The sequence below is a fragment of the Sarcophilus harrisii genome, chromosome 1 (assembly GCF_902635505.1).
Source record: "Sarcophilus harrisii chromosome 1, mSarHar1.11, whole genome shotgun sequence".
NCBI classification, from domain to species: Eukaryota; Metazoa; Chordata; class Mammalia; order Dasyuromorphia; family Dasyuridae; genus Sarcophilus; species Sarcophilus harrisii.
Genome location: NC_045426.1, coordinates 43,405,501 through 43,549,679, shown reverse-complemented (window position 1 = coordinate 43,549,679; position 144,179 = coordinate 43,405,501). Strand labels below are relative to the sequence as shown.

The 144,179-nt window shown below is 35.1% G+C and overlaps 1 pseudogene; it reads left to right on the top strand.

Annotated features, from left to right (window-relative positions):
* Window positions 1–55,615: 55,615 nt before the first annotated feature.
* LOC116423050 lies at window positions 55,616–123,981 on the top strand (annotated as a pseudogene).
* The last annotated feature ends 20,198 nt before the right edge of the window (window positions 123,982–144,179 follow it).

Below are 144,179 nucleotides of genomic sequence, written 5' to 3'. Positions count from 1 at the left end.
GTTCTTTCTTTGATATATGGAAATGGGATAGATAGGGAAGCTAGGTGATGCAGTGGATAGAGAATTCATTATCATAAGTTCAGATCTGTCCTCAGATACTAGCTGTGTGGCTCCTGGCAAGTCACTTATTTCTGTTTACCTAAGTTTCTTCAACTATAAAATGAGCTGGAGAAGGAAATGGCAAACTACTCCAGTGTCTTTGCCAAAAAAATCTTAAATGGGGTTGTGAAGAGTTGGAGATGAGCAAAAAACAAATAAAAAAAAGACAAAATGGAATAACTTTTGGATGGTTTAAGGGGAGAGGGATACTATTGTGAGGCCTTGGAACATTAATTTAAATAATCTTGAAGGCAAATTTGAATAGATTCCTGGTTTAACAGTTTAGGAGCGTGTGTTACAAAAGGTTAAAAGAATACCTAACAAGTGGTTATTCTTATGTTTTAAGGTGATTCAGTTGTAGAGTGTGTGCTAAAAGGGAACTTGGAGGCTAGCTAGTTTAACTCCTTCATTTTATAGATGAGGAAACAAGTAAAAAGATCTGCCTAGGATCCCACTGGTAAAAAAATAGTAGAAGAAGATTTTTACATCTAGATCCTTTGCTTCCAAATCTGTCTTGTTTTCTACTGCATTGTACTGCCTCTAGTCATGCAATAAAATCTGGCATTTCATGCTTAGATAATTTCTGAAAAGAAAACTTCTCCCATTATGTTTCCATTGCCTATATCAGGCCTTCAACAAGTCACTCAATAAATGTCTCATGATAATGATAGGGTCATCATTTGGATCTAGAGCTGAAAAGGATCTCTGAAACTATCTAGCCCAAATTCTACATTTTCCTCATATAGAAACTGAGGCCCAGGGATTATGTAACTTGTTCCAAGACCATATGAACATTAGGTATCAGAGATGGCTCCTCCTACTCTAGAACCACTGGAAATTCTATTTTATCATATTTGTATGTGAGACAACAGGGTACTCATGAGAGACATTGTTGCATTAAGGAAGGATACTGGCCTGGGAATCCAGAAACTGGGATTTCAATTCTGGCTCTTCAGTCCCTTCTGTTTGACTTTGAGTAATTACTTCTGCTTTCTGGCCTTCAGTTCCTTCACTTTTAAAAAGAAGGGACTGAACCAGATGATCTCTAGCAAGGTTTAAAATATTGACTTTCTAAATAGCTGTTGTTTGGGGAAGAGAACCCGGTGCTGAGCACATGCTGAATGACCGGCTAGTTCTTGAATTATTCTCCTTTACCTCATTTAGTTAGAACTGATTAAAGAAGACTGTAGTGAGGGATCTGTATGGGCAGACAGTTAAGTACTTAAACCCACTCTATTATAGCCCCATTGCTGTAGCATACAATTCAAGTATGCTCTTGGAGACATTTCAGTGCTCTGAACTCAAATGAACCAGAGAATTATTTGGATCTTGAGATTTTAAGCTTATTGTTGAGGTATTCAGAATAATAGAGAATCATGCAGCTAGAAGGGATCTTGAGAGAGCTACCTGAAATTAAATAATTTTAGAGATGCCGGGGAGCTGCCTTCAAGTATTTACAGGGTTGCCACCTGGAAAAGGGAATAAATTTGCTCTACTTGCTCCAGAGGTCAGAACTAGAAAAGTGAGAGGAAGCTACAGAGAGATAGGTTTGTGTTTAAGAAGAAATTTTCTAATAAATGGAGACAGCTGAAAGTGGAATGGGTTACCTTGGGAAGAATGTTACCAAACTTGAAATCAAAATGATTAGTCAAGTTGTCCTATTTTAGAATGTCACAACTCAGTTGTGTAATGTAGTACATAGAAGACCTTTAGAAAAACTGGGATTTTCACAGATCTCTTTCAAGTGGGCTGGACATAATTCATTCCTAATTTTGTTGGTTATGATCTTATAAAGAAGAGAAGGATGAAATAACTGTTTTCACAAAGGCTTGAATGACCAAGACTAATAAGATGACAACATCTCTTCCATTAGAGCCTTCACATAAAGGCTCACTGTCCCTCTTCCCCCCAGGAATGTTATGGGGATCTTTGTTCAAATATGGGTTTGTTGTGAATAAAATTCTAAGAGACAAAATTCTGGATATTAAAAATCAATACATTAATTAGATCAGCCAATTAATAAATTGATGGGCAGCTATCTCTCTCAGTGAACAAAGAAGAAAAGGCAATGTCTTGCAGCACCTTAAATCTCCATGTTTGTCTTCTGATGGAGCTCCCCCCTGACAAGCAAGAGGCAACCCTGATTGTTGGATATTTAATGAGGGAGTGGGCTGCAAGTTCTCAGGCCCTCCCTATTATTTCATCTTTAAGGGGAGAGGGAAAAGGGGAGTCATCTAAGGAATAAGGCCTGATCTTGAGATTTAGCAGCCTACAGCAGTCTGGGCAAGAAAAAAAATCACTTTATTCTGGTTTCTGTTGTGTTTTTTGACCTAGCTGCCTCCAAAGTCCAATGATAGTAACAGATGCACAGGGTTCTTGGTAACTGTTTACCAGCTCGGTTCAGTTCCTGTTTACAGGAAGAGCCTTGCCCAGACCCTGGGAAAAACAGGAATATGATGATGTTCTTCAGCTAGAATGAATCCAGTCAATTTTCTGTAAAAAATGTTTTTTTTTGACAGAAACGGAAATATTACAAATTAATACTAATAATCAAATGATCCAACATCAAAATAAATTGTCCTTAGATTAGTCTAGATGATCTCTGAGTTCCTTCCAGTTCTATGAAGTTTGAAACCTGCTAGTCCAACTCTTTCATTTCTCTGAAAAGGTGACTTTTCTAAAGTGACTTGCTATGATCATACAGCTAAGTCAGTAGCCGAATTAAAGCTTGAACCTAAATTCTCTTTATTCCTAGGACAATGCACTTCCCTATTCCCTGCCTCCAGGCCTGTGTCCCCAGTGGACCAAACATCAAAGAGGCAACTGGGACCAAAGGGGTTTATCTTTCTGGAAGAAAAGAACAATGCAGCTGTTGCTGGAGTTTCTTAGGCTGGTCTCCATACTTCTGTGCCTGAAATGCAATTTAGTATAAGCATAGAGCACAGGAGATTTATGGCAGAACTGCCGTTTTGGGGGATTTTTCTTTTCTGTGAATCTCAGTCTCACAGACCATTTTGCAAATGGTCCATCCTTGGAAGATGACCAAGTACGTGGGTGCTGTGTACATATTGCTAAGGTGTCTTGTTCCTTGTGATTGAGTTTCAAATAGGATCAGACTCATATTGTACCATTGGGCATTTGGTTCGTGACGATTCCCTGCCTCAGAACTATATCTGGAAGTACCTTTGGAAACTTCTCCCTTTTTTGTCTGACGAGGTTGGTCTTCAAAGTCTGACATGTTGTTTGTCTTTTCCATTTTCTAAAGTCTTTAATGAGAAATCTCTTCCCTGGTGTTGCATTATACTAATTTAGATCCTTTATGGTCAGAAATGATATAACAAATGAAGTGATTTAGAAATAGATACTATCACACAATAATTTCAGCTCCTCACATAAGCCCAGAAGGTTGTAACTTTATTTAGAAATAAATTTGAAATACTTTAGCTATTGCTATGGTGGGGGGGGAGTATTTCCTTTTCTTCTACTCTAAATGGATTTAGGAAAGGAAGTAAATTTTAGTCACAGGAGACTAATTAAGTCTTCCTGCATGAACTCAAACTAAATTTCTTCCTACCAAGTGTGGCAACATATACTGCTGAGTGAGTGGAATTGTAAATTGTAAATAGGTTCACAAAAATTATTTTGCTGTTTGGTGTGTAATGAAGCCTGGAAGAATAGAAAACAAAATTTATAGCAATTACAGTCATAGAAGGTGAGGGAAAATTATAATGACACGAGGTTAAAAATATTCATAATTTAATAGATCTGGAGCTAGAAGGAAGCATTAGGGGTTTCATTGAGTCTAACCATCTTATTTTGCAGATGAGGGAACTGAGACCTATTAAGGTGAAATCCTATTTAGGATCCAAGTTTGGTGCTCTGTTCTCATGTCATACTTACTCATTTCCTTTCTCCTTGATATCATTCTAGTTGAAGTTCATGACCATAAGCCTGAACTACTTCAGGGTACCCTCTAAATGGTTTCCCACCATTCCTCCCTCAAGTCAATAGATAAATCCCATTGCAGTCATTTTCTTAAGACACTGTTTTGATCATGTTCCTTTTTTTGTTGTACAGACTCTTTAGAGGCTCATCAGTGCCTGCAGGATGAATTCCAAAATCTTCATCTGTCATTCAAGGCCTTCCATGTTCTGGAGCCAACCTATTTTGCCATCTCCTGCTACACGAAATGTTACTTTTTAGCCAAAATATTATTCATTTAGATGAAGGATTGTGTGGTGAATAGAACTCTGAAGTTACAGCTGGCAACACCTAAATTCAAACCATTTCAACACTTGTCATATGTGTGAATATGGGAAAGTCATAAAATATTTTGAGTTGGTTTTCTTATATTTAAAAATGGGAATAATATCTTTATTAAACCTCACAGGATTGCTATGAACCTTAAATAAGTAATAAATGTAAATTTATTCCTGATTATCCCAACCCAATGATCCTTCCCTTTTTGGAACTCTTCTAATATTTGCCACTTAACCTTTTGATACAGCCTAAGATCTACTGAGGTTTGTCATCTTCCCTGTCACTGTACCCAAGAGACCACTAAGTCTTTCCATGTACCCTGTAACTGAACCCACCTTAGTATGTTATTTTTCTCAATTAGAGTATGTACTCCTCAAGAAAATGTACTTCTACAATTTTCTATTTGCATCTTAGAATAGTGCTTAGTATAATAATTAATACACAGTGAATAATCAATTTCTTTTTTATTCATCTCAGGGCCTATTATATCTCTGACCTTGGTGTAGTTCACACACATATACCCCTTCCAACCCCTCTCCCCCCCACACTGTAAATATATGACTAGGTTCAGACTTAATAGTGAAGGAGGTAATGTTTGTCTTTGACACTCTTAGTGACTTATCCTGACATATTCTTGTCTTCTAAGGACTACTATTTTCTGGCCTAAGCATAGTTTTTCATCTCTGGCAGAGTTCCTTGTTAGGGTATGTTCTTTGAATTTCATGATTTCTTCTCTTTCCCAACAAAACTTATATATCAGAAAATTTTGTCTTTGTATTCCTAGCACTTTCTATCATACTTTGCTTATATGTGAAGATACTTAACCAATGTTTATTAAATTAAACTGTATTGAATTAAATTTCAGCCCATGGAAGCAGGTTATAATGTACATAAAGAGAATCTACCTAGTTACTGTAGGGTTAGGGTAGCAGGTAGATTGGCAGAGCCAAGGAAATTGATACAATTCTTCTCTCTTCTACTTACTGGGTGTTGAGCATCAGTTTTCTTATTTGTATAATAATAATAATAATATCTACTTCATATGGTTATTATGAGAATCAGATGAGATAAAGCATAAAAGTCATTTTGTAAATCTTAAATATTCAATCTTTCTTCATTCTGCATATCTTTTTAATTTTATCCCCTTGCTCTTTCTACCTAATGTTTATAATTAAGAAAAAGCCTGACTAATATATTTGGTTCCTGTATGGACATGGGTAACTTAGGGAACACACTTGTGAACCCATGTGTCTGATGCTGAAGACTTTCTTCTTCTTTAAGCATGGATTGAACATAGTTTTAGAGTTAGAGGAACTTCCAAAGAGATCATAAAAAGGGAAAAAGACCCAATAATGGAATACTGTTGTTATATAAGAAATGGTGAGTAGGTAGATTTCAGAGAAACTTAAAAAGACTTACATGAATTGACACAATGTGAAGTGAACAGAATCAGAGAACATTGTACATAGTAACAGCAACATGGTATGAAGATAAACTTTGATAGAGTTAACTCTTTTCAGAAAAGCAATGATGTAAGACAATTCCAAAAGATTTATGATGGAAAATTCTATCCACATTCAGAGAAAGAACTATGGAGTCTGAATGCAGATTTAAGCAAACTATTTTTACTTTTTTGTTGTTTTCTCTTTGTCCTGTTTTTTTCTTTTTATTCTAATGGAGCTAATGGAGAAATATATTTAATATGATTGTACATGTACAATCTGTATCAGATCGCTTCTCATCTTAGGGAGAAGGAAGGGAAGGAAGGAGTGAGAAAAATGGAAAACAAGATTATATAAAAGTAAATGTTGAAAACTAAAATAAAAGAAAAAAAAGAATTAGAGGAACTTAGGAAAGCCTACACAGGCTGAAAGGTTGAGGAAAATAAACAGCTCAGATAATGAGGCCTTTCACTGAGAAGGAATCATGAAATATGTATAAAATCTTGTCTTTGAAGGTTTCATAGTTACTCAGTCTCAATACCTGCAGGAATGCACAGAGACATCAGGCTTTGAGTGTGAAATTTCACATGAAATCTTACATGAGAAATTCTGGCCCTGGCCATAATCCTCAGATATTTACTCAAACAAAGTCCAACCTGAAAGCTCAAAGTGCTTGGTTATTTTGTCTAGAAGTCAGACATTTTTCAGTTGTTCTGGGGATGCTGATGTGCCTTCTGTAAAACTTATCTACAAAGTCAGTAAGTCAATATTTTGGTTCAAATCATTGTCCTTTTCTCTGGAGTGCTCTTTTATTGTTACTTTTTAATTTATTTTTTATATTTTACATTTATCTATTTTATATTATTGATCTTATATATTTATCTACTTTTTCTATATATTTCTATATATTTATTTATATTTAACTATTTTAAATACTTTATCAATTTATATTTTATTCCTATTTTTTATTTATGCTTTTTTTAACATATTTTGAAAAACCTGCCCTCCACCCAGTCAAACAAAACCCATCAGTCCAAATGACCATGTCCAACATCATCTACAATCTACACTTAGAGGCTCCTACTTCTTCAGAACAAGGAAGGAAATGCATGTCCTCATCTCTTCTTTGGAGCTAAAATTGGTCATTATAATTGCACAATGTTTGGCTTTATTTTAACAATCTTTAAAATTTTTTTTTAATAATAGCTTTTTATTTTAAAAGTACATGCGAAGATAATTTTCAACATTCACCCTTGCAAAACCTTGTGTTCCTAATTTTTCTCCCTCCCTCTCCTTACTGTCTCCCCCAAACAGCAAGTAATTCAATATAGTTAACATTCTTTTAATTTATATTATTATAGACATTGATTGAATATATTATTTTCTTGGTTTTGCTTACCTCACCCTGCATCAGTTAATAAAAGCTTTCCCCTGTTTTCCTAAATTCTTCATCTTTATAATTTCTTATTGTGCAATAACATAATATTCTCTTACATTCATGAATGGAGGCAGTGTGATATACTAGCTAGTACCTTGATTTGAAAACCAGTGAGATCTAGCTTCAACTTCTACCTATGATATGTACTGATTGTCATTCTAGGTACATCATTTAATCTCTCAGTTCTCTGGGCAACTCTCTAGAACTGTAAGTTGGAGAGGAGATACAAGTCTATATTAGGAGAAGCCGTTTGAAATTAGAGGTCAGTCCTGTTCTTGTTCCTTTCCTTACATTCATGTATCAATTCAGCCCTTACCCACTGTCACTGACTTTGTTTCTAGGTTTTCTGCTATTACCAAGAATATTTTGGCATATGTGGAATCTTTTTTTTTTTTTTTTTTTTTTCTGTTTTTGACCTTTTTAAGATATCCTTGGAGTATTCATAAGGTGTCACCACTGGATATGAGAAATCATGGCAGCCCATTACTGAACACTATTCAGGCAAACCCAGTTTAGTTCAGAGCTGATACTCATCAGTGATCATTTTCCTTCCTAATTTGAATACATCAAGCCGGCTTTCCAGCTGAGCCCCCATTGAGAAACAGACAAAACACATTTGTAAAATGATAATAATAATACCTATCTCATGTGATTTTTATGAGAAAAATTACAAAAGTCATTTTGTAAACCTTAAATATTTAACCAATGTTTTTATTCACCCTGCTTATCTTTTTCATTTGAGCCCCCTGCTCTTCCTACTAAATTTGTAGAAGAAAAAGCTCGTCAAATAGCTACTATATTTGATTCCCGTATGGACATGGGTAACTTAGGGAACATAAGTATGAACACACTAGAGACTGTCTTATTCCTTGAGCATGAATTGAGCTTAGCTTTAGAGTTAGAGACACTTTTAAAGAGATCAAAAAAAGGGAAAAGGATCCACATGTTCAAAATGGTTTACAGCAGCTCTCTTTGTGGTGACTGACTTTGTGTTTTGAATCAAGATCCCTATTGTCCTGAAAAGTATGAAAAGGAAACTTGGCTTCAGGGACTTCAAACCCAATAGGATTCTGCTTCTTATAACCTTCCCAATTGTCATGGTAATAACTATCATTTACATGATACTTAAAATTATATGACCTTAAGATTTCCAAAGTGCTTTAAGATATTCTCCACACAACAGCCCTGTCAGGGAAGATCCAGTTTTGACTATTTGAGAAATATGGAAACAGACTCAAGTTAGGTGACTTTTCCTCACTCATATAGCTAGTCACTTAAGCAAACACATATTTTTCCTGACTTAAATTTGATTTCCTACTCCACCTCCCTTTATACCATATTTCTTCTTTATTCATTTCTGAAAGACAGGGACCCTATGTTTATATTTTCCTTTGTACCATACAGGGAAGGGCATTGGGCTGGACATAAAGAACATACTGTTGAATCTTTAAAGGGAGAAATGCGAAATCTCAAGGAAAAAGGACATATTGGATGAATAACTGGTCAGAAAATAGTGTTATGTTGTTGTCTATGGCTTTGTAAAAAGAGCAAAAATTTCCCTTTTATTTGATTTTCCTTTTCTCAGAGGTCACTTTCTAGGCTCAAGAGGGATTGTACTCTCCTGGAGCAGATGTAGACTTTGAGCTGCCTGCTAAGTCCTAGTCTCCCTTTCTGTCTCCAATGATTGGCAGAGCAGAGAGTCCCAGCTGGAGGAAGCTGAGTGGGACTTTTGGGGGTAGCGCCCCTGCAGGGTCTTATCCTAATTGCTTCAGCTGAGCACACAAAAAGAAAGCAAAATCACAAGGATGGTGTATTTATTAAAATATTGCTGTCAGCATCTCTACCATTCTGAGATTATGGGGCTCAGAGTTTGCTCTTTGTGGCTATTTTTTGTTTTGCCCCAATATGTGTGGGTCCCAGTAAATGGATGTTGTATGTGAATTTTTAATGGTGTGTTCTGTATGGAGCAGAAACTTTGGTGGATTAGCAAGCAGGGATGCTAATTGCCAACAAGGACTGGGGAATGAAAATTAAAACTCCCAAATGGGACTATGGGGACATTGTAGCTAGAAACACAGCTAGAAGGGGAGTTGTTAACAAGTCCATCAGTAATGCCTTAGCTTGGAGAGATGGCTACGGTTCCTATACACATAGCTCTCTTGGAAATAACTAGAATTATCCAGGGACCCTAGGAATTTTCCCTTTCTCCAACTAGTATTTCTTGGGAGACAACAGAGAGAGCCCCATTCCTTAGTTAATTGCCATAGTTTGTTTGGACAATCATAGTCAATTAATAAAAATAACAGAAGGGATATGCTGCTTCAGGGAGAGAGAGGCAACCTCCATCCCATTTCATTATTCTGCTCTAATTCTGCCAGTAAATTTTCCATCTGACTTCTCCTCTCCATCCCCCACCCCCTAATAAACAAAACCAAACTAATTTTTGCCCACAAGCATTTTGGATCTGGAGTTTCCATTTAAAGATTACTCTGTTCATCACAAGATTCTGAAACTTGTATGCTCAAGGCCATATGTGATGTTGGTTCGGTGAATGGCGCTCCTGTTGATCTCAGTGGGAGTTTGAGCAGAGAGAGCTGGGAGAATGGGGCTGACTTCATTTTGTAGCATATGGCTCTTCACTTCTCAGAAGAGTTCTCAGAAGAGTATTCATCTGAATGTCTTAGAATAGCTACTTGTTTAGCCAGCGTGTCTTCTGACAGGTTTAGGGAGACAATAACATATCCATTATGGGTGGTTCTCTCTGGGAGGAGATCTTGCTGTTGGAACTGGTGACAAGGGCCTTGGGCTTTTAAAGAATAATGGCAACAGTTGTGTTCAATTCCTCTTTTTTTTTTTTTTTTGATACTTTGAGCAAGTCTCTTAATTTTATTTTCAACTTGTCTGGATATTTTATTTATACAATCTCTTATCCCCAATTAGATTGTAAATTCTTTAAGGGCAAGGACCATTTTAATCTCCTTTTTTCCCTTAACTTTAAGGAACACTAGTTGGAAAAACAAATGAAATGAGAATCTCACTACTTTATTGTCTGATCTAGAGATGATCATTTTCTGGATGGGGGGAGGCAGCAGATGCTGCATAGCTACAAATACTTTAGAAAAGATTGAAAAGTGGCACTACTTTTATATAGGTAGTGTTTAAGACTCTCCAGGTGCCCACTATACCTTCTTGTCTATACCTATTATAGAGGGTGTTGTTCTGGTATAGCTTGGACAAGATGGTTTCTGAATACTCCAGCTCTGAAATCTTGTGGTTCTAATCTTCACTATACTCTGTAAGAAAAGTGGTGTAAGAAATTATAACCTCCATTATAACCCCAACTAAATCTCAGAGGATGGAATGTATTGCTCAAGATTGCAAGGCTAGGAAATCCATTTGATTAGTTAGTATTTATTTTATTTTTAAAATATTTTTTTATTTTAATAATTAAATTATTTAAATTCATTTATATATTAATACATAATATATAAACAAATATATTGTTTAATATTTATTATATTGGATAATATATTATATATATATGTAAATACATATTATATAAATATTATGGTATTTATTAAACACGCTTACAACATACCACATTGCTATATAAAATACCTGGAAATGCAAAGAAAGAAAAATATGGTCCTTGATCTCAAGAGACTGACATTCTGATGGGGGCACATGATGCATACAAAATATATACAATTTTAATAAAATGTTCTCTCAGAAGGAAGAGATGAGAGGAGGTACCAGAAAAGGCCTCCTATAGAATGTGAGATTTGAACTAAGACTTCAGGGAAGCTAAGAGGAGGAGATGAAGAGGGGAGAACATCCTATGAGGGATGGTTAATATAAAGCAATGGAGATGAGACATGGACAGTTATATGCCAGGAATAGGAAGTGGGAGAGCATATCTGGATCATAGAATATACTGAGGGGAGTAAAGCATACAAAGGATGGAAAGATAGAAAAGGGTCAGGTTGTAAAAGGTTTTAAATGCTGAAGGATTTTCTATTTGAGCTTGGAGGCAATGAAAGTCACACTAGAGTTCATTGAATAGAAACTGATGTGATCAGACCTTCACTTTAGCAAAGTGACTTTGGCAGCTGAATGGAGGATGCACTCCAGTGGGGAGACACTTGAAACACTGGACTAATTAGAGGCTATTGAAATGGTCCTTGCTTGAATTAACCCTAAGAAGCTTCAGGTTCCAAATTTGACTTAGAATGAACACTCAGATAATGGTGCTAATTCCACAGTAATCAAGGATGTATGATGGTAAATCAGGCCCTGTAGTAGGTGTGGTCAATAGAGAGGTTTTCAGTGCTTTTCTCTTTTTCTTAAAGTGAGGTTCATTCTATATCTTCACTGAAATAGCCTGCATGAAGCAGGAGTCTTACCAGATCAAAGGATCAGCATCCTTATTCCTAAATACTATTATCCCCCAAAGCAGGATTAACAAATAGGGTCTTCTCCATGGCTTTGGACTGCATGTGTTTCTCCTTCCCATTTTTACAACTTAATTGTTCTGTACTATTTCACCCACCAGCCTTGCTTTCCTGCTTTCATCTTATAAAATTCTTATTTTGTCCACATCCCTTGGGTAAGGGAGAAAGATATCTTTTCATTTTAGATCTACATATAGTAATCGAGTCTCAGTGGAGGTTACAGTAAGATTGGGCAAAAGTCATCTATATCAGTGCTTTCATTTGTTGTTTTGGGTGTTTATGGAAGGTGGATATAAATGATGAGGCCAGAAATCTCAAATAACTTAAATGTATAAAATATTAGAGATGGAAAGGACTTTATTGATCCTTTAATTCGACCCTGATAATTTACTGATGAACAAATCATCATGTCAAGTGGTCGCAGAAGTAATTTGCCCATCGTCATGTAACTGTTTAGTGACAGTATTAAATTAGAACATAATCTGTAGGTGCTAAGGTAAATACCCTTCCCATTATACCACCTCATCTCCTGAGCACTTGATTTTATTTTTGTCTGGATATTTCATTTATTTTATTCCCAATTAGATTGTAAGTTTCTTGAGGATAAAGACCATCTTTTTCTCCTTAAATTTTTGATTTATGATTTGATTATGATATAATTTATGATGATGAAAATTTGAAAACAAATTGGACACAATGTTAAATTGTTGCAAAAAGAAATGAAAGTCATTACTCAATTCCCTGCTATGGATGGGGATGAGGCAGCAGCAGGTTGTTGCATGGCTACAACTACTTTGGAAAAGGCTGAAATGCAGTGCTACCTTTATATATAGGTGTAAGAACCCCCAGGTTCCTAGTCTAATGTTACCAACTGTGTAAACTCCTGGAGGAACTTCTCTGTAAATACATCCTCATCCCCTTCAGCTCAGCATCTTTTCTCTTAAGCAATCAATGTAACCTTTGTGCAAACCTGATTTTTCTGGCCTCTCCACACAGAACTATCTGGATGCATCTTCTCCTTAGGCAATGGCCTGTGAGACTTTAGCTTGTAGCAGAAGGTGCTCAGCCTGTGCAAAACACATTTAATTCCTGCTTAGGCCTAGAAAGAGAAAGTCAATGGCATGGGACACTGGTAATACTTATTGCAACTCTTAAGGAACATAAAATTCCTTAAGATCTTAAAATTAACAGAATCTCAGAATTGGAAGAGACTTCAATAAATAATCCAGTTTAATGCACTCCTGAACAGGAATATTCTCTACAATGATATGAACAAATGATTATACAGCTTTGCTTGGAGTCCTTCGATGAGGGAGCGACCTATTTTATTTTTGGGCAGCTCTGATTAACAGCTTTCCCCTGAGCTTAAATATGCCTGTTACAAATCTGTTGCTTGTAGAATTATGTCAGATAATCTTAGATTTAAAACTGGAAAGGATCTCAGAAGCATCTAGTGCATCCTCCTGTCCCCCATTTTACTTGTTTTGATTGCTTTTGGATGAGGTAGTCTAATGCATCTTCCACACACTTCTTCAAAGTCTTCAAAGACTTGAAGATAGATATAAAGTTCTCTTTAAGACTTTTCCCCTCCATGATATGTCATATCCATCCAAGCCCCCTCAGAATATCTTGCATCCAGATACCACAATCCCCTTTAATAGATAACTCCCCAGTCTTTTGTCTGAATATCTGCTTATATTGCATAGGTTTGTCTTCAATATGACTTTGATCTTGCACTATATTGGTATAGTTTCTACCTTTTGGCTTTCAAATTTTGTGGCTTATGTCCCAGGCTTGGAAAAATCTCTTTTGGCTAGTGCTTCAATAGCCTGCTTTTTCTTTAGTTGGACTCAGTTTTTATTAGTGCTTTTGTTACATGCTTTATCCTTCCATGTTGATATCCTATAGCAGTGAATAACAAGATTCACATTTGTTTTCCTAAGTTAATGCTATTTTCTCCTGGTTCTGGTGAATCTACATATATACTGTAGGGGATCTGGATGTGTCCAGATTAATTCTGTGAGCATGGGAGTTCAGCTTTAGGTCAGGATATTATTTTTTTCAGGAATTATTTTCCTCATAAAAGCAACTCATATTTATACAAGGATTTGTGGTTCACTTTAGATATGATCTCATTTGTAAACCACAAAATAACACTTTAATGTATTATAATTGTTACCATTTATTGCAAAAAAGATTATTATGAGGGAATTTACAATTTATTTTCAACATCTTTTGCAGAGACTGAGGATAAAGTAGAGAAATTCTATGCAAAATTTGATAAAATCCCCAAAATTAAATAAATATATACTTTAATACTCAATGACTTTAACACAAATAAGGGAAAAGAAGAAAATGATGAAAAGTACATTGTAAAATAATTGTCCAGGTTAAGAAATGAAAGCAGTGAAATTTGTAGATTCCCTAGCAGCTTCATACCAATATCATGTAAATTATTTCTTTAAGAAGAGGTTGAGCAAAGACTAACATTAGAAAAATGAAATTCACTAGATTTTAATAAATTAGAAACAAGAGGTTACTGACTTGAGAGTCACCCAGAGAGTCATCTCTCTGTGTATGATAAGACTATTGTCTTATGGGAGTAAAAGTAAAAATCATTTAAAACATTTTTAGTCTAACCTATTTTATGCAAGTGATATTGAAAAATGGGAAATTGATAAAGGAACAGATATTAGCTATTATGGAAGCTTAATAGGTGTGAATTTGTTACAGCAAAGAAGCAAAAAATCCCAACAGAAACCACCTTAGTCAACAAATATTTGATCTTCTTGACAAGTGAAACACTTTTATAATGTAAACTCATTTGCAAAAATCTTACTTGACAAGTGAAACACTTTTATAATGTAAACTCATTTGCAAAAATCTTACAGAAGAGGATGGTGAAAAATCAATGACTTAAAACAGCAAGAACAAGTGGAGGAAAATTTTTTTCAGAGAGTTTAGTGAGAGTCCAGTTAAGCTAGATCATCATTCCAGAAGAAAGATGAAAAAGATAAGGTCTGGCAAGATTTCTATGACAAATTATTTTTTATATTGATGATAGCAGAGCCACAAAATTCAGTGTGCTATATGATGAAATGGAAAAGACATAAAAGAAAACTAAGAAAGAAATAGAATAGACTAGACTCAATATGCAGAAAAGAGCATTGTGTTGGATATTACACAACTCTGAGAATTAAGGGATTGATTCTCAAGCTATTAGAAAAAGAAAACACAGAAAAATAAGACATTGTTTTCTAAAAAAAAGATGCTTTTTAGAATTATCATCATTTATTGACCCACATTTTTGCTTATATATTTCTACAAAATCTTTGAAGTGAATATACACATGTACCATCGCATCACTGAATTTCAGAACTGAGAGGGACCACAGAGATCATTTATGCAACCTGCACCTCTGTCTCTCTTCAATATATTAAAGAAATGGGCATCCAGCTTTTTCCTTCGAATATTCTCAAAAGGCATAATTTTTTTCTGTTTCAATCTTATCTTATAAGGGTAATCATCTCTAATTTCTTCAATTAATATTGAATGATTTTATAGACATCAGTCATAAAGGTACAATAAATGCAATGGCATTCACAAGCTATATTTTCCAAAAGAGCACATCTTTATAGTCATGAAACTTCTTGAAATACATAAAGAATGAGATCCTGCTCTGCTTATTATTTGTTGTCTACAAAAAAAAAAAAAAAACCCACAAAGAAACAGCTGATTTGGTAATATAAAAATATGACTTTAATGTTACTCCTCTAACAAGTTATCTCAAAATCATACAAATTTCCTTAAAAATCTAGTAATGGAGATCATTTTGTGTCCCTTCTCTGATATTATTATTAGTGTCAAAAGAAAAATAAATCATAGAGACACAGGTTCACCCACGATGAATCTAAGTTTGACCCTGCTTTCAGAAATGTATAGAATAGAGTCCCAATGGAAGTACAAGTTTCTGTAAATGGGGAAATTATCCAGATGATTTTGTTTTTGTTGATTGTATTTGTTGTATATGAAATTGAGAGTCTCCTAAATGACATACATTATCACTGAAAAGAGTTTTACCTATCTGCACAAGAAAAAGTCAAGTGGATAAAAACGCCAATTTTCCAAAATGTGAAATATGGTTGGATGGATTACTTCTAGAGCTGATCCATCAGTACATCAGTACAGACAAAGTAAATGAGCAGTACTGATTTTTTTCAGTCCTCCTTCTTGTCCTCTCTGCAAGATTTGACACTACAGTCTGTCTCCTCCACCTTGGGATACTTTCTTCTCTTGATTTTCATAACTGTGCTCTCTCCTTCTCTTCTTACATGTCTGATCACTTCTCAGCTCCTTTGCTAAATTGTCATCATTGTTCTTTTTTTTTTTTTTTTTTTTAAACTTGGAAGGTTCCATAAGCCTTAGTTTCAGTACTTATTTTCTGATTTTTCTCTGAATCTCTCTCAATAATCTCATCAAAATTGATAAGTTCAATTATGATCTCCATGAAAATAGTCCTAGTTTCTTGTTGGAACTCTAGTCCCATGTACCAACTATCCATTGAATTTCTACAAATGAATATCATATAGGAATTTCAAGTCTAACATATCTCAAACAGAACTCATTTTTTCTTCTTCCCAATTACCATAAACCCCCTTTTCTTTCCAACTGTCCTATTCCTGTTAAAGATACTAGCATCCTTCCAGTCACCAATGTTTGCTATCTTAAATTTATTCTCAATTTGTCATTCTGTCTCATTTCTCATATCCTATCAGTTTCCAAATTTTGTTTATTCTACATTCACACTATCTTTTGCGTCCATTCCCTTCATTCACACATCGATCACTTCATATCCTAAGCCTAACTTTCTAGGTGTGTTTCATATTCTGATCATTGATATATTCTATATTTCAGTCCTTTGATGAATTTACTCATAGATGACACTTCATCTCCTGATTTTTTGCCTTTGAACAGGATGCCATCTTGCCTGGAATGTTTGCTCTTCTCATCATCATCTTATATAATTCCTGTTTTACTTTAAAGCTTAATTAAAGTGCATCCTTCTCCAGGAAGCTTATCTTGATCTTTTCAGCTACTAATTCTTGACCTTCATGCTCTTGAGATAATTTTTTTAGATATCTGTTTATATTTACTTTTCTACATACATGTTGTTTTTCATGAATAAAGTAAACCAGAGGGCAGAGAATATTTTGTTTTTATACTTGTTCCCCTGATGCCTCACATAGTACTTTGTGCATAGAAGGTATTTAATAAATGCCTGTTGTCACAAAATCTCAGATTCTGGATGAATACTTTAGTCCTGAAATTTATATCTTGGAAATACTTGTTGGAAGCTCCTTCTTCTTACTGGATGACTCCTTGACTTGCTATTTAATGAGGGCAAGCATGGTCTTCTCTTCAATTCTCATTAAATTACATTCATTTGGATTCTCTATTTTGACCCTAATCCATTTATTTTATCCACTTTCTCTCCTAACTCTGATTTTCATCTCTATTCCCCAATTATAATGCAATCTCTTTTTGGGGCAGGGATTGATGATCTTTTTGCTTTATTTATATTCCTAACACCTGGTAAAAATGCTTAATAAATACTTGTTGACTGACTGATTGAATTTAGGGCAGAGCTAATGACCTGAGAATATTCTAAGAGGTGAATGGATTAGAGGTCTCAGTGAAGGTAAAGAATGAGTTAAAAGAGATGAGACATAGTGAGAGACAAATGTTAAGAGTGTGATAGTCATATAATGATTATTATGTTATAAGCAGAAAAATATGAGTTTTTGATTTGCTGTCATGATGAGATCTCATGTGTGATCTTACTTATCTATGATTTAAATGGAGTGAAGAAAGGAATATGATTTGGAAGTATCATTAACATAGTTGGAATTTTTCTTGTAAAGGCAGAATTTGTGTTCACATAAAATTGGACTTCATTCAGATAATAGTTTCATTGATTGTGTTTCTTTACATATTTTAGATAAGCATATTTTTTAGTTCCTTAGGACTCCAAGGTATTTGGGGCTGCTCCTGGGTCACCAAGTGAGTTTATATTATTGTTTTTTTCTTCACAAATTCTCTCTAAAATGTTCCTTATTAGCATTCTCAGAACTGAGCTTCCTCATATGGCTAATTCCCAAGAGGTCAGAAAGATACTATAAAAACTTGGTTGCATCGTCAGTGTTTATAGTAAACGCCAGCCTATTTGGTAACGTGAAGTTGCCGACAGATATATTGCTATTGGCAACACATAAGTTCTTATTTCCCCTGTGCCCTCCTAGTGTTTCCATTAGCTGTGTAATATAGTTTTCTCCAGCTAAATGATTAGCATCCAACTGTTCCTATGTTAATGCTTGTGTTCAGTTCATTAAAAAAAAAAACAACAAAAAAACCTCCTGGTTAAAAAAAAAGAATCATAGTTCATTTAAAACATGTTTAAAACTTCAGAGTCTGTGTGTGTGTGTGTGTGTGTGTGTGTGTGTGTGTGTTTAATGCTCTCACTCAGATGAAGATTTTCTTTGGTGATAGTGGTAGTGGGGAGGATAGAATCTTTATAAACATCAATGGTTATTTGCAAAAGTTAAATTGGAGCACAATTCCCTGATGTGGTTAAGCACAACAGGCCTCAGTCAGAACCACATTTAAAAATGCTTACCCAAGTGAAGGGTGAAGAAAATGGATTTGCAGATGCTCATATGAGAGCAGTCATCTTACATTAAGCAGAAAGAGCTCCTCCAAATGATTTTTGTTTGTGGGAGGTGTGATGTGGGCTAAAGTAGGGGCGGGGAGCTAGTGGGAAAGGCTGTCAATGTTGCTGAAAGTTTTATCACTGATCACAGGGGTGAAAGGCAGGAGGGATCAGGAATAGGGCTGTTTGTAGAGTTCAATTATTCTCTGTACTCTTTCCCTTCCACTTCCCAAATTACCCAATGTCATCTTGTTGTGTTTGGCTCTCAAGGGCTTCCCACTGTGCTGTCTCATTTAGACCTCTTCTCTATGAGCAGTGTCTCATTTGCTCTAGACCTTTCTTCCCTACCCCAACACCCTCATTCCCCTAATTTTCCTTTTAATTGGGGATGATTGGGGAATCATCACTTATGTATCTAGTCTTATCCTGTTAGTTTGAGGAAGGCTCATTGAGGAGATGCCATTTGTGTTGGGCTTAGAAGAAGAAGGATATACTAAGTCAAGTTGAAGATATGGTTTGAAGATATGTGGAATGGTTTTTGTTGATGTGCCGAGAAAGAGCTCAGAATAGAAGAAATTAGTCAGTTTGGCTGGAATGAAGACTCTTTGGATGGTATTAGTATAAGATAAGATGGGAAAGAAGGGTTAGAGTTGGATTCTGGAGGACTTCATATTCCAGGGATATTCTCAGTAGGGAGCTACAAAAGGTCTTTGATAGGAAAGCTGTACGGTCAGACCTTGACTTGAGGAAGAATATTTTGTTCAATAAACTTCAGTGGTTCTCAAGACTCTAGGATCAAATGGTGTTTGTTCCTCATTCTCAAAGAGAACCAATAATATTACCAGGGTGATGTCTTCACATGTAGGTGAATTAGATTTGAATCAGGCAAAGTTGCACAAATTTGTCAGCTTCATTCTCTTTTCCAGAGTCATTGAAGTCCTGCTTCAGATGCCTTCATGGCTATTAGAACACACTCTTATATGTTCATTCCACTGAGAAAGGTCTTCACTTGCTTGAGGTAGATGTCCATCTAACTCACCAATGAGTCTGAGGCCATTGGTTACCCTCAACCTGGTTTAGTCTGTCTCTTTAAATAGTTTTTATTGGGGTTTCATCCTGGGACATGCTGTAGCTTCTTCCAGGTGAGAACTGGAAGGCTGGTGCACTTCAAAAGTAGATGAGCAGCCCTGAAAAAGGTTTTATAAGCCCTGACACCAAAGTACTAGTCCTTCTTAAATATCCCATATACTCCACTAGAATCAAATAAAATCAAATGCAAAATCCTCTATTTGACATTTAGAACCCCTAACAACTTGGCTGTAGTCTAGCCTTGTAGACTTAATATATGTATTTTTTTTCATTTTCCCCAAGCTCAACAAGCAGGAACTATAATGAACCCTTCCATATACACAGAGCAGAAAGAGACCATAAAACATCTGCTTTTCTTGTCAGTCCAGTAGCAAGCATTTATTGTAAATAAATATATATTGTATAGCAAGCTTGATGTAGAGGGCTGAAACTCTGAATCAGACAAGAGAGCGCTTAAGGCTACCAATTTGATATGAGACAATGGCTCTATTAGCATATGTTTGGATGATGACTCTCCTCACCATTGGCCTTGCTGAATGTTTGATAATAAGATAATCATAGGCAAGGATTGGAGGGCAGAGGGAGAGAAGTGAGTCTCACTTGGTGGCAGGATGAAGAGGAGAGAGGCTAGAGACTCCAGACTTTAGAATCAAGGAGAAATCTTTGACAAACCTCATGGCAGCTTGCCTGCCTCCTTCACTTCTCCCCCTAAAAACCAAGGACTTTGATTTATCATGACTCTGGCTGACCCCGAGGCTCTCCAGGGAGTTAGCTCATACTTTACGTTTACTGTATGTCAGGAACTACACTTTTTAAGTATCAAATAAATTCAAGTAACTTTCAAAACTTACTTGTTAATTTGTGGTTCTCCATCAGATACTCTTCAGCTCAACCAAACTGGTTTTGCTAATCCCAACACATAACCTTCAGTCTCCTGCCCCTGAGGCTATCCTCTGTAGTATAGAATACACTTAACACTTTTTCTTCATTTTTATCTCTTAGGATCTCCAGCCTTCTTTAAATCTTAGCTCCAACTAGTTGCTTTTCCTCATCACCATCTATTTGTGTGTGTGTGTGAAACACATAAAATAAAAATGTGAATGATATGTATATATACATGATGTATAGAGACATATTTATACTCACACACTAATATATATATATATAATATATATATATATATAAATATATATGTATGTATGTATATATGTATGCACACACACATTCATACCACTTAAGTTTTCTTCCTTAATAGAATATCAAATCTTTGTGGGGCAGAGGCCTTTGTATAGTACTGGTATGAAGTAGAGCTTAATAAATGCTCACTCATTAATTTATTGAAGAAGGAAAAGACTGGAGGCCAGGAGATCCAGTTAAGTAATTAATATACTAAGTTAGAAGAAAGATAATGAGGAACTGAGTTTGGATGGAGGCAGGGGAAGCTTTGAGAGATAATACAAAAAGAAAATTATCAGTACTCTGTAATAGATCCAATATGGTAGTTGAAGGAGATAGAAGATGGTTCTCAGATTCTCAGGCTCAGTGATGGACGGGATTGGCCCACTATGCTCTATATAGTGCAGCATACAAGCAAGTAGGAAATAGGAAATGTGGTTCTTTAGGGGAGGATCTTTTCATCTGCTAGACAACCTGATTTAGTACAAAGAAATGATGGTCCTGTCAAGTTGTTTGCTAGCTGCAAAACTTTGACTTTGGGGAAATAACTTTACTGGTCCCAATCTCAGGACTCTCATCTAAGAGATGGGGATAATAATAATTCCCCTTCTTATTGCATAGTTGTTCTGTGTATCAAACACAATACTATGCAGAGCTATTATAAGTAGACTTTTCTCCTGGGGAAAATAGTGCACAGAGCCCATGTAGGGTAAAAAGCTTAAAATGGTGATAGATCTTGACCCATTTTATCCTATGAATAGAGACTGTAGGACATTTTGAGATTAGGGGACAGAGATTATGAAGGATTGAAAAGAGGTAAGACTTGAGAGGTTCTCATTTGGGATATGGCTTCCCAGGGGAATGGAACATATCCACTTAATAGCTTCTGATTTTAAACAATGATTTTTAATTATTAGGTTCTAGGTTTAGTTGTTTCTGTGCATCTGTGCATTTCAGTGCCCTTGTTCAAAGCCCTAGTTATCTTGCCCCAGTCCTGACTTTGATATGTGAGAATACTTCATAAATTGTAAGTTGATACACAGGTATAAGAAATTTGGGGAAAAAAATCTAGCTGGTAATATGCAAGCATCTAAAAAAACAAATATTAATTATAATAAGACTATATCAACACGAGATGCCTGCAGGAAATATATTGTTAATATCAAATAAATGGTACAGACAGTATTTTTAATAGGATTTAAAGAAAGAAAGAGATCATTGATGTTAGGCTTACCATAATGTTATCTTGTACAAATTAAAGTCCTATTTGTTTTTGATTTACTATGGGCTAGAGTGAGCAGGGGAAAATTTCTGGTGGAAGTAGTACTTTACCTTTTCCATAAAGAATATAACGAATTTTCTAATTTCTAGTACAATGTCATATATCATGGGTACTTAATAAATATCAGTGTATGATCCTACTGAAAGACAAACTTTCTTAATATAATTGGGGGATCTTTTAGACTAGGTTCAAAAGAACAATGGGTTATAAATCAATTCATCCCTAATCTCTTCAACTGAAATTATCATCTGTTCATCATCTCTCCTTTGTTAATGCTCACTCTACAGTTATTAAATCTTTAAAAACTTTCCTACCAAGATGAAGACTTTTGTCAGCCCTTGTGCTTAGAATATGACTTGCTCAAGACCAAGGACTTTTCTTTCTGAAGAATATATAGAATGTGAAGTCCTAAGAGGACATTTTACTTGCTGATCAACATAAAATAACAATATGATATTTTTGTTTATTATTACTTTCTGGAACTTATAGTCTAGCTATTGTTCAGTCTTTGTATATCATGCCTTAGGACTGCTTTATTGGTTGGATCTTTTCATGATGGACCTGATGTTAAATAATCAATGTTTCTTGAAAGGTTAGACCATATGATTATGTATCATGTCTCCACTGAATGAGATCCAAGGTACTTGTATATCCCCAAAATGTTTGAGGCTATTTTGAACTATGTGGCAAAATAAAGCATAAATTGTACACTGAGTTCACTGCTATTTTTTTTTTTTTCAGTTTTACAGACAAAGGTAATATTATAAAAGATGTAATTAAGTGAAGAGTAAAAACCTCTGGATTTTGAATTGGAATACTTGGGTTCAAATTCAAACACATTATTTTGGGGATCTTTGTCAATTACTTAGTCAATTGGCATCAGTTCTTTAATATGTATTAGGGAAGTCACTCAACCCCTCTGGACCTCAGTTTATGTGTCTATAAGATATGGTTGAACTAGATGATTTTTAGTCTGATATCTTATTGGTTTCAAGCTTCTAGTCCTGATCTAAAATCATAAAATCTTAGTATCTTGGGCCTGAAAGTTCCCAGAATCAAGTTTTTTACCTAATGGAAAATGGAGTAGCTAATCATCAAGCTTCTTTTTTCATTAAAAGGCCAAAGTCCATAGGGAGATTCCTCAGACCATAATTTCCATTGTTGAAATTTCTCAAGTTGTTATAACTTTCTTTCCCATTCCCATCTTACCCCTTCCCTTTTCTTCTCCTCCTCATGATTTTCCTTCCTCTTTTTCTTCTTTCTTTCTTCAGCATCACCTTCCTGATGTCATTGATTCTCTTCTAGAGTGAAGGATGAACAACTTCAACTTTTTCCGGCACATTGCTGAAGACAGATTTTTCTTTAAAAATAATTTTTATAGATTACATTTTGTTTTTACATTATCTGCATTTCCCAATGTAGTCCTTCACTAGCAGAGTGGAGAGTCTTTCCCGAAAACTAAAAGATAAAGTGTAAAGTTAAATGAAACTAGTTAAGTGAAACTAGACAACATTGAAAAGTGTAAAAATTATATGCAGTGTTCAACATCCATAGTCCCCTGTCTCTACAAAGAAGCTAAGGAAGTATCTCCCCCCCGCCACCCCCCCTCTCTCTATATATACACACATATACATATATATATATATATGTGTGTGTGTGTGTGTATGTATAAATACACACACATATACATATTTGTGCATGTATTTATGTATGTATTTAAAGCCAAGTCTTGTTATTATAATTTTTCAATATTCAGTTTATTTTATTTTTTGTTTTTGTTTTTTACTTTACATTATGTATGTTATTTTCCTGGTCCTGTTTACTTCACTCTGTATTGTCATATACATCTTTCCATTCTTTTCTATATTATTCATCATATCCATATCATCCTATTCATCATCTTATAACACAATGATATTCTGTTAAAAACTTTTTAGTTATTCCTCAATCAATGACCACTTACTTTCTTTCAAGTTCTTTGTTAATAAAAAAGTGCTGCTACTGTACATATTTTGATGTATATTGAGCCTTTCTGTTATTGATCCTCCTAAAATATATGCCTAGTAGCAGAATCTCTGGATCAAAAAGCATAGATATTTTAATTATTTTCTTTGCCTAATTCCAAATTACTTTCTTGAATGGCTGTATTAATTCACAGTGAATTTATATGCTTATCTTTCTAGAATCCCAGAAACATAATTTTTTCAATATTCTATTTTTTGAAAACTCCATCCCTTTTAACTTGGGAAATTCTGAAGAATTAATTTCTGAAAACACAGAGAAATACTTATGATAAGAAGAAAAAAAGGGGGTTTTATGAAATAATTGATGTGTGTGCATAGGGAACTTACCAACCAACTTTGATTTAAAAAAAAATTTAAAAAAGATTTATAGAAAAATGGAATCAAGGACAGATTTCAGAAGATGAAGAGGAAAACATGATAGTGGCTAATCCTGAGAATGAGCTATGGCTAGTGAGAATCATGAAGAACATGAAGAAATAAATACTTTTTAAGTTATATTATGAAAAGACAAAGATAAAAAGAATTAAGATTGATGCATGCAGTGGATGGGATGATGACATTTTAGAGCAGAGCTCCTGAACACTAATTTTGATTTAGTCTTTTTTCTGCCAAAGAGAACAACATTTCGATTAGAAGGAAAGAATAAAAATGTCTGATAGGGAGTTGATTACTAAGATTTTGTTGTTATTGTTGACCTTTCATTCTTTAAAAGGTCTAATGACATCATGAGCGTGATGTCTTGACTTGCCTGTGAACTGGATTTAAGTGAGGCAATTGTACATTCATCGATCTCACTTTCTCTTTCAGAGTCCTCAAGGACCAGTGGCAAGACAAAGGTAAATTTGACTGGTGATGGCCATGGGTGACCCCAGCCTTTCTAAATTAAAGTCTTTCCCATCCTTATTTTGTTGAAAACAACACTCATTCAATCACAAAGGGTTAGGAGACAGATGGACTAGATCATTAGGGTCAGAAAAATAAAACTGTCAGATATGATTGCTGAAGCACTCACAGTGACATTTAAGAGTTCCTGAGAATAAGAGAAGGTCTTTAGGAATACTGAAGGGCATATGTACCTATTTTTTTTTTCCATTGTTTGCTCTTAAAACTCAAGTATTGTGATGCAATTATGCACTCCAAACATAACTAAATCCTTTGGGCTTTAAGCTCAAGCATGCAAAGTCCTTGATGCAGCTCAGTGAGAAAATAAAGGTGTTAGATAAATTTCTATGCTGGAATGCCTGAAGACATGAATTTAGCATTAATGAATCCATGGTTTGTTACATCTTCAAGAAGGAAGAAAATATTCATAAATGTGTTCCTGAATTCACACAGAAAAAGCTGTATATTGAGCCTTTTTGTTATTGATCCTCCTAAAATATATGCCTAGTAGCAGAATCTCTGGATCGAAAAGCATAGATATTTTAATTATTTTCTTTGCCTAATTCCAAATTACTTTCTTGAATGGTTGTATTAATTCACAGTGAATTTATATGCTTATCTTTCTAGGACCCCAGAAACATAATTTTTTCAATATTCCATTGTGAGATGAGGGAATTGAAAAAAATGGAAATATGGTTAAGTTTAGTCACCTTTGCCCTCTTGCTGTGCTACCTCAACCAGCCCAGAGAGATATACCTGGTGGGCCGAAGCTGAGCTGCCCAAGGTCGGATTCCTAAAGTTGGACTTTTTCAGTAGGGAAGAGTTCAATTACTGAGCCAAAAGGGAGATTAAAGATGACATTGCTACCTCTGTCCATCCTCATCCTGTCCAGTATTACTTCTCTTCTCCCTGAATTTTATGGGTTATTTCATGATGACTATGTAGGGAAAGTACATGTTATCAGAATTAATATTTTATAATAAAGAATTGTAAGTAGAAAAAGGTATTTTCTGCAATCTTTAATGAAAAATCAAAATTTTTGGTGGTTGCAGGAACCTAACCTTCTATTTCCTATTAGTTCAAAGTATCAGCATTTGAACTTTTGATTTTTCTGACAGTTTTCTCGTTGAAGATTGACAGTGTTTACATTAGGAACTAAGAGCCAGTAAGAAAAGACAACTCCAGACCTCTACAAGAATTTCAAGTTTCAGATCCCAGCAGAGGGGACATGACAAAGGGAATTGTGAGTTTACTTTGTGGTCAAAGTTGGGATATTTTCTAGTAGAGTATTGTGCAGGGGGAGAGTGTGTCCCTAGTTTGGGGGGTATTTTTCTGCAACAAATTACTTTACTATATTTGCTAAGTAAATCTATTCTTCTCAAAAGCTAATTGACTTTAGCTGATAGTTGGTCCTTCATAATGACTTAACTTAATTTGACTTAGTAACCAATGAGGAGCACATTAAATAGGTGCTTATGAATGGCAGGACTTGAAAACCCCCATTTTCCTTGAGGTTATCTCTAGAACCCTGAAGAAAGGGAGAATGAGCTGAAAGGTGCTATCAAATTTTTTTTTTTTTCAAATAATGACTAAACTGGTAAGATCAGGGAGTGCTATAAATAAAATTTATCTGTCTTTGAAAACATCATTTGACAAAGTCTCTCATGCTATTCTTGAAATATGGCCTAGGAAATAATATGATTACATAAATATGGAACTGATTGGTTATACTTAAAGAGTAATAATACTTCAATTTTGTCTTAGAAGGAAATTTTGATTGATGTACATTGGGAATTTCTGTTTGATCCTACTCTGTTAAGTTTTTTTTTTTTTTTATTAATGAATTGAATAAAGACATATATAGAATGCTTGTCAAATTTTAGGTGACACAAAGCTGAGAGGATTGGTGATATACTAGATGACAAAATTAAAATAAAAAAAAAGAATTTTTTTATGGGCTAGAACATTTGACCGAATGTAGTAAGACATTTTTAAAAGGATAAATGTGAAGTCTTACTCTTGGGGTGAAAAAATCAATTTTAAAAGTATGAAAGGGGGAGGCCTAGTTATATAGTGTTTTTGAAAAAGATTGGGGATTTTATTGCATTGCACATTCAATATAAGTTAACAATGTGATATGGCCATCAAAAAAGAGCTAATCTGATCTTGAACTGTGTTAGTGGTATCATAAGCTAAGTAAAGACCCATAGTACCTGATATTGTTTTTCATGAGGTTGGAGTAGCAATTCCTAGTTTGAAATAAACATGTAACAAATTCACAATGACCATTTTTCTTTGCCAAAAGGAACATTTATTTAGAAGAGGTTACAGACAAAATAAGAAGTAAAGTAGGCACCAAGAGTGGCAAGTATAAAATGGAGCTGGGAAAGCATATAGTTAGCAAGGAAAAGACAGTTTCTTCGGGGAACTCATAATTAACCAGGAGAAAGGAAATATTCCATGAGATGGAAGTAAGCCATTGTCTGATAGGTTGAATTCTTAGAGAAGTTTAGCAGACTAACCAGAGTTAGCTAAAGTAAGGAGAAATAAAGGGAAGGCACTATGAGGGAGCGAAAGAGAATACCTCAAAGTGAGCTTAATTATGAAAAGAATTTAGCAAAGATCTTCATCATAAGCAGATCTTTTAATAGGGAAAATAAAGCCTTGGAGTTTCTTGGGGAAACCAGGAAAGTGAAGATAGAACTCAGAGGGAGGATCAAGAAGGAGCCATATGGAATACTAGAAGATCAGGTCCCAGACCTATCTAAAGATGTGCTGATCAGTATAGAAGAGTGTTTAAAGATACCAAGAAGCTGATGATAGACAATGGATATTGATGAAACAGTTCCTTCTTCACAAACACTCTATACAAACAGGATAGTCTGGGAATATATGTCTGATTATAGCCAGATAGGCTTCTGATAGGGGAAGAAGTCAATCCATATCATTTTCAGTTCTGGGGATCACAATTTGATAAGTGCTTTGATACTCTGTAGAATGTCCAGAAGAGAATAATTAAGGTTCATACCCTATCTCATGAGGATCAGTTGCAGGATATAATGATCTGTTCTCTGAAGCAGGCAAGACTTAGGAGGACAGGACAAATGTCTTCAAGTATTTGAAGAGCTTTTGGAAGTTTTAGACTTTTTCTGTTTCAAGAAGGCAGAATTAGAAACAATGCTTAGAAGCTTCAAAGAGGCAGATTTAGGCTGGATGTAAGGGAAAACAACCATCAGGACTGTTCCAGAATAGAATGGGCTACCTCAAGAGTTGGTGGGTTACCTTTCGCTGAAATTCTTCAAGTGAACACTGGTGGTCACAGACTTGGTGTGGTGCAATGGGAACACTTTTGGGACACAGGTTGGCATAGATGACCATAGAGGTTCCTTCCAATTTTGAAATTCTGTCATTTTAAAAATGTTTCCCATTGGTCTTGATGGCCAGTTTCCTCTGGAATGACTTTAAAAAAAATCACAATCACACCAATTCTCAACAGTTCTGTGGACACCGATGATAGTTTTGTCAGTAAAATCTACCTTGTCTTGGGACTTTTATCTTCGACTCCAGATGTTGTACCCCTATCTAAGCAGTGTGTATGTAATAATTTTTTTCTCTCTGTTACGATCAGTTAAAAGCAAATCTACAGCAAATTAGGCCTGAATCAGCAATCTGCAATAAGTACATTTAGATTATTATCTATCATGTGCTTGTCTACTTTACTTCTGTCTCAGAATCATTAGATAGCCTTCTATTTGTTTGAATTACAAATTCAGTTGTAGTGATTATGTAATAAGAAAATGATACTGTCACTTTAAATAAACTATCTGGCAACTAAAACATCAAGACTATAATTAAAGGCATCATTCACAGACATTCCGTTTTAATACAGAAAAGAAAAAGACATGATTTGGTTTTAATGAACTTGCTTTGGTTTTAACTATACTGTTATTTTATTTTAGTTCAGATATAGCAATTAAAAAAAAACCAGATGTAAAGAAACAAAGCAAAAAACCCAAATTAAAAAAAAAAAAAAACTTTATGCTAAACAAGCAAAATAAATTTTCAGCTCCAAGCAGTATTGACACAGTAAAATGTTCTAGCTTTCATCTCAGAAATATCTCAGAAATATAGAAAAAAAGTTTTAGGTCAAACTTCAGATCTGTGCCTGAATATTTTTAGACAAGTTATTTCTTCTCTCTGGGCTTTATCCTCTTTCAATAAAATGAAAAAAAAAAAAAAAACAGATTACTTCATTTCTAAGGTATTTCCATCTCTAAAACATTATTCTCACAAGACCATATTTATAAACTGTAGGGAAATTTTACTCTTTAATATTCTAGGTATAACAACTTCTAATACTTTGGAGAGTATCTCTAGGGCTGGACAATCAATGCTGTTCTTGTTGCTCCTTTGCTGTGACAATTTATGCCATAGGGTTTTCAATGAATGCCCCTGTTAGTTCCTTGAGGCATTCTGTTTCGACCTTCAGGAAGTAATCTGAAGAAATTCAAAAAATACCTCTGTCCTATTACCTATGAGGTGGCTGATATTCCTTTCTTTGGTTTAAAGCATTGTGCCAATATGTCACTGTGGAGAAGGATGTGTTAAGTAGGAGTGTATTTTTTTTTTTTTGGCAATTTATTCACATATGTAACATATGTAATCTGGGGTTAGCTTAGAGGACACTGTTTGGTTAACATCAATAGATCTATCCAGAAAACCCAAACAAATTCAAGGAAGACTAGCATCTCTGATATGAAAGTTTGCTGAGCTCTTTTCAGGACTGTTTAATCATCTTTGATATCTACCAATTGTGCCTCACTTAAATCCAGTTCACACACAAGGGAAGCCATCCCCACTGTGATATTCTAAAATGAAGGACCAACAACAGCATGTTAAGCTACTGTGATCTACTAATATCTTAGGGTAAATTAGTTTATCAGATGAAGTTACTAGAATATTGAAGTGAAGATGACTTTAGAGGTCTTTTAGTCTAACTCCTTCAGCTTAAAGATAAAGACTGCAAACCCTAGAAACATAAAATGATCTTTCCAAGGGTGTCATATTTGGTTTTTAAAATCAACCCCTTTTGAATGAGAATCCTCTCTACAAAATTTCCTAAAACCTATGAGCTGAATTCTAGACCAAACCTATTTCCAGTCCAACTAGTCATTCACATAACATGAAGTACAGAGCAAGTAAGTTTTGATGGAGAAATATTTTGAAGATAGAAGGAACAGAAGGGCAGTAGAAGAATCAAGCACAAATAGCACAACTCAGAGAGGGAATATTTCCAGGTATGTTGTAGTATTAACAAGAAAAGAGAAATTACCCTAGTGAGAGTCTTAGGTGATCACAAGGACACCAACCAGATGTGGAGGAGGGAAATGGTAGTAATGAGAATCCGAAAGATCTTTAATATCCCCTTTAATGTCTAAGAGGAATATGAAAGACAATGTAGCCTATCTTAGACCCTTTTTACTTTATAGACTTTGCTTGAACTAACTTTGTATCTGGGGATGGAAATTCTCCAGAACAAAATATTATGAAAGTTGGGTCTCTTTTAGAATTCCATGAACCATTATGTGCTGAACCATTTCCTCTTCTGATAGGGAAAGATCCTGCTTGACCAGTGATCACAATCATAGGGTCATAGAATTTAAAGTTAGAAACACATCTACCATTGGCAACAGTCAAAGAAAGTAAAGTTTTGACTTGTTCAAGGTAATAAAGATAGTAAATTGAAGAGCCAGAATTTGAACTCATTGCAAATCCAGTAGTTTCCATTCCCATTCATTGGGTCTTGTGGGGATTAAAGGAAGCATGGGTCTGAAGCTCCAAATCATCTTCATGTTTAAACCTAACTCATCTTTAGGACAGGGAGTTAGAAGAAAAAGAGGAAATCATTATAAAACTTTTTTGGCAATTTATTCACATGTGTAATATTTATAATCTAGGGTTAGCTTAGATTTACAGTGTTTAGTTAATATCAATAGATTAATCCAGAAAACCCAAACAATTTTAAAATAGGAATAATATCTAATTTTATAACTGAGTTATGGGACAGTTCTTTCATAATATATATTACAGAGAACTATATGGGATATTCATCTCCCATTACAATGATATCCCTTTATAAGGATGAGAAAGGCAACAGTAAATTCTGATACTACATTAGGTTGTGTGAACATTTCTGTTTTATAGTTTTTAAATTTAATTTTTAACTTATGAAATAAAATAAGCATTTCCATAACAGTATAATAAAAAAGATGATTGTACATGAAACTGCAAATCTATTATGCACAACTTGCTATTTCTTTTAAACATCTAATAAACTTATGTAAATTTTTAAAAAATTACTTTTATTTTCTTCCCTTTTCCCCCTGTCCTACAGAGAGCTGCCATTAATAGACACACACACATACACACTCATGTAAAATCATTCTATACCTAGTTCTATTTATCAATTCTTTCTCTAGAAGCAGATAGCATATTTCTTTGTATGTTCTTTGTAGCTAATTTGGGTAATTACAATAGTTAAAATGACTTATTTGCTCAAAATTGTTCTTAAAACAATATTATTGTAACTGTATATAGCATTTACTTGGTTCTGCTCATTTTGCTCTTCATGATTTTGTGTAAGTTTACCCATGTTTTTCTAAGATCATTGAACTTCATTAAAACATTTAAACATTAAACATGTAGTTGATAGATAACTTTGCCTGGATTGAAAGTGCTAAAAACAATATTAGAGAAACCAAAGTGGTAGATTAGAGGCAGTTTTGGAGCAGCAGAACCAAGAAAAGGTGAATGTATCATTTTTCCTACCTAAGAAAGCTTAGGAAATCAGCAAGAGAAGTTTGTAACTTGGGGTGCCATGTCTAGAGCTCACATGTGTAGTAGCATCAACAGCACAACAGCAGCAGCAGCTTTGGTAGCTTTCAGCACAGAGATGGTAAGGGGACTGGATAACTGGTTGGAAAGAGATTACAGGGAATCTTTTGCTGGCACTGGGTATAGCTGGTGCTGATTAGCAATTCTGTTGCCCACATGCAGTTTTAGTTCACAGTTCAAGTGCAGAGGAGAGACCCTGGTTACAATTCCAAGGCAAAGAGAATGCTAGCACTTGTGCTGCAGGGAAACAGGAGCCTTTCCTGGGTAAAGCGTAGAAAGCAGACTAGGAGAGCAGTGACCATCCTTCTTCCAGGATGACATGACCTTAGAAGTAACAAGAACTTGCAGACTCTCAGAACTAGTTCCAGAAGCTTGAAAATGTTTGAAGCTTAGAAAAATGCTTTTCTATTCTCAAGATGAGCAGAGTACAATTTTAACAAGTTTGAAGTCAAGAAATAGACTGGGGAAAATAAGTCAACAACAACAATAAACTTGGCTGTAAAAACTACTGTGGTGCCAGGGACAGCCAAGATATTAACTCAAAAGAAGACAACAAAGTAAAAGCAGCTTCAAAGCCTCAAAGAAAAATGCTAGTTGGAATCAAATCAAATAAAAATTTTTGCAAAAGTTAAATAATGAGTGGTAGAGGAAAATTTGGGAAAAGAAATGAGAGTGTTGCAAGAAAATTATTTAAAAAGTTAAAAGCTTGGGAGAAGTAGCACCAAAAAATGAAAATGATGCCTTAAAAACAGACTTAGTCTAATGGTAGAGGAGTCACAAAATTTCACTGAAGAAAAGAACTTCTTAAAAAAAAACAAAATTTGCTAAATGGGAAAAAATACAAAACCTCTCTGAAGAAAATAGTTCCTTCAAAATTAGAATGGGCAAGTAGAAAGTATTGATTTCATGAGATATCAAAAAATAATAAAAGGTCAAAAGAACAAAAAAAAAGAAGAAAATGTGAAATATCTCAGTAGAAAAACAAGATAGAATAAGGAGAGGAGATAAGAAATTACTTAACTACCTGAAAGCTATGATCACAGAAAGAACTAGACATCAAATTTTAAGAAAGTATCAATAACATTAAATTTATTACATTCTCATATGGGAAGATGATATATGCAACATCTAAGAATTTTCTCATTATTGGGGCAGTTAAAGGAGTTTACATAGAGGGTATAGATGTGAGTTGATTATGTTGGTATTATCTAAAAAAAGGGATGGGGTGAGAAAAAGGGAAAAGGGAGAGCTACAATGAAGAAAATTTTATCATATAAAAGAGACATGAAAGAAAGAGCTTTTACAATGGAAGGGAAATTTGGAGGGAAGGTAAATGGGCCATGCTTGAACCTCACTCTTATCAGAATTAGTTCAAAGAGGGGAGATTATATATATATATATATATATATATATATATATATATATATGTATGTATTTAGTTGTATATAGAAATGTAACTTACCCAATAGGGAAATAGTCAATGAAGGAAATGTGAGGCAGGGCAAATTAAAGAAGACAGTGATTAGAAGCAAAATAGTCTTTTGAGAAGGGACAAGATGAAAGGGAAAAGAGAAGAAATAGAAGAATGAATGGAGAGAAATATATAGTTAGCAATCATAACTGTGAATGTGAATGGGATGAGCTTACCCATAAGATGCAAATGGATAGTAGAATTCATTCATTACAAACCAGAATCCAAGAATATGTTGTTTACAAGAGACACAGACAGAAACACAGACAATTAAAATAAAGGGCTGGAGCAGAATCTAATAGGCTTCAGCAGAACTAAAAAAAAAGAGACAGAGGTAACAATCACAATCTCAGACAAGTAAAAGCAAAATTGATCTAGTTGAAAGAGATTATCAGGAAAACTACATTTTGCTAACTGGTAACAAAGAGAAAGTTTTTCTGATAAAGACCTCATTTCTTAAGTATATACTGAGTATAGAGCCGAGTCAAGTTTATAAGAATAAGAGCCATTTCCCAATTGATAAATGACAAAAGGGTATAAATAGGCAGTTTCCAGAAGAAATCAGAGCTAACTATGCTTCAAAATGTTCTAAAGCACTATTGATTAGAGAAAGCAAATTAAAATAGCTATGAGAGCCACCTCATATCTATCAGAAATGATAAATGCTAGAAGGGATGAGGGAAAAATTGGTATTCTAATGATTTGTTGGTAGAGTAAGTAAGTAGTCCAATTATTCTGGAGAACTATCAACTAGGCCAAAAGGGCTCTAAAACTGTTCCTGCCCTTTGCCCCCAATTGACAACAGCTGGGTCTGTATCTCAAAGAGATTAAAGAAAAAGAAAAAGGACCTATATATACAAATATCTTTATGGCAGTTCTTTTTGTGGCGACAAAGGATTGGAAATAGAATAAATAAATGGCTGAACAAGTTGTGTCATATCATCATGATAAAGTATAATTATGCTGTAGGAAATGACAAGGGAATGTTTTCAAAAATAATGGCAAGATCGATATGAACTGATGCAAAATAAAGTGAGAAGAATCAGGAGATCTTTGGGCAGTAACAACAATGTTGAAATGGGGGTCATCTGTGAAAAAGTGGCTGTTTTGATTAATTCAATGGTTCAAGATAATTGCAGTGGACTCATGATGAAGAAATGCTATCCATCTCCAGAGAAAGAACAAATGAATTGTGAATGAAAATTGACGTATGATTTTCTCATTTTCTTTTTCTTGCTTTTTTTTTTAAAAATATGGTTAACATGGAAATGTTTCTTAAGATTTCACATGTATAAGTGATGTATTGCTTGCCTTCTTAGTGGGTAGGAAAGAGATGAGAGGAAAGGAGAATTTGGAACTAAAATTTTAATATGAAAAATAAGCAATAAATTTATAAATTAAAAAATATTAAAAAGACAAAGAATGTGGATCTCATTTCATGTGTGTGAATACTGGAAAATTAGGGAGTTTTGAGGCTAAAAGAACCTTAGCCACTACGTGCTCAGACTTTTTCATTTTATAGATGAAACAGCAGAAGATTGGAGAGATGAGATGGCTTGCCAAAGCTCAGGGCTTGAGACAGTATTAGAATTCAATTCAATAAACATTTATTAAGCATTCACTATGTACAAGGCATTGGATTGGAATAAGAGATACAAAGATGAAACACACATACAATCCTTGCTCTCGATTTGTGGGAATTGAGGAGTAGAGAGCAAATGTAATAAGTAACAATTGAATTCAATAAACATTTACTAAGCACCTATTATGTACAAAGCATTGTGCTAAGCATTGAAAATACACAAGGAAACATGCATGCACAGACATGTATATATACACATAGTCCTTGGTCTCAATTAGTAGGATTTGGGAAGGGGGAAAACAGAGAGTGGATACAACATGTATCAGTAAGATAAATTTGTAGAATATGACAAGAACAAAAGGAAAGATCCTAAGAAAATTTGTGGAAGACAATGACAATTTTCACTATAAGCAATAAGCCAAAATTTTCTTCTATATGAAGGCATAGAATCTAGAGTCAGTTCTTCTTTGATCCTGAACCGAGACAGTTATCTCCTTTTTGCCCTCTCTTCCAGTTAGTCTCTAGAAATGTGTATTTCACAAACTCTAGTATCAATGCATTCTTTCTTACAATCTTCATGTCAGCTTGTTTCAGTCAAGTCAGTCCAACCTAATACAACAAATATTTATTAATCACCTATTAATAGCTTTTGTGAAGAAAGAAGTGATCACTCTATTCTGCCCTGAACAGACTGCACCTGAGTATTATGTTCAATTTTGGGTGGTAAAGGGTGTGCAGAGGAGTCAAACAAGACAGTGAAAGATCTTTAAGTGATCTCAGATCCTTTCTGAGGATTGATTGAATGGACTAGAGATATATAGGATCTTTACCAGTCTTATAATCCTGAAAGGCAGGCTATAAATAAGGTGGGTTTAGAATGATCTATTAGCTTTTTATTTATTTATTTTTTAAGAATGAAGTCTTGCTGACTTTTAGTGATTATTGCTTCCCTTTCTAAATGTTCACCAATCATCTCTCTAGAAATAGGTCCTAGAATTTTGCTTTCCATGCCCTTTTGCACTTGCTTATAGAGTTCAATTGTAAATTACTCTTTGGTTCACACATCATCTTCCAGATTAGATTGTATTATTCCTTAAGAGCAAGGAATTCACTTATACATTTTGCATTGATTAGCACACCATAAATACTCAATTAATGTATCTTGGATGATATTTGCCAAAGTCTTAAAGAATAGTTCAGCTGAAAATGTTTAAACTGAATATTCCTGATGATTTTCTCCCTTCTTTCTTTTGCTTTGCAGGTGTAGGTATAACCATGGAGCTAAAAGTCAACTATCCAATTACTCAAAACAATAGAAATCCACCTTTTATCCTTCAGTTTTAACTTCTGTTCCAGAAGCTTCATCTTAGAAATGCAAGTGTACTCACCACTCTTTTGGCAGGCAAAAGGATGAGGGGATTTCTCTGTGTATTAGAGAATCCAGGAATAGATTATAGAGCATCTGCAAATGCTCACTGATGCTGATGGTGGCAAAATCCTCACTAGCTGGCAAAAATTCTGCATGGTGGGGTGAAAAACTGAGTCCTGTACAACTCAGGGGTTCATTCAGCAGTTCTTGACTTTAGGGGATTCATCCTTTCACATGACAGAGGTTAACTTAACTATGCCTTTTTAAAAAAATAAGATAAATTTAAAGCAAAAATGTATTGTTCTATGAGTAGATTGGATAACCTCCATGAAACAGGCTGGAGAAACACACAATACTAGGAATCTAGGCATTATCTCAAAGAATAGCCTAAGCCACTGCTGTATATCTCTTCTGTCACCCTCTTGCTTTCCCCTTTGCTTTTGTTCAACTTTATGATTGCCATAAGGTGCAAAGTAGAGATATTATATTCTGTATTTTTCCTTTGGAGTTCTCATAGTTGATAGTCCACCAATCAACTTGCATTTAATAAGGACTTACTATGAGCCAGACAGTATAGTGCTGGAGATGCAAAACCACTAGCTTTACTTTAAAGGAAATTGAATTTTATTAGGGGATACAGCTTGCAAATAATTGATCATACAAGATAAATTCAGTGTAAATGGAAAGAAATAGCAGAGTGAAGGTGCCAGTAGTTGCTAAGAGCAGTGGGATATGGGAAGACCAGGAAAGGCTTCTTATAGAAGGTGGAATTTGAGTTTAGTCTTGAGAGGAAGGCAGGGTGAGCAAGAGAGTGAGGAGGAAGATTAGTCTAGGGATAGGTTCGTACTGCCAGTGAAAAGGCATGAAGTTGGATATGGAATGTCCTGTAAGAGAAACAGGAGACAGATCAGTGTCCTCAGATCATAAAGTCCATGAAGTAGAATGAAGTATAAGAAAGAAGGGCTTTAAAACTCAGAGGATTTTATAATTCTGGTTGTAACAGGGAGCTACTATAGTTTATTGATTAGGGTTAGTATGGCTAGAACTTCACTTTAGGAAAATCACTTTGGCACCCACATTTGGAAGATATTGGGAAAGAGACATGAGCTAAGGGAACTAAATAGAAAGCTACTGGAATCATTCAAGTGTGAGGCAATGAGGACCAGCAGTGTTGGCTATGTGAATGGAAAAGGCAACCTTGGCAAGAGTTATTGTGAAAATAGAAATCATAGACCTGGCAAGAGACTGCATATGTGGAGTTAGAACAATTGAGGAGTCAAGGATGATATCAAAGTTTCAAACTTGAATGGCTAGGAAAAAGGTTGTATCCTCAACAGTGAAAGAATAGGCTATATTATTATATATTCTAAATTAATTTCAAAGGATCTATGAAAGAAGATGCTATCTGCATCCAGAAAAAGAATGGATAAATAGAAGGATATATAGAATGGTTTTACACACACACACACTCACACACACAAATATATTTATACATGCATAATTTGTATCTAATGTAGCCATCTTTAGGACAGAATTGGGAGAAAGAAAGTTAAATGATAGCATTATTATCATTTTAAAATAATAGCAAGTTCTTAAAAGATTTGCAGTTTGATGTGCAATCATTTTTTATAATTCTGTTATGTTATGAACTGCTTGTTTCATTTCTTAAGTTCTGCATAAAGAAAATATAGTGGGAAAAAAAGGTAGGTTGGCAGAGGAAAGGTTTGAGGAGAAAGAGAATTACTTGGGATAAATTGAATTTGAGATTGTCTATAGGACTTCCAGTTTGAGATGTACAGAAGGAAAGTGATAATGAAATATTTCAAGTTGTGAAAAAGATTAGGATTGGATAAATAGACCAGTGCATCATATGCATAGAGTTGATAATTGAACCCATAAGAGCTGATTAAGATCACTAAGAAGGATAATACATAAAGGAAGAAGATAAGAGTCCAGGAGAGAGCTTTGGGAGTTAATAGGTGTGACCTGGAGGAAAGGATAGCCAAGGAGGCTGAGTAGGAGTGCTCAAACATATAGGAGAAGAAACTGGATAGAGAAGGGTCACAAAAGAGTGACATTATGCTACAGAGATTCCAAGAAAGTAGGCTGATCAATAGAGTGTTGGAAAGAGATCTAAGAGGATGACAATCATGAAGAGACCATTGAATCTGGCAGTTATGGGATCATCCATAACTTTGGAAAGGATTGAATGATGAAATAAATAGCCAGATTGCAGAATGTTTCAAATTGAATTGAGAGATAAGGAAATGGAAGCACCAGAATTTGACAGGCAAAATAACACTAGTCAGAAGCTCTGGTTCGAATCCTGCCTGTGATGCTCACAATAATTGTGTGACCATGGGCAAATGACTTACTCTTCCTAGGCCCCAATTTCTTCCCTTGTAATATTAGGGGATTGTATGATATCTCTTTTATCTTTAGAATTATGACCCTTTGGTTCTATATACAATAGTGATTTCTAATGTAGTCTTGTGACAATTAAATTTGGCCATGTTGAAAGTCTGCTTCCTCTTTAATTATTTATCGGTATTATCATAGTATCTTCCATCTCTTAAAAATGTTCTGAGAAGAGTCCTTTTCACTTACTAGCCTGTTGCAGGTTGTGCTCAACATGATCATAGGATCCAAGAGCAAGAAAACAGCTCAGAGGTCATCTAATCCAATCTGGATCTGTCCTTCAGTCCCCTCTAGAAGAGATCCAGAAAGTTACTGTAGTCTTTATCTGAAGACCTCCAACAATGAGTGGTAAGTAACTCACTGTCTTTGGAGTACACCATTTCACTTTTGGACAGCTCTAATAGAAAAAAATTTCTAATAGCACTGGGTATTGTGATCATGTTTAAAAAAATTAAAAATGGGCATACAAATCCACTGTAGGCCTAATTCCTTCCCCCCAACCTCTCCCCCCACAAAATCTGTCTAATTGTCACTGGCAAGATAATAAAACTTAGCACTTATCATTATTAGTATCATGGTTTTTCCTATATGGGCTAATTCAGTTCAAACATTTACTAAGTGCCTGCTATGTTTAAGACTGAAGTCCTTGACTCTCATTAACTCTACCACACAGCTTTCTTTCAATTACTTTGGTTCATAGATAAATTGGTAGCATAATGTAATTAGCACTTTAAGGCTAAGAGTTTTAGTGTGTTATGTACAAGTGTACACAGTACAATTTGATGATATATATTTTTAGTTCAGTAAGAATTGAAAAAAAATTTTTTTTTTGAAAACTAACATGCACATAGAACTAGGTTAACTAATAAGGATAATATAAAAGAAATGTTTAACACTCTACTGGCCACAATCAGGTTCCTACAGTCTGTTTGATTCACTATCTGTTCTACAGCCCCAGTTTTTCCTCTGAATCTACAGCCAGAATCAATCAAATGAATGCATAGCAATACAAAAGATATATTTAAAAGAGAATGCAAGATAAGACATATGCAAGATGGAAAAAAAGATGAATTATATTCAATCATATTGTCTTAAAGAACAAAGATGTTTCTTTATACCTTTGATAAAACAAATGAAAATATTTTTATTTCATCTTTTTAATACTTAAAAATTATTTTTATGTTTTATAATGTAATTAATATATGTTAGTATGATAATGTTTGCGTGATGTCACATATAATTTTTAAATAAGCAAATATATACATATTAGACTAATATAGTGTGTGCTTAAAAATCTTTTTCTGACTGGCATATGTGATGAAAAATCTTTGGAGAATACTATTCTATGCAAAGGAGCTCCTGAAGGATTTTGAATAGATGAATTAAATGGACAAAAGGAAAGGAAGTGGATTTTTTTTTCTCCCAGAGCAAAGGGAAGGAGATGGTATCACGAGAACAGTAGCTATAAAACATTATAACTGGTAACTGGGCCACACTGCTCTACAAACGTATCCAGCATCAGCAGGAAGAGCTGATACACACAGAGTAGATTAGTAAAATGTCATCCTTAGGAATGAGAGAAATGATCATGAAATGATTTATTACTGAGGAGATGCAGGGTTTTTTCCTTTTCCATTTCCTCATTCTTTCCTAGATCAAAGTCAGAGTCTAAAGGACATTACTAATAATGAGATTGGATTAACTTTCTCCTCAGTCTCATCCAGACTCCACCCAAATGGGCAAGCCCACTGTGTTCTACTCAGATTTGAGTAGGTGGGGGATACATCCTTTGTCTAGATTGTCCATAGCTCAGGTGGTTTTGGAATAAGAGTGACATAATCAGTCATATCCCTCAATCCCTCATTAGAATAAGTCTACCTCTCATTATAATATTAATTTTCTTCTTATTTGTTAACCAATCAGAATTGATTTCCACTCTCAGGACCCACTCTCCCAACAGAATATTGGGTTCTATGAGGGGTTTTTGGCATTCAAGAGTGCCACTGACCACTTCTATTAATTATCCACTAGGAATAGCAAATGTAATTATTAATTGCCCAATAATTATATCTCTTAAACTTTTTATTTGTCACAGGGAACATATGTAGTAAAAGGTACTCATGCCTCTGATATCCTCATGCTACTTATCCTTTGAATTTGTGATTCCTCTAAAGCCTGCTCCCTTCTGGAAAGGGGATCTTCTATTATACAAGTATATCTGCTATAAGATGCCATAATGGTTGATAGAAGGGGAGGAAAAGGAGAAGGAAATATAAAATCACAGAATAACAGCAATGGAAGGAACTCCAATGGCTGTGTAGTGCAATTTATACACAAAAGTCATTTTGTCTCTGTTAAAGACCTCCAAGGAGAAGGTATATTCCTTTTTTTTTTTTTTAAATTAAAGCTTTTTATTTTCAAGATATATACATGGATAATTTTTGACATTCACTCCTACAAAACCCTGTGTTCTAATTTTTCCCCTCCTTCTCCCACTCCCTCAGCAAGTGATCCAATATATATTAAACATGTGCTATTCTTCTATACATATTTCCACAAATATCATGCTGCACCAGAAAAATCAGATCAAAAAAGGAAAAAAAATGAGAAAGAAAACAAAATGCAAGAAAACAACAACAAAAAGAGTCAAAATACTATGTTGTTGTCCACATTCAGTTCCCACTGTCCTCTCTCTCTGGGTGCAGATGGCTTTCTGAAGCTATATTCTTAAAAATTAAAAAAAATAATAAATTTGAATTTGATTATTGGCAAAATTCTAGAAAACATTAAAGTACATGGTTTATGAGTACTTAGAATGTAAAGTAGAGATAGCTATGAGCCAGCATAACTTAATCAAGAATAAACCATGACAGATTAATTTCATCTCCTTTGTTGCTAGGATTATTAGATGGGATGATCAAGAGAATGTTGTAGACATAATGTACCTGAATTTTAGCTAAGCATTTGACAAAGTTTCTCCTGGCATTCTCATGGACAAATTGGAGAAATGTGGACTGAATGACAGGAGGGCATGGTGGATTTAACACTGACTGGATGACTGTATCTCATTATTAATTTAGGGGTAATTAATGGAGAAATGTCAACCTATAAGATAGACTGGTAGATTACTCTGGACTCTTGTCCTTGCTCTTGTTTTATTCTGTATTTTAATCCATGATTTGAATGAATACATAGATGGCATGCTTGTCAAATTGGTATATGCGATGAATTTGAGAGGGTTAGCAAATTACTTGGGTGATGAAATTGGGATTAAAAAAACTCTGATAGTCTACAATAGACAAAATCTAAGCAAATGAGATTTTTAAGTATTAATGTAAAATCTTATTCTTAGATTCAAAAGATAAGTTGCTGAAGTACAACAGGGTTAGGGAAGAAATAAGTGAGGAAGAGTTTTTGGAATGTTCTGCAAGCTTGATGATGGTCAGTGGCATTAGTATGGTTATCAAAAAGATCTAATATGATCTTAGATTGAATTATAGAAATCTAACGCCTGCAACAAGGGAGGTTGCTTATTTCACTTTACAGACCTGTGTGTACTCTATGGGTCCATTGGCTGTGTACATGGACTTCATTCTCTTCCCATCTTTTTCTCTGAGCATCTTTAGCTTCTTCCAAACCTTCTATTCAGAACCTTTCCTGATTGTTCTAGCTGTTCTCTCTTTCTCCTCAAATTATCTTTCATTTATCTGTGAACATGTTGTATCTCCTAATAGAACAGAAGCTCTCGGTGGAAAACAGATGGGTGATTTAATTTTTGTCATTGCACTTCCTTTCCTGCCTTCAACCTCTGAACCGAACACTTTTGTTTTGGACTGGGATATCATTGTTGTGTTTCTGTTCAATTGTTTTATTTCATGTTTGACTCTTTATAATCTCATTTGGATTTTCTTGATAAGAAGTACTGGAGTGGTCTACTATTTCCTCCTTAAAATCATTTTTACAGATGAGAAAACTGAGGCAAATAAGGTTAAGTGACTTGTCCAGGGTCACACAGCTCATAAACTGTCTGAGCCCAAGTTTAAACTCAGGAAGACTCATCTTCCTTTTTCCAGACCTGGAGCTCTATTCACTATGCCACCTAACTGTCCTATCCTTATTTTAGGAAACTCTCAATGAGGTAGTTCTGTGTATCAATGCAGTCTGACACCTGTGCTTCAAGTTATACTCTTAGAAAATTGGTGAGACCATTGAGAAGACAAGGAACAAGATCACAGAGCTAGCATAGGTTAGAGGTGAGACATAAATTGGGCTCCAGTTCATCCAAATCAACAATGATTCAATGAGCACCTATTATATACAATATGTCAGATGCTAGAGGTACAAACATAATGATACATGTCCTACCCTCCAAAGAATTTACAGTTGCCATTGTATATTGTATATATATGACAGTACACACAGAACATAATTTCTCCCCTCTCCTTTTTGTTGCTAAATAGTTTTCCATGTCAAATCAATTGATAGTATTTATTAAACATCTACTATATGCAAAACTAGCCTGTGGATATACAAAGACAAAAAAGAGACAATTCCTGCTTTCAATGAGTTTTCATTTTATTGGAGGAAATATGTACCCCTAAAAGCAGATGTAAAGTAAATACAAAGTAATTTTTATCTTTTAGAGATGGGTAATGCTAGTTCTTCATCTTTGTGTCTTTGAATTCCAAATTTCAGGCAAAATTCAGTTTGGAGGAGGATGCTAATTCCTAAACAAGACTTTCCCCTCATTTTTCCAATCATTTGTTTTCTTTCTCTTGAATTTCTGGGTATTTTTTGCTGTCCAGTTCTTTCAATTATGTCTAACTCTTCATGACCTTTTGGGATTTTCTTGACAAAGATACTGAAGTAGTTTGCAATTTTCTTCTGAACTTTTTACCATTTTAAAGCTAAGAAAACTGAGGCATACAGGGTTAAGTGACTTCCTTAGGGTCACACAGCTAGTAATTGTCTATGGTCTGATTTGAATTCAGGAAGATGAGTTTCCCTGATTATAAAATTGGCACTGTGGCCACAGTCCTCCTACTTAGTATTTACTTATCTGCATAAGTGATCTCTCAAGGCAGCAAGGTAGCTCAGTGGATGTGGAACATGCATCTGGATTCAGATGCAGTCTCAGACACTTACTAGCTATATGACTTTGGGCAAGTCATTGAACCTCAGTTTGTCTTAATCCTTGGAAAAGAAAATGTCAAAACCATGACAGTATTGTTGGCATGTTATAGTTACCAGAATCACGAAGAACTGGCAATAAATTGACCAACAATAATATATAATCTCTGCCTCCTTCTTCCTATGATCTCTGTCAGATCCCCCAGTAGAATACTTTAAAAAATTTTCTGTGCAACACCATCCGACACATACTAGGTGCTTAATAAGTGATTATTAAATTAATTTGAAAAGAGAAATATGATGAACTCTAGGAAAGTTTGAAAGAGAATAAATTATACATTAATGGAATGCTTCACACTTTTGCATGACTAAAGATGGTGTCTTGGAATTCACGGTCTACTGGGAGGAAGCTTTTGGCTGTTTTTGAAGAAGTAAAGCTAAAGGCTGAAACTTTTCATTTTGCTATTCAACTCCATCTAACAAATGTCCATCCACATTTATAACTGTAGGGCCCTGAATGGGGTGATATTCTTGAATTCAGGTGAGTAAAAAAAAAGCCAAAAAAAAAAACAAAAAACACTAGAAAACTTGACCAGCTGAAATAAAGAAGGAAGACAAGAGTTTATTTAAGCCACCGTAGTATAACGACTCTCACAGTGTTTTGGTCAGTGTCCTGTAGTTTATTTTAACCTCACAGCAACAGGTCTTGTGTGTTCTGTCCACTTGAGGTGTGCTATTATTGGAAACATGACTTCAGTTAAGAAAGGGCATTATTTTGGCTGGTGCCTAAAAGGTTAACCATGTTTTTTTCAAGTCAGCTCAATGGCAGGCTAGTTAGTGCTTTAGAATTTGAGCCCATGTGCCTGCTGTAGCAAAGCTAATTACCAGCAGAGGCCTCGACTTCTCGGATGCACAAGAGGGAATTGAAGGCCCAGTCGTCTCATGAAGGAAATAAACAGACAAACAGAGACACCTCAAGAGAAAGGGAAAGAAAATGTGGAATGAGACTATAATGGAAGGTGACCATTGTCTGAGTTAGTATATGAGTCTTTAATGATTTCCAGAGAGAGAACAAGGATCACAAGAGAGGATTCATATTCCAATAACAGCAGGACGGTCTAGGGACTAACCAGTGCCCTTCTATTTATTTCTGCCATTTTTTTTTAGTCATTTGAGAGATTACATAAATGTGACCTTCTCCCAAGGTAAAGTATTATAATGTCATAATGATAAGTGAACTGGAAAGTTAATGATTTAAAAAAATGGGGGGAAAAGGGATTTCTTTCTTTTTTACAGAAAACAGAAATGTTGTAGAATATTTTGCACAGTTTTCTAGACTTGTGCTCATAAATAATCACTCTCCCACTCAAAAGCAGCATAGTTGGCTTCCAGGGCAAATCAGAGGTCTGGACCCAAGGCAGACTTTCAGTACCTGACACAGAACCTTCCCCCAAGGCTGTGATCAGCACCCATGCCAACATGCCATGTCAGCACAAAACGTGGAAAGACCCCGGCTCACCGGTGCTATCAGGCAGCAAGGCAGATGGCAGGTGATGCTGGCTGGAGATGGCTATGCTGCTAAGCAACCAATTATTCCAGCATGATTTATCCTCACGCCAAGACTGCCCACAAAGCAATTAAGCGGTGTCAGCGATGTGCAGGGCTGGCACACCTGAGGGCGACGGGATTCTGATTTGGTTTTGAGCTGGTAGCACAAAGTGTACTTTAGAGGTAAAAAAAAGAGCCATCTTGCAAGGATTGGAGGATGCTGCAGGCTCCACCAGGAGAATGGGACTAGGGAGCTCTGTGGATTTTCAAAAGGAAGATTTTGTAAAGCTTATGATGGAGGCATTTGCTTGCAGGAGACATGGGCTGCTGTAGCCCAGGCCATGATGTTGGACTTGCAAGCAGGAAAATGGAAGTACAAATCACATCTTAGTTACTTATTACCTGTGTGAACCTGGACAGAGCACTTAATTTTTCCTAGACTCAGTTTCCTTCTCATCATTCAGTTATTTTCAGTCATGTCTGACTGTTTATGACTCCATTTGAGGTTTACTTGGCAATGATTTGCCATTTCTTCTCCAGGTCATTTTACAGATGAGAAAACTGAGGCAAATAAGGTTAAATGACTTTCCCAAGATCACACAGCTAATAAGTGTATGAGACTAGATTTGAATTCAGGAAAATGAGTTTTCCTGATTCTAGGGCCAGTGCTCTATCCACTGTGATATCTGGCTGTCCCCTCCATCTCTGTTACATAAGTATAATAATATCTACAGTATGGATTGAAGGCTGTCCTCCAAATCAGGATAAATTGTATTCAGGTCCTGCCCCTTATGCATGCATGATGTCTGACCTTCCCAGGAAATTCCTTAAATTGTCAAATGAGTTGCTAATCTGTATTCTCCAGGTTTGCCACAACAATAAAATCACAAGTCCAGCACATGACATATTGATAAAGAAACTAGGTTTATATTTTCCCTTTGCTACTTGGGGGAGTCACTTGGCTAATCTATGCTTTATGTTTTCATCAGTAAAATCTAGTTACTGGATAATAATAGTTGATCTCCAGCTCTATGATCCTATCTATATCTAAATAGCAACCCTCACCTATGTACTCTCCCCATGTACTCTCATGGGTTTAGATTCCTCAGAAGTTGACTTATTAATTCTCTTTTCAGTTCTAGGGGTAACCCTAAAAAACTGAGAGTTTTTAGTAATGACATTCATAAGCACCCATCTGACAATCTTCCCATTTATTATCAGTCACATTTAATTAGGTTTTAGAAAGAATATTGAGCAGGTAAAGCAAGGACAATTGTTGCAGAGACTTGCCCCCAAATTTGGGACATATGTTTTCCTTGTTCATACAAGGTTCCTGGGTATTAAATCAGAGATTACATGTGGCCAGAGAGAAATTCATAGCTCATGGTACTGAAATTTGTCTTCTCTCTTCATGGTGTTCTCATGAAGTTCCTCTTAGGTGTCCTTGAAGTCACAACTTGTAGGTGACTGTATATTTCACCTATACATGGGGCTGTAATATTTGGGATAGATTAAAATACCCGATCTTTATACAAGGAACTGTGAATTGGGCTCCACTGAAATTTCCTTTTCTGTTAACCAAAAATCTAGTCTCATTAATTACAGGAAAAATTCCTGATTCATAAACATCTGTTCAGAAGTGGTGTACTGTGGACACATTTGCAATTAAACTTGCAAATGGGCAAAGCTGTTCTCCAGTGATTAAATTTTAAACACCTTAATACCACCCTTCTCTTAGGGAAGAAATTCGGTGAATGATTATGGTGTTTGAGATAAACATATCTATATCTCATCCCTTGTTTTAAAAGCAGCCTCCCTAGAGCTAAATTTAATTCTAATCTTCAGCAAGATTTAAGATTAGATTTTTAAAAAGCTGTGTCCAGAGGAGTGACCAAGAGCCATACCTGTACATAAATTGGATGATTAAACTTAGTTAACAAATTCTTATTTTTTTAATATGCTAGGATTTACTTATATTTCATCTGACCTCAATTTTCCACATGGAGCTGAGTGGAGTTTTTCTAGCATAGTTGCAGAGCTGCTTATCTTAAGGTGAAAAAAAAATGTCATTAGCCAATTCCTGCTGAAGCATCATATTTCAGGGGCCTAATGGTTAGCTGCTGAAGTAAGTCCAAGGGAAAAAAAAAATTACTGTTCATTATGGGACTATGTCCTCCTCCAGTTTGGGCATGTTTTGATGTAATCATCCAAAGGATTTAAGATTACAGGACAGACAGATAATTACTGTCTGCATCTTAGATGATAACTAATTCTGAGAAGTTTCTAACTATAGAGGATATATTTTGAGAAAAAATATCATCTTACAATATTATAGCAAGGGATCAGGAGGGATCTGTAGCTTTCTAATTCAGTCTGTACTACTTAATGTCATAATCTCAGATTTAGTAGTGAGTTCAGAAGTCATCTAGATCAACTTGTATAATATCCCTGCTCATCCCTTTTGACAAGCACATATTAAAGCACCTGATATGTTCATTTGGTTTTCTACTCTCTGCTTGAAGATCTTCATTGATGGGGAGCTCACTGTCTTATGAATCAGCCTTTTAAAATTTTCAACAATTTTAGTTGTGTTTTCTCCTATCGTCAACTTTGATCTGTTGTCCTTAGTCCTGCATCCTTGGGTCAGGTAACTTGCTCTTCAAACATTTGAAGATAGCTATCATGTCATTCCTTAGTTTTTCTTTGCCAGATTAAACAATTTTATTTCTTTCAACTAATCTTGATATAATTTTGAATTCCCCAGGAGTCTGGACCCTGAAAAAATTATTTAGCCTTTCATTACAAGTTTCTAAGGCTCAAAATTTCAACGTAGGTGCAGATCTGGAATGGTAGAGGAATTGGTTTATCTAGAGCTCTTTATACTAATGAAACCACAGGTCTGATGAAAAATATTATAATTATACATGTCTGTATGTGAATATTTATCTATGCATGTATTAATATATTCATACATGTGTTTATACACATAGACGTTTTGTAAGTGTGCATAAGCATGTATGTATATAAATGTTGTCCCTTCATTACTAATCTTGTAAAGAATATGGTCATCCATGGTTCAACTATCCCTCCCCCCTTTGATTTGTCTAAATATCTTAATCCATAATGGTCTTGAATTGTCTGGATTTCTTAATTTGAATTACTACAATTTTGAGCAGAACAGAACCAAGAATAGAACCTTGAGGTCTGTCTTCCCTGCCCTCAAACTCAATTCTTTCTTTAGGATGATATTGATCTAGTAATGGCCATTCTCTAGGACCAGTCATATAGACAGACTACAGGCTATATAACTGAGCTCATATCCTATTGACATCTTTCCATTGTCTATAATGGATATTGTAGATATTTTGTCTACAAGGATACACTAGAAATGAAATCCAAGCTGTAGCATATTGATATATATATTGTTATATTATTCTTTTACTTACCAAATGTGTGACTTTATCAGAAAAAGAAAGTCAAATCGTTTTTGAACAGGCCATATTAGATTATAGTGACTGCTGCTTCTCTTTCTTGGTGTTCCCAAAACATTGCCTCAAAAACAAATCCTAATGAGAAAGTGAAGTCAAACTTTATAGAGATGGGAATTCTGCCTTCTTTCTCTTTTTTGAAAATAGCTCATATTTGCCTACTTCCAAACCTATGACAACTCTTCCATTTCCCATTATTTTTTTCCCAAATTCACTCCCATCAGCCCAGCAATTATAATTATAAGTTGTTCAGTTTTATAGGATGCAGTTTATCCAGGTTCAGTGATGCCTTTAGTGGGGTCTTCTAGGTTTTTCTTTACAGTTTTCTCACCTATTTTGAATTTCTTTTCCCTGTTAACTATTTTTGATCTATGTTTCTCAGTTTAAAGTATAGCTTTGTATGCTTTAAGAAAAATTTAAGAATAATGTGCAATAAGTTGAATTGTCTGGTCTTCTCAGCATTATCATGTATCACCCCATCTATTTCAAACAGCAGCCTTGTCCCTTCTTTGATTTTCTTTCTATCCTGAAATAGCTAAAAAAAAATTCTTATCCTTAGTATTTGCCATCAGTTCAATTTTAGCATTCTTGACATTTTTGCATTGGTGTTGATGCTTAGAATTTATTAGTCATGTCCAATTTTTCATGAGCAAATTTGGGATTTTCTTGGTATAGATAGTTGAATGGCTTGTCATTTCCTTCTCCTCATTTTGCTGGGTCAAATTAGGTAAAGTGATTTGTCCAAGGTCATACAGCTAATAACTATGTCTGAAGCTGAATTTGAACTGATGAAGAAAAGTCTTTATGGTACCAAATCCAGTATTCTCTCCTCTGTGCCATCTAACGGCCTAGTATTTCTGAATTATTCTAACACCTAAAAACCCTTTCATATTTATTCCCTTACCTTTGTTTCCATTTTATGTGAATGTATGTATGTAAGATAAATTGGTTGAGAAGTTCTAGCATCTATTTACTGCAAAGATCATTCAAATCACTGGCATTCTAAAGCACTGGTTATTCTTGAGCAAAGGGTTTTCCTGCTTTCCTCCTCCATCAGAGCAGCTACTTGATCCAGGGAATTAGTTCCTACCTCCTTCCAATTTGTCAGTAACACAGGCCACCTATGAAAATTTCTTCCATCTCTGCAATGTAGGTGAGGAAATAATTTGCTCAAGCAATGACAAGAGATAGAGGATACAGGATAGAGGTACAGAAAGGACAGCCATGATCATCTCTGTAGGATGCTTTTTCTGTACCATGAATCATGACATTTTCTTGTGTAGTGTTGCCAGCGCTTCACTTAGCTCATATGTAACTTCCATATGATTCATTATTGTTAGGGGATAAAGGACAGGAAACAGCTTCTCTTATATTACTGTTATTATTAGGAAATTACTAACTCTGATAGGATCTCTTGATCTTTGACATATGTAATCTTAAGAGATAAGAAAGAGTTCAGAAAATTTTGTCAAGAAAACTGCTAGTGAAGATCTTAGAACATTTAGTCATCATTCACCAAACCCTATGGGTGTGTGGTGGGGATTTTTACTTCTAGAGCATCATTAAGAATTTGTTTTCCCATAATTGTGCTAATTTCCTTAAGTGAAATGGGTTTATTAGTAGTGTTTGAGAGGGGAGGAATTGGATATGTAGCCAAGACTTCAGGCAGTTTAAAGCTTTATGAGATCTTTTGCTTTTCTTTCTTTAGCACCTAAATCTAGTATAGGATCAAGAATATTTTGGAAGCAAAAGCCTAGACTTTCTCCATCTTCCTGCTTTTGCCTAGTTCCTGTAGGCCATTTCTAAGAGGGAGAGTAGTCAGTGTCCTTGATAGAATTATAAAAGAGACTGCTGCTTTTCAACTGCTTCAGTTTAACTTCTCTTCCTACTCAATTATGAGAACAGGCAGGAATTTTCTCAGGTTTCTATTCCTTATATATTATGAATGACAAAATGGCATTAGCATTACTTCTCATGTTTTTGCATCACCTGTACTTCAGTGTATTGACTCTTCCCATTGTTTAAAATTGGATAAACAGTAACGCTCTCCTCACTGTCTCAGAATTTTGGATAAATTTCATAGGCATTCTATTTTTAGCAGAAAGATTCCTCCATCAGATGTCTTGACTGTTGAGGTTCTGCTCACTTTGAGATCATATTTCTATGAAACTGTTTTAATTTAAAATCACTAGCTATTTCTTCCTTCTGACCAGGTAATCTTAGGCATAGTGCCACTTTATTGTTTAAATAAATGGAATCCATGTGGAAAAGAACACTCTATCTTCTTTACGTCTCTTCATCACCATGTGCCAATATTTCTCTTATTCTTTTCTCTTCTATCCCCTCCATACTGTGTCTTCTTCACTTAATTACTTCCCTGGTCTCTATCTTCCTTCTTTTCTCCCCTATTCTTCATCTCTTGTAGCTATTCTTTTTAATTTGTCTTCTTCCAGTTTCTTTTCTTTTCTATCCAACTCTTCTTTCCCATTTTTCTTCCCTCCCCTTTCTTATGCATTATTTCCTCTCTCTTCATCTTTTTATGTCTTTTCTTATACTTTCCCCCTCCCTATCTCCTCTATTTTTCTTTTCCTTCTCTGTCTTTTTCAACATCATTTTGTTTTTACTTCTCCTATAGAACTATTATGAATTTGTTTTCCATAGTTATGTAAATTTTCTCAAGTAACATGGATTTATTAGTAGCTTTAAAATGAGGAATACAGAATGCAAAGTATTCTAATGACCAGAAGGTCAAGCATCTGCTTATTAGAAGAAAAAGAGCTTTCACTTGGACAATAAAATGGTGTAGTAGATTGGTTTTAAGGTCCCCCTACCTCTCTCTCTCAGTCTGTAGTGAAACCAAACCTATTAGGTATTCTTTGAAATTGAACTCAGTCCTTGGAGATAGGGATAATATTCATAAAGTTGCTAAAAGTATAAAAAGTGGAAAGTGGATCTGCATACTATAACAATAACATTGTAGAAATTAAAGTGTTTTAATCAAGATATAATCAGTCATGATTCCAGAGGATTGATGGTGAGTAATGCTACTTACCTCCCTAAATGAGAAATGATAGATTCAAGGATACACATTTTTAGACATGGTCAATATAGGGATTTGTTTTTGAAAGATTACATACAAAGATTCTGTTTTTCTTTTTCTTTTTCCCCCAAGTGGAAGAGAGATTAAGAATTAAGAATTAGAAGAAAAAATTGTTCATTAAAAAAAAAAAAAAAGAAAATAGAAAGTGGAGGTGACAGTGTTTAAAAGCATTTTTTAAAGCTTCTTAAAATATGATTCTTCTGCTTGTTAATGCTATATCACACTGCTAAGTGAACAGAATAGCTAAAACCATTTATTATTACATTTGAAATCATCTGAAAAACCAGATTTGGGATTTTGGGAAATAACAATTTATACTCATTGGAAATTCCATCAATTTTTTATGCCATGGTGAAGAGGTCAGTAAAGGAGTCATATTTAAAATTGATTGTCAAGTCCATGGTATTGTACTATTGAGTCAATTCAGGATTATTGACTGCTAATGAAGGAAAGAACAAATGTGGAGAATCACCAACAGTGAATAATAGAACATTAATTTATATTTAGTTGAAATATTTAGTAGACTTTAAAAAAACAATCTATCTTGACTAGAGAGGGTGCATCTTGATTAAAATAATATTCACATGAGCTGGAGATAATAGAATTCACACATGAATGATCAGTTTTGCAAAAATGATACAAAACGACACCTCTACTGAATGGAATTTAATTATTATCTGATTCCAAAAGTTCTTTATGATCTTGCAGTGTCTTGGGGTCATCCTCCTAAAGATCAATTGTTATTATAGAGCCGTGAAATGTTGTCAGTCGGTTCTGTTTGACATTAGATGAAATGACATTTGTGGGGAGGCAGTTGGGCAACAAACATTTATGAAACACTTACCATACACCAGGCCTTGTGTTAAGTAGTCAAGATTATAGTAGCAGCTTCTAATCTTTTCCAGTATGTAAGCAAAACTTTAAACTTCAAGAAATTAATGAACCTTGACATGATGATAGCTATACTATTAGTATCTGCTGATTGAGAAAATACATGATGACATTGAGCTACTCTGAATCCAGGAATACTTTCAAATTAAATTGCATTTAATTCATCAAAATAGTATATATATATATATATATATATATATATATATATATATTTGAAATGTAATATCTATATTTGTGAGAAATTTTTCAGTATGAAGGTGTATTTGCTTATTTATCATGTAGAATAATGAAACACTCCTTCCCTCTGTTCCAGGGGCCTGAAGACCAGTGATTGGCAATTGATGGCTTATAGAAATGATGTTATAAATGGGTGATTAGGTGAACTTGCCTATCTTTCTTAAGGGAACTGCTATTCTTCCTGTCATCTAACTTCACACACTTAGGGGGATCTTTTCCTCTTCACTCACATCTCTTATTTAATCAGTTTTCAAGTTTTGTCAATTCTTATGTGGTTACTATCTCCATTCAGGCCTTCAAAGTATCTCTCCCTGGCTATTGCAATAGCTTTCCCTGACCTATTCTATTCATTTTTCCTAATTCCACTGTTATAAGGCCCTAAACCTCACTATGGATTTCATGAATGGATTTGACATATATGGACCTCGTTTTAACCTACTAAGTAAAAATCCCACCTTTGCACTGGTAAGTACAGCACAATTTTGAAAGAAAGTCAGCAAGCATGTATTCTGTGCTTACTGGAATATAGATTCCAGGCACCATACTCAGTACTGAGGATACAAAAAAAGACAAAAGACAGTTGTTCAAGAGCCTTCTTCCATTGGTCAAAAGGCAATTCCCTACTCCCATAATTGTTTATGATATATACAGCTACTACTGTCATTGAACTGAACCAAATATTCATTTACAGTACCAGAATATTAGAATTGTTAAGGACTTTAGAGACCACCATCTCCAACATCTTATTTTGCTGAAGAGAGATTTGAAGCTTGAAGAATTGAAATTAACACAGGGTTATTAATACAAGTTTTTGGTCCTGTTTGTACTCCTGACAAGCTATGTAATTTTGGATAAGTCTCATTGCTTTTCAGAGCCTCAGTTTTTTCATCTGTAAAATAAAGGAGCTGTACTAGATAGATGATTTCTAGGCTTCTTTTAAATTTATGATTGTAACATTCTATGATTAGATAGAGATATGGCCTGAATAGAATGCTGAAGGAATCCTTATCTAGTCTTCCCTCTAATACTACAGATCTCACTATTCATATGATTTTGTAAACAGCCCCTGTTTCAAAGAGGAGAATTTTGGTGTCCATAGGGAAGTATTCTGTGATAAAATAGAAAACTCGATGTGGTGTAAGAAAAGGAATATCAAGTTTGGAGTAAGAAGAAAGACTTGGTTTCAACACCTGGTATAGAAGTGATTCTGGGCAAGATGATAACAATAATAATGCTAAAAATAATAACAATATATTGCCACTTTTCTATCCTTTTTGAACTTTTCAAAAGGATTTGTGTACATTATCTTCAGGTACCACAAATACATAAAGCCCCACTTTCTAAATGAGGCAATTCATACACAATGTGGAGTTGAGCTCACCAACACACAACTGTCAAATATTGGAGGTAGGATTTGGGGACCAGGTTTTCCTGAGTCCAGAGTCAAACCTCTGTTATGTTCCATTTCATCTCTCAGTGACTGAATTTTCCATCTGGAGAATGGGACTGATGATGCTTGTCTTACCCTCCTCACAAAATTTCTGATGAAAGTAAGCTTTACAGATATGATACAAGGAAGTAAAGATGTATATTCATGAATATAATTTCTTCTACATATGTATGTATACTTTCTTGAATAAATAATTTATTATTATATATTTTGAATTCTGCCTGATATTCTGCTGGGCAAATGGCATTGTTCTCTTTTGTTTTTATTTTGTTTTGGTATTCCTTTTCTGTTTTTCTCTTCTGTTTTTTTAATAAAATAAATTTTAACAAAAGAAATATGATATTAGTCAACAGAGCATTCTGGAACTTTTGTACCTTTAGATGATAGCTGGTCTTAGTGTAGGAACTCATCTACTTTTTGAAAATAATTTCTTTTTCTTCATTTCAGCAAATATTTGTTAGATCACAGATTTAATTGTAAAAAAAAAATTGTGAAAATAATCTCATCTAGAGCTCCTTAATCTTTTCTTGCATCATGGCTCAATTTGGAAATCTGGTAAAGCCTATGAATCCTTTTCAAAATGATGTTTTTAAAAATGGAAGGAAATCAGGGCAGCTAGATGATGTAATGGATAGAGTAGCAGAAACTCAGGGAAAACCTGGGTTCAAATCTAGCCTCAGATACTTACTACATATATGATCCTGGGCAAATTCCTTAATCCCAATTCCTTAAAAAAGAAAGAAAAAGGAAGGAAATCCTCCATTATAGTTAACAGTTAGTGACATGAACCAAGTTTATGAACTCCCTGAAATCTATAATCAGGGACCTGAGGACTTCAGGTTAAAAAACTATTCATCTAGTTCCCTCTTTCTAATTTTCAAATGAGAAACTAAAGGCCCAGGGATGTTAAATGATTGCCTGAGTTCATAGGCAATAGACTTTAGGATTGGGATTTGAACTTGGGTACTCAGATGCTAGACACAGAGCTCCTATAACATATCACACTGGACTAAATCATTAAGAAGATGTAAAAACAATTGTGAAGAAGTATCTGTCTTCCTAGATCTTTTGCTCCATTGATAGTCTGATCATCCCCAAACTGAATCCTGTCGCCCAGAGGAAGACCTTGATGTTGCTTGGTTCAGGGTATCATTGAGAAAGTTATGGTCCGGGAACTCATAACTCAGTATGGCCATGTTTCCTAAATCTGTTCCTGGAGCCGACTTAAACCAACTTCTCAGCTCAGCTCTTATCCTGAGCATCCCACAGAATGGACTGGGTATTCTCTGCTTTAATGACTTTCTGACTGTGTAAATATAGATGCTGTCTGGTCAGCATTTTTCCCAGCAGTATTTTCCAGCGATAATTTATCTGCAATAAGCTCCTCAGACATCCTTCCACAGATCCCCAAGAATAGGCACACTGGCTGGGCACACCTGAGACTGCCCAGCTTTACAGAGAGAAGACCACATTTCATGGTTTTTTTCTCTGACTCATACTGCTGAGGCTCGTCTGGGGCTTGATCTGGCCAAGATTTTTTGTCCTGTTAGCAATAAATCATAGTACTTGGCACATAGTAGGTCCCTAATACATGCTTACTGACCAATTGAGGTCATGTTTTATATACAGTAGCTCACTTCAACCTCATTGAACCTCCCTAGGAGGAAGGCACTATGTTTCTTATTATCTCCATGTTACAAATGAGAAAATGGAAACTTAGATATATTAATTGATTTTTTTTTACCATGATCATATAGCTAGTAAGTGCTGTGGGATCTAGACCTTCCTAAATCCAGGACTAGAACTCACTTTTATGCATGAGAAAAAATGAGTGACAGTGAAAAGAGTTTTGGTTCTGAGCTGAAATCTTGGCTTTGTCACTTACTGTCAATGTGACTCTCTGGGACTTAGTTTCCCTAGCTATAAAATTACAGAGTTGAACTAGATGATTTTGAGGTATTTTTAGCTTTAGACATACTGCCTTGGGAAAGCTCTGGTTATCTCATTTGTAAAACTAGGGGTTGGACTAGAATGGCTTCTGGGATCCCTTCTAACCATAGGTATATGTATGACATTGGTCAAGTTGAAAATGATAGATGACATTTCCGGTCTTTCCTAGTTCTAAATCTGTGATGACTGTCCAATGCTGTTAACGACTAGCTTTTTAAATTGTGTTTGAATTTTACACTTAGCTTTCAAAGAAGAATTAAATACTTACAAAGTACCTGCTATGTATTGGACGTGGCTCAGGGAAAACTAAAGAGTACAAGGTCCATCTATATCCTACAGATTCTAGTTGGGCAAACAAGACCTATAGAATGTACAGTAGAATGTGAGCTGTAATATGACAATGGTTTAAAAAATCAAGACTCTAAGAAATGATTAAGGAGTTACTTTCAACTGGGATGACCATCAATGGCTTCATGAGGGAAGGTTGTATCTCTTAAAGGATGAATTGGATTTCAAGACTGTCTTTTTCATCATCCATTCGTAAAGCCAGGTTAACTTGTAGGAAGAGATCAGAGAGATTGCTTCCTATAAAGAAATGGATGTAAAGGAATGATAACTCACTTTTCATTCCTCAAGTATATGAAATATGGATTTCAGTTTCTTCTTCCCCTTGGTCATCCCTGAAAATTTTTGTTCACACACGAGCCAAATTTCCCTAGGCAGAATGGAGCAGAATGCTTATGGATGGTTATAGAAAGATATGAGTGAAAAGGTCAATGCAATATCTTTGATTGTGTGTTGCCTTCAAAACATTCCACATGATGGCTAGACGTTATGACAAGAAATATAAAATAACACCAAATGAAAATATGTTTATGACTAGTTTGACCTATTTTCATATCAGTTCTAAATACTAATCTCATTATGCGTTTCTAATGCTGTACATAGCAACGAAAGCACTTAAAGGTCACCACAGAATGTATTAAAATAGGGGCCTTATGTTTTTGTCAGGTGGGTATCTGGGAACATCAAATCTTTTCTGTTTCTGGAAAATTGCTTCTTTTTTCCTTTCCTTCCTCACTTTAACTATTTTTCCCAGTCTTCCTTGCTATAGGTCATCAACAATCTCAGCTCTTTTTCCTTGACACACTTGTCATTCTAAAATCAAATAAATGATAAACAAACTAACCTCTTTCATTATCATCCTCATTGTCTCCCTCCCTTTTTTACAAAGACCTATTCAGATATGTATCAAGAGGGAAACAAAATATTTTGGGATCCTTGATTATAATATACATCTAAAGTTGTGTTTGTACTATAAAAGTCACATTGTCTTGTGTACCCATTTTTTAAAAAAAAGTTTTATTTGTTCTATATATCAAGGATGTCTCTCAGTATTACACTCTTCCCATTAAATAGATCCATCATAACAAAGAAAGGCATTTCAATAATACTTGGTCTGCTAAAAAATCCTATATAATTTTCTGGTCCCATAATCCCCCTCTCTCTAAAAAAAGGAGAGAAGTAGTTGTCATCAACTGTTCTCTAAGGTCAAAATTGCTCATTGACCCTAATCATGTAAATCATGCTGCTCTTTATTGATATTTTGCTTTATTTTATTACTGTAAATTACTGACAGCCACAGCTATTGGAGACGTAGAAAAAGGAGTTCTTGCCTCTCAACTCCATAGCTCTTGCATATAATTTAACATTAAAAATAGTTATTTATTGGTGGAAAAATATTAAAATAGATACATTCCTGGGCAACAAGGTGGTACAGTAGGTAATACTGGGCCTGAATTCAGGAAGTCATACACCTGAGACCAAATCTGGTCTCAGATACTTACTAGCTGTGTCACCCTGGGCAAGTCACTCAATCCTGTTTGCCTCAGTTTCTTCATCTGTAAAATGAACTACCAAAGGAAGTGGCAAATTATTTCAGTATCTTTTTCAAGAAAACTCTAAATAGGGTCATGAATAGTTGGATACAACTGCAAATAAAAGAACAACAACAGATGCATTACCAACTGCTTTACTGCTGTGCCCTAAGGAATATGGGACTTTACCATCTGGCCTGCAGAAACCTCCTACATATTTTGTTCCCCCATTAAGAGGTGAAAACCTTGAAAGTAGGGACTGTCTTGATTTTCTATTTGTACCCCCTTACTTGGCTCAGTACTTTTCACACAATAAGTGTGGAATAAGTAGCCATTTGTCTATCTAGTCATTCAGTATGTTCTTTTCTTGGTTCTGCTTTGCTTGCAATGACTCAATTCAAGTCTTCCCATGTTTCTTTGAATTTATCTTGATAAATGATAAGCGATTCTCTTTATGTGATACTATCCCATTATATTGATGTGTCACAATCTGTTTAGTCATTTCTCAATAATAGGATGATATTTCTGAGTTTTTTATGCTACAAAAAGAAGAAATAAATGAAAATATATTAATGAGAAGATGATAGATTGGCTCTTTAATGAAAGACTATTAAGAACATATTTATAAGGATTACTTTTTTCTGACAAAGAGAGTAGCATAATTATAGCAGTATATCTATATAATACTTTCAGGTTTGTGAAATGATTTACACATTTGATGTGTGATGAGATAAATGCTATTATTAATTATTATTATTATTATCATGTTACCAGTGAGGAAACTGAGGCTGGCTGGAGGACAGATGATGTGCCTAGGGTCATAGAACCATTAAGTGTCTGCAGTAGGATTCCAACTTATCTTAAAGACTCTAATTCTAGCCCCCTCCTCACTACACCACATTGACTCATTTATAAGAGACAGAAAGCAGAAACAGTGAACATTCCCTCTTTAGGGAATATTTTAGGAGAGAATTCCACTAACAGGATTTACTATGATTTTGTGTAATAATCTGTTAGGAAAAAAGAAACACAATTTGAGTTCACAATGTAATTATTGTCACTAGTTATATTTTATTGGCACTTATTATTATTATTACTAGTTACAATTTATTGATATTTAGAAAAATAACCAAGAACAGTGAGGACACATGCCAGTTTGTAACATAGCAACCCTGTTCCATTTGTCCTGTTTCAGAACATATTGCAGTACAAAGGCAATCAAGCTAGGAGCTGTCCAGTACTTCCAGGGCTTCAGGCTGATCTGGATGGTTCCTGAACATTGGAGCTTCTTCTATTTTATTCTGAGTAGTAAACAAAGGCAGTCAAAACACTTTTCACATGAGCTGATCTAGGGTAAGCAAAACATAGCTATTTGTGAAAGAATCAGTCATGAATATCTTAGAAAAGAATTCTCTCGAGGCTGCCAAAATTCCTCCTCTATGGTTGTAGTTCTAGACTAAGCACTCTTCCTCTTCCTGTCCTCCGCTTGGAAGCGATGGGTAGACAAGACATGGAGATGCAAAGTGGGGACAGAGTGGGAAGGAACTTTTTGGAAATTTGGGCATTTGTGGATAAAGAGGAGGAATGAAAAGAAGAAGCTTGCCATCTGTAGCTTTCTATTTTGACCAGTTATTCTTGCTAACTAGATAGCAAGCTTGATTTTTTTGTGCTTCTGGTGTACAAGTTCTGTATGCTTAAAATTTGCCATTAAATGTTATCCCCTTGAGTCAAAGCCTCGGTTGCTCCCCTCTAGTTATGAATCTGTCAAATAATCCTACTCAGTCTTAAGAGAAATGCTCAAATGTAATTTAAAAATTGGAACTGAAAAAATATGATAGTAATGGGTAAACTAGATGTGTTCAATTGCAACCCTGAAGTATTGAACTCTGTTACTTGATGAGAAGACCAGCATCATTCCAAAAGTAGCAGCTCTCATCTCCCCACAGTAGCATCTGGAAAATTATTGAAGTAAACCATATAATTAATCACAGCATTTTTGAGATGAAAGTTAGGGATGTTAGGGACTTTCTACCCCTACCTCCTCATTTGTACCAGTGAAAAAAATTTAAGGCTATCTCTATAGTATATAACCCTCCCAAGGTCACACAATTAGTTAATGGCAGAGCTGGAACTAGATGAAGATTTTTGAGAGAAATAATTATTAATAATTAATGATTTGGTATGATCCAGAGTTCTTTTTTCCCTAAAATCCTCATTTCTGAAACTCAGTTTCTGAATGTTGTATAGACTTTCTTCTCACTTGTGATCAGACACCATCCAGTCTTACAAGAAATCTACTTTAAGGTGAATTCCAGCCCATTGTCTTCCAGTCAAGCAAACTTCTTAAACTTTTTCCACTCAAGACTCTTTTTCATCTGAGAAATTTTTATATGACCCTAGGTATATAAGTATATAAAATAGGTATACAGACCAAATATTTATTGATAGTAAGTCATAATGTTTTGACCCTCATATTTAGTTATGAGATCCTGTATGGGATCTCCACTCACAATTTAAGAAGTGAGGGTCTAGATTGCCTAATGCTGGGAGTGATCTGGATGTAAAGATAGTCTCTTTATCTAAGAGTAACTGGATGTCACTCTCCCAGTCCCTTATTGTCGTTGTAAAGTCCATCACTTATTAATTGTTAACCAGAGTTAATTGCCACCCTCAGGAACCAAGGGTATATAAACTATAAGCCCACCATCATGAGGAGTCTTTGGCATTGTAGAGTACCATTGACTTCTTATCACTAAGATTCTAGCATTATTAATGAAATAATTAATTACCCAGACATTACATTTCTCAAACTTTTTAAACATCACAGTTCTTGATCTAGTTCTTTCTCCATGACATGTCATCCTTTCAAATAGACTTCCTTTTCATTGCTTTTCATGTAATCAACAATTAATCTACATCCTTTAACTCAAATATCACATTCTTTCAGGGGCCCATATGCCTCAGTGGCTCCAGAGACCTTACTGTCTATTCTGTCTGTATTTTTAGGTACTTAGTTACTTTATGTGCTAACTTGCAACAGAATGTAGATTCTTGGAGGGTAGTGGCTATTTCAGTCTCCTTTTGAATTTCTATTGCTTAGCCCAGTAGTGGCTTGGCAGGTTATAAGAGCTGAATGCTTGTTCACTTACTGATTGAAAAAAGGGTCAATCATTTCATCTTTGCAGATGCCTTAATGCTTTTCCTATATTCATGGAAAGTCTTCTGCCTTTGGGCTAGGTGTGGCTACAAATGATTTTTTAAAAAATTGAATTAATTGAAAATGTTAGTTGAGATATATATTAAAAGAGGCCAGCAAACACTGTAAAAATTGTGAAATGAATTTTTACTAGATTAGTATCTTGCCAAGAGATGAAGACTTTTTAAGTGTCTGGCACATTAATAATGTAATTTAGTGCTATGATTGCTTCGTAAAATAAAGATATTTGAGTCTATAACCTGGAGACCTGACTGCTAGAACTGTAATTTAGCATTCCAAATATGCTATTACTGAATAATACATGATTTTGAAAACAAAACAAAACAAAGCCAAAAACTTGATGTTTGGTTGCCAGGTCCTTAACCGTAAAACATTTCTTAGCAATAAAATTCAAGTGACAAAATTACAAATCTCCAAAGATTCTTTTTTTAAGTTTTTGTCTTACTTCTGGTGCAATTACAGAATAAGCATATTTTAAAAGGGAATTTTTTTCTGTTAAAACATATTCTGCTCCCTTTAGGAAGCTGAATTAGTTTAAGGAGCTTGCAGAAACACCCAATTTTTTGTAAGCTGCTCCATCACTTTGCCTGAAAAGATTTCCATTGGGCCCCGCAATGGATACACTTAATGGTTGTTTCAAAGGCCATAAAGAAAATGGCATCGTTGGATTCTTGAACTCTGATTTGGGTCTCCTCCCACTTACAGAAACATTATCTTCTGAAGCTGGGCTTCATTATGCAATTTGGTTAATGATGCTTATTCATAAGACAAAAGCACTGAAGGCTTATTTCCTCATGTTTGGATTTTAACTCTTTTGATCACAAAGGAACTTCATCTATTTAAATTTGTGTTGAAGCTCATGTAATTTAGTGGGGTTGTGCCTACTTTAAACAAGAGAAAACTGAGATATACTTTACTAAATCAGAAACCAAAAGAAAGCTTTTTTCCTTTTTTTTTTCTTCTATCTCAAGGGCCTAGTAATTATTTATTTATTTATTTTTTTCTGTACAGGACCTGACACTTTACCAGGTAGGTATTGTCTGGATCATTGAACAATTAAGGGATTTTCTGGGGATCTCTAATGTGCCAGAACTTGAAAGACAGTTCTTTCTCCACTGGGCCACACTACCTTTCACCTTATATGTCGGGATAGGGACTAGACATGTGATTTCCTTAGGGCAGAGAATTCCTAGGTGAGGATTTTTTTTCCTTGTGCAGTTCAGTACTCTCTCTGTAATTTAGAGGGAATGAGGACATGGACCTTGGAAGGATTGTATGGCTTGAAAGGAGGCAGTAAGCTCAGCTCTAGCCTCTTCTTTCCCAACTTTTCTCCAATAGAGACTTTAATTCCTGTTAGAAGAGGAAGCAGGAGATTGGAACCAGTCTGGCCACTGCTCTCCTCATAGAATTCCAGCCTAGAATTTTACATACTTCCCCTAAATATTTATAGTCTTTGAGAGAGGGGGAGAGAAAAACAGAAAGAAAGACAAACAGACAGAGAGAGAGACAGAGAGATAGACACAGAGGGAGAGAGGGAGGGAGGGAGACAAAGACAGAGGGAAGGAGGGAGACAGAGACAGAGAGAGACAAGGAGAGAGAGATACAGTGAGAGACAGAGACAGAGAGACAGAGAGATGGAGACAGATACAGAGTCCTAGATCACACTGAAGGGAAAATTCCCTGAAGTTTCTACTATGCAAGCTGGAGATTGGGGTACATTGGAGACTGCTGGCTCCTCTCATGTTGGTTTATTCCCAATCTTTTCCTTCAAAAACCTCAAGTAAGGTTGACATCTTCTGTTTTATCTCTAGAAGCTGGAAGTCAGAAGTGTGCAAAGTGACTGTGCAACCCAAAGAAAGACAGAAGGGACCTGCGGAGAATCTCACTCTCAAAGAGGAAAGAGCCTGTATTTCTCTCTTACCAGTTCCACCCCACTCCTCCTCAGGACATGGATCTGGACCAATGAGGAGAGTCCCACACTAATGGATTTTGGCACTTGGGTTACATTGAGTCTTGGAAAGTTTCCTAGTGGTCTGAGATGCTGAACTACTTGCCCAAGGTTACACAACTTACATGTGACAGAAACAAGACATGACCGCAAGTCTTCCTTCTTCAAGGCCAGATCTACATCCACTCTGCCATTCTGTCTTTCATTTTATATGTAATATACATAATAAGCTCCTTTATACATAATAGGAGCTTAATGTTTTCTGGATTGGATTAGATTATACTGCCCATAGTGGGGGCCTAATAAATATTTATTGAAATGTACTGAAGTATATATTCCCTGCCTTCATAGAGATTTCCTACTAATGCTCTGGCACTCAAATGAAACTGAACTCTCATTAATACAGATATTATCTCTAATGGTGTAGTTCACAAACATCCTGTAAGATTATATGAATTCATAATTACATAATTATGGATCTGTAATGTTATAAATCCCCCACAGAGCATATAAATTTTTGAAATCTTTTATAAAATAGAGCACAGAGTGTTTCAAAATGGCAGAATTTCCATTCTCTTGCTAATAAGGATACTAAATATGAGAGTTGGGGAAAGACATATTGGAAATGAATGGTATTTTTGAATTTAGAACTTCTGAATTCAAATGTGAATGCTATATTTTAGGGAAGTCAGTTAATCCTTTGAGCCTCAGTTTCTTCATTTATAAAATGAGGCGATTGAGTGAAATTATTTCTGAAGTCCCTTCTGGAGAAGAAAGGTATTGTGACTAGGTATAATAAAGTAGAAAATAGAATCATAGAATTTAGAAATGGAGGGGACTTTTAGGGTTCATCTCATCTAGTTCCCCTCATTTAACAAGGTAGCAGTTTCAGGCCCATTGAAATGAAAGGATTTGCCCAAGATCATAGCGGTAGTAAGTAGCAGAGTCAGGATTTGAATCCAAAATCTTCTCCCCTCAGAGCTAGTTCTTCAGGATCTGCCTCCAGAGTTGTAGGGTATAAATAATTATATATGGTTTTGCACTTGCACTTTCAGGAGATTGAGAACGTATAACTTCTCAACTGACCAATACCAAATCCAAAATGTAAATCTTAAGGAAACTTTCTATAATTCTTCCAAGTACCATTAGATGACATACAAGGATTGAAGTGTGTGTATTTATGTGTGTGTGTATGTGCATGTGAAAGGTTAGAGAGATACAATTACAAATCTTAGTTAATGCCAAATCTCATTTTTCACCACTGAAAATTAACTGAACTTGCTTCTTTTTTTTTATTTTCTTTTTTTTTTTTTATTATAGTAACTTTTTATTGACAGAATCCATGCCAGGGTAATTTTTTTTTTTTTACAACATTATCCCTTGCACTCACTTCTGTTCTGATTTTCCCTCCACTCTCCACCCCTCCCTAGATGGCAAGCAGTCCTATATATGTTGAATATGTCCTAGTATATCCTAGATACAATGTATGTGTGCAGATCCAAACAGTTTTTCTTGTTGCACAGGAGAATTGGATTCAGAAGGTAGAAATAACGGAAGAAAAACAAAAATGCAAACAGTTTACATTCATTTCCCAGTGTTTTTTCCTTTGAGGTGTGCTCTTCTGTCCATCATTGATCAATTGAAACTGAATTAGGTCTCTTTGTCAAAGAATCCACTTCCATCAGATTACATCTTCATACAGTATCGTTGTTGATATATAATGATCTCTTGGTTCTGCTCATTTCACTTAGCATCAGTTCATGTAATTCTCTCCAAGCTTCTCTGTATTCATCATGCTGGTCGTTTCTTACAGAACAATAATATTCCATAACATTCATATACCACAATTTACCCAACCATTCTCCAATTGATGGGCATCCACTCAGTTTCAGCTTCTAGCCACTACAAAACAGGGCTGCCACAAACATTTTGGCACATATTGGTCCCTTTCCTTCTTTAGTATCTCCTTGGGGTATAAGCCCAGTAGAAACACTGCTGGATCAAAGGGTATGCACAGTTTGATAACTTTTGGGCATAATTCCAGATTGCTCTCAGAATGGTTGGATTTGTTCACAGCTCCACCAACAATGTAGTCAGTGTCCCAGTTTTCCCACATCCCCTCCAACACTCATCATTATTTTTTCCTGTCATCTAGCCAATCTGATAGGTGTGTAGTGGTATCTCAGAGTTGTCTTAATTTGCATTTCTCTGATTAATAATGATTTGGAACACTCTTTCATATGAGTGGTAATGATTTCAATTTCATCATCTGAAAATTGTTCATATCCTTTGATGATTTATCAATTGGAGAATGGCTTGGTTTCTTATAAATTAGAGTCAGCTCTCTATATATTTTGGAAATGAGGCCTTTATCAGAACCTTTAACTGTGAAGATATTTTCCCAGTTTGTTGCTTCCCTTCTAATCTTGTTTACATTAGTTTTGTTTGTACAGAAGCTTTTAATTTGATGTAATCAAAATTTTTCTATTTTGTGATCAATAATGGTCTCTAGTTCATCTTTAGTCACAAATTTCTTCCTCTTCCACAAGTCTGAGAGATAAACTATCCTATGTTCCTCCAATTTGTTTATAATCTCGTTCTTTATGTCTAAATCATGGACCCATTTTGATCTTATCTTGGTATATGGTGTTAAGTGTGGGTCCATGCCTAATTTCTGCCATACTAATTTCCAGTTATCCCAGCAGTTTTTGACAAATAATGAATTCTTATCCCAAAAGTGAGGATCTTTGGGTTTGTCAAACACTAAATTGCTATAGTTGACTATTCTGTCTTGTGAACCTAATCTGTTCCACTGATCAACTAATCTATTTCTTAGCCAATACCAAATGGTTTTGGTGACTGATGCTTTATAATATAGTTTTAGATCAGGTACAGCTTCATTTGATTTTTTTTTTCCATTAATTCTTTTGAGATTCTTGACCTTTTATTATTCCATATGAATTTTGTTGTTATTTTTTCTAGATCATTAAAATATTTTCTTGGAAGTCTGATTGGTATAGCGCTAAATAAATAGATTAGTTTAGGGGGTGTTGTCATCTTTATTATATTTGCTCGACCTATCCAGGAGCACTTGATATTTTTCCAATTGTTTAAGTCTGACTTTATTTGTGTGGAAAGTTTTTTGTAATTTAGCTCATATAATTCCTGACTTTCCTTTGGTAGATGAGATTCCCAAATATTTTATGCTGTCAACAGTTATTCTGAATGGAATTTCTCTTTGTATCTCTTGCTGTTGGATTTTGTTGGTGATGTATAAAAATGCTGAGGATTTATGGGGATTTATTTTATAACCTGCAACTTTGCTAAAGTTATAGATTATTTCTAATAGCTTTTTCGTGGAATCTCTAGGGTTCTCTAAGTATACCATCATATCATCTGCAAAGAGTGATAGTTTGGTTTCCTCACTGCCTATTCTGATTCCTTTAATCTCTTTCTCGACTCTTATTGCCGAGGCTAGTGTTTCTAATACAATATTGAATAACAATGGTGACAGTGGGCAACCTTGCTTCACTCCAGATCTTACTGGGAAAGATTCCAGTTTTTCCCCATTACATATGAAGCTTACTGATGGTTTTAAATATATGCTCCTGACTATTTTAAGAAAATATTTATTTATTTCTATTTATTCCTATACTCTCAAGTGTTTTTATTAGGAATGCATGTTGGATTTTATCAAATGCTTTTTCTGCATCTATTGAGATGATCATATGGTTTTTGTTAGTTTGCTTATTGATATAGTCAATTATGCTAATAGTTTTCCTAATATTGAACCAGCCCTGCATTCCTGGTATAAATCCTACTTGATCATAGTGTATTATCCTGTGGATGATTTTCTGTAATCTTTTTGCTAATATTTTATTTAAGATTTTAGCATCGATATTCATTAGAGAGATTGGTCTATAATTTTCTTTCTCTGTTTTCAGCCTACCTGGTTTAAGTATCAGTACCATGTCTGTGTCGTAAAAGGCACAGGTAGGACTCCTTCAGTCCCTATTTTTTCAAATAGTTTATATAGCATTGGGGTTAATTGTTCTTTAAATGTTTGGTAGAATTCACATGTAATGTCCATCTGGTCCTGGGAATTTTTTTTTAGGGAGTTGGTTAATAGCTTGTTCTATTTCTTTTTCTAAGATGGGACTATTTAGGATATTTACTTCTTCCTCTGTTAATCTGGGCAAGCTATATTTTTGAAGGTATTCTTCCATTTCATTTAAGTTGTCGAATTTATTGCCATAAGTTGGGCAAAGTAATTCCTAATTATTGCTCTAATTTCCTCTTCATTAGTGGCGAGTTCTCCCTTTTCATTTTAAGACTAACAATTTGATTTTCCTCTTTCCTTTTTTTAATCAGATTTTACTAGAGGTTTGTCTATTTTGTTGGTTTTCATAGAACCAACTCTTAGTTTATTAATTAATTCAATAGTTTTTACTTTCAATTTTATTGATCCCTCCTTTTATTTTAGAATTTCAAGTTTAGTATTTGACTGGGGGTTTTTAATTTGTTACTTTTCTAGCATTTTAGTTGTAAGCCCAATTTGTTGACCTTTTCTTTCTCTACTTTATGCAAGTAAGCCTCTAGAGATATAAAATTTCCCCTTATTACCACTTTGGCTGCATCCCACACATTTTGATATGATGTCTCATTATTGTCATTTTCTTGGGTGAAGTTATTAGTATTCTATGATTTGCTGTTTCACCCAATCATTCTTTAGTATGAGATTATTTAGTTTCAATTATTTTTGGTCTACTTTCCCTGGCTTTTTGTTGAGTGTAATTTTTATTGCATCGTGGTCTGAAAGGATGCATTCACTATTTCTGCCTTACTGCATTTGAGTTTGAGGTTTTATGTCCTAGTATATGGTCTATTTTGTATAGGTTCCATGAACTGCTGAAAGAAAGTGTCTCCTTTCTGTCTCCATTTCGTTTTCTCCAGAGGTCTATCATATCTAACTTTTCTAGTATTCTATTTACCTCTTTGACTTCTTTCTTATTTATTTTGTGATTTGAGTTTATCTAATTCTGAGGTGCAAGGTTGAGATCTCCCACTATTGAGGTTTTGCTATCTATTTCTTCTTGCAGCTCTCTTAATTTCTCTTTTAAGAATTTAGATGCTACACCACTTGGTGCATATATGTTTAATATTGATATTGCTTCATTATTTATGCTGCCCTTTAGCAAGATATAGTGCCCTTCCTTATCTCTTTTAATTAGATCAATTTTTGTTTTTGCTTGATCTGAGATCAGGATGCTACCCTGCTTTTAGTTTCACCTGAGCATAGTGATTTTGCTCCATCCTTTTACCTTTATTCTGCATGTATCTCCCTGCTTCAGGTGTGTTTCCTGTAAACAACATATTGTAGGATTCTGGCTTTTAATCCATTCTGCTAATCACTTCCTCTTTATGGGGGGGGGTTTACCCCATTCACATTTATGGTTAAATTACCCATTCTGTATTACTTGCCATCTTGTTAACCCCTATTTATGCTTTTCTCCCTTCTTTTCCCCTTCCCCCTTCCCAGATTAAACTTGTGGCACCTTGGCTTCTCACAGCCCTCCTTTTTAGTATCCCTCCTCCCCACCTTAGGTTCCTCCCCTATCTTCTCTTTCCCTCTCAGTTTCTGTATTCCCTTCTGCTTAGCTTATTCCTTCCCTTTTCACTTTTCCTTCTCCTTTTCAATGAGATGGGAAGTTTCACCATATGTGAATATGTCTAAAATTTTCTCTTAAAGTCAATTCTTATGGCAGTAAAATACCCACTATATTCATCCTCATTCTTTCTCTCAGATATAATAGGTTTCCTTTGCCTCTTTGTGAGATATAGTACCCCCACTTTACCCTTTTTCTGATACAATGTCCTTTCCACCTCTAATTTCTAGAACAAGGTATACATGTATTTTTATACATCTTTACAGCAAGAATATAGTTCCCAGATTTCTTTTACCTTTTTAGGTTTCTCTTGAGTTCTATATTTGCAGATCAAACTTCTTGTTAAGTTCTGGTTTTTTCACCAAAAATAGGCGAAATTCACTTATTTCATTGAATGACCATCTTCTTCCCTGGAAAAAAGATGCTCATTCTGGCTGGGTAAGTTATTTTTGGTTGCATACCGAGTTCCTTAGCCTTTTGGAATATCATATTCCAGACCCTTCGATCTTTTAATGTGGATGCTGCTAGATCTTGGGTGATCCTTATTATGGCTCCTTTATATTTGAATTGGGTTTTTCTAGCCGCTTGGAGTATTTTTTCCTTTGTTTGAGGGTTCTGGCATTTGGCCACTATATTTCTTGATGTTTTGATTTTAGAATCCCTTTCAGTGGGTGATCGATGAATCCTTTCAATGTCTATTTTACCCTCTGTTTCTATGACTTCTGGGCAGTTCTCTTTGATAATTTCTTGGAAAATAGTGTCCAGGCTCTTTTTTTCATTGTATTTTTCTGGGAGTCCAATGATTCTAAGATTGTCTCTCCTAGACCTGTTTTCCAGGTCTGTTGTTTTTCCCAGAAGGAATTTCACATTTTTCTCCATTGTTTGGTTTTTTTGGTCTTGCTTAACTGATTCTTCTTGTCTCCTTGAGTCATTCAATTGCATTTGTTCTATTCTTATTTTCAGTGAAGTGTTTTCTTCACTCACTTTTTTTATATCTTTTTCTAATTGTCCAATTTGTTCTATGGAATGTTTTTCCATTTCACCCATTTTATTCTTTAGTGAGCTATTTTCTGTTTCCAGTTCACTAATCCTATTTTTCAAGGATTTGTTTTCTTTATCCACTCTGTCTTTAAATGAGTGGAATGACTTCTCCAGTCTCTCTTGCCAAGCCTCCCTCTCCTTTTCCCATTTTTCTTCTAGCTCCCTTGTGAGAGCCTTTTTAATTTCTTCTATGAGATTCATCTGTGCTGAGGAACAGATGATCTCCTCCTGTGGGGCTTCACCTGAAGATAATCTGTTTTTAGTCTTCTGGGGTTTAGAGTCTGTTCTCTGTCTGTATAAAAGCTGTCAATCGTTAAAGTCCTTTTTAACTTTTTGCTCATTTTGTCAGAGAAGAATCAGAGACAAACTAGCAAAGAAAAAAAAGGAAAAAAAAAAACACAAATGGAATCTGCTTTATTGGGGGGAGGGGCTGGGTGGTGTTACCGAGCTTCCTCTACAGACTGAGGGGGCAGCAACGAGGCACTAGCAGGACTGTGCTGCGGCTGCGCTCTGAGACTCTGAGAGCGTGCTGAGACGCTGTGGGGGGAGAGGGGCCAGTCTCAAGGAACTCCAGCTGTTTGGGGTTGTATTCTTTACCCCCGGTGTTTTTAGCTTCTCTGCTGGGCTACTGACTTGCTGCCAGGGCAAAGTATCCAATCCTGTAGTGAAGCTCTCCCCACAAAGACGGCTGAGATCACACCCCAACCCCCTCCGGTCTGCTCGGCTGTGAGCTGCCTGCCGAGTTCTTGCTGCCGCTGCCTGCCCTCAGCCTGTGCCTGATCTAAAACCGTCCCGCCCTCGAGCAAAAACAGACCTTTCCTGGTGAATCTCTTTTTTTTTTTTATTTATTTTTTTATTTTTTTATTTAATAGCCTTTTATTTACAGGATATATACATGGGTAACTTTACAGCATTAACAATTGCCAAACCTCTATCCTGGTGAATCTCAAGGATGTCTTCTCTTGGTAACTGTTTGTGGGTTTTTTTTTCAGTCAGGCATTAATTCAGAGGCTTGTAATGAGATGGATTCTGAGAGAAAATGCGGAGCTTACACAGCTGTGTGCCTCCTCGCCGCCATCTTGGCCGGAAGTCCAACTGAACTTGCTTCTGAAGAGCCCTCCGTCAATGTTCAGGATCATTTTACTGTGAATAACCTAGACTGTATAAAGCTACTGTACTGATTGGATCTGTTCTACCCCAATGTGAAGGACACAATTTAAAATATCATTAGAAATCTGGTGAAGTCAGTAAGATTGTTCTTTCATGTAGGTAGCAAGACACAGAAAAAATCTTGGACTATGAGTTAGGAACCTAAGCTTTCCTCTTCCAACTAGCTTGACTTTGGGGGGGAGTAATTTATTTTTTGGATCAGTTTTGTCATCTATAAAATGAGCCTTCTCTCTGGCTGTCCATTTAATTTACAGGGTTATTGTATAAATTAAATAATATGGGTAAAGGTGTTTGAAGAAATCCTCCAAATGGAATTTTGCCTTTTACCTAGAGTCATAGCTGGGAAGTTCAATCACTTTATTTCATCCAAGGAAGATGACACCCCCATTAGGGAAATTACTTGTCCAAGGTTACATAGATGATTCGTGGCAGAACTTTGAGCAGGAAATGGGTTTTTTCATTCCATGATCCTTCCATGAAGTCTCAAAGAATTGCCTATAAAAGAAGCTTGGAGGAAGTATTTAATGACGATGAAGATGATGTAACCACTTTTTATATAACATTTTGATATTTGCCAAGTGCCTTATATCCCTTGAGCCCTCCTTACAACATCTGTGAGTAGTTAATTTGAATTTTTGGGGGGATTAGATCTATTTTTTGTAGAATGAAGAAGTTCTCATGAGGAAAGTTTCTCTATCAATATTGATACCAACTGCTTTTCAATTTATGACAAAGATTTACCTTAAGTGCTACCTGGTTAGTCGTCATCACACACACCTGGAAACCCAGCATCACACAGTCAGTATATGTCAGAAGTTGCACCCAGCTTTTCTTAATTCAACTATAGCTCTTTATCCATTATGTTAAAGTTGCCTCTCATGGCGTGGTCAGTATTGATCTTGTTATTTTCACTTTATGAATAAGGGAAGTAGACTCAGAGACATTGTGACTTACCCATGATCACTTAAAGTGTTCATAAAGTTAATAATCTGATTTATATACTCTTCTTCTTTGTTGTTACTTTAAATAGACCTATATTTAGTTCTGTAATTACAGAACTATTACTTATAAAGTGAGGATAATAATATTTGCATTGCTTACCTCAGAAGGCTATTGTGAAGAAAATACTTTATAAGCCTGAAAGTATAGTATACATAGAAACTATTTTTTTCATTTTACTCCCATATAGTTGACATAAACTTGGATAAACCAATAGTATTGTTTAAAAATACAATATTATCTATAGAAAAATATATAAAGATCCATACATATATATTTGATATTGAAATTCAAAAATATGACTGATTAAAACTTGTCCACACTTGCATGCTTTTATATGAAGTGAAGATTGCTACTATTCTGAAACTAACTGATCAGCACTGCTGGTTCTGTAGTTTGAGATTTCTGTATTTCAGTAGTCTTGGCCAAAGAGTTAATTAACTTCTGTGCATCCTTTTTGGGAAGTTTATTTTTAGCTCTCTAAGCTGCAGAGTTGATTTCCTCCTTAAGTATGAAGAAAATATATGTATGTAAGAATATAGATGTATATTTATGTGTGTATATATATATATATATATTTGTAGGTACATATATAGGTATAACAGATAAATATATAACATACACATACATACATATATATAATTTAGGATTCTGGCACTGTACTAGTGTATTTCTTGAAAAATAAAAGGTAACCTGCTGCCATATGAAACTAGCAAGAACCCAGTGAGGAAAGGATAATGCCAATTAAAATTGTACATTCACAGAGGCATGAAATAAAGTCATATTAATAAGATTTCCAGCTTGTAGTTATAGGAGGACAAGACTGTTTCAGTAAGGACCTGATCCCCACTTGGCAGAATTTCCTTAAAAGTGGAATAAGACTGGCTTGGTGCCATATTATGAGAAAGCTTTTCATTCATTCACCCAATTTTTAATGAGTATCTCCCATGTTCAAGACAATCTGTTGTCAACCCATTTGCAGTGAAGCATGATTTAAAGCTGATAAGCTCACACATAGATTGTGCTTGGGTACTTGATCTCCTATGGATAAAGAACATGATGAGAAGAGAAATATAAATTTTTAATGACCACCAAAGGTTAACTTTTGTTATTTGATGAAATGTGAATAAAAGAAGACTCTATCTTTTTGCCATTATGATGTTGATCTACTAAACCCCATAGTAAATGCAGAAGCCCCTCCAATGATGCAGATCTAACTCACTGATTTTTATTAGCTAAATTCTAGGATATTGTTTGAGGCACATAGTGAATCTACTCAAGGTCGTACAATAAATGTCAGAGGTTGGTTTGACATCTTTCTTAGCCCAAGCACGGCCCTCTATGTATTTTAGATCTTGCTGACACCAAGGCCAGAATTTTGCCTCTAATACTTTTTGATCCACTTGACCATAATTGTAGTATGTGTAGTGCAAAGTACCTCAGACTTAGAGAAATTACAGAGAAATGTGGGTTTAAATGCTGCTTCTGCTGGTTACAAGCTGTATGACTTTGGAAAAGTCATCAATTTCTCTGAAACACAGATTATTTTCCTGTAAAATGAGTATAATAATACTTTTATTGCCTACCTCAAAAAACTATTGTAAGGAAGGTATTTTATAGGTCTTAGTCTTGTATAAATGTGAACTATTTTTAGTTTTATTTTTATATAATTGATATAAATTAGAGTGAGCCAGTAGTTGTATTCAAAAAAGAATGTAGGCCAGAGATTGTTTTATTTTTGCCTTTGAATTCTCCTAGTCCCATTACTTCCCCTTACCTAGTCTAAGTATCTGGCACCTGGTAGGTCTAGCTTAATAAATCCTTCTTGAATTGAATGGAATCAATGTTGTAATGCAGTGGATTTGCATTCTCATGCTATGAAGGGATGATGGATTTAAATGAAGGAATGAATAATGAATGTTAGATAAAGTAATGGCTGGCAGAGAAGGATTTTATAGAATTATAATTGATCCTGAAAAACATTAGTAAGGTGGAAGAGGTCAAGGTAAGTAAGTGGAAGAGGGCTCCAGACGATCACACCATTTCAGAATTAGAAGGCTTGTTAGAGAGCACCCATTTATTCCAACCTGTATGTGAACAAGAATCTTTTCTATCAGTGGTCATGTAGACAAGCTTAAAGACTTTAATATAGGGAAAACCCAATACTCAAGGAAACCAGTTTTACTTTTGCCTACTTCTAACTGTTGGGAAACTTTTCCTTATATCATGGCAAGCTTACACTCATTGCTTTGAATCTGCCTTGGAGCTAAGCAGAAGTCTAATTTGAAAGCATTGGCAACTGGAGTCAGATAATGCCTTAAGTTCCAAAATTATTTATGAATCAATTGATGTGATAAATCAGGTTGTTTCACTTATTCCTTTTCTTTCTTTCCTTACTCTACCTCTCAGAATCCTAGAATATAAGCATTGAGAGGGATATTAGGATTCAAAGGGATAGATTATCATAGACCTAGAATGGAAGGGACTTGGGGACAATGTGGTCCAATTCTTCATTTTACAGGTAAGGAAATTAAGGACCAGGGAACACTATATGTCTTCCCCAAAGTCACAGAGGGAATAAGTGTCAGAGAGGGAATATGAACTCAATTCTACTGATTCCTAGAACCATTTGCACTTTTTATTGCACTATACAACTTAGAGATGTGAAGCAACTTGCCTTTTAGTAAAATCAAAATCAATAAGCATTTATTAATCACCTATTATATGTCAGTCATTTTGATAGGTCCCAGGGATACAAAGAAAGGCAAAAACCAAAACCAAATAACAACCTTCCCCCCCCCCCAAAAAAAATCACTTTTCTACCATCTAATGGTAGAGACATTATGCAAATAACTACTTGCAAACAAGATACACAGAATGATTTTTGAGGCAACCACAGAAGTCACTATAATTAATGGAAAAAGGAAAAGACTTTTTGCAGAAGATGGAATTGTAGTTGATAATGGAGGAAGGAGGGAGAGAATTCCAGGCATGAAAACAGCCAGGGGAAATATCTAGAGTTGGGAGGTGGAGTATCTTGGTCAAGGAACAGCAAGCAATAAGGTCAGTGCCACTAGATCCCCTGTAGAAGAGCACTATTAGTGACTGAACTGGAATTAGAGTACAGGTTGTCTTTCTATTACAGCATGCTACCCCTCTTGTTCTTGTAACCCATTATTTTAGGTGAAAAAATTATTTCTTCCAACCATCTAATCAATAGAACAAGCAGATTACAACTGTTTCATTCGAGGATGTCAGTGATTATTAGTGAGTGGGGAGAAAAAGAGACTTTGGGGCAAATTCTATGATATTAATAGCTTGGATAGATTTCTTTCCTGTAAAGCCATAGGAGGAAATGTAAGGGAGTCATTTATTATGTCCCTATTATTTATTCAATAGCATTTATTAAAGTTCCTACCATGTGAAGTTTTTACCACTGTATTCCATTCTATTGGGAATTAGGGTTTGTAGTTTCTACCCTCTAATGGAGAGAGAAGACAAATATAAAAACAAATGCCACATTATAGTGGAAAAAACACTATGCTAAAAAGCAGAAAAATAATGTTCCTTATTGACTATTTCTATGATCTTCGATCTCAGCGTCACTTTACTTCTTTTGGCTTGATCCTTAAAATATATGTATATACAGCCTCATGGCCTCCCTATTATTCAGGCCACCAAAACTACTCTGGGTTTTAGGCACTTTGTGGCTCAGCATTAACTCACAACCTTCACTCATGACTCTCCTGATTGTTAAATTTTATTAGTTTAACCAGAAGATATATTATGTCAAAGCAAAAACAAAACAAATATAGAAAAGAGAGAAAGAGAAACAGAGGCAGAGACAGAGAGGCAGAGATATACAGAGAGAGACAGAGACAGACAGACAGAGATAGAGACAGATGGAGACAGAAACAGAGAGACAGAAAGACAGAGAGGAGAGAGACAAAGAGAGACAGAGAGATAGAGAGACAGAACTCTTTATGTTTTAGCTCTTGTATGATGCAAATATGAGCCAATGTCAAGCTAACTAGAGGACCCTAGACAGGTTTTCAAGTATATCTTTTGAACTTCTTTTCTCCCGGGTGGCTTTGGAGAGGGAAATTTATTTTTATGTAACTCATTTTCTTCATGTGTAAAATGAAAGAGTTTTAACTGGATTATCCCTGATGCCCCTTTCCCCTCTATGTATCTATAATCCATGCTTCTACTTGTGATTTTTCAATTTAAACTTTTAGAATCATAGCTGTAAATCTGGAAAGGATTATAGAAGTCTTTTTTGTCAAAGTTCCATTTTACAGATGAAGAAACTGAGGTTTGCAGAGGTTAAGTGCTTTACTCAGTATTCAAACTTAATTCCTGTAATTCTTTTTATATGAATTTTGGTTTGAAATTTTTTTTCATTCCTATCATGACCTTGGATCAGCAGACACTAACCCTTTCAAACTGGTTTGGGAAATCAATTGGAATTAACCCCCTACAGAGGAATTAACCCCTGATCTTTGTGTAGATTAACTCAGTGGCAAGACTGAAAGGGGCTGAGTATAGCAGCTGGTAAAGCTATCCATCTTTGCCCTATTTTTTCACCAGCAATAAAAACTGCTGGACTACACCTGCATGGGACGATATCACATGTATCTGAACTCAACTAGAGAACATTTAGATATCTCTTTTAGAGGTGAGATTTTTTTGTTATATGTAAGATTTTTTTAATATTTAAGGAGAGAGAGCCAAGATGGTGGAGGGCAGAGAGAAACTCACCCAAACCCTCCCAAATTCACCTTCAAATAATTATAAAATAATGACTCAAAGTGAATTCTGAAGCAATAGAAGGAACAAAAGGATGGGATGAAATAATTTTTTAGAACTTAGAAAGATATGTTTCACTTCCCTGGCTTCTTTTAAGTCTCAATTAAAATCTTGCCTTCCAAAATAATTCTTTCTTAAGCCTCTTAATGCTAATGCCTTCTTTCTTTTATTATCTCCAAATTAGTGTGTGTGTGTGTGTGTGTGTGTGTGTGTGTGTGTGTGATTAAGTCATTTTTTAGTTGTTTCTAGTTGGGTGGAGTTTTGTTGGCAAGACACTGGAATGGTTTGCCATTTTCTCCTCTGGATCACTTTACCGACATGGAAACTGTGACAGACAGGGTGAAGTGACTTGCTCAGGGTCCCACAACTAATAAATGTCTGAGACTAGATTTGAACTCAGAAAGATGCCTTCTTAACTCCAGACCAGTACTTTGTCCACTGTGCCATAGCTGCCCCATATCATAGTACATCCACAACCACACCCTCTCACTCCCACATATACACATATACATAGAGGCAAACACAAATACACTCACAGAAATACACCCACATATACACACAGATATATAACATATGTGTATAGATATGCACATATATGTACACATGATACATAGTTTCACATTGTCTGCTAGATTAGATTCTTAATTCTTTGAAAGTAGAGACTATTTTTGATTTTCTTTATATTCCTAGAACTTAGCACAGTTCTTGGCACATAGTGCTAAATAAATACTGACTGATTTGAGTAGGAAATAGAATTTACAGGGGATATTATTTGGGTGAATTCCCAGAGGTGGAGAAAGATGAGACTCTAGAGACTAGTTTTAGAGTACAAGAGAAGAATAATGTATATGTATGTGTATATATATATATATATATATATATATATATATACACACTTAAAAGATAGATTAGAATCATATTGAAGAGTGACCTAGATTCCAGGTTAAGAATAGTTCTTTCTAGTTTAAACTAGAGGAACAGGGAGATCCTGGAAGATTTTGTGTTGGGAAGATTGCATACTAGATAGCATAGTGGAGAATATGCTGAATTTGGAGTCTGTAAGATCTGTTTGAATCCTCCTCCAGCTTTATGATCCTGGATAAGTCAGTAACTTAACCTTTCTGAACCTCTGTGTCCTTATCTGTAGAATAGAAGTCATAATAACACTCACTTACTAGGATTGTTATAAAGATCAAATGGGATAATATACGTGAAGCACTCTTCAAACCATAATAGATTGGAGAGATTGGAGAGAAGTCACCAATTAGGAGCCTACTATCATGATGTTGTTGAATTGCGTCCAACTCTTTATGACCCTATTTGATTTTTTTGCCAAGAAAACTAGAATGGCTTGCCATTTCTCCTCCAGCTCATTTTGCAGATGAGGAAACTGAGGCCAAAAGGGATGAGTGACTTGTCAAGGTCACCCAGCTATTAGGTGTCTGAGGTCAGATTGGAACTCAGGAAGATGAGTTTTCTTTACTTTAGCCCCAATCCATCTATCTAGCTGCCAGCCTACTTCTCTAGTCTAGGTAAAAAGCGATAATGGGTAGTACAGTAGTAAGTAGTAATTAGGATAGTAACCTAAAGGAACAGGTGTGAGAAATACAGTTGAAGTAGAGACATAACACAGGCTAATAGGATCTCATGATAATTTCCCTACAGAGTATATCTCAAGAATAGCATTTCAGGTCAGAATCATGCAAGGCCATTATGGATATCCTTGAATAAATAAGTATCTAACTTCATCTTTGGAAGACTCTTTTTCCGAGGAATGCTCCTTGACAAATACAGGAAGTCCAGTGTTGGGAACATGGTGTAAGAACTAGCAATGGTGTCTGAAAGTTATATTTTAAAAATATATTAGGAGAGATATTGTGCTCCTTGAAAACAAGGGTTTTTGCCTTTATTTGTATACTCAACACTTAATACCTGGTGCACATTAATTAATGTAGTTAATGAATCTAAATAAGGAGTGAGGGAGAAGGTAACACTAACAACGGGGATTCAATAAAGGTGTCTTGTAAATAGTAACACTTGAGCTAATCCTTGGAGAGAGGAAAGGATTCCACTAGGTGGAAGTGATCTTAAATAATTCTGTCTGCCTGTCTAGAGTCAGTCAATCAGCAAACATTTATCAAACACCTACTATGAACAGGGAATATGTTAGGTAGTAGGAATAGAAATTTAAACTGCAACATTCCTTTCCCTCAAGAAGCTTACATACTATTATTGTTCTATAAGAAATGACCAGCAGGATGATTTCAGGAAGGCCGGGAGAGACTTATATGAACTAATGCTGAGTGAAGTGAGAAGAACCAGGAGATCATTGTACACAGCAACAAGATTATACGATGCTCAATTCTGATGGATGTGACTTTTTCCAACAATGAAATGATTCAGGCCATTTCCATTGATCTTGTGATGAAGAGAGCCATCTTCACCCAGAAAGAGGACTTGGGAACTGAGTGGGGATCACAACATACCATTCATATTCTTTTTGTTGTTCTTCACTTGCATTTTGTTTTCTTACTCATTTTCTTTCCTTTTTGATCTGATTTTTCTTGTGCATCAAGTAATTGTATAAATATGTTTACATATATATTTAAATATATTTTAACATATATAACAAATATTGCATTGCTTGCCATCTAGAGGAAGGGATAGGGGAAAGAAGGGAAAATTCGGAACACAAGGCTATTCAAGGATCAATATTGAAAAATTATCCATGCATATATTTTGAAAATAAAAAGCTTTAATAAAAAAAAAAACTTACATTCTTTTTTTTTGAGGTGGCAGAGGTGAAAAGGGGGAGGTGGTATCAGCTATATATCTATATGCATATATATGTATACACATACAAATACCTATATACATTTAATTGTGTATATGTACATAAATATACAGATCATATATAGAAATATATATATATTTACTTCATATATGTATATGTGTATGCATGTGTGTGTGAAATAATGTACTTGTGGCACATCCTCTAAAGCAATTGTGCTTTCCCACTAAGCATTTCCTCAGCATTTCCTCAGGGTTTTAATGGTCAGCTAGAGCTGGGTTATTGAGCCCTCTCCCATGGATTTCTCCTTCCCTCCATGATTATCGGGGACATCAAATAGTCAGTTTGACACTTAGCCATTATTCTCAGTATTTATTAAGGTAATAGAAAAAGAACAATTGTTATAAAACATCTTTTCATAGATTTGTGACACTATTCTACAACTACATACAAAGTTTAGGGAAAAATGGGCTGCAGGTTAGAGAATGCAGGTGGGAAAGGGAAAGGAGTAACTCAGAATTCCAAGTTGCTGGAAGACCTCAAGATATTCTTATTAGGGTGTAGTTTTTCTCTGGGATCCTTGCAGGACTGTCAATCTGCCATCTTTCATCACATCCAATATGTTTTCAACTCCTGATGAAAACATTGCTGCAGCTGTTCCAGAAGATAATGATGGGACATGGATGGAAGGCAGATAATCCAAAATCCCTTGGACTTTTTGAAGTTTGAAAGATCCACCTCAGGCCAAGTGTGTCAGGGTAGGAGATATATAGACTGAAGCATTCCACTTCCCCAGCTCCTAAAGAGATCCTCCTCAGGGTTTCTGTTAGAACTCTCTCTTCAATTTTCTTGAATAATGTTGGTTCTGAACTAACTCAATACATATTTTAGAGTTAACGCATAGAGTATCCAATTTTTTCTCAGACTACTGGAATATCCTTCCTCTTTACTTGACTAAAAACTTTTTTTACATTGTCTAAATCAGAGTTAACAAACTACTCTCTATGGGCCAAATCTGATTCATGACTTCTTTTTGTACTCTAGCCAAGAAAACTTAAAATTGTTTTTAATACAATGAAATTTTATTTGAAAATGTAAAAACTAGTTTTGGTTCATAGATTATATAAAAAGTGGGAGGTGGGATGGAATTAGTTTACACAATAATTTGTTGACCCAAAGTTTTTTATTGAGACTTATTTTCATCTCATTAAGGCCTTAACATTAAGGTCTAAACTACTTCAGCATCTTTAAGTGTGATGGGGTAACTTGATCAACTCCTTTCCTCATATAAATTCCTTGGGAGTGGGAGAGCATTAGTAGCTAAAAAGATCAGATAATACTTCTTGTGTATTAGGAAGTGGAAAGTGAGTTGAACTTTGAGAGAAACTGGAGATTCTAAGATATATAAACAAGAAAGGACTGCATTCTAAACATAGGGATAACCTGTACAAAGGCATGGAATTGAGAGATACAGAAGGGTACCAAGAAGTCCAGTGTGATTGAACTATAGAGTGGAAAGAAGATTCATGTGTGATAAGGCTAGAAAAGGTAGTTTTGAATCAAGTTGTGAAGGGATTTAAATGTCAAATGGTGATATTTACACTTGATTTTAGAGGCAATACAGAGCCTTTGGAATTTATTGAACAAAATAGTGATACGTCAAGACCCCTGTTTTAGGAAAATAATTTTAGTGTGTATGTGAAGGATTATTTGGAAAAAGGAGAGACTTAAGGCAAAATTAAAGAATAGTCTATGTAAGAGCTGATGAGGGTCTGAACTAGGGAAGTGAGTAGAGAGAAAGGGATATATGGGAGAGATATTGTGAAGATAAAATTAGCAAGATATGGGGACTGATTGTGATCAGTGAGAGACTTTACCTTATTTGCTTTCTAAATAATGACAGAATTATAATCATGGTTTTTAAAATGCTGATCCCATGTGACCCTTTAGTCAATCAACTGAAAATCATCTGAATTGTTCACAAATTTTCCAGAAAACAGTTGTGTAATACTAATTGTCAACAGAATATAACAAAAAAGTATGGATAAAGCTGGCCAAGAAGTGACTAAAATTGAAGCTAAAGTGATCTATAGCCAAAGGGAAAGGTCATTGCCTTATTGCTTTTCATATTAAAACAATAAGGATAATAACTCAGAGATAAACCATATATAAGTTTTACTTTCTGACCCCTGAAAGAGTTGAGACTGAAAAACTGAATTACAAAAGATCTGTAGAAGAATTGAGTCTGGTTCACTTTGACCTAGCAGGGTGCTATAAAGTTAAAGATAAATGATTCCCATAATGCCTTAATGTAACACACAACTGAGCAGTGGACATTGTCATTCTGACCTTTGGGACACTGGAAAACCACTGTGGGAAATTATATTGTGGTTTGGGTATTCCTTACTCTTTTTGTTGTTGTCATTCAGTCATTTTCCAGTAATGCCTAACTCTTTGTTACCCTGCTTGGGGATTTTCTTGGCAAATATACTGTAATGGTTTGATATTTCAATCTCCAATTCATTTTATAGATGAAAGCAAACAGTTAAATCACTTGCCTAGAATAACATAACTAGTAAGTGCCTGAGGCCAGATTTGAACTCATGAAGATGAATCTTCCTGACTATTGGCCCCTTGTTCTATTCACTGCACTATCTAGTTGCCTTCTACTCATCCTAGAAAAGTGAAAGTGGAGAATCCATGAGAGACATAGTAATCTTCCCTCCATGTTTCTAGTAGGAGTGGGTTTAAAAGGCAACCTAAATTTGAAGATGGATGGGATAGACAAAAGCTCACAGGATCAGTCATCTTTCCTAGATTGTCTGTGTTTCTAGCCCCTGTTTCACACTAATTTAAGACATGACCTTGAAAAAGTTCCTTTTTTTTGTGCCTCAATTCCTTTCTAGACTTTTTATCCTAAAGGAATATAGTCTTTCCCAGAACCTTATTCATAAGTCTTTTTATCTGGAACCTGGGATTCTTGCTTCCAGTTATCTTTAGATCTTGGGCCAAGTGAGTTGGACGGACTTAGTATCTCCAGCTAGAGGTCAAACTCTGGCTTGTAGTAGACATTTCCATTATTGTCTTATTTATGTCCAGTGGCTTGAGGACACCTTATTAATCTCTACTCTAGAAACTATCCTACCCTTCTCTGAAATTTCCCGGGCTCTGGGTAGCTGAAGTTTCCCAATTCTCCATTCAAGAATACAAAAGAAGTTCATAATGAAACAAAGAAACAATCTGGATAATTTTGATACTAAGAAGTTAATTTAATACATAATTTTTTAAAAAACTACAGTTTACAGTTTCATGCATAGTCCTCTATTTCTTTTCTTTGTGAGTTTAAACATGATTTTTAGTAATTGTTAAATTCATAAAAAATAAAAATGTTTTTTTAAAGAGAATTCAGGAGAATATGAAAAACTGTAGCCTGATCTTTAAATATCAGATTTATTTTCTTGACAGATTTTGACTGAAGGAAACCTGGTTGATTTGAGTTACAAATTTGAATTCATTGTTAACTGTCATTGTGTTTTCCAGGTAGCTTTTGGGGGTTACTTTTATTCTATATAATTAAGTGTCTAGAATATTTCAATAAGCTTGAGATGTTGAGACTGGTCATTCAGAAACTAATTAGACTGAAGTGGAGAATGTCAGTCAAAAAAGAATGAAAAAATTAAAAACTTAAAATTTCTAACTGGCTACTACTCTAAGTAAACATGATATGCCATCTTTCTTGTCCATCACTCCCTCTGAAAGAGATCAACTTGTACTTTAAAAGAATGTAATTGAGAGGAAGTTCAAAAGGACAGCTGGTGGTTCCCATTTGCAAGGCAATGTGATCTTCGAGTTCCAGGTTGCCATGGACACATAGTGGGGATGCACTCGGCCTCTGAAAGCAATGAAAATCTGCCCTATTTTCTAGACTTGGAATGGCTGATTTGTGTAATGCATTTTTAGATCTTACTATAGCTTAGGACATTAAGCAGTAAAAGGTCATATTACTCATGCTTACTACTTGTCAGACAATCGGCTGGTCAGTAAGAAAAATACAGAAAATACTTTAAAATCTTATAAGCAGTCTACTTTTGATAAAATAAACCTTTTTATCAATTCTTTCTATAATAGAGATAGGGGGGAGGAATATCGCTTTAAGAATACAGTTACACCAACTGGATTACATAAAAACTGCAGCAGATTTTCCTTTTCCATTATACAGGAAATTTTACTCAAGCGGACTGAAAGGGGGATAGAACTCAGCCACAAGAGTTCAATATTCCTACTGTGATCCCTGCTTGGTAAAGCTTAGAGAAGGCTTTATGTACCTTCCTCAAGAGAATATTCTGCTATTGAGGCCAATCTTTAACCTAATTTTAACCACTGAACAGACAATGACTCAGTCAAATTGAGAACTGTGCAAGATCTTAACTTAAAAAGGCCACGGTCTCCCACTGCATCCAGGGCCAACTTCAGTTATCCTAATCTATCTCTTGCCATGGGATCCAGATGGTTCTGGAGAAGATGAGGCTGATGACTTTGCGCAGCCCTGCCTAACTTAAATCAAACTCACTTATATATCCTCTCTGATGTCACAGTGCTCTTTGAGAATAAAGGACAAATATCAACAACAGTCTGCTCTTTAATTAATGGTAGAAAGTGTCTGCTCTAAGTATGAGTTCTTTTAATTCTCTCATGTTTTGGGAAAATGTGAATTTTGGCTTTAAATTTTAGAGTATTAGACCTGGAGTCCAGGACATCTGGCTTCATATAATTGCTTAAAAACTTGATGGCTATGTAAGCGTAATCTGAGAATCAGCTTATTCATCTGCAAAATGGCACAATAATAGCATTGCCTTCAATGCTCTGTTATGAGTATTGGATAAAATAATGGATGTAAAGTACATTGCAAATGCGAAAGCACTATATCAACGTGAAATTTTGTTCTAATGGAGAAGATTCTTGTTCAAGTATGGATTAGACTGGATGGCTTCTTGGGTCTCTTCCAACTCTGAAACTTTGGAATTCTGTGAGATCAGAAGCAACAAGAAATACTTAATGATATATTTCTCCTTTGACCATGATTTGCTGCTTTTCTATAATTGTGTTCTTTTTCCTGCCTTCCCTATCTATTGAGACCCTACTAAGTCCTCAAGGCTCAAATTCCATCTTCTCCATAGTATTTTTTGACTGAGTGGACAGTAAGTGCTCCTTCTTCTGAAACATTTTGGACAAATCATATGAGATTTATCATTTGTGGTGTTGTTATAGTGTTATATTGTTATATTTTTCAGGTATATAAGAAAAGGTAACTTTTTCTTTAAACAGGTGGTAAACTCCTTGAGGGTAGGGGCCTTAAAAGATTTCTCTGTGTAAATGTTACTATATAGATAAGTTTATATGTATATGTGCATTAAAACAGTTTTTTCTTCAAGTTTTTATAATTTTCTTTTCATTTTCTTCATTCTCTTTCATTTTCTTGTTTTTAGAATTTGTTTTCATAGCTTGTTGGGTGGATAATTTTTCATCATGGAGAAACATTTCAATTCCTTGGAAACATTTCATTCCCTTGAACCTAAAGGTTGCTTTTTACCTAAGGAGCCTAAATCTTGACATCGTCAGTGTTAGTTGCCAAGGCATAATTTTGATGACAGACCACTTGTTACCAGATTAATGATATTAGAAGGATTGAGATAGCTCGGTAGATGCTGAGGTTATTATTTTCTTTTATTTTTGTTTCAGCTGATGGTGAAATAGAGCAATGGCTTGGAGTCAGGAAGATCTGAGTTAAAATCCTGCCTCATACACTTTGCTATGTTATCCTGGGCAAATCATTTTACCTCTGTATCAGAGTTTCTTCAACTGTAAAATGGGGATTATAATAGCTAGGTTTTTCTGCAGATCAAAGGAGATATTTGCAAAAGAAAAGTTAATATAGTGCCTGGCACATAGTAGGTACTTTACAAATACTCTTCCCTTGCCATTTCTTCCTTTCTTTCCCTTCTTTTTGCTCTTCCTTTCTACTTCTCCAAATGCACCCAGGTTTTCTACACTATCCTCCCATCAAAATTTGTTCCAATTAGATAATCTCCTACACACCAGGATATATGTGTGATACAATGGAAAGAGTTCCAGGCCCATAATCAGAGGACCTGGATTCAAATTTCCCTTTCGCCATATCTGTGTAACCTTGGGCACACAAATCAGTTAATCTCTTGAAGCCTCTGTTCTCCATCTATCAAGTAAGGGAATGGATTAGAGCTCTTAAGTCCTTTCCAATTCTGTGATCCTATGATCTCACTGATGTGGATTTTCTTCCTAAGTAAGCTGATCACAACAATCTAACCATGGCAGCCCATTTCCTATGAAATTGGTTCATGTCCTTCCGTAAATTTTTCTCAGAAGGTTTACCCAATATGCTAGAGGAACATTCAACGTGTCTAGAATGGGATACCTTTCCAGAAGGATTTGCTTTTCAATAAAGGACAGTTCCTCAAAGCATAGGAATCAAGCACTAAAGATTGAGTTTCTGATACCAGTTATAGGCTCCTGAGTTGGGGTTTGATAATGACAGAGAGGATGCTCCATAGATGGCATCCTACTGCCTCCACACTCTCCTTGAAGCACTTGTAAGCAAACTCCCATTTCTCACTTTAATCAGCCTGGGAACTTGTTAAGTCTTACTACTAAGCTTCAGTAACATTGAAGATCACACAGGCTTGGCCTTGCATAATGAATTGAAGCTAATTTATGCAAGCGGGATACTGGCTTCTGGACCATTCACTTTTTTGCTTCAGGCCTTCAGGCCGAGGGACAAGCTTTACTCCAAGGATTTGGTGAAATATTCCACACCTATTTATGCAGTGAGCACCTGGAATTCCTTCTTTCTTCCACAATTGAATTATTGATCTGAAGGGCTGACAAAAGAGTGATGTTGGAATGGATTCTGAATGCAGAATGCAAACCACAGAAATCCCTAGATAATATTGACTGAGGTCATTTCTGTGTTCTGGATGGGTAAGGAAGCACACCCATAATTTTTCTTTTTGCTTTATCTTTGTGCCAGAATGCTTTATCTGACACTTTAGTCTTTGTCCTCTATCTGTCATGTTCCAGAAGATATAGATCATTTACCTGCTGGATTTACTCCATCACAAGAGTTCCAGACTAGGTTTACTTAGTGCATATTCTAATTTATTTGGCCTTCTGGATTTATTGAGGTTTTCTAGGCTGTGGTGACCTCCAGATTTAATTATAAAATAGACTTGTTTGCCACAAATCAGAGAACACGTATGGGAAAGACAAACTAATTTCAATTGAGTTACCAAGCTTTTCCTACTCATTTCCCTCTCCGGGGGCCACTTCATCATATATTAGAAGTTTGGGCAAGAAAAATAAAAGATAAATATTCAAAGCAGACAAATTTTTGAAATTAAAATTTCTTTTTCTCAATTCAAACAGTTTTTTTCTTACTATCCTCCTCCTCCTCACAAAAAGAGAAAGAGAAAAGAAAAAGAATCCCAATTTTCATATTAAATATGAAGGCAGATGATTTTCTTATTTATCTGGAGAAAACTATTGAATAATAAATTGGGTCTGTTAAATAAAATGAAGATTTTTGATTATCACTGGATTTTAGTAATCCATGCTATTCCTGTTACTTGTTACCATGGATAATAGAGCAAGCAAAACCTCTTTCCAACCTACAGAGAGTTCTTAAATTTTAAAATAGCTTTTAATTTTCTCCCTTCTATATTTTAAACTCAGTATGTATACTTTTTGTTGGATATTTGTATATTTGATTCGTGGACTCTGGCTTTCAAATCTTGGCTCTGTTACTTAGTACTTGGGTGACTATGAGCAAATTACTTAATCTCAACAGGTCTCATCTTCCTCATCTGCAAAATGAGGGGTTTGGACCAATATTCCTTGAGGTTCCTTCTAGTTTTAAATTTATGATTTATTGATCAAATCCAGAACAATTTCCTTCTTTTTGAAACTTTTCCATTTTTATCAATGATATTACCAATTTCCTGATTCCTTCTGAACCAAATCTCAAAGTAATTGATAACTTCTCTCCCTTCATCTACTTTCCATACAATCATCAAATCCTGCCAGTTTTTTCTCCTAGATTCCTTTGCCCACAAATGCCTTTGAGATTTCTGTATTCCTTTCCATTCTCATTGGCACAACCATGAATTTAGATCTGAATCACTGGACTGGACTTTTTTGCAATAACTTCTTAATTTATATCTTTGCTTCCAGTCTCTTCCTGTCTTATCCATCCTGTCCATTGCTTCCAGATCAACTGAATACAGTGCTCCATTTGTTATTTCACTCCTTTGCTGAAGAATCCAAAATTGCTCCCTTATTGGCTATTCCCTTCAATCTCTTTTTTCATTTACTAGGCAAACCATGCCTGTGTAGCCTAATCTCTTCCTTCAGGCAGGTCAGTATTCTTATCTTTTCTAATTAATACTATTATTTTCTTTTGCTCATGCTTTCCCTCCTATACAGAATAAGTTTATAAAAAAAAAAGTTTATCTTTGTTAAAATATATTTTGTATGCTATTATTAAATTTTTAGGTAGGATTGATTTCTTTTAGAAACAAAATGGTTTTTACAAAAGGAGATCATTCCTTGAGAGGTAAGAATTCAAGAGTAAATTAGAAAGAAATGGGAGCATCACATTTTTATTAAATGAATATTCTTCAATGAAGTTCATGACCACTTAGAGGAAGGCAAAGAGCACATGGAGAGAAAAACTCTTTTTGTCTGTCCTTCATTTTGAAGGAGATCAATGACTTCATGGGTAATAGACTTGACTCTTGGGAATTATAGTTGAGGCAGAATTGAAAAAAGTTATCAGCTTCACTCTCTCTTCCAGAGTCATCAAAGTCCAGTGGTAAGATAAAAATCATGATGATTAGTGATGGCCTGGGATAAGTAGATGACCTTGATGTCTTCAATGTCTAATGAAACTCTAAGCACTCCGGGGGAAGTCTTCATTAATTCACTGATAGGTTTGAGGTCTGTTACCACCAACCTGGTTTAGTGTAACTGTCCATACAGTTTACTGGGATGTGACCACTGTACGTTCTACAACTTCTTGTAGTCACAGGTGAGAGTTGAGTGTAGGTAGACACCAAAGATGGACGAGTGGCCCTGAAAAGGTGCTCTCCCACCAGAGAACTCCCCGTATACTTCATAGAAAAACTAAAGAAACTGGATATTCAGGAGGACTAAGAAAGATGTTTAATTTACCTGAATCTGAGACTTTTATGCTCTTAGTAATAGAAAGGTCTATGGGAGACAGCTAGATGGCACAGTGGATAGAAAACTGCATTTGGAATCTGAAGGACCTGAATTCAGATTTGATACTTATCAATTGTATGACTCTGGGCAAGTCACTTAATCTCTGTCTGCCTCAATTATTCCAATTGTAAAATGGGATTTATAATAGCCACTATCTCGCGATTGTTGTGAAGATCAAATGAGATAATATTTGTGAATTGCTTAGCAGAAATGAGTAATTCCAGTAGCCACTTAATAAATGCCTGTTCTCTTCCCCTTTTTACTTCTCTACTACATTCTCATTCACACTAATCCTACTTTTCATTCTTATCAGGATGAATACCTCCCTGAGATGTGAGCTAGTTGATAGTATAATTAAATGGATTTTGAAGTGGTTTACTGGCCCTACTAAAAGGTTTATTATTAATGGCTTGATGTCTGCTTGGCAATATGTTTCCAGTAGAGTGTTCCAACAATATGTGTTTGCCCTCCTTTTTAAGAAAAAAAAAATTTAAAAGACACACTTTAAAAAATTAACAGAAATACATTTTTCTTATTTTTGTCTTCTACACTATTAAAAAAAAATTCTTTTTTACAAATATGCATACCAAAGCAAAACAAATTCCCTCTTAAGCTGCCTTTAAAAAAGTTTCATTTTGCCCCTAAATCCACTGACTTTTAGGAAGAAGATAGATTTATCAATGATTTTCTGAAATCTTGATCCTACTGCTCTGTCTTTCAAAGTTGTTAGTTTTTCTAAATTGCTCCAGTTCTGCTCATTTTATTCATCAGTTTAGAAAAGTCTTCAAATATATTCTGCATTATAAAATTGTTTATAGTATAAATTATTCTTCTGCTTTGGCTTTCTTCACTCTGTTCATACAATCTTTCCATATATTTTAAAAAATAATGTATTTATTCATTTCTTGTTGAATAATAGTATCCCGTGGCATTCATATTTCCTCCCACAGGTTAATAGTACACTATTTCAAAGTCTGATTCTTTTTGTACAGCAAAATAATTGTATATATATGTATATATACATATATGTATGCATATATATATATATATATATATATATATATAGTATTTAACTTATACTCTAACATATTTAACATGTATTAGTCAACCTGCCATCGGAGGGAAAGGGTCGGGGAAAGGAGGGGAAAAGTTGGAACAAAAGGTTTTGCAAAATTCCCCATTTATATTCTTAGAACATTTGGGGGAATAGCTCTTATTCTTATAAATTTTAATTAGTTCCTTGTAGTCCTTAGAATTAGACCTTTATCAGAGGAATTTGCTACAGAGATTACCCCCTCTCCCAGTTAATGGTTTCCCTTTAAATCTTAGCTTTCTGTGATTTGTTTGTGCTCAATATTTTTATCACCAGCTTGGATAAAAGGATGATTTGGATTGCCTTTCAAATTGTTAGATAACAGAACTGGGAGAAGTATCTATCACATTGAATGACAGGATCAGAATTCCAAAACATGGACACAGAACAGGAAGTTGCAACCACACAGGAGATCTAGAACAGCAAATTATGCAACCAGGGTGATCTAGAACTCAAAGGCATGCAATCTGGGGTGATCTAGAACAGGAAGCCACTAAATCACATGTGATCTAGAACACCAATTCATGCAATTTGGGTGATCTAGAACACAAAGACACGTGATCTGGGGTGATATAGAGAGCAGGAAGTCACATAATCTGGGGTGATCCAGAATACCAAGTCATGCATCTAGGTTATCTAGAACACAAAGACATGCGATATAGAACAGGAAGTCCTATAATCCAAGCAATCTGGAACTCAAGGCACCTAATATGTGGTGATCTAGAACAGAGTCATGTGATCCAGGTGATCTAAAACTCAAAGACATGTAATCTGGGAGATCTAGAAAAGGAAGCCATGTAATCTGGGTGATTTAGAACTCAAAAACATGAAGTGATCTAGAACAGGAAGTCATAATCTGGATGATTTAGAAAACAAAGATGTAATCTGGGTGATCTAGAACACCAGGCCATATAAATCTGAGTGATCTAAAAGAGGAAGTCATAGAATATGAGGTGGTCTGAAACACCAGGTCACATAATCTGAGTGATCTAGAACAGAAAGTCACATAAAACTGAGTGATCTAGAACAGAAGGTCACACAATGCAGATGATTTAGAACTCAAAGATATGTAATCTGGGTGGTCTAGAACAGGAAGTCACATCATCCAGGTGATCTAGGGCACAAACTCACAAAATTCAGGTGATCTAGAAGATGATGTCACATAATTTGGGTGGTCCAGTACTCAAAGACACATAACCCAGGAGATTTAAAACAGGAAATCAGGTAACCTGAATGATCTAGAACAGGAAGTCAAGTAATCCAGGTGATCTGGAACTCAAAGACATGTGATCTAGAAGAGGAAACCACACAATTCAGGTGATCTAGAACTCAAAGTCCCACAAGTCAAACAATCTAGTACATGAAGTCATGTAATGTGGGGTGATCTTGAACAGGAAGCCACATAATCCAAACAAATTAGAACACAAAGCCATGCAACCCAGACTATCTATAAACAAAAGACATGTGGTTTGGGGCAATCTAGAACGGGAAGTAACATGATCCAGGCAATCTAGAACAAGAAGCTGTGCAATCAGGGTGATCTAGAACTCAAAACCATGCTAGGTGAGGCGATCTAGAACAGGAACCCATGTAATACAAGGTGATCTAGAACAGGAAGCCATACAATACAAGGTGATCTAGAACAGGAAGCCATGCAATTTGAGGTGATCTAGAACAGGGACACACACATAATTAAGGTGATCTAAAACTCAAACACACACAATCCAGGAAATTTAGAACAGTAATGTAGCCCAAACGATCTAGAACAGGAAGTCATGTAACCTGGGGTGATTCAGAACTCAATACCACATCATGTAGGGTGATCTAGAACACAAAGTAATTTAGTCCTGGTGATCTAGAATTTAAATACATATAATTGAACAAGTCACATAATCCAGAACAAGCCACTAACCTGTGTGATCTAGGAGATGAAGACATGCAATTTGTGGTGATCTAGAACAGGAAGTCACATAGATGGGGTGATCTAGAATGCAAAGACATGCAATTTGCGGTGATCTGGAATACCATGCCATATAATTTGGATGATGCAGAACAAAATTCATGCAATTCTGGATGATCTAGAACATGAAGATACTCAGTATGTGTCATCTAGAACAGGAAATCACACAGTCCAGGATCATCTAGAACACCAGATCATGTATCCTGGGGTAATCTAGAACACCAAATCACATTATCCGGGTGATCTAATATTTTCCTAAACCTTTCTTTGCTTCTCTCTTCTCTTCTCAAGCTCCATCCCACTTATAACCTTTTCCATCATTAAGAAAATAAAAGCTCACAGATGTGAGTTCCTTAGCATTCCCCTCCCCCATACCTTTCTTGCCCTATTTTATCCTTCAAATCACTTCAATACATCATAACCTTTCTCTTCTTTATTTCTGTGTGCAGGAGAAGTGCTCCTCTATGTACCTTGACCATTTCCTCTAGTCAAACATAAGGAGAAGCCCTCTATCTTATATGGAGATATTCTTTATTTCACCTAATTTGTGACTCTGCTGGCATGATTATTTTGGTAATTTTTAGCTTATCTATACAGATGAAATCATAGTTATAGACCAACAATCTTCAATATAATCTATTGTTTTTATAATTTGCTTTTTAACCAAATTATTTTTAAGCAAGTAACATTTTTGTCTTTGTATTCATCCAAACTTGTTTCTTGATCTTTTCATATTGATTACATTTTTTATTACAGTATGAATCATAAATAGATAGCTAGATGCTTCAATGTATAAACTATTAGACTGGGACTCAGAAAGATCAAAATTGAAATCCTTCCTCAAGCATTTACTAGTTAAGTGATTCTGGGAAAGTAACCCCTGCTTCAGTTTTCTTACTTGTAAAATCAGATAATAATAGTACTTACTTCCCAGGGTTATTATGAGGACCAAATGAAGTAATATTTGTAAAAAGCATTTAGCACAGCATCTGACATGTAGTAAGAGCTTTATAAATGTTAGCTATTGTTATGTTTAAGACAAGTTATAATAGTCTCAAATTCTTAAATGGCTTCTGGTCCAGAGGCAGCGAGTTTGGTTAATTCTCCAACTTCATCAGTTTTTTTTTTTTTTTTAACCTTTTTCTTAATGTGGGAACATGAATTTTAAGCTCACTGAAGGAATTTTCATGGCACCAGAAGGACTCTACAGGTCTCCCAGTAAATTCTGTTTTCCTATATTTAACAAACAAGTATTTGAAGGAAAACTGGGGGTATAATAAATACTGGCCATAAGTATATTGAAATATATGGATTGAAAAACATACTAAACACTTAGAGACTCAGAATGCTCAGAAGGGGACAGCTTCCCTGTCCTTGAGGATTATTAATCATTTCCCTCTAAAAGACAGTTGCAGTATTTAGAGATAAAAAAGCAGAATAAAAGCAGAGAAAGGTTTCTTTAAAAAAGATGCTATTTTAAAACAAAAACTAAATGCCTGATTAATGTTTTTCTGAAAAAAAAAAGTTTAGAAAGCAGTAGGCATTAAGGATTAATTAGTTATCAAACAAGATGTATGCATTTATGAATGACTGAATGGTATGGATTGAACTAGATAGCCAAAGAAAAATCCCTTCCAAATGTTAGATTCTATGAATGAAAAAAGGCCTAATTAATGTCTACAAGCAAAGCCTTGAGCTAAGTGCCCAGGATATGAATAGTAAAGCAAGGTACTGTGAGAAATAATTTATTTGGATCCCTACTGTATTCCAATCAGTATTAATCAGTTTGATATTATACATAAGTCATATAAGGATGGATAGGTTCTTATAGTATGTCTCAAACTTTAATATAATGTTCACTACTTATTAATCTAATTATGAGGTTCAGTTGCCCAATAATAAAATGCTGACAAAGATATCTTCATCCTGTTTTACTCAAATACAGCATGTGTGGGGTCCTTTGATGCTTTGGAAGGTGCCCCAAATGATTTTGGTACCTCTGGACCATTCTCCCTTATCCAAAAGGAATAGGAGACAACATATGATGACTTAGATGACTGATTATAATAGTTTAGACCATTTCCTTTTGCACAACATAAAGAGAAGCCCATCTATCTTGTGTGGAGATGTTCTTTGCATCATCTAATTTCTAATATCTAACATCTAATAAGCTACTGGCATATTATTTTGCTTATCTTATGCTTCATATATCAATTGATGGAATCATTCTGTTTTGGTATAGCTGTTCTTGAATGTCTGGATATCTAGCCCTATAAAAATAGGGCCCTTGAAGAAGACATCTCAAATCCTGAGGAAGTTCTAAGATCCACTTCATTGGAGGGCATCATGGATCCTTTAATAAAGTGCCATTGGCTCAGAGCTCTGTCTGTCTCTTTTATTGTGGGTGGAACAATTTTAACCCCACAATACTCCATTGTCTAAAGAAATTAAAATTCTAATACATTGAGAAAATACAGGTTAATGTCATCATAAAAATTTAGTTATTAGGGGCCTTAGAGGATGTATAGATCAAACTTCTCATGTGCTGAAACTGAGGCACTTGGATATTAATTGACAGAATCAGGATTCACCCCCAACTCAGCTGATGGCAATTACAGTGTTCTCTCCTCTACTGTAGCTCACATTTTCTCAAGATTTATATTCACTGACCCTTGCTGTTGTTTTTGGATGACATCAACTGAATTTAGAGCAAGTTTGGCTCCTGGGGAAAGGGATTGGGCAAACCACTAAGTAATTCTGTTCCTCCACTGAAATGATGACTTAGAGGATAGTGGGAATAAATGGATGAGCTTTGATTTTGGATGCTGATGAACTATGCATCCATTTGTACTGGAGGGAGCTTTAGTTTTCATGTTATGTAAGCCTTTTCTCAGAGTTCCTGCTCTAAAGCACACTACTCAAAAGAACTTTAGTGATCTTCATCCCAAGTGGTGAGGAGAATGGGGTCAACATTGCCCTTGACTAGGACAATTTTATTCAAGGCAAAGATCCAGGGAATTTTGGAATCTTGGCCATTATTTTTGACAGATGGGATGAATGGTGCTAGTAGGATCAAATGTATGAGCTGCTCTAGCATTTTGAGTGAGCCCCGGAATATGCACGAGCCTCCTTTGGTAGGTCCTGTTCCTGGCTCCTATGAGGTTAATGGATGGTTTGAAATAAAGGTTTAGGTGCAAAGAAAGCCATAGTTAAGGAAGGATGATATCTCTGAGGGGAATCTTATTAACAGAGCAGTAAACTTTGGGGAGGAACAGTGGAAAAGGTCATCAGGACAGGTCTGATGAAGAAGTTTATGGTGTTCCTTGTCATACATAGTTAGCTCCCATTCGTTCTGCCATGTATTTTCTTTAAGATTGTGGTCATCATGGTGGCAAAAAGATATGGCAAATATATGGCATGGATTATTATCTTTGGAGACTGATTGCAGGAGTCCTGAGAAGTCATTAAACACAATGTCATTGTGAGAACTTTATCCTGTTAGTCGGAGGCTCTGATCCTTATTAATAAACAACATTTCCTTTGTAACAGTTCTCATCTAAGATGTAGATACTGAGATCATCTGAGATGTAGATACTTATATGGAGATGTTGGAAACTTGCCTCTAGGAGAAGACATACTATGTGAGATAAAGCAGACTCTTTCTATTGACTAGGTAGCCAAAGCTGCCTTAGTCTTGAAATTGGGACAGTCCAACTCTCTCTATTTTTCCATCTCTCACTGTATCTCTGTGTCTCTGCCTCTGTTTCTATCTCATTTCCTTTCTGTCTCTGTATTTGTTTCTCTTCCCTGTGACACTCGGGGTTGAAGCTTTTATTTATGTACAGTATGTGCATCACAGTAAATCGATTGGGGGAAAGCTATCTTTCTCCCATCTTAGGTTCTATAAACCTCAGGGATAGACTTGGGATTTTGGTAAAGTTCTAGGTAAAGGAGATGGAATTTCTAGACCCAAGAGCTTGAGCCTTTGGGACCTTGGAGCCAGGATACCAGACTGGAAGTTGCCATGAGCCCACTGGGAAAGCGTGAGAATCCAGACTACCAGCATGCATGTCCCGAGGAGTTTTATACTTGAAACTTGGTGGGATTGATGATACTTAGAAACTGAACTGAACTGTTAGGATTATTCCCCTGAAATTCAGATAAGTGTTTGCATGTTTTTTTCTTGCTATGACTTTGAAATAAATATTCCTTTGTAAAAATATAATCTGTCTCTAAAGTGGTCTGGAGTTCTGTGGATCCCTAAAACGAAAGGAACATAATCTATGGGGACTCAAATCAATATTGGAGACTAGATATTCCCAAACTACCTTAAGGTACTGGAGAATCCTGGATAACATAAGGTTAGAGAATTAGTTACTTGATCTTTAGGCTGTAGGGGTCAGAGCCATCACTGTTTCACAAGAGATTGATGATGATAATAAAAAAAATGTTTGCTGAGCCCCTATTTTCTATATGCTGGGCACTGAGTTAGATGATGGGGATAAAAAGATAGAGGTGAAAAAAGACCCTGCAATCAAGAAATTTATCATCTAGCTGGAGGAGACCACATATGTGTAACATACATGCAAGATAATTTTGGAGAAAAGGCACTAAAAGCCACTGTGGTTTGCAGGGACTTAGATCAGAAAGGCTTCATGTAGAAGGTGGGGCTTGAACTGATCCCTGAAGAAAACTAGAGATTCTAGAATGTAGAGATGAAGAAAGAATATGTTACGGGTATGGGAGACAGCCAGTGCAAAAGCACAGAGATCAGAGGGTCCTGTATAAGAAACAGGAAGAAGGCTTATTTGACTGGACTATAAGATACATAAAGGAGAATAACGTAAAACAGGATAAGAAAAGTAGGTTGGGGTGGAGTTCATTAATTATTATAAAAATAGTGGACATTTGCTTAGTACTTTGTATATATGTTCTCATTTGATCTTTGTAACAATTCTTGGAGGCAAGCAAGTGCCATTATTATTCCTATTTTTATAGATGGGAAACTGAGATTCATAGAGACTAAAGTGAATTGTCCATGGTAAAGGTGAGAAGTAGGATTTGAATCAAGTATCACATCCTTTCCCCTGTTCCATGCTTTATTTGCCATAGTGCCAGGAGGGGTCATCATTAAAATTGTTATTGGCTGTTGGATGAATAAAAGATCCAAAGACAAGGTTTTGATAGAATAATTCCAAGAATGCTCATTGGAGGAGAGAGAATATGATTTGTCAAGTGGGGTGAAGAATCTGGTAATACTATTGAGGCAATTTTTCTATATCTGCTATTTCATTCTCTGTTGTACTTTGATTTCGTAAACCCATTTTATAGATAAAATATTCTCATAAAGAATTTTTATTGTTTCCCAACATCATCTCTTTCTTCTACCTGTCCCCTCTTCTACTCCCCCATTCATAACCTGCATATATAAATCTTTTTTTCATGTTTATAAAAAAAACATTATGAGATATTTTAATCTTTCATGAATCCCATCACCTATAGATTACTTGAGGCACTCCTTTGTTACAGAGAGTATTCCTAACAAGTAAACTTTATAAATTATTGTCTAAATAATCTGAAGAAGGAAATTAGGAATTTCAGGAAATGAGGTGAGAAAGGAGATCAGTCCATGAATGGGAGTACAACTAGCACAAAGGTATGTAAAGGGGACATGAAACAGAGTTGGTCCTAAATGCAGTAATATTAAGAAAGGCAAAAGAGTTTCTGCCCTCAAGGAGCTTACAGTTTAATGAAAGAAACCCCATGAAGAACTATGTACAGATTATGATATATAAGCTAAATTGGACTGTAAGTTCACAAAAAGAGGCAATTAGGGAAATATGACTTGCCCAGTCACACAGCTTATAAGTATCTGAGATCAAATTTGAACTCAGGTCCTCTTCACTCCAGGGCTAGTGGTCTATTGATGGCATTACCTAGTGGCCCCTGACTATAAATCTTAACGTATGCTGGGAAGTGAGTTGAAGTTAAGTAATTTGCCCAGAATCACATTTATCAGTGTCAGAGGTGGGATTTTGAGCCTTGAAAGGATTGTCTCTGGAGTATGAAGACTTGAGTTTTAATTACTTGGTCTGCAAATTTCCTAATCTCATTATTTTAGATTAGTCTTGGATGGTGTGATTTTGGAAAAGTTACTTTACTTTTCCATGCCTCAGTTTCCTTATTTGTAAAAAAAAGAAAGTTGAACTAGATGATTTCTCAGCTCAAAACCTTTGATTCTATAATCTTATGATACTCTCTTTCCACTGTACCACTGTCTCTTCTAAGAAAATAATATATATGAAATTAGATGTTTGGCCAATAGATTTTTTGTTTTATTTTTATGATGACAGTTATTACCTCCAAGTCCTGAATGGAAAATTTAATAGAAGCAAGACCTCTTTATTGACCAAGTACAACTAATAAAATAGTTCTCCAGCTTTCTCTTTTACAAGGTAAACCAGAAGTTATCTACCACTAGCACCAAACTAGAAATAATAAAAGCCTATAAAAACATGTCTGATGTTTATAGGTTTGGAGGTCACTGGGACCCAGTTTTATATTTCTTATTTGCAAATACCATTTTTCTTTCATGTACTGTGTGTTTGTGAGAGTCTATTATCCCTCTTGTGGTAATCAGACATATGAATTTGCTTTATATTGATCTTCTTATGATAGTTGGTCTAACAGTACCTTGTAGCAGAGATGCCTCTGGTCGTATCTCATTTTACCTTTTATAAAATTTTTAGTGCTTTTCATAGACAGCAAAAAATAAAAATCAGTGTTTCTCCTTGAACAATTCTGAGCAAGCCCTTTGATGTTTTCTGGTTTCATGCTTAAATCTTGTGCTGTATAAATTACACAAAGATGTTAGGGATCCTATCCTCAATCTCATTCTTGTGAGCCGACAAAAGAAAACTATAAAGGTACTGCATTTTCTGCAGGGCTCTGATGCTTTACATTCATAGGGATAGTTTCCACACAATAGACTTTTTAATAAGAGAAAAAGCTTGACTCAGTTTTGTTACCTGCCTTAATACACAATGGTCTGAAATCTGCAGCCGTATTAGAATTTGAAGCTCAAAGTTTGAGTACTGTGGTCGTGGATGTGGTGTGCTATATGGTTTTTATAATTGAATAATTATTTCTTTGCTGGGTTGAAAAAGACTAAAATTAGGGGACGTTGAAATTAATGGAGATATCTCTAAACTGTATTGAAGATAACATTAGCCTCTTATTTTCATCTGTCGTGTGGTTTCTCAATTAGCATCTATCTGCAAGGACTCCAGCAAACATGATGGTGATTAATTAGACATTTGACTTTGTGACTACTTGCCTTGACTACACCTCCCTCACCCTAGATACCAGACAAAAGCCAATATAATCACCTCCCAGTAGAACGTAAGCTCTCTGAGAGCAACAATAGCTTTCTTTTTATTTTTGTCCCCTTTCTGTCTAGCACAGTGTTTGACATAGAGCAGACATTTCAGAGATGCTTGAATTGAATATAATGGAATTCATCCATTAATAAATTAGCCATTAAGCCTTTTAAATAGTTATTCGAAGTGCTATGTTCTAAATTGGGATACAAATGCAAAAATGAAAAGTCCCTATCTGTTAGAGACTTACATTCTATTAGAGGAAACACTATGTAACATATATACACATTATATATACATATGTGTATGTGTATATCTGTACACATTCATAAAATAAATATAATTGTTATTTCCTGGGATGTGAAGGAACTTGAGTGATTATCCTAATAAAGAACTGTTTTATTCTGATGTTCTCTTCAGTGATGATGATGATGATGACGATAATGATATAATGAATAGAGTGCTAGGCTCAGAGTCAGGAAAAAGGAATTCAAATCTGGCCTCAGAAATTTACTAGCTTATAATCCTGGGCAAGTCACTGATTTGTATTTACCTCAGTTTCCTCATATATAAAATGTGGATAATAATACCACATACTTTTCAGGGCCGTTTGTGAGGATCACATGAAATAATAATTGCAAAATGCTTAGTGCTTGGCCGAGCACTTAGGAAATGGTATGTGTATATATATGTTATTGTTATAAACAATAATAACAATAATAATGAGAATGATGATAACTAATCCATTAAGTTTGGCAAAGAGCTTTAAAAAAATCTAATGGTAGGACAGCTGGGTGGCACAGTGGATAGAGCACCAGCCCTGAAGTCAGGAGAACCTGAGTTCAAATCAGACACTTAACACTTCCTGACTGTGTGACCCTGGGCAAGTCACTTAACCTTGATTGTCTCAGCAAAAAAAAAAAAAAATAATTGTATTTTCCTAACTACCATAAGAAATAAGTGCTATTTTTATTCTCATTTTACAAATTAAGAAACTGAGACTGACAGAGGTTTAGCTACTTATCCTAGTTACAAAAGTAGTAAGTATCTAAGACTGGATTTGAATTCAGGTCTTCTGACCCCAGTTCCAGAGCTCTATCTACTGTGCCCCTTTCATTCTTTATGCCATTGAACTTATTCCACTGTGTTTGTCAATCGTTCAGCTCTTCCCTATTTATTCACTCTTCATTCTGGGACCTATGGTCAACATATTGAATTTTCTCTGCAGCTTAGACATCACCCCCATTTAAATCAGTACCCAGTTCTAGATAATCTGCAGGGTTTGTTTTCTCTGCTCCTTCTACTGTTTGAGGGGTCCCCTGGTTAAGCTGTCCTGCTCTGTTCCATACTCCTATTGGCCAAGTCCAGTTTGCTGTGACCATCCCTCAGGAACTTTCCCTTCCACATTGGTATGACCAAGTCAAACCTAAAGCAAATAAATATAGCTCAACCCATAGGACTCCAAAGCTGTCACTTAGATTTCTAGACCTTCCTTTTAAACACTGTCTTTTCTTCCTTTAATCATTTAACTCTTCTTGTCAGAAAGATAAAAATGTGATAATATTTTTAAAGCACTTTGCAAGTCTTAAAGCACTATGAATAAGTACTGGTTATTATCTGCAGTAAATACCTTTTGACTGGTTGAATAAAGTGATTTTCTAAAGAAAAATCCCATTTCTTTATGCAGAGCTACAAAGCTTTGTCAGAGATAATACAGGTCAGGAATCAGAGGACAGTCAATCAGCATTCTTTCATCTTGTAGAGCTTTCTTTGTTAAGAGTGAAAAAATACCCAATTGCTCACAAACAAAGGTAAAGATAAATGAGAAGCTAGGAATATAACAGGATCTATATCGATACATTACAATCTTTTTTTTTTTTAAATTGTTATTGCTGGGGACTTGTGATTTCATCAGTCTATAGAAGTACAGGTGAAGGAAGCTAAAAGAAAAGTGGATAGAGAGCTAGCTGGGTATGGAATCAGGAAGCTGGGTTTGAATTTTGCCTCAGAATCTTCCTAGCTGTGTGACTCTGGGCAATTCTTCTGTTTAGTAGTCCTTCACTTTTATGTCTTTTGTCTTTTATCTTTCTGACTTAGCGTCTATCCTAAAGGACTTTAGCATCCATGATGGTGGTCAATCCTTGGCTTCATAGTTACTTGCCACTTTCTTGATCCTGTTGCTTCAGTTTCTTAAACTGTAAAATGAGGATAATGATAGCACTTATCTCTAAGGGCAATTGTGAGATAATTTTTGTAAAATACTGCTTAGCCCAATGACTGACACATAGTAGTTGTTAGATGAAAGCTTATTGTCTCTCTACTTTCCCCCTTGTATGTGTTTAAAATTGAAGAGTTCTAGAGTTAGGAGATTTTGGAGCATAAAATGGTAAAGCTGTAAAGGAACTTAAAGATAAAATATCAAAACATCAAAGAATCTTCATGGGCCTCAAAGGGTAGGAATTATCAAGCCTAGGTATTTGACTTATCCAGAGTCACACAGAGGGTACAAAATTTATTAGATTATACAATTTTATACCTAGAATTTAACCCTGAATTTGTGTTACCATCTATCTGAAGCCTTTCCTTTTCCCCCTAGTTTTTGGGACTTTTTTCCTATTCTAATTATGTATCCTGAATTTGTGTTACCATCTATCTGAAGCTTTTCCTTTCCCCCCTAGTCTTTGGGACTTTTTTTCCTCTTCGGATTATGTATCCTTTTCCTTGACCTTCCCCCACTTCATCCCAATAGAATATACAATCTTTTAGGAGAGGAATCATTTTACATTTTCTTTGTAGCCCCAGCACATAAAGAATTCTTCACTCTTGCTCAATGTAAGCTTTAAATCATCTTGTTTAGTAGTTCCCAGACATTTTTGTTCCAAGAATCCCTTTCAACTTAAAAAAAAGTGCTGTGAACATTTAGGGCAATTTAATATATAACTCATAATATTCTTATGATTGTTTATTATTTAAGGTGCTATTAAAATTTTTTCTAGCACAACCCCTGAGACCATCCACATGAAACTCCATATAGTTAATGAACTAATAAATGGGAACCAAAGATCTAATATATTCTTATTTTGCAGATCAGTAAAGTGAGTCACAGAGAGGTTGTGTCTCATTTAAGGTCACTTAATAATGACAGAATCATTACTAGACACAAAATCTGAGAATTTAAATCTGATTTTCTTTGTTTTTATATATACTTTTAATAGAAGTGACTTCCATAGTGGGAAGAGCTGCAAATACTTCTTATGGTCACATTATTAATCTGCTCAGAGAGTTTTCTTATTTGGTTTCTATCATTTCTGTAAATCAGTAGATTTCTGGATGTGATATTGAAAAAAATAGAGCCACCTGTCTCCCTTTTTTTCCCCTTGAGGAAAGAGAAAGTGAAAAGAAGTAGATAGCCAAATTGTGCAATAATGATATCCTAATGGATCCAATTGATTTGAATGCTGAGGTTTTCAGTGACCTTCATTTTTTTAAAAGTTAGGACAGAAGTAATAGAGAGAATAGTAGAGAGAGCATGGGATTTGGGATCAGAATAGCTAAGTCATGATCTTTACTACTTACTGCTGAGGTAGCGTCATCTTTCTTGGGCTTTAGTTCCTTTTTCTTTAAAATGAATTACAGTTAAAGAATTGCCTATCTCTAAATGGCATCATCCTAATCAGAGTGACTTTGTTTCTCTATTTGTCAAAGTTGAACTGATAGGAGGGAGCTATGCTGAGTTAAAGAATTCCTTAATCATCTCCTGAGGGCGCCATTTTTTTCTTTTAAATGTGAAAATGAAGGCAAAGTTTTTGCCTTGTCACTTTGAAATAAAAATGGAACATTTGGAGTTATGAACTTGTTCTAAGCTGGACTGTGTAGCTCATGCCCTTGAGAGAGTAAATGATGCTTCCAGCATGGCCCTCATGCATAACCATCATCACTAGAGAATCCACTGCATAAACAAGGCCCTGCCAAACCTAGCTGAATTATTTTTTTTCCTTCTCTGTCTGGATCCACGCTGCTTAATTTTAATAAAAATGAAACCACGTTCTGATGATGGAGTGCCAGTATCCTGTTTGGTGTTACTTTGGAGTCTGTGAGTTGTCTTTGTTGGAATTTCATGTCTCCTAATAATTTGTCAGCTTTTGATTTAGGACATTAAAAAAAAAAAAAGATGATGATAAACCCAATTGAAAAATGCTGCCATGACTTCAGAAAGAACCTTTTCTTCTTACTGTTTTCAGGAAGTAGAGTCACAGCCAAGGTCATCCAGTTCATTTCCCAAGGTCACAAGGTAATAATAAGCTGAATTGAGATTTGAATTCATATTTTATGACTCTAATTTTTGCTTTCTACTGCATTATGGTTTCCCTCATATGGTTAGAATAAAGCCTTTGAATTTTCATTTATTTATTTATCTTTTGGTGAGGCAATTGAGGTTGAGTGACATGCACAGTGTGTCACAGCTAGAAAATGTTAAGTGTTTGAAGCCGGATTTGTACTCTGGTCCTCCTAACTTTAGGCCCTATGCTCTATCTCCTGGGCCATCTAGCTGCCCCAGATTTAAACTTTTTAATTAATCCTTTATAACTATTTCATCTGCTTGGCCACTTGACTGACTCATGCCCTTTTAGGAGAAAACCCTCTGTGTTTCCTATATTATCTGGAATCTATGTCATTTAACAATTTTGTGTCTTTAGACTATCCTTCTCTTGATGTTGATACTCATACTAATCATTCAGATTTTTTTGAGATTTAAGTCTTAAATTTAATTTTTACTGTAAGACTCAATTTTAACTCCTGGAGAAAAAGGATGTGTGTGTGTATGTGTGTGTATGAAAACAATCAAAGTAGAATCTAGTGTCAGTTCAGACTTTGTGAACCTTAGAGCCCCAAACACTTATTTTGGAAATAAATAAACAGGGCTAGTCCTATGAGAGGCAGCTAAGTGATATAGCAGAGAGAATGCTGAGCTTGAAGTTGGGAAGACTCATCTTACTGAGATAAAATCTGACTTCAGATACTAGCTGAAAAAAATCACTTAATGCTGTTGGTCTCAGTTTCCTCATTAGTAAAATGAGATGGAGAATGAAATGACAAACCATTCTAGTATCTCTATCAAAAAGGGGTCACAAAGACTCAGACACAGCTGAAGCTATTGCACAACAAACAATAATCCCTTGAGAAGACGGAATAGGTAGCTATTTATGTAGACCTATTTGTTAGTTACCAGATTCTACCCAAATTTGCCTTCCTTTAAATTATCATCAAATAAAATATCCAGATAGGTACCTCTTCTACATCTGCTGAAGTGAAAATTTGTCCATTAGTTTGTTAGACTACCTTTGAGAAATATGGATTTTGGGGGGGAAGAAGAGATATATAAGTTTTAATAGGCAGAAGATCTCAGAAGTTTGCAAAATATTACAAAATAGAAATTTTGGACCATGTATGCACATGGCTCCAAACTATTTTTTTCTGTTGTTGTTGTTCAGTCATTTGGTTGTGCTTGACTCTTCATGACTGCGTTTGGATTTTTCTTGGTCATGACATTAGACTGGTTTCTATTTCCCCCTTCAGCTCATTTTATAGTTGAGGAAACTGAACAAAGAAGGTTAAGTGACTTCCTCAGGGTCACAGAATCAGTGTGTGTCTGAAGTTGGATTTGAACTCGTTTTCTTGACATCAGGCCCAACAACTGTCCACTTAGCCACCTTGATGTCTCCATTTTCTTCACTAAGGCAATGCAAAATTATAAGTATCAACAGATAACATATGGAGCATCCACTATTTATTATATTCAAGGGACTATGGAAGTTTAACCCCCCTCCCCTCCAAAAAAAAAACAAGCAAATAAACCAAAAAAAGCATGAGATATGGTTCTTGCCCTCAAAGAACTTATGATATATTTGGGGAAGAGGAAAGTGATTGAATTATCAAAGCCATAATTAATATGGGACAACTGATACTTCTCTATGATACCAAAATTTAGTGGATGCATCAGTGAGAGCAGTTGTAATCCTTCTGTAACTTTTGTACCAAACTTTGAGCTTTGTATCAAGTTAAGAAGAATGATTAACTAAAACAGTAAAGTAATTCTACCTGAGATGAATTTCTTCTGGGTTGCCAATCCACCCCCACAGTTTCTCCAATGTGTTGAGGTTGGGGGGTAGATTTCATGTTGCTTGTCCCAGCACATCTTGTGTTACTTGCCTGGATGAAAAAAAAAATTTATCTACAAATCCACAATGTAAAAAAAAAAAAAAAAGTTATATGAAGCAAAATAGCAAGTGCCAAATGAGGGATTGGGAAAATAAGTACTTTAGGGATTTAGAAAAAGAAGAGGTCACTTCCAGCTGGAGTGAGGGAAGAAGGCTTCACAAGGAAGAGAGATGTCTGAGCTGGGATAAATTTTAAGGAAGGGAAGGTTATAGATTACCTGTTTTGTAGATTGCCCACATTTTCATGTGAATTGGTCTGCCTCAGAACCACCCAGAATGCTCCTAATTTCTCCCTGCTGTTGTCAAGACAGCAACTGGGGAATATTCACTAATCATGGCATAAAACACAATTAGGAAGGAACAGCTGCTTCTGTAACATCACCTACTGTATTTCAAATCCCTCAAAGAAAATCTTTCTTCTCAATTTGACCAATATTTACTTAACACCTGTTCTATGCAAAATACCCTGATAGATGCTCATGTGAATGAATGATCAAACATTTGAGGAGTTTTTACTGTAGACATTACTTATCACTGAGGATACATGTAGAAAAAGCTAAATAGTCCCTGCTCACAGGCAGTTCACACTTTAATTGGGGAAGAAAACAAAGACAAACTGATTTGCAGGGAGCTCTGAATGTCCAAAAGAGCTCTGTGGAGGGTCAGATAGTAAGGTCCAAGGTTCTTTGGGTCATGTCAGTAAGTTAAATGACAGTGTTGGGAACCTGCTGGGCAGGTGGGAAGGCTTGAAGGACAATGAGAGAATTGTTATTGTTGTTTATCCTTCATTCTCCAAGAAGACTAATGATATCAGGGAGGTGATGTCATGACTTGCAAGGGAATTGGATTTAAATAAGGGAGGGCTGTGCAAAGTCTCCTATATCACTTTCTCCTCTGGAGCCATCTGGGGCCAGTGGCCAGATACAAATCAGAGTAACTGGAGATGGCCCTGGATGTAGTGGGAGACTGTGACCTTTATAAAGTTAAGATCTTTAACAGGTCTCAGTTTAACTAAGGCAGCTGACCTTGGAAAGAAGCAGCAGGACATATGGTAAGGACTGTTGTTCCTCCATCTCACTGGAAGTAAAAGAATTGGTGACTCCCATTTCATTCAATCCATGTGAGCAGTGTGGTGATTTCTGGGTGGCGGGAAATGAAACAGATAAGGGATGAGTGCTTCTGGTAAAGGTAGGGTTTTCTAATCTTCCATTCAGGGCAAGGTATAGATGACCTAGATTAGAGGGAAGGAGAAAAAGGAGATTACTTGGGAGAGAGATTGCAATCTGGAAGGGCAACAAGGATAAGACAAGAAATGTGCAGATATAATTGAAATAAAAAATAAAACAGAAATGCACAAGATAGACATAAATATAATTCTATGTAAAATCCAATAAGCAAAAAATCATTTCTGACTGGGTGATAGGGTGGGGATGGAGAAAACATTTGAGTATAATTTTAAAGGTTGGTTAAGATATCTTAATTAGTCAGAGAATAGACAGGGAATATGGGCAATTGAGATATGGAGAATAGTATCACCAAATGCAAAGAAACAAAAAAAAAATATGTACATTGGGGAAAGCAAACTGTAGGAGTTGGAAGGGATAAAAACAGCCTTGAATGCTAGATTGAAGAATAGTTAGTAGGGGCCACTGAATTATTTTAAGTAAAGGAATGGAATGTTCAAATCTCTGTGTTGGAATGATGAATGGACTAAGAGGTAATGATATTGGAAGCAGAAAATTTGTTAAGTTAGTTATAAGGTTATTTTAATGATCAAGATAAGAAATAATGAAGTTCTGGGCCAAAATAATGAGGTTGGTCTATTTCTCTAAATGTTAAGAAGTAGAAGACTCTCAATAGTACTTGGAGTAACTTTGTTAACTTTATTTTTTTAAGACATACTGAGGATAGACCTGCAAGCTGGCATAATTTTGCCTAAATTACAGGCTGTTACTAATTTGTATAAATAAAGGGTACTAGTGTTGAATAAAAGAGGGGTAACTTAGGAAGAGAAATCCCAGCTAGAATACTTAATAAAGATTATGATGTTTTGGACATAGTAGCTTCCTTTGTATCCATCAATATTGAGCCAACTTAATATTATAGATTGTTGTACATTCATAGAGTGGATCACATAATGAAATGGTTAGAAAAGAAGTATAGATAAAAGTGTAGTTATCAGGGTATTAAGAAAAGCATGTCATAGGAGGATTGGGGGTAAGATGAGAAAGAAGGCAGAAGAGACTCTGAATGTCTACTGGAATGATAGGCTGAAACATACACTACTCTCTGACATGGGATGAAAAGCTTCTTAGATATGATTTTTGAAGCTTTCAATCTCTATCTTCCCATGTCCTTCAATGGAAGGAAATGATGACTGGCACCCTGGTTTGAAGATTAACAAATGGAGAAAAGGGGGCAAAGACAAAAATCTAGTTTAGAAATAAGATAGGAAATGGCAGCCAAATGTATGTGATAGGAGATAAGTCAAAGATGGAACCCAAGGTTTGCAACAGTAGTGAATTGTAGTTCTTCTGAAAGAAAAAAGTATTTGGGACTAATTTTAAAAAATCAAATATTAGAGCACTGAAATAGATTAGAAAAGGAAATACTAGATAAAAATAAATGAACTCAGCTTAAAGTCTAGGAAACCCAAAAACTTCAATTACTTAGGAAAAACTCTCTCTTTGACAAGAATTTCTGCAAAAACAGTAATATGATCTGGCATAAATTAGATTTGTACCAATCTCTTACACCTGATATCACAATAAATTCAAGTAAATATATGACTTCACTATTAGTTAATATAAAAATACAAGTTGGTTATATACTTTTTACAGTATATAATGAGACTATATACAGCATACACACCACACATATACAGTTTATGCTTTTTATTTCTATGGTAAGGAATGACTTCTAAGCCAAAGAATAGAGGTGATTATCAAAGAAAATAGATTATTTCAATGACATGAAATTGAAAAACCTTGTTATGAATAAAACATGCAACAAGGAAAAGAAAGGAACAAGTTGACTAGGGGAAAAAGTCTATTTTATCAAATTCCTTGGATAATTTTCTGATGTCTAATATATATTAAAATATATACATACAACATACATAAACACATATATGTACTTATATATATATATGTGTGTGTGTATACATTATGTACATATAATATGTACACATTCAACTACTATATAAGACCAAAAGTCATTCTCCAATAGGTGAGTGGACAAAGACTATGAAGAAGCAATTTTCAAGAGAAGAATTGAAAATGATTAAGAAATAATGCTCTAAAATATGCAAATCAAAACAATTTACATTTCACATTATACCAAGCAAACTGGCAAAGATACTAAAGGTGAGATTGGTGAATACTGAAAGGACAGGAACTGACATGTGAATTGATTGAAATGACTGAGGAAACAAAGGTTTGAGCTTCCAAGCATATCAATTTATTAAGCAATGCATACCACTTAAAAAGCAAATCAGAACCAGGCCTCCTCAGCTTGGCACTGGACTCTGACAGATTTTTGTCTATTAAAAGGAAACAAGAGAATATAAACCAGAATACAAGATAAGGTAATCTGATTTTTCATTGGAGGAAAGATTAAGGCCTTCCTAAGTAGAGAAGGGATAAGTAAAGAGATATAGTTCCCTGAATTAGAAAAGGGGGGGCCCAATTCTCCCAACTGTCTGTGTTTAATAAAAAAAAAAAATGTGGAAACAGTTAACTGATTGACCAAAATGGGTCCAATTTTCAGATAAGAAATATGTGTTGCTTAATGTATATAACTGTGACAAATATCTTTGCATCAATACTCAGATATAGGATTGGGTTTCTGGTCAGCATAACCTAGGTTCTTACTGAAGGGTTTCTAAGCACTAGGTAGAGGTAGTCTGTCACAGAAGGCTAGTTTCAAACTTTACAATAAAGTTTTCTCACAATTCTTATGATTGAATAAAGTTTTCTCACAAAATTGAAATTGTACTAGACCCATAATTGAAAAGAGAGGGAACTAAGCTTCAGAACTGAATCACAAGATGGAGTCAATGTGGTTCACTCAATTCCCACTGCCCGTTAATGCGTTGTTGGTTGAACTTTGAATTAGTGTACCCATTCTGGAAATCAATTTGTAGTTAGGTGAAGAAAGTGACTAAAATATAGATGTTCTATGAATGAGAAATCCCAATAAGGTTGGTAATAAAAAGAAAGGTCTAATGTATCCCCAAATATTTCTAGCAGCAATTGTTATAGTAGCAGAGAACTGGAAATAAAGTAGATATTCATTGGTAAGTGGTTAAGTGATTTGTAGCATATGAGTGTGATGGAATATTCTTAGACTTGAAGAAATGGTGAATATGATGATTCAAAGAAACATAGGAGTATCTCTTTTAATTGATGTAAAGAAAAGTAAGCAGAACTGGAAAAACTGCACACACACACACACAAACACTTAATTATAATCATTTGATTCAATACTGTGAAATTGTAATAATCTAGTCTGACCCCAAAGAAAGTATATGAGAAAATTCCCTTCTTTTAAGAGGTAAGGGGGTACAGGTATATTTTACTGCATATTATGTCAGACTTGATATAATGGTTAACTTTGCTGAATATTGATCACTCAGTGGATCACTGGGCTTGGGGTCAGGAAAACCTCAGTTCAAATATGGTTTCAGACACTTACTACCTTTTTGCCTCTGGGCAAACCATTTAATTTCTGTTTCAATCCACTGGAGAAAGAAATGGTGAACCATCCAGTATCTTTGCCAAAAAAAACTCCATGGACAATATGGTCCACAGGGTCATGTGACTGAACAACAAAATTGCTGAATGTTTTTTATAGACTTTAAAAAATTCTTTATTATAAAAGAGGACTCCCTAGGAAGAGTTGGAGGGAAGAATAAATTGTGAAATGAGGTAATATAAATACAAAATGCAAAAAATAGGGAAAGGGACTTGTTTTAAATTTTAAAAATTTTAAAAAATAGGTAAAGGGAACTTCTAGATAGAGAAAGTCCCCCTGGAAATGCAAATCAGCACTGTCTCTGCAAAATATGAAAAAAGACCCTCAATACTCCTGAGTGTAGCCCCAAGCAGATATAAATTGTAATTTAAAATGTCAAGTGTAATTGGGAAGTGTTTAACCAAATAAATAATAATATAATAAAACATAGATAATACTATATTTAAAACTAAGTCAATATATAGCCAGCAAGTATCCTCATGTATAGTTTAGTGGCTCATTTCTATTTGAGTTTGATGCCACTGGCCTAGGACATCAAGGCTCAGTGATTTGCTGAGGTTTTGATGTATTATCAAAAGACAGAGATCAAAAAAACCCAAACCTTCTTCTTTGTTTTAAAGGAAGAGGAAAGTTAGTTGGAAGAACAGCCTTCAAAGGAGGGAAAGTGAATTTGTTTTAAAAAATGTTGAACTTAAGATGCTTGTGAAGAATACCGAGGTCTAAATCTCAAGAAAGAATATGGAAATCATTTGCATAATACTAAGTTTGGCTAAGTTTGCCAAGAATATACAGAGAAGAGGGAACAGATAAAAACCTTAAAGTATAGCCTTATTAAGAGAATGGCAAGAGGATCCATAGACTGAAATGAAGAAGGAAAGGAGGGAGAAAGAAGGCAGTTCATCAATAGCACTGAATACTCCAGAAAGGTCAAGGAATATGAAGAGTGAGAAAGAACATTGTATTTGCTAAACAGAAGGTGGTTGGTGACCTTTGAGAGAGCACTTTTAGTAGAATAGTGTGGCCAGATTCCAGATTGTGAAAGATTGAAGAATAAATGGGGGGAGGAAGTAGGAGATTCAAGGGTGGACGCCTAGTTTGCTGGTAAAAGGAAGAAGAGACAAGAGAAAGTTGATGGATTCAATCTTGCAATTCAACACACTTTTATTTAATGGCTACTTTGTGTAAGGCACTTGGGATGCAAAGTTGAAAATCAATGGTTCCTATCTTCAAATCCTTTTCTAATAGGAGGGATATGATAAACACACAATATAAATTATTAAACACAGGTAAATTATAAGTAGGAAAGAGAAATCCAGAAAAATCATCACAAGAAAAATTTAAAAAGGAAGAGCATTTTCATATAGGGGTGGGTTGGATTGGGGAGCTTTCATGGAGGAAGCAGCACTTCAGTTGAGCTTTGAAGGAAGAGAATGATTTAATAGGCAGGAGTATAGAGATGGCACATTCCAAGGATGGGGGATGGCTTAAATGAATACAGAGAGTCTGAATTGATAAATAATTTATGAAGTTATAAAATAGGGGTAGGTATGCCCAGTTCTTTGGGTAATCTCCAGGAAATGGAGTAGTAACTACATTTTAATTAAGCACAAAGGATATGGGATCTAAAAGCCCATAAAGATAAAGAAGCAGTAAAAAGGGAACAGAGGCAAATGGCAGCATGAGTACAGGAAAAAAGATGATGACAGGAGGCAGTGTGGGGAAAAGAATGGGAAGAGAGAGACAGAGACTATCACTCATGGAATCATGACTGTGCGGGGATCACTTGGCAGCATGGATTAAGTGGAAATAGAAGAAAGCTGTAGATGGTAGGGGCAGGAGTTTGAAGTCTCCATAAGTTTTTTTTTTTTTTTTTTTGTGGGGGGGGGGATGGACAATTTCTATCTGTGCTAGGTTGGGGTTAAGATATTCAATCCATTTTAAAGTTATCAGTAAAACTTCAAAGTAGTCATCTCAAAGTCATTAGGATTTTTTGATGTTTTGCTGGTCTGTCTGGAGCTGTGGGGGTCTAGATTTTGTCTGGATATGATAAATGTAGCTTCAGAACTTTGGCAAGTATCGTCTAAATGGTTTCTTTTGATTAATCACATATTACGAGAATATGAATCTTGGTTAACATAAGATACAATTTGTAAATTATGCTCCTTTGATCTTTGGGATGGTTTGTATGTGACTTCCCAAATTCCCTTAAGCAATCATTTCCTGTTAAAACTTACTATACTACACTAGACAGAGTGGTGGTCAGGTGACTAGAATAAGCTGTAATTTTAGTTGTAATAATTTGGTTGCAATATACATTTCATAAAGTGGGATGGTGTGAAATATGGTGGGAAAGATTAATTGGAACCAGTCTGTGAAGTATCGGCAAAGCCAGGAAAAAGGAGTTTATAGTTTATTTTAAAATGTAGGAAGGCTCTTGAGCAAAGGTTGTCCTATAAATGACCCAGGGGAATGACATTATCTAAGTATAATTTTGAGAGATATCTGAAGAATGGATGAGGTGGAATAGCCTCAGGATATTATGAGCAAGAAAGGAAGACTACTCGGGCTGAACTCTGAGAATTTATGGGAGGACATGGACAATAGGTACATAAGATGGACAGGTAAAACTGCAATCTGCATAATTGAAGAGAATGTCAACAAATGAGACCATAGAGCCATATGAATATTTGAGGCTGAGAGTAAACATCATATTGGTAGGTAAAGGTAGGGATGTGTTGCAGCCAGCTTCAACTGGTGAAAACCGGCTGATTGACAAATTTTCAGTTTAAATATTTACACTTTGGATATCAGCAATCACTACAAATCAGGACTTTATTTATGGTTATGTGGATTATCTAGATTTAATAAAATAATGGAGAAACATAATTGAAGATCAAATGTAAAATAAAGATTAAACTTTTAAATGAATATCAAACTTGAAATTGTGTTCTAAGTACTTCCCTCTCTCTCTCCACCACAGAACTGGCTGTTAAACATTTACCAGTGCTCCACTGATTAGAGATGAAGAAGCTAATTGAAAGGGAGGGATCTATGAGAGTGCTAATGATTCTTAAAGCAAGGTACAGAAGGAGGGAAAAGAATGAATGGAAGGGTGAAGGAGATGTTAGTCTTAATGAGTAGTTGGGTGACTTGTTCCTTTGAGACAGAAGGGGAAGAAAAGAAACAGAATAAATGAAAACAAGGAATACTAAAGGTATTGAAGACAACGAAGTGAAGGAATCTCTGACAATTGGCTTGGGTCTCCTTTGTGAACTAGAATATACTCTTCTTTAGTACATTTGAAACCATATAAAAAACCCCAATAATTAAAAAATACTCAAATACTGATAATAGGTCAATGGAGCAGATTAAAAAAAAAAGTTATAAATAGAACCACATATTCATATGCATATGTATGCATGTACATACATATATAGATTATGTATATATATAATATATGTAGATTTATGCAATTAGTATTTGATAAATCTTGCCTTCAAATATAAAAACAAAATTGCTATTCAATAAAACATTATTGGGAAAATTGGGTAGCAACATATTAAAAAGCAGATTTAGATTCATACTTCATGCCTTACACTATAATCTACTCTAATTGAATCTGTGATATAAACTTATTTTAAAATACAGGAAGCAAAAGGAATACTCTATTTCAAGGGTTTATTTTTTCAGGGATTAAGCTACTGAAGATAGACAGAAGCTATAAATAAAAATAGAGAAAGCTACACCTTAGGCTGGTTGGCAATTAGGTAGTGAGCAGCTTAGGTTCAAGGATGGATCCCTCACCAATATTTAATAATATCTTTGCTAGCTCCAGGTTGTCTTTAGGCTTTGCAATTTTTGCACAAGCATTTTATTTTAAGGATTATGAGACACAGGTTGAGATCTTGAAGTGTTAATTCATCTGGATTCACTAATAGAAAGGCCCAGGTTAAGGCAACTAAAGAATGAACTGCAACTAAGATTTAAGTCCTATAGAACTATTACCCAGACTATTGTGCAGTAGTTGATTCACTGGAACTTCTAATGGGCACATAAAGAATTAGGTCAATTATGTAATGAGGGTGAATAACAACAGAGCTGAGACCTCTGGACTGAAATTTGAATGACATTAAGTGAGGAGTGATGAAGGAACCACACCTGTTAATGTTTAAGGGGTGAAAGAAGGGAGAGGTGTGTCTTTTTGGACATGAAACTCTTGTTTTCCTAGGAGTAATTGGTATTTGAATTACATTTTACATAGCAACCTTACTCCCCACAACTAATGGCTAGAGTTTTGTAGGCATGATAAGAAATCAGAGAAATCCAAGAAAAACTCTCTATATTGTTTCTGACTGCTTGAAGCCACAATAGAGGGAGGGCTGGAGAACAACATTTATACACACCCACGTGCATATAAACACATATATTTTAACTATTAAGAAGGGAAGCTTTTTGGTAATCAAACAAAAGTAATAAATTATTTGAATCAAAAATCAATATATTATATAAGGGCAACAAAGATTTTGCTGAACAAAATGATAACCTTTAAAATTAAAAGAAAGTAGTTGATACAGTTATGACAAACATATCAGATAAAAGAAGATATCTAGACACTATATGAACATATGTATGTATGCCTATATCATTAATACCCATTCCCTAATGGAGCCATTTTCTAAAGCTATGAATTTTTAATTATTACATGAAAAGATTCACAGATTTCCAAACAAATCAAGAAGTACATATCAATATAGCCATAATCTTATGTCCATTAGAATGGGAGAAAAAAAAAGAAAAAAAAATCTAAATGGGGGGTTCTGTGGGGAAGAAGGCACCACAATCATAATATTATGATACTTATTGTAATATTTGTATAATGGGGAAGTTAGGTGGTACAGTGAACAGAACTCTGGGTTTGGAATCAGGAAGACTCCCTTTTATGAGTTCAAATCCAGGATCAAACACTTATTAACTATATGACCCTGCACAAGTCACTTAATTCTGTTTGTGTAAACATTTTGAAAAGCCGTTGTCATAAAACAGATCATGCCTTTTAACCCATAAAAATCATTAGCATAATCAGATGAGCAACAAAAATAATGAAAATGTTTATTTTAATGAATGCTAGTGAGTTTAATAGGAATGGCAATTATATTTTATAAAAAGATTTTTCTGCATTTATTAACATTTTTTGTTTTTGTTATTGAAATGGTCAACTATGCTTATAGTTTTCCTAATATTGAGTCAGTTTTGCATTCCTGCTATAAATCCAACTTAGTTATAGCGTGGTATCTTTGTGATATATATCTGAAAAAGCAATATATTTGGTGTTTTATTTAGACTTTTTGCCTCAATATTCATTGGTGAAATTGGTCTATTTTTTTCTTCTGTTTTTGTTCTTCCTGGTTCAGATATCAAAACCATACTTGGGTCATAGAAAGAATTGGGGATCCCTTTTTAAATAGTATTTTATTTTCTCCAATGATATGTAAAGACAATTTGAGTTCTAATTTTCCCCATCTTTTTCTTCTCCCTTTCCTAATATGGTAAACAATGTGACATGGTATACATGTGCAAACATGTAAAATATATTTCCATATTAGTCTTATGAAAAAAAGAAAGATCAATAGGAAAAAATATGAAAAAATTAAGAAAGTGAAAAATAGTATTTTCCAATCTGCATCCAGACTCCATCAGTGATTTATCTAGATGTGAACAGCATTTTTCATCATGAGTAAATGAAATTATTTTGGATCAACGTATTGCTGAGAATAGCTAAGTCATTCACAGTTGATCATCATGCAATATTACTGATACTGTGTACAGTTATCCCTTGATTCTGCTCACTTCACTTTGTATCAGTTTGTGTAAATCTTTCCAAAATTTCTGAAATCATTCTGGTCATTATTTTTTTATAGCACAATAGTATTTCATTACAATCACAATGTCACATCTTGTCCAGCAATTCTACAATCTTTGAGCACCCCCACAATGCCCAAGTCTTTGCTACCACAAAAAGAAGTGCTACAAATACTTTTGTACAAATAAGTTTCTTTTCCTCTTTTTGGGATCTCTCTGGGAAACAGACAAAACATCAAAGGATGCATGTAATTTCATAGCCCTTTGGGCATAGCTCCAAATTGTTCTCTAGAATTGTTGGTTCTGTTTGCAACAGTTGGATTTCTTGTTTACTTATTTTAAAAATAGCTTATATAGTATATGATTTAGTTGTTCTATAAATATTTGATATTCACTTATAAGTACTTGGATTTTTTTTCCTTAGGGAACTTGTTTATGGATTGTTTAATCTGTTTTCCTAAAATAGAATTAATGAGGCATTCAATTTTTTCTTTCGTTAATCTGGGAAATTTTTAATTTTTGGTAAATATTTATCTATTTCACTTGGGTTTTTAATTTTATTTACATGTTATTAATAAAATAGTTTTAAATAATTGCTTTGATTTCATCTTTCAATATTCATTCACAATTCCATTTTTTTATACAGGGTTTTTTCTTTTAAAAAAATCAAATTATTCAATTGTTTACTTAAAGCCAGATCTATTTGTTTTACTTATTAGTTTTATTAATTATTATTAGTTTACTTATTAGTTGAATGTTTATTTTTCAGTTTTCAATTTTATTATTCACTCCTTTAATTTTCAGGATTTCCAGCTTGGTATTTGATTGGGGATTACTAAATTGTTCTTTTTAAAGTTCTTTTTAATTTTCATGCCCAATTCATTGATCTGCTCTTTCTCTCTTATTGATTTAAGTATTTAGAGATGTAAATTTCCCCTCCAGTACCTCTTTTTTTGTATGTTATTTTTTGTATGTTATTTCTTTGTTGTCATTATCTTTAATGAAATTTATTGATTGTTTCTTCGATTTGTTTTTTTAAACCTACTCATCCATTAAGGATTAGATTATTTAGTTTCTAATTAATTTTAATCTATGTTTCAAAGGCTCTTTGTTGACTTCAATTTCCATTGCATTATAGCCTGAAAAGGATTAATTTAATGTTTCTACCTTTATGCATTTGTGAGGTTTTTATCCTAATCTATGATCAGTTTTTGTGAAGATGTTATGTACAGCCTAGTAAAAAGGTATAATCTTCCTTCAACATTCTCCAAAATTGTTGCATATTTAATCTTCTAAAATTTTATTTATCTCCATAACTGTATAATTATGATTGCTAACTGTATTTCCTTAATCTTATTTTCTTTCTTTTTTTTTTTTTAAACTGGGTTCTCTTCTCAAAAGTCTGTTTTGACTCCTTTAATCTAATTTCCCTCTTAATTCCTCACACCCTTTGTTCTAGCCCTTCCCCTTCCTACTTCCATGTTGAGTGCGATAAATTTTTTTATTAATTGTTTTCCACTTACCATGCTACCACTTTTCCCTGCAATGTAAAAAATCTTCCTTATGCTCCTCTTCTATGTGAGATAATTTTTGCTATTCCTAATCTCCCTTAATTCTGTCATTTCAAGTGGAAAAGTCATTTGACTTTGAAGAGAAAAAAATGATCCAGAAACAAAATAATAATTGAGGTTTGTCTTCTTATCAGTAGGCCAAATACACTATTCTGTTAACCCTACTCCTTTATTTATATATAAGGAAGCTGCTGACTTGTATGATTAACTGACTTTCCCAGGGAGAGACAAGTAGTAAATGACCGAGGCATAATTTGAATCCAGGTTTTCTGATTCTAAACTTTATCTCCTCTAAATAGTACTATGTGGAAATATCTTACAATTAATATATAATAAACAAAATGAATATGAGACATGAATATAAAATATCATATCATAAAAATTATTGGAAACAACAAGAAGTACCTTTCATAGCTATCTTTAGGGGTTCTTAACCAAACAAAAAATTGAAAAGATAATCAAAGATAAAATACATAATTGTAATTGAACAAAATTAAAAAGCTCCTATCCAAATAAAATAAAAGAGAATAAACAAAAAGAGTGGAATAGAAAAGTATTTGTACTGCATTTCAAAGGTATAAAAATACGATATCCAAGATATAAACTGAGCTGGCACAAGTATATGACACCAAACGCTATTCATGATAGGTAGTCAAAAAAGACATAAACAGGGGCAGCTAGGTGGCCCTGGTTTTATATTGAGAACCAGTCCTGAAGTCAGGAGGAACTGAGTTCAAATCTGGCCTCAGACACTTAACACTTCCTAGCTGTGTGATCCTAAGCAAGTCACTTAACTCCAGTTGCCTCAACAACAACAAAAGACATAAATAATAATTTTCAAAATGACACAATACATATATGATCATTTGAAAACACACAAATTGGCAAAGATAAACAAAAATGAAAAGAACCAGTGTTTGAGAGGCATTTTCTTAATTGTTGTAACCCCAATAATTTATTTGTATGTGCATTTTTCAATATTATGAACTTCATGTCCTCTTCCTAATTTTGAAATTTATTTGCTTATTTGTTGTTGAACAAATTTATGTCAAATCACTTAATTTAAAAAAAAAAGAGAATGTTGGAGGCAGAAATTGGGTTGGAGGTTTGAGAAGGAAGAAGAGGATTTTGAACAATCATTATGGGAAATATGACAGGGTCTTTTAATTTCTGAATCAAAAAAAAATTTGCTGAGTAGTAGTAAGAGTTCTAATGAGTTTATCATTATCATATCAGCACAGACTGAGAAGAAATGAAATCTGCTTAGTTTCATAACTTTTTTCAGCATTGTTTAGCAGCCCAAGAGCAGCATGGGAGAAATTAGATGATAGGAATTACTCTACATTTGGGATTGGTAGTGTGACAACAGTGGAATGCTTAAAGAGTATAGGAATCTAAGCAGATTAGGAGTGATTAACTGGCTGAATAAGGACATTTGAGGGTAAAGAACTGGAGAATGAGGACAAATAGCAGATTTTGTGAAAGAGATAGAAAGACAAGAGATTAGGGTCAGAAAAGAATTTTGAACTTCAGGATCTTGGAGATAGCAGAGTTCAAAAGAATGATGGGGTCCACTGAGTGGCTGAAGGAAGGAAAAAGCTAGAGTTCTTTGGAATTGAGGAATTTAAGGATATGCAATGTTGGGTATTATAATATTATAGGTTTCAAATTGGAAGGAGCCTCAAAAGTAATGCATTGGACAAGGCTTTTATTTCATATCAAAGAAAAATATAATCCTAAAATGATTGAATGACTTGCTGTAGGCCAAACAAGTCATGATTAGAAGAGTTGGGATTGAACTCAGATCCTATCATGACAAATCCAATTCTCTCTTGATTGTACCATGCTCTTTCCTACATTTGTGCTGAGAGTAAGGAGGAACACCCTTTTTTCTTCTTATTGACAAACCTTTAATAGGAATTGGGTAGTTGGATAAAGGAGATGTCGAATTGCATCTTTTATTCTTGGTAGGAAGAGGGAAACGCTAGGAAGGCTGAAATTAGCTAATCTAGATTGTAGGAGTCTCAGAGTTTTGATTAAAATCCTCTTGAACTGGAGTATTGTCATGAAGGTTGAGTCTCTAACTCCCTTCTTTCCACCCTTAGTGTTCTCAAGCTTTTTCCTTTGCTTTAGAGTTTTTGACCAGAGAAAGGATGAAAAGTTTATAGTACTATCTTGATTGATCTCATCCCCAACTACTTTCAGTGCTTAATCTTATGATAACTTCAGATGGCTACTGTTCTTTGTGGGAGGGGATTTTTTTTTCCTTTTTAAGAGTGAGAATATTATGTTGTGATCCACGCTCAGTTCCCACAGTCCTGTTTCTGGGTGTAGATGGCTTTCTTTATCACAAGATCATTGGAACTGGCATCAATCATCTCATTGTTGGAAAGAGTCACATTCATCAGAATTGATCATTGTATAATAATGATGTTGCCATGTGCAATGTTCTCCTGGTTCTGCTGATTTCTCTTGGCATCAGTTCATGTAATCTTCTCCAGGCCTCTCTAAAATCATCCTGATGATCACTTCTTATAGAGCAATAATATTCCATAACATTCATATATCACAATTTATTCAGCCATTCTCCAACTGATGGGCATCCACTCAGTTTCCAGTTTCTTGCCACTATAAATAGGGCTGCTACAAATATTTTTGCATATATTTTTTCCCCTTTCCCTGGGAGGAGATTTTTAAGAGTTCTGCATTCAGGGAAAATCCATTCTTCATTGTATAAATGTTAAGAACATTTTATTTCTTGATTGGCGGTAGAAGAATTTTTGCATCTGCTCATTATCATTTTTTAAAAAAAATATATACTATCATGGTGCTGAAGAATGGTTTCTTTTTGTTTTACACACAACCTTCATCTTGAGTAGCCCAAAAGATTTAATGGCTTTTTAACTGATTAAACTCATATTGACTGGGAAGGAATCATTTTTATAGTAGCAAGAGTCCTAGCAATGAAGTTAGATGATCTTCATTGTAGGGTTGGCTCTACAATAACCAATATGATTAATCATGGATATGTTACTAAATTTATTATTCTCCTCAATATACTCATCTTTCCATTATCCTCCCTATATGTTTGCTCATAGCAAAGAACCTCACTATTTTCCCAATCATCAAAGGTTAATCCTTGGATGTTCTCTATCCCTTGCACCCACACCCAATAAATAGCCAACTGTTGGGGATTCTGTCTCAGTATCACCTCTTTATTGCTACTTCCAAAGGCAACACTCCAAGTTAGCTTTCATCATATTATACAGAATCATCTCATCAATTCTCTTAAGGGTCCTAAAAGCTAAATATGAAACAAGTGAGAATATGTTTTAAGTTTTAAAATATTTTGGAGGGGGACAGGGTCTACAATTTCATTTATGCTGGGAGTTTTTGTTGAGTAATTTTTTTCTACCATTATAGAAAAATACCTTCTGTGCAACTTGTTGTTCTAAAGAGGGGACTGAGAGAGGACTGAAGATTGTAAAGTATCATGTATTAGAAGAGATTTGGGAACCAACATCTTTTTTACTTTGAGCTAAGCTCTCTATCCACTATGTGATAACACCTGTCCTTCTTAAAAATGAGATAGAAATTGCATTAGAGAGAAGTAGCTTGACTTAGCAGTGAAGATCACAGCATTTATTTCTGAATTGGAATCCAGTTCCAGGAAAATTTTCATGGTTTGCTCTAGAGGAAAACTATCCATGTCCCAAGGTCAACTGCCAACTCTATGATTTAAGAAAAGAAGCCAGCTGTTATGATTAGGGGGAAAAATCATTAATTATATATGATTTAGGAAGAAAAGGAAAGAAACATTTTTGACAGAGGGTATTATAGAATCTGGCATCAAGCAATTGATTGAATTCTGGGCATGTAAATAGTTAACATTAGAGATGTCTGGTAGCCTATAGTGGGGGCTTAGCAATAGGAGCTAGGATTCCCTGGAGGCCTAGGGAGATCCTGAAAGGATTTCAATTATGGAAGAATTCAATGACTTCAACTGGGGTGCATGTATCCAGAGATAATAGTTACATTATACAAAGTTTTCTGGTTATCGCTAATTCCTCAAACTTGTTGGATTTCTCTTTTAATCTGGTGTTCAAAAATCTAATTAGTGCTTGGGCAGATTAATATCATGGTTCTTGGGAAGCTTTATATCAGACTTGCTTAGTACTATATAAACAATTTAGTTAATTTATTTTTTTTGGTAAATCAAACTTTCAATCATTAATTTCTCTTCAATTTTTTTCAGGCTGTTAAGAAAAATAAATTATCAGTAATTGCTAGTAACGGTTGATTTGTGTGGGATTATCACTGAAGTATAAAATGCAATTTGGAGCCTCATTATGATTATTATTCCATTTCTTTCATTTAAGATGGTGACCTTCTAATTTATAAATTTAAGATGCTTATTAGATAAATGTTAAAATAGAGCTGTTCTAATTATCATTATCTTTCTCTGGTTTCTTGTTTTCTATTTTGTTATATAACCTGTTATTCCTTGACATGAAGAATGTCAGTATTTATGAGTTTGCAGAACTACCAGAGCCTGGAAGTTTACAGAAGGCATTATTATTTTTCTCATTAAATTCAAGGGGAAAATGTTTCAGGACTCTATAAGAAATTGACACCATCTTTTTTATTCATGAAGAATTTCTGCCCCCATAGGTCAATATGGGAAGTTAAATGCAAGGAAAGTTAATTGAAAATGGTGCCCTCTAAAGGCTGCTTGACCAACTTGGGAAATCAATAGAACATTGAAGAGAAACATAGATGTAGGCACAAGATGTGCTAAATGTGCCACAAAACATCCTAACGTCTCAAAAAAGAAATTGACCTTGTGGTACTTTGGGGCCTTTCTTTAAAAAAAAATTTTTGGAGGGCCTTTTCTTGGAAAGTAATTTGAAATACATTTGGTATTTTGATAAATTCCTAAAAGCTATGTGGAGTTAGGATAAGAAATTGACTAATATATCCATACTTATTGACCAGAGATCCCAATATTAAGCCTATGCTCCAAGAAGATCAATAATGAAAAGAAAGATTCCACAGATACCAAAACATTTATAATAGTATTTTTTGTAATAAAGATTTGGACTGCTCTTTTTTCTCCTCCTCCTTTTTCTTCTCTTCCTCTTTCTCACCATCACCAACATCATCTTCCTCCTTCTCCACCTCCTGTTCCTTCTTCTGTCCCCCTTCCTCCCATTACCTTCGAGCAGTCCAACTTGGTACCTCTTTTGTGAAATGGTGACTGAGGATACTCCTGGACTCACCATGGCCAACAAAAAAAGCCTAAGGAAGGAATCAAGACTTAAAACAATGACCACATTATTTTGAAGGTGGCAGGGTAGGATGGGTTGGTGGTGCAATTTTAAATTAAGAGATGCACATCACTTAGTAAACTAATGAAAGCCTAGTGTGAATGACAGGGTTTGTCAACGAGGCAGATCGGTTTCTGATTTGATGGACAACCAATCAATGAAACAGACACATATGCACAATTGGAAATGGAGGATGAAGATACAATTAATGTATTCTAGTAGGAGACAGGAGGCATTTATTAAAAAAGAACCTGCAATTTTACTCCAAAACTGTGCTCCCAAGGAAAACAATACATTCACAATTAGAAACCAAAATTTGGTTCATCCACATCCTGTCTACTGCAATGTAGTTTTCTCTTCTTTGATTCACTTCCACCTTTCCTTTATTGTTTATAAAGTGACTGAGGTATGTGAACAGGCATAATGTATATTTTTTGTAACTAAATGGCTCATGGCATGTTTTTTTTATTAACATCAAATGGAGAAATGGAAGGGGAAAAAACTGAACTGGTTCTGTGAAAATATCCCTTTCTCCATAAGTGACCAGGCTCGTTCAACTTTTATCTTTATTTTCCAGTAAGTTATTTTGTTCTCACTGTTTAACATCCCACAAAATCCTTGCATACTTTGTTTGATTGGATAATTCCAATGTTTTCTTTTATCATTGTATAAACAAGGACAATTTTATAACTTTTTTTTTTTTAAATAGCTCTTACATGTAGAGCAATCTCTGTCTCTCAGTAGGGATAAATTAGTATAAAAATTGATCCTAGATAGTTTTCCCTTCAAGTCAAATATCTTGTTGTTTAAGAATTAGACTTATTGATTGAAGAATGGCTAAACTAATTGTACATAAGTACACAAAGTAGTGAAATATTACTGTGGTGTTAGAAACAATGACCATGATTGAATAATAAGAGTAGCATAAGATGATTTAAGTGAACTAATGCAAAATGAGGCAAGGAAAACCAGGAAAACTGAAAATGACTGCAGCTGTATAAATGGAAACAATAACAAACCTAAACTTAATGCTATGAAAATATAATGACTAATTTTGGGGCCAAAGAAACAATATGAAAAGGGAGCAGCAGTAGCAATTTGACACTTTTTTGAGACAATAATATATTCTAGGGCATACCTACATCATCCTAGGTACATGTCTATGCACAGAACATGTTAGAAAATGTTTCTGTAGGGGTTATCAATTAATTAATAACCAAGCCATGTGGAGTCCTTTTGTTATAAATAGGTCGTGGAAACATGATATCTTTTGTTTTGTTTTTGTTGTCAGGATTATAATGAAGGCAGAACAGTACAGAAGAAAAAGCACTGGTTCTAGAATTAGAAGATTTTGGTTCTAATCCTACCTTTTGCAAATCACTAAATTTCTGTTGTCCCAATAGTGAGTTTTCTTTACAATAAGGAAGTTGGCTTAGATGACCTATGATAGTCCTTTCTGCCTTGGATCTATGATCACAATTTTATAAATTTATAGTTTTCAAAGTATATACAAATTCTAATTTTCTCTCTCTCTCTCTCTATATATATATATATATTTACATACTCACAAAATATTAATATTGTTGTTGAGTTGTTTCAGTTGTGTCCAATTCTTTGTGACCTCATTTGGGGTTTTTGGCAATTTTCTAGACAAATATATTATTTATAAAAAATAAATATTCTATATTTCTATAAAATAGCTTGTTGCTCTTCATTCTTGAGCTATATTTGTCTAGAAATTTCCCTGATATCTTTGATCCTGAATTCCTTAGCAAGTGTTATATTACCAACATGGATACCTCCCAGCCAGACTCCTTTTCAGGGATTTTTGCTAGAAGGATCAGGACAGGCCTGATGATTGACAGACTATCTTTCACTAAGACTTCCCCCTTCCTGATACTTTATTTACATATAATTTCTCCCCTACATATTTGTTCAAGAGGCTTCTCTTAATTGCTTCAGGTAGTTGTGAGATCAGATAGGGAGCCCTTTACATATACCTAAGGCCATCTTTTGCAGAAAGAAAGCAGTTAGCAGTAAGATATTGGTTTATTAACCTGACCCAGTTAGAGTGATATATAATAGTGAGCTCTATAATAGTGCAGGAGAAAAAGTAAAGACCAGAATAAGTTTTGAATCCTCCTTCTCAGGACCAACTGTTCAACTCCTCAGATCCTTCTATAAACCCCATTGTTTTGGGCCCTAATCCTAAAAAGAAGATTCTTAAAATAAAAGACCCTGGAATTATTTATGCTAATCTGGAATTAGTATATTCTCTTTACTGCCTAGGTTAATGATGCTTGGATCCAACTCTGGCTTTGTTTCACATATTTCCTTGGAGGTTCGATTATAGGGGTTTATCTTGTTGGCATCTTCCTGTGAATGACTAGGATACTTTGATATAATTCTGGCTTAATCTCTGTGAGTTTTGGCATTTATCCACCAACTTCTGTAGCCTTGACCAATTAAAGAGATGCTAAGCTTCCAAAAGACAAGAAAAAATGTTGATAGTATTTTTAAAGCTTTTATCTGCTTGAGATTAAATTAGAAAACATGAACAGTCCTCATATTTGTCAAAATTTTGTCAAAAATGTTTTTTTTTTTTTTAAATAAAATTATCCACGCTTCAAGTGCAGGCCTTGATGCTGGAGGAGGTTGAGGTCAGTGGATTGCCTGATTTTCAGGAATTCTGCAATAGGACTAAGGTCTTGATGTCCATTCTAAGTCTGGCATAAATATGACGAACGTTTTGGAATAGAAGAGCACTAGGCTGCGTAAGAAGGGCTTAATATGGTCAAGTTGGTACAGAGTAGATCAAAATTCTAATGCTTATCTATACTGGAATCCAGCCTATGAGTAGTCATTCACTTTCAGCCTGGTTGAGAAAGGGAGACCCACTTTCAAATAAAATGAGACAAAAAGATGACAATTTATAGGTGGATTCACCTTATATGGGTGAATTTGGTTATAAATAAATTGATTAATGTATGGTGTGACCTTCTGTGTGGTGTGTTTATAGCTTAACAAGAATTAATGCATATATTATGTGCTTTTTCTTTTCTTGGCTTCAGATTTTTTGTGCTAGTACTAATGGAATATTAAAAGTATAGAGGCAAGCCTCCAGAATATTGTGTTTGTAAGGGGTTGAAGGATTCTTTTTAGAAGAAAAAGTGGAGGAATATTGTTAAAAAAAAAAAAGTGTGAACTGATTATAATCCAGCAATGGATTCAGTTGAATATCATTCCCCTGACTCTGTTGCCTCCAGAAATCTGCTGGCCAAGTATCAGGGGCTAGCTGGAGCTTTTCTTAGGATTTTTTTTTTTTTTGTACTTAGGCAAACAGGAAGCCATTTTAATTGCTTTAAGCTTGGTCCCTGAAGCTAGTTAAATTTAAGGACAGTTCAATACTTTTGAAGAAAAACCTAGTCTACATGAGGCAAAGCCTTAGGATATTGCTCCTACCAGAGACGAATAATAGTACCCATTGATTGTTGGAAAAATCAAATAAGATAATGTGGGTAAAGCATTTTATAGAACTTAAAACCTTTTATAAATGTGGGCTATAATCTCTGCTGCTCAGACCACATCTAGAGTATTGTATTCAGTTCTGTGTGCCATATAAAAAAAATAAAAGCAAGGACAAATGAAAGCATTTCTTGAAGTTAATGATCATTGTGGTGAGGAGATATAGAAACCATACAATTTGAAGAATAGTGAAAAGAAGCAGACATATATGAATTGATAAGAAAAGATTTAGGGGGCATATGAGAATTGCTTTGTGGGAATTGGTGGGCACTTCCAGTTTGATTGGGATTGGTCTATAAACTGCAATTCATTTTACTTTTTTCTGTTTATTGGATTGTGCAGCCTATATGTCAAGGTTATTATTTTCTTTGTACTTTGAATACCTTAATTTGAAGGATGCCTATTTTGCCTATTCCCTTGGCTTTTGAATAGCCTTGATTTCTGAGTTTTGGGCAATTTGAGTTTTAGCCCTATTGTATTGTGGGTTCAATGGAACCAACTGACATTGATTTGTTCCTAAGGAAGAACTGATTGCTTTTCATGAGTGGGCTTCAAAAATTATCACATTCAGCTTTGACACAATTCTAATATTAAACTGGATGCAGTATTTTCTTAAATGTGCATTTCATGGAGATATTAGGAGATAGTAAGGAGGTAAAAAGTCCTTACTATCTCCTAACATTCACTAAGGCAAAGTCTTCTTTGTAGAAGTCAAACCCATGTGTACCAGGGGCAAATCTAAATCTAAATCTAAAACAATGTAATTTACTGCCTCAGACAAAACTTGCTAGCCATGTAAAACCGGGCAAGTTACTGAAATTCACTTGTCCTTAGTTTCCTCATTTGCAAAATTGGGATAATAATAGCAATTACCTTACAGAGTTGCTGTAAGGGTTAAGAGGATTTAAAATATCTTTAACATTAGGGAACTATTGGATACTACCTCCCTTCTTCTTTAAAACTCCCTTTAACCTGGATCTATGAATATGGTATTGACCAGGGTCAGTCCTGGAGAGCCTAGCATCTAATTGGAATTGGACTCCTTCTCCGTTCCTATACTTTTCAGCCTCTGATGTGTCCAGGGAGGAGAGGGGGAATTTATATATAGCTATTTTTGTGGTTCATATCTAAAGTTTCCTCATAAAGATGAAGTAGAAATGCACTTCATGTACAAAGTAAATAATGTATAGCTAAGATACGAATATCCTATGCACAAAATGAATATTAAAATATTCTCACAAGGACAAACCAACACTAGCAATAATAATTGTTATACCTGGCTGTTAAAGTCATTATAACGCAATTTGTAGGATTGCTATTCATTTCATCTTGATACTGCAGTGTTCAAACAACTCCTGGTCCATGTCAAGTAGTAAAGTGGGTCAGGTTTGAGCCAATTCTATTTTTGGTAGTTGTCTTCTTTAAGAATGCTGGAGTGATTGCCAGAGACTCTTCCTCTTGCCATCATTAAGCTCCAACCCAACAATAGCCATGACCCTTTGACTTCTCAAACCTACAAGCTCATCTTCAAGCCTAGACATATCGTGGGTATAAACACTCATTCATTTAAAGTCAGGAAAGAACAAGTTCAGAAGAGACAGTCCACACTCAGAATCAGGTTTGCTAAAGTAATATTAGTATCCTCTTTTCTCCCCTCCCCTCTCCTTTTCTTATCTCCCAACCTCTACTCTTTCCTCCTCTCTCATCTTCCCTTCCCTCCCATCTCTTTTACTCTTCCCCTTTCCTCCTTTCCCCACCTAGGGATTGCCTTCTTTCATATACCTCCATCTTGTACCCCAGAGGTTCTTGTTACTACAAGTTTATCTCAACCACCTACATATATATTCCTTGTCCCCTCTAGCTAATTGTGGACAGAGAAAAATTATGTAGTTTTATTTTTGATTGAAGGAGGTAAGCAGGATGCTTATAGTATATATAGTAGCCTGGCAAGGAATATGATCCAGAGGAAAAAGCATTCAAATCAGCCTGTTATGTATGTTCTTTGGAGTTCAATACCTTAAACTGTTGTTTGTGACCCCATATGGGGACTCATAACTCAATGTAGGGGTCATGAAATTATCATTTATTATCAGAAATTGGTTGATTTGTATACCTGTTTTATATACCCATATACCTGGGGATTATATAAAATTTATTCTGGTGAAAAGTAGTCATGAGTAGAAAAAGTTTAAGAAGCCCTCATCTAAAGTACTCAGTTGACCTTCACAAAGGGGAGAAGTAGTTTGGTGCAGGAAGAGGCAGTATGCTGGATTGTATAGAGCATTAAAGAGATCAGGGTTCAAAAATGATCTCAGATGCTTTCTTATGGGATCCTGGCAGGTTATCCACCATCTCCCAGCTCCCAGCTTCTGTCTTCTCTTCTATAAAATCAGTAGATTGGGCTCAATGATGTCTAATGATGTCACCTTGAGAGCTCTGAATCTATAATCCTTCTATCTTTGATGAAAACTCTTGATATCTTTAGCCTGCTTTGGTCTCTTCTCTGAATTCCTATTATACTGAGAGATTGTACATCCCAGTAGGATATAATTATTTCCTTATTTATGTTTAGATATCTTGTCTCTCCTTAGATTTAAGTAGTTAATGGTTGGCAGGAAATTCCATTGTACTCCTTTCCTCTCCCATCAAAACTGGAACTACTGGGTAAATGGTAGATATTTAATAGTTGTTGATAGATTTATAGGAGACTTCTCATAAAAGATGGGTCTTTTATGTTCAAGTTACCCATTTTGTATAGGACTGATCATTTTTTTAAAAGCAGAAATCAAATTGGAGATGGGGGTTAGGGGGAAAAGAAAGAAAGGAAGCAGAGAGAAAGGGAGAGGGAGAGAGCAGGAGAAAGAGGAAGGAGAAGAACAGGGACAGGGATAAGGAGTGGGAAAGAAATGGAGAGAAGGAGAGAGAGAGAAAGAAAGAAGGAGAATGAGGGAAAGATAGAGAAAAAGAACATAGGCAGCAGGTCAAGCAACAAGAATATATATTTTCTTCTCTTCTTTCCAGTAATGTTTAACATTCACCAAAGAGTGAAGCTAGTGGTAACCCCCTCTGATTGCCTGTTCTTCTAATGCCACCTGATAAAGCTTAAATGGGACACTTCACAGTGGGACCTGAACTGTGACAATTGGGATTCTTGGCTGGATTGCTGAACTTTCGCAGCTTTCGGTTTTCAGTGATTTTTAGTAATATGTGTCTTGGCAAAAGGACAAGGCATTAGCTCAAATGCCATGTTTAAAGGGTAGACAAGCTTTCAATGAGGTTCTACTTGTATAACTAGAAAGAACTTTTAAGCTGCAATAGTAATAAGCAGGCAGCTTTGTGGTCTCTTAATCAAAGATAAGGAATTACAATCCAGCCAAGTCCCAGCAGTTTGTCCACGATCATGAGATTTCAGTCTCTTCTAACTAGTCCTGCTTTACTCCACAGGCTCCCTTTGAGTCAATAGTTTTGCCATTCTTATCCTGAACTCAGGAGACATCTGGGTGCTTTACAAATGAACTTTCCACTGCCTTCCTCGTGAATCATATATTTATATTTGTTAAATATTTATATGCACACCAGTCAAACAATGGCCAAGATTTAGAATTTTATCTGCTAGACACTGGCTGTGTACAGGAATCTTTAGATATCAATTCTGTTACCTAAAATCAATTTACCTTTGGAAATAATATAAAAATCAAAAGCTGATATAGAATGCCTTATACATATAAAACTAAGCTTGGCTTCCTTCAAGCTTTGCTAAATATAACTAGTTTCTCAACAACTAAATTTCTTTCCTCTGTAAAGAGAACACTGGGTTTGTCCACTTTTTTTAGGTGTTAGAAAAATCACTTTTGGTTAGCACTGGCTGAGATTTATAATGTATGTCTAATCTGTAACTCCAAGCAGCTATGGCCTTATATGAATTCAAGGATTTCTCAATGATCACCTTTTTTTGTCTTGTGACCTCTCCCATAGTTTCCTTCCAGAATACCTGAATTTTGCTCAGTTTTAGCTTCTATAACAATGTCCTTAGGTACCCTTCAAAGAGTAATATCCTAAGGCACAAAAAGTAGAACAAGTTTGTTACACAAAGCAAAGAAAATGGAAAGGACTCATAATTAAATCTTTTAGCAAAAATAATAGACAAATTTTTCTACCTTCTCATTCTAACCTCCTTAAACTCTCTCTCCATCTCTTCATGCATGAGCTGACAAAAGCAAAAAAAAAAAAAAGACAATGAATTTGGTGAACTTTCCTTAACAGAAAGCATTGTACTTGTTAGAATACTTGAATTCCTGTCAACTCTGACATTTAATAGGTGCACGATTGCAGACAAATCACTAATCACTTTGAGTCTCAGTTTTCCTCTGCTATAAAATGGTTACTATACTATAATTACTATGACAATGATGATTACTACAACTATGACTACTTCTACTACTACTATTACTACTACTACTATTACTTTTACAATACTTTACTACTACTATTACTACTACTACTACTTCTTTAGTACTTCTATTACTACTACTACTACCACCATCACCACTACTATGATTGTAAATCACTAGATAATATAAGTTATTATTATAAATGTGAACTATAACTTGTCATTTTGTTGTAGCTTTTGCTACATTTCATATATCTGACTAGTTCCTGACTTATAATGTATCCAGAAAATCCTTTGGTACACTGAGCAAAAGACCAAGAAGATGCTGAAATGTTACTCATAAATATCCATATCCCACTGCTGTCTTTAAATGTATATAAAACAGAACTGGTACCTGCTGATAATTCTTTTTCTTGTTTATCTGTTTTATTTTTCTTTTTAGAGAGGCCTTCAAAGCATAAATCCATAAATAGGTTTGCGTAATAGAAATAGAGGAGCTCAGAGTTGGAAGAGATCTCGGAGTCAATCCCAATCTTGTGTCTGAATAAGAATCACCTCTATATTAGAGCTGGTTGATGGATTCTATTGAATGGTGGGAGAAGGACCACTGCCTTCTTGGGCAGCCCATTCTATTTGGGGATAATTGTAATTGATTGGAAACATCTTATCGTAGGACTAATTTACATGATTGTTTAGGATTTTACTCTGAAACTCCTGAAGTGAATAAAGATTAGGGATTTATCAAATGTGTTTAAGTTTCATCAGAGGATTTGGAGTGCTCAGCTAAGTCAGAACTGATGTGTGTGTGTGTGTGTGTGTTTGTGTGTATTTTAAAAGGACTGTGTTTTTACAAGACACTTAAAAACAGGGAAAACAAAAAGTAGGGGAAATTACACATTGAATGTACGTATTAAGTTCTCAAATAAATTGAAATTGTGATGCCACAGTGCAAATTTATTTATAGCAAGTGAGGTCTATAGGGGACAGTAAAAAAATTAGATATAATTTTTTTGTTGTTGTTTTGCAGTTTTCCAGTCATGTCAGATTTCTCATGACTTCATTTAGGGTTTTCTTGGGAAAGATTGGAATGGATTGCCCTTTCCTTCTCCAGATCATTTTACAGATGAGGGACTGAGGCAAACACTATTAAATAACTAACTCAGAGTTTTAGAGCTAAGAAGTGCTTGAGTGTTGAATGAAATTTAATGTAAAAAAGAAAGCAATCTAAAGCTACATTAAATATCCAGCAGTAAAAAGGTATCAGTCTTGCTGTACCTTGGCTACAGAATAGGCATTTAATAAATGCTCATTGCCTTGATTAGTAAGACAACATCTTGAGTATCTTGTTCATTTTTAGAAAAAGACATTGTTAACCTGAAATGTTCAGGGGTGGCAATCACATGAAAGGCCTTGAATTTATGAGGCTGTTTAAGCTAGAAAAGGGTAAATTTAAGGGGAATCTGATAGCTGGGTTCAAGTATTTGAAAGGCTGTCCTATGGAATAGTATGGCTTGGTCTCAGAGGGCAGAACAGGAAAAAAAGTCAGAAGCTTTCAGCAAATTCCTGATGAGCAGAATAAGTTCGTTACAATTACATCATTCAAATGTAATGGGATTCCTTGGTAAATCATGAGTTCCTCTTCATCAGAGTTCTTCCAACAAAGATTGAATGACCCCTTCTTGACTATGTTATACAGAAGGAACATTTTTGGATATGGTTTAAATTAGATGGATTCCTAAGGTCCTTTTCAGCCCTAAAATCCTGCACTTGAGTGAAGTATTACCCGTTGTTGATGGTGAAGAAAAAGAATTGATTCTTACACCTTTAACTTGGTGAGATTTGACAGCCTTCTGAGTTTCTTGATCATGACAAAAACTTAAAATATGTTTAGTGACAACTTAAAGAAATTCTAAGTTCAATGAATCTTTTAGACAGGTCATTATTTGTATCTCGGATGATCCTGACTTTTTTTGACATTTTTATCACAGTGTTATGTCAGGACTCCTTTTCCCCTCTGCATGCTATTGGATTTTAGGTACTAATACTGTGTCTTTCTATTTTTATTTTGTTAGAGTGGGATCTAACATATTGGAAGCTACTGTTGAAAAGGGATAATTATTAATCACAAGTTTGGTCCCCCCAAATACTTGTGCCTTTCCTTTTAGGTTACTTTTCATCTAATCTTATTTATTTTTTTTGTGCCTATTTGTTTCCATTTTGTTTTCCTTACTATAATGTAAGCTCCTTGAGAGCAGGGATAATGGTTTTTGCTTGTCATTGTGTCTCTTGTGCTTAGCACTTAGCACATAGTCAGCACTTACATGCTCATAAATTGCTTGATATGTGCATTCATTCATTGGTAATTATTAAGTCTCCGTAATATAAAAGGCAGGGCAACAATGGCACAGTAGATAGACAAGTCTGAAGTCAGGAAAACTCATCAAGTATTTGTTTACTTCTGGGGCAGCTATGTGCCACAGTGCATAGAGCACCAGTCCTGAAGTCAGGAGGACCTGACTTCAAATTTGACCTCAGACACTTAACGCTTTCTAGCTGTGTGACCCTGGGCAAGTCACTTAATCCCATTTGCCTTCAGAAAAAAAAAGAAGTGAACATTCTGCTTCATATTCTATACAGAAAAAATTTGAGGTCATTGGCAGTAAGCTCCCTCCTCTTCCTCATCTATCTCTTAGGTTCCATCCCTCTGCCACTCTCTCCTCCACTATCCCATCTCACATGATAAAAATGGCCTAACTTCTTAAAGAGGATAACCCCTCTACTTGTTCCATACCAATACCTCCAACAGATTGCCCGTCTTTTATTTATTTTTCTCCAAATGCAATCAAAATTCTCATCAACTCAAAATCTTATAAATGTGAATGTTGAAAACTATCTTTTACATGTAATTGGGAAAAATAAAATACTATTAAGTGGGAAAAATTCTCTTCAAGATTTGAACACTTACCTGTTAATACCTAAAGACAAATCTCAATTAATTCCCAAACCATGTATTATCTCTTGAGTCTTTTGGTATTAGATTCATTTTTCCATTTTTTTCCTTAGATTATCTCAGCTACACACAGATAACCAGGTGAGCAAAAGAAAGATTGGTACTGTTGTATCTAGTTAAAAGAACAGCAAAATGCACAATTAAAAACAAATGTACAAACAAAAATTTCAACTCAAGGAACAAATTAAATCCACATCGTACTTTTTTGTTGGCTACTGTAAAGGTGAGGTTGATCGGCTTACTTAATGAAGTTATTTCAGCCCACTTAAAGTAAGTGAGAAGATGCTCAATCAATTAGTCTCAATCATGGGGTTTAGAGTAGGTATGAAAATTCTTTGAAGGTAATTAGATGAAATGAAATGATTCCAGACTGGGAGTCTGTTCTAACTATAAGAAAAAATTCATCATACCCTCTAACTTCTTATAATGATATCAGATTAGCTGAAATTGGAGACTTTTAGTGGGTGGTGAGTCAGGACAGAGGCCCAATAAACTCCAGTAAATCACCTAGGAGAGAAGGAGAGATTTTGGCTGTGGGAAGTTTCCCTTTGTCCTCTTCTCTCACTTTGGTCAAGGAAAGGTCTTAAGGATTCAGATGTTAGGCTTTTTTCTTCCCATTGGTATCTTACAGGATATTCCAAATCAATTTAAGGAAGTATTTGAATTGGGAGTCAAATACAGAGACTAGATATAGATTTGCAGCTCCAGGAGAAGCCTCTTCTCCCCCCTGCCCCCCAATAACACAACTGCACCACATTTAACAGGAACATTTTCAGTGCATGACAATCAGGGACTATTGAGTTTTACTTTTGTCACAGGTGTGTTTGAGCCCATTTTCCCCTGGACTATTTACATATTTATAAGAGTGTATCACAGAATTTTTAGAGGATGTTTTGAACCAACCATTCTTTCGGTATCTTCTATCCTAAAAGTTACTAAAAAGTCTAAACTAAAGGCGTAAACTAGAGATTAAAGGTCTCACTAACTAATTTTTGGCTGACAATCTGCAAGTAATAATAATAATCTCAAGTTGAGAGTGTTAGAGAATCATCCCAGACTCATTGAGGGTACCCCTATATCTAAGGGTAGTCTTTTTCTGGAACCCAAGACTTCTTTGTGAGATTGGACATTGGAATAGACATCCTCAGAGCTTAATAAGGGCTACCCAAGAAAATGATGAGGAAAAGAAATAAGTGAGTTGCATAGCCTGGGATTTTTGTTCTGCTCTAATATTGTACATGCCATAAATCAAAGATATTAGGAAGACTTGCAAGGGAAAAGCTACTCTATGGAGAAAACAGTCTCACTTTTTCTTTTAAATTTAACAAGTGATCATTAGCATACTCCTGTTTTTCTTTAATTCCATTTGTTCCACTGATTTAACAAAACTCAGCACTTTTCTGGGTGTCCCATGCTGTTTTATTATCTCTCTAAATCCAGTGATCTGAGGAAATTGTCTGGGCAAAGAAGTTGGACAATCATTTTTAATTAAGAGCAATGGAGAGTATGGTCATATTAAAGAGCAGAGCTTATAATTTGTTTTGTTATGGAAACTGGGAGGGGAGAAGGAAAGGGTGAATATGATATGGGAAGAAGACCTTTTGGTGGTAGAATGAATATGGCAATGGTAATGAAGCCTGGCATTTTGAGTTCCACCCTCTACTTAGCTCTTTAGAACAAAGCTTCTTAAACTATGAGTCACAATCCATATGGGGTCATGTAACTGAATGTGGGGGCTGCAAAAAATTTGGCAGCAGTAAAAAGTATCAAATATTCTATCAAGATTTAATTCTTTATGTAAAAAAAAAACCTCAAGCACATCCATTTCATTAGCATGCAAATTTACTTTTGTCTTTAATAAATGGTAAAATGATATGTATATCAAAGAATTGTCTTAAAATAAATTTCTTTATGATTTATTGTGAATAAACTTTTGATTTGTATGCCTATTTCATATACCTATATACCTGGGTTACATAAAAACTTCTTGGGGAAAAAGGAGTTATGAATAGAAAAATTTTAAGAAGCCCTGCTTTAGAACTGTCCAAAAACCGTGGATAACTAATTGAGGCTCATAGAGGGAATGAGCATAAAATGAAGTCATTCTTATTGTTAAAGGTAGGAAGCCAGGTCCCAGAATTCTTTTGATGCCCATCTTGACTAAGAAGGCTAGGTATTCTCTATCTGCTCTTCTGCACTATATCTTTGCCTCTCCTTTCTGCCTCTTGCTCGGGGATTGATAATCAAATAATATTACCATTTCAATTTTAAATATCATGATAATCCCTTGCTCTCTGGATCCATTCAGAATCACCATTCATTTGATTCATAGGCTATCTAAGCTTCTATCTCTAGCCACCATTTTCCAATCCATTAAACCCATTCATGTGCCTATTCTACTCTTCCATTGTTCGCTCAAATATCCCCATCCTCTTGACAATGTTTCATGATAGACTTAACCTTTCCTCCCAGAAATTATTTTGTTTATATAGTATGTCCCAAAAATCTTAATATGGTTTAAAAACTTAAGCTAAGTTTTAATAGCTTTAAAACTGCATTTAAAACAACCTCTTTTGTGTATGATAACTTTTGTAGAATATGGATTTGTTGGTCTCTGCCACTCCTTATAGAACGTAAGCTCCTCAAAATCAAGTTCTGTTTCATTTTTGTTTTCTTATCCCACTATCTTGCACGATGCCTAGAAATACAATGAATCTTTTTTGAATGGAAGGGAATTGTTTAGAAGTTTATGCTTTCTTCCCAAAATCTGCCGAACGTTCATTGAAAATTCCCTCTTCATCTCTGCCTCTTAGAATATTTGTCTTCTTTAAAACTTCAGGTAAGATGTTAGCTCTTATGAGAAGCTCTTCCTAATCTCTTTATTTGTTAGTGTTTTTTCCCTTCTCAAGTTATCGTGAATATATTCATTGTATACCTCAAATCTCCCAGTATACTGTGAGGTCTGGAAAATTTTTTCTTTCTTTATATCCACCAGTGCAGTGGATTTTGAACCTGTTAATGTTGCTGTTTTATGTATTAGAGTTATGAAGAAGACAGATGAAAAAATGATAGAGAGAATCCAGGCTTCCATAGTCCAATAGGGTGATTACCAGTTCCAAAATTATTGTTTTTTGCCCACCTTTGCAGAGTGACAAGTGAATGTGAAGCTGTTTTCCTTCCCATAATGATCTTTCACCTCCTGTATCATCAAAAGGACTCTACTAACCTTACCTAAAAGTAGCAAAACTACCAGAAAGCACTGAATTCCCATGAGGTCTTACCTCTACTAAGATGATTCATGAAACCATCATGTAACTTGGCTTTGTTATTTCCTCCCAGTGACTGCTGCTTGTAGGAAGTACAACCCAAAATTCTTAGGAAGGAGCTATGTTGAACAGGTGCATGTTTATATAATCATAGTTGTGGGATTCATTTACAACTTTCTAGAAATCTGTCACATTGCTATTCAATACCTATTCAGTACGGTCTGCTTTCTAATATTTCATCCCCAGAGGACTGTTTTCTTTAAAGCTCATTCTCCTTAATGAAAAGAAAAGCATCTTTTCTTTACAGGTTTGTCAAATGCATTAATACATTACTGGGGGGGGGGGCCGGTAATTGTGGAAGTAATCTCCCTTATTGGTTTTCAACAAAGGCTCTCAGATTGACATCTCACAAATTGAAAACTAAGTGCAATATCAAAGCTATTAACAAAAGTCACCCGTCTGGCATGAAAGTGCCAGGTTAACAGCTAGAATTATTTAGTGAATTCTTGGAAAGAAGAAAAAATATCAACCACAAACCAAAAACAAAGAGCAAAAAAGTTTTACTTTACCTGGACTGTTATCTTTTTAAGATGAATACAATACTTAGATAATTTCCTGTTACTTTTTTCCTCCTATCTCTTACTGTAATTACATGTATTGGGGCAAATTCTCATCTTGTTTAATTTGTATGCTTACACAGTACCCAAAGACTATTCATCCTAACTTCATCTTCCACCTATCTTTTATCCTTTTATATGGCTTGCTTAGTGACTTTTGTTGTTTAGTCATTTTAAAATCTCTGATTCTCCATGATCCTGTTTGGGGTTTCCTTGGTAAAGAACTAGAGTGGTTTTTCATTTCCTTCTTCAGTTCATTTTACAGATTTGTAAACTGAGGCAAACAGGGTTAAGTAACTTGCTTGGGGTCACATAGCTAGTAAGTATTTGAAATAGTTTCCTTAGGAAAGTTGATATCCTATCAATCCCAGAAATGCCAATAACTCTGAGCCTTCCCTGGTATTTCTTTCTTGCTTATTCCTCTCCATATGTAGTTCATTATCAAATCTTTCTTTCTCCTCAGTTTTTTTTAGGTTTATCTCTACCTCCTTATTGACATGTTACTGATTTTTAATCTCTTCAGTGCTATGCTAGAGACTTTTTCCTGACATCAAGGGACAAGATATACTTCAGAAGATATCTCACCTCTTTAGTTCATTGCTCCCACCTAAATAAGCTGATAACCTCAGTAACAGACACTCTAAGAGTGTGCTAGTAGTTATTTAACATTGGATCTCTGGGGGGGGGGGGGGGGGGGGGGGGGGGGGGGGGGGGAAGTCCTTATGACACACTTCTAGGTTTATTATTTATTTATTATTAACATGTTCTGCATTATTAATATATTCTTCATCACCTTCCTAAGTCTAGACAATCAACAAAACAATAAATCAAGTCCTAATTTGTAGCATTTGGCAATTTTTTGAAGTGTAAATGCTTACATTGAAAATTTAACAATCCTCTCTTATTAGCTGGTTTCTTTACCCTGGACTCTGAGTCATTCTCCAGCTTTTCTAAGAAGTATAGGTCATCAGGAGATCATTATATACTTCAACAACAATACCATATGATGATCAATTCTGATGCATGTGGCCCTCTTCAGCAATAAGATGAACCAAATCAGTTCCAGTAGAGCAGTGATGAACTGAACCAGCTACACCCAATGAAAGAACTCTGGGAGATGACTATGAACCATTACATAGAATTCCCAATCCCTCTATTTTTGTCTGCCTGCATTTTTGATTTCCTTCACAGGCTACTAGTACACTATTTCAAAATCCAATTCTTTTTGTACAGCAAAATAATTGTTTGGACATGTATACTTATTTTATATTTAATTTATACTTTAACATATTTAATATGTATTGGTCAACCTGCCATCTAGGGAAGGAGGTGGGGGGAAGGAGGGAAAAACTAGAACAAAAGGTTTGGCAATTGTCAATGCTGTAAAATTACCCATGCATATAACTTGTAAATAAAAAGCTATATATATAGTATAGGTTATAAGGTTTAATATATGAATGGACTTATTTTTAAGTTTAGATACACATTTTACTCATTATAGCCAATTATGGCCCAATTCCTCCTTTAGAAATCTCCCTGATCTCAGTCAGCTAAGTTGGGCTCTCTAAAGTTTCCCCTCAATGTTGATGCTGTTCACTGGCTCCCTTTCTTTCTACCATTGTCACCCAGATTTACCATTATTCTTTTCTCTTCTTGATAGATGGTCCATTGGTATCTTTGGTTCTCTATATATTCTTAGAAATATAACTCCAGGTGCTTCTATTTCTAAGAAAAATTCTGTTCAGCTGTGGTTCTTGTAGTCTTAGGTTTCACATACTACAGGTCTCCTGGAATCAACAAAAAACCCTTATTTTTGCATTTTATAAGGGTGCCTCTTTCCTCAAGTCTATGTTGGTTCAACATGATTTTTTAGAAACATTTCTCTCTTCCCTCAAAGCAGTTGAATGCCTATATTCCCTTTTATATCTAGATACTTACAAAGGCACAGAACCTCTTCCTCTTTGACTCAGTCTGCTGTGACTCCCTAAGAGGAAATTGGGTAGAGTTATTTAAATTACCTAGGATCTGCAGCTGGATAAAAGAGAAGAGGTTATGTGCTCTTTTGGTACTGCATTACTAGAGAGAAATATTTAACAGTGACCCCACTGCCTGAAAACCAAATTTTCTGGTAATCATGAGGAGATTTGAGGGTTTCTAGTCTATCATTGGCTCAATCATCACACTGATTATATTCCCTTAGTTTTATTTTTTTCTTTAATAGATTTTAATTTTTTTCAAATACATTCAAAGAGTTTTCAATATTCATCTTCTCAAAATCTTGTGTTCCAGATTTTTTTTCTCTCTCCCCCCTCCCATTAACTTTCAATTCTATGAAGATCCATACCTGGCTCAGTGGCAAGAACAATGCATTTGGAGTCAAAGTTATTGTTCATGACCTAGTTCTGCCCCTTACCACCTGTGTGACTTAGTTCCCTCATCTGTAAAAGAAATCTAATGGGTATCAATGCCCTTCCAACTTTAAATCTCCGTTATCACTTTTCAGTTCTAAATCATACATGACTCTCTAGTGTGAACAATGAAACTGGAGTCTGGGGATGTATGTTAGCTTCTTTGGATCTCAGTTTCTTCTTCTGTAAAATGTCACTGAAATCAATGACTTCCAACTGTAAGTCTATGTTATTATTTTTCAACTTTGGCTTAAATCCATCCCTGGTCCCGTAGCAAGTCAGGGAACTGGAGTCAGAGTATCTGGTACCTGTGTGATCTTTGGCAAATCACTTAGCCTCTCCAGCAGGCCTCAGGTTTCTCATCTGAAATATGGGCTCAACAAAACCCAATGGCCCAATGCTAAATCTATGATCCCATTACCTTTCCACTCTAAATCCTTCCCTGGCTCAGGAGCAAGAGCAATGGGAACCTTCTACCACATAGCCTCTGGAGAACTTGGTGTCCTCACCAGTAAAATGAGGGGTAGGATCCAGGGGCTTTTACGGTCTCTTCTAATTCAGCCCAAGGAAGCCAAAAAAAAAATTTTAGCCCTTGGCAAGTGGAATTCAGAAAATGACTCTGGTCTATTCCCTTAGTTTTAGAGATGCTTTGCATTTCAGTTTCACTTAACCACTTAACAGTTAGCATTTACAAAAGAATATTTACTTTAAAACCACAGAAAGAACAAACACACAAACATTCTCCCCAACATTGTGGGCCTTAATTCCCTCTTACACCAACTCAGTCTCTGGGGAAGGCTTAGATTAGATTCAAAGTTTAACTATATACATAGGCCCAAATCTCAAGTCCTCTTGGCACATAGTCCCTTACTGGACTTTGTCCTTATTGGCCTCATCACCTATTTTGAAAATTTTTCAAATTGGGCATAAGGGGAAGTTGTATCCCTTCTGTCATATGCTCTTGAATTTGGAACAAATTGTACAACTTTTAAAAAAGATACTGGGATTATTCGCCATTTCCTTCTCAGAGCTTTGCTAATGGAATAAGAGCAACAGCTGGCCTGGAATCCTGGATCAAGAATCATTATGGAATGACTTGGAGGTCTGGGAACTCCCTCTATTTCTAGAATTGAAAAGAACAAACAAAACCATGCAGGGACTCTGATTCTCAGGCCATTAGAGATTCAAGAGGAAGGGGGAGGTAGCCCTTCCCTCATACTGGAGCTCTCTCCATCCTCCAATTGTTTCCTCTTTAAGATCATGCCATGACCATCACACTCTCATTTCATGGCATTCAACTCTGTGGTACACAGTTCCCATTTTGGAAATCATCACAAAAGGAACATATATATATTTAGAAAGAGGAATTAGATCAGAACTGCAGGAAATAGATCACAAGCATAGAGTAAAGGCATACTGTAAAACTGATGGGTTACCCCATCACATTATCCAGTTATCTACTAGAGTTCTCTCTCTTTACTAAAATATAGCAGTTAATATTTTTGACCAGATTTAATAATAGCTTCAATCTTCAAAATATAGAGGAACTAACACAGGGACAATTTGTCTAGGATCTTATACACATAAATAAAAAAATGCATAGTTGTTGGGGAAGAGTTAATGGGAACCTTAGGGAGAGATGACCATCATATCTTAGAGTTGGATGGATTTTTGAAGTTCCCCTAGGAATTTTGTAATCATATACCAGGTCCCTTATAGACTCCTGAAACTTGTTGTTCAATTGTTACAGTTGTGTCCATCTCTTTGATCACATTTGTAGTTTTCTTGGCAAAGATATTAGAATGGCTTGCCATTTCTTTCTCCAACTCATTTTATAATCGAGGAAACTGAGGCAAACAGGGTGAAGTGATTTGCTCAGTGTCATACAACTAGCAAGTTTCTGAGGCCAGATTTCAACTCAGGAAGATGAGTGACAATGAAGATATGAAAATGATGCAATCTTAGATTCAAGGAATACGAGGCAGGTGACCTTACACAGCCCTTTCTCACTTAAATACAATTCAATTACTTGTCATAGCATCATCTACCTGATATTACTGTCCTCTTTAAGAATGAAGGTCAAACAACAACAATAACAAATACCTCATCTAGTCTTTACAGGTTTTGAGAAGTCACTAAGAACAGCTCAGTGAGCAAAGAATTTCAAAGGATTCAGCAGAAGGATAGGTAGAATCTTATAGTGTTAAATTCTGTTTGGGAAATTAACTTAGGAGAAATGGAAAACTCTTAAGAATGATGTTTTGAAATTGTGATAATCAGAAAAAAAGAGTTTTTTAAAAAAGATACTTATGTAAATGTGCAAAGATCTTGCCAATCAAGATGTAAAAAAAGGCATGTATAGATGTAAGGAAGGACAGTTAATAGAGGATGAGCACAAAAGCATGACAGGAGATTATAAGAATTCTTCCAAAAGTGCTAAAATGTAGAATATGCAAGGCTGTTAATGGAAGCTAGACTAAAAAAAGTTATTTTTTTAAAAAATGAGAAAATAGGAGGATCAAAGAAGAGAGAGGATTATGGATAGGAGCAGATAATGTGATGCTAATTGATGGCAGGGAGAAGGATGAGTTGCCTAATTCTTGCTTAGTTTCTTTTTTTTTTTTATTCTCTACCAAACAGCATGATCTGTGGTCTGGAAAAGAAAGAACAAAAATATCAATTAGAGAGGTGATATATGATATGAATAAGAAGATTACAAGAGAACACCTGGATGCCTTGAATGAATTCATCTCCTGGCCTAGATTCATCCTTCTTAGATATTGAAAGAACTAATGAGTTTAATCATTGAGCTGTTCTTAGTGATTTCTCAAAACCAGTAGAGAGACTAGATGAGGTATTTGTTATTATTGTTGTTTGTTCTTCATTCTTGATGAGGACAATAATATTAGGGAGATGATGCTATGACAAGTAAGTGAATTGTACTTAAGTGAGGGAGGGCTGTGTAAAGTCACCTGCCTCACTTTCCCTCCAGAGCCATTTGGCTCCAGTGGCCAACTATAGACCAAGACAACTGGAGATGGCCCTAGATACGGTAGGAGACCTTGGTCTTTTAAAGCTAAATTCTTTAACAAGTTTCAGTTTGACCAAGGCCACATGTATTTGGTGTTTAAGATTAGGTAGCAATTGAAGCAAATAATGGCCTCTTTCTCGCAGTAAAAAAAACAACAACAAAAAACAGTAAATCTGAGAGAGGGAGACATTGAAGGTTTCTGGACAAAACAGAAAAGATTGCTATTTGTATTCACTCCGAGTCAACCAGGACCCAAGTAATGACCAATTGGGGCTTTTCCTGGGATTTATTGTTGGCCAATCAATGAGAGTCAGAATGATTTGAGTTTAAAGCATAGTCCTTAAGAAACAAATCTAACCCATAAAGTCCAAAAACAATTTAAAGAGCATCTGAGGTATTAAAGGAGTGAAAAAGGCAACTGTCATAATGAGCAAAAAAAAAAAAATCTTCAAACTCTAATCCAGTAAACTGGAATTTGATTCTAGGCAAAATTTAGAACACATTCTTTAAAATGTTATGAAATATCTGTAAAAGAAAAAGTTTATTACCAAGATTCAGAATAG